Raw genomic sequence first — 135,775 nt, 5'->3', positions numbered from 1 at the left:
TAACCAAAATGATTATCAACCGTCCTTAACCGTTGATTTGTTTTAGAAAGCCATATTAATTACTTGATGAGATAATTAAGTTCCCGCTGTATATATAACCTAGACAACAAATCCTTGAATAAGACAACAAAACCTTGTAACCTTCATTAATTAATTCAGTGGCATCATATATTATAATATGTCATTATTATGTTATTACCAGAATAAAAAAGTTTATTAAAAGCTAGCTTGGAGGCCTTGCTAGTTGTGTCCTTTTCTCTCTAACCAGACTAACCTTACACTAATCTCTCTGTATTAAGACAAATGATATTACAATTTTGTGTATACAGCCGGCATTGTACTCTTTCAAAAAAGGGTGTAAAACTTTTTCAATTTTTTTTTCTTTAATACAGGTTGGAGATTTATAACCTATTGTTTCTGATGGTATTTTACTTCAGTAGTTTATGTAGAATTTTAACTCTTTTTATAATATCAGAACAGGTTGTCGCGCGTGTGAAACTTAATGGCCATGTCACCCAGTTTGTGTTGTTCACATGTTCGGCATGAAAATTCGTCATATATGAGGGGACGTGTTGATAATGAATCACACATCAATGAGAGGAAGGATCTTGCACGACCTTACAAGTAAGTTTGATTACTTCTCATATTGATAATTGATTTTATTGTGGAACCTTAACTTTTTTCAAAAGTAACACTGAAATAGCCAGAAAAGAAGAAAAATAATAGGCATGTAAAATTAAGCTGGTAGCTGTAAAGAAAATGTTATGTTATGAGACAACAGGGGAATTAGTCAACAACTTTACAGGTGGTACCTTTCGGCAAAAATTAATTAGTTAATTGATTGAATTAAGCTAAACTTTATTATGATTATTAAATTTGATTCAAAATATTCTCACACACATAAAGTCAGAAATGCTTTTTTTATACATATAGTTTATTAATTCAGAAGCTAATGATTAGGTAGTTCGAGATGCCTTTGCGATCGATATGGATATAGAAATATGATAAATCTAACCGCACGCTTAAATTTTTCGTTTGATTTGTAGTGTTTTAATTGGAGAAAAAAAATAATTAAATAAAATATATGCGAAGTGGAAGACACAAAACTTTGTCGGAATGCATGCATTAGTACCAGTAACGCGTCTTAGCCAAGCTGTGATTGCCATTGCCAACCCGTAAAGCTCTTAAGTCTAAGCTTTGCAGCAGCTTCCACACTTTCTGTCCCGAAGTTCATGCATGCATATATAAATGAAATATTAATCGTACGTGGCGCCATTGAATAAGTTCCAGCCAATGAGCAGGGTTTCTAAAATATATAGTACTTCTCTTGGTGAACGATGTTGCACTTTTCAATTGAATATAAAATAAAAATAAAAAACCTTGATAATGGTTTAATCTTTAAAGTCTCGAAAATATTGACAAAGTTTTAAAGACTAGCTAGCAAGCACAATAAGATAAAACATAAAGTTAAACATATAAATAAGACAAAACATAATTTAAAAAGTAAACCATTATTGGCTTTCCAAATACTTGTGTAGTGCTCATAAAAAAAAATTTCTTTCTGAATATAGAAAATTTGGAGTATGAGTAGCAATTTCTTTTCTAAATGATTGAATTAATGAGTTGCAATTTGAAGAGTAATGTCCCACCTTACCAAAAGAAAAAAGTTGGGGCATGAGTTGTGACTGATTCAAAGAGAAACTAAGAACAAAATTGGTAAAACGGAAACATCAAATTCAAAACTAGTTGGCAACGAGTAGAGATCAAGTCATGCTAATTATAACATACGTAGTCAATCTAAAACTAACTAAAAATTGTAAATAGTGGATTGCAAAGTCGAAATCCATCCCCATTCAAAATCTATTGAATGCTACATGTTCAAACTTTTTCTAATGATACACATTTGAAAGTTGTCATCAACTATCAGATAATGAATAATTTAACATAGGGTAAAGTACAAAAAACTACCTCAACTATTGGTGTCACGACACTTATATACCTTATCTTTTAAAATTGACAATATCTTAGAATTTGTGACAATGTTATATCATCTGTTAGCTTGGCCGTTTATTTCTCAGTTAAATACTGACGTGGCTTGATCCGAGACCCATTTTCTATTAAAAAATTATTAAAATATTATTAAAAACTAAAAAAAATCATTTAATAATTTTTAAATATTAAAATAATAAAGAAAAGTAAAAAAATTAAAATTAAAAATTAAAAAAAAAAAACCCTCACGTCCCCTTTCCCCACCACCCCTTCTCTCTCTTCTCCCCCATCTTCATCTTCTTCCCCGTCCAGCACCCTTCTTGCAACCCAGAAAAAAGAAGAAGGAAAAAAAAAATACCAATTTATCTTCCCCCACCCCCCCCCCATTGGTGATTTTCCCCGACCCCCCTTCCTTTCTTCCCCCCTCCCGTCTTCCCTAAACCCGCACCCACTACCTACAACCCAAAAAAGGAAAAAACCCAGATCCCGTTGAGGTGGAATCGGGAAACCTTCGTGATGGGGTGGGAGTGGTGGATTTGGGGTTGACAGGGGGTTGGGTTTTTTTTTTGTTTGGGGGGGGGGGGGGGGGTGGAAGAGGGGGGACGAAATGCGTTTGGTTTGGTTTTTTTTTTTTTTCCTTTTTCTTGTTCTTCTTCTTTCTGGGTTGCTTTTCTTTTTTTTCTTTTTTTTTTTGTTCTTCTTCTTCGGGTGGGGGGGGGTTTCAAAAAATTTAGTTTTTTTTTTTTTGTTGAAGATTAAGCAGGAAGATGAAGATGCGGGAGTAGAGAGAGAGAGGAGGGAAGGGATGAAGCGAGGGTTTTTTTTTTTTTTTTTTTTTTTTTAAACTTTTGTTTTAATATTTAAAAAATATTAAAAAAAAAAATTTAATAATATTTTAGTAATTTATTAATAGAAAGTGGTCTCCGAATCAAGTCACGTCAGTATTTAACTGAGAAATAAACGGCCAAGCTAACGGAAGGTATAACATTGGCACAAATTCTAAAGATGAGGTACGACATTGTCAATTTTAAAAGATGAGCTACGACATTGTCAATTTTAAAAGATGAGGTATGAAAGTATCATGACATCAATAATTGAGGTAATTTTTTGTACTTTACTCTTTAACATAAATGTTCTAGCAAAACATGGGGAGAGGTCGAAAGACAGATATACCCCTGAATGACGGAAGTAGCCTAAACTGTCAGGATCGAAGAGAACAAAAACAGAGTTGCAGAAAAAGACGGCATTTTACGCGGCTGTTGATGAGACAGAGAAAGGGTGCCCCCCGGATGCCAATCATCTTTGCATCGATTTTGGTATCATTTGGTGAATGGACAGACATGCATCTGTATGAGGGTATTTATGTCATTCTGCATAAATCAACAAAGTTAGGCGCCAAAAACCAGCCCACGTGGGAGTGTACTGGGGACGTCGTCAAATCGGATTTGGCCTTTTTGAAAGACCCCCGTCACCACTCCATGTGATGCAAGGAATTTTTGTCCCTTGAAATCCTATGAAAATATTCATGCATGCATGCATGAGTGAAGAGAATGAATTCTTTAGTCAAAATCTACTTCAATAACAATGTACTAATTATTAGTAAATTATTACAAATCCACCACTACTAAAAACCATTTGGAGATGAAGATGTTCTATAACATTATCTTGTTCTACGATGGAGATATGTATACATATTTAGTATACCACAGTAATGAAGATGAATGTTGGTCTTGCATCATGACGTGGATTCGAACATCGTTGACTTTTTAATTTAAAATATAATCTAACAAATCTTTCGTTAAAAAAAAAAAAAAAAAAAAAGTAGAGAGTGGGGTTGTGGGGCGTGGGGGGTGTGGGGGGTGTGGGGTGTGTGTGAGTAGGATTCATCGTATAAAGCGGCCATTACCAAGAAGGCAAAGAAGACATGAGGAAGCGTCAAATTGTAGAGTACAGTAACTCAGTGGTGCGCGCCACGGCAGCATGCAGTCTGTCAGAATCATGAAAACTAAAGAGCCAGCCATGACTTAGAGTGAATTGATTATCTACCATTTTATAAACTTGATGTTGAAAGGTCACTCCACAAATACGGCTCATTATAAGTTCGTTAAACACACACACACAAACACACACACATTAGAAGAAAAGCTCATCAACCAGAGTCAATGTCTGCGGTAGATTGCTGAATTTTTATTCACACACACACACATTAGAAGAAAAAGCTCATCAACCAGAGTCAATGTCTACGGTAGATTGCTGAATTTTTATTCATAATTCAATTTGATATAAAAATTAGAATCTAATTTTGAAACTTATCTTTATATAATATTGAGAGTAAAACGCAAAATTGTGCTATATTATCTCTTAATTTATACATCTTTGTAAAACTTCTTAAATTTGGATATGAAATATTTTACATATCTCAGATTGCCAAATAATATATAGGATAAGTTCTACATCAAGCATGCATAATATAAAAAGGAAGCTAGATCCTCTAAAACTTTAAAGCAGTTTTCCTTGTACATTAATATCATATTTTGCAGTCCTAGTCCTCTACCTGATGACTTGATCTATGTGAGAATTAGCAATTTAAAATTAAATATAAAAAAAAAAAAAAAAACAAGAGCAAATGCGACGTACCTGCAGAAAGTTTCTTTCAACTTAACGATGCGAGGCGCCGTTTTGTTACACAACAAAAAACTTTTGTAGGCACTAGACTACAAAACCCTAAACCCAAATTAAGGACACGACATGTGATGCCTGAAAGCTGAAATTCAATCTCCCACGTTACCAAACAAACCACTATCCAAAATCTGTGGGTTCCATTCCTTCTATTCCTCCAAACTGTGAGCCCTAGGAAGACTCTGGAGAGGAAGTTCATTTTTTTATCAGATCAAGAAAGCAAAGTCAAAGAAAGAAAAGGATGTCGCATGCATTCGGTGATTGAAACACTGTCACGTAGAGTTATTTTCAAACTACAAGTTTATGTTTTGTTTTTGTTAATATATTGTCTAGAACATTAATATGAGGAAGAGGTGTTGACTATATAATAACATGTAAACGTTTCTGAAAACCTTCATGCATGTGAAATTACCAATTAGAGAAGGGGACCATTAAAGTTTTTGAGAGGAATGGATTGGATTTCGATGACGCCAAAATTATTACATGTGGTGATGTTACCTTATGGTCAGGATTTATCAGATTTGCAGATAAACTACAGCATGCATGTCAGGTTTTGCACATGTTATTAATATTTGGTGGTAATATTTCGATTTAAATCGGGTCCCCTCCTATCATGCTATGATATCAGCGCACGATTTAGCTTGTTCACTGCTGCAGCCCATACTAGAACCCGTTAGAACTACTGAACTAGGGTTTCATATGCATGCATGCCTTGATCAATCTGTAACTCTGTTGTCATCTGAAAGGGAAAGAGGTGTGTTGGGTATTAATGGATAAGTGCAGCTTTTTCCAGTCGCCCCTAGAGACTAGAGCGGGATCGTATCTCTTACACCACGATCCGAGTTTGATTGAGCACGTGGCGTTTCAGACTCCTACGTGACTTGATGATGATATAGTGAATTAAGTCAGGAATATGTGTGGAAGATATGGTGAAATGTGTAAGAAAATCAACGGGGAGTGATGAAATATGGATCACAAGTTATGTTGTGGACATAGGGTACAAGTCATGACCTAATTTAATCCAAAGCAGAAGCCATGAATTAAACCCTAGCATGCCCTCAAGTTTACTGGATAAGATATCGAATGTGGTGCCAGACATGTCACACAACTTGGAAAATTAGAGAAATATTGTTGGTGGTCGTGGAATGTATGTATGGCTCACCGTGATATAATGGGTTGGTCGGCCAAGTTGAGGAATTAGAGAATGTTCCCCCTGGTAACTAGTTGTTGGGATATCCATACATATAATTAATTCTGAAAGTGTCCCCTGATAGTCACAAAGAGCGGGGTGCCTTGTTTGGCTTCAGATCGTCCCATTCTCCTTGTGTATAAATAAATAAATAAATAAATATATATATATATATATCATTTTTGTTGGGTTAATATTTTGTCTTCACTGTTGTGTATTCGAACAATTGAGGTTGAAAGTTGTGGGGCATGCATTAGCTAGTTTTCCAATTTTCATACATATTGTGGTTGTGCTTCACTAATTAAAATCAACGTGTTATAACTTGAGTAGACTGTTAAAGCATGTGGTGGTGTAATGTTACATTGAAAAATTACTTCATGCACAATATATTTCACAATAGTAATTCAGGATCATAACTCAAGCACTGGATAAGGTACGTAGCGAAAGTGTTTATTTTCCGGCTATACCAAATATTGAACAAGTCCGTCCATAAAACTAGAGACTGCGGACATGGTTTGCCAAATAGTTCGAACGAATTGTGTTCATTAACAAACATTAATTAGACAATAGACTTAGTTACTGGATTCAAGACAAAAAGGAAACAAGAATCATTGGATTATTGGATTACTCTTATGTAAGAATCCTTATTGGACTCAACTAGTGATAAAGGTGAGTCAGCATATTTAAAATATAAATCACGTTTTGAGTTTTGTATACGTGTGTTTGGACCCGATTTTACACCATCGGCCCAAGCGATCGAGGCTGTTGAGTAAGCATGGTTCTTAATCGTTGGATAAGAAAGTTAGGATAATTTGCTATTGTTAAGAGATAATATTATGGTTCTTAATCATAATAATTATCTTTTAATAAATTATCTTAATTATCTTATACAAAATAAATTATACAGATTCTTGGACACTTCACGTGGCCTAACACGTGGCCTAACATGGATCTGCAAGCCGAAGATAATGGTGAATAGGAAACCTAATAAGGTTAGGTGATGGATGTCAGCTTGGTATCTAGTCGACTGCATGGGATCTATGGTTGAATGGACTCGTGTACAAAGCCACGTGGAACAATAGGAAAATATTTTATACATGGTGGTGATAAGTTGGCAATACAATTTGATCAAGATTGGGATACGTGGTCTTCATGTATGCATGGGTAACTTGCAGATGGGATGAATTCGAATTGCAAATTGGATAGGCATTTGCAACATGTGGGGGATACGGATTCTTGAGAAAAGTAAGGTGATTGTTTTGGGAAGTGAATTGTCCTTCCGATTAATATGTTAAGATAATAATACAAATTGGAGCACGGCATTGACACTTTGATTAAGGCGAAGTGATATTATCAAAGGGTTTTTATCACAATATCCGGATGTAGAAGAGTTAGAGTGGAACTAGGAAAATCTATTTCGGCAACGGAGCACTACGAATTCTATAAATACAAGGCTTTGAACGCTGAGAAGAGGCCACCTCCAATTCAACACACAACTACCATGCGCAAACTTCTCAAACATCTTGAGATTTTTTATTTTCTTTTTCCGTCAACACACCTTCAGTTTAGATAAACAGCACTGTGAATGTAACCGGCGAACATCTTCAGTTTGGATAAACAGCATTGTTGCCATAGAATCAGTCGACCAAGAAGCACCTTCAGTTTGGATAAACAGCACTGCGTCGAGGCCGACTGGTTATCTATCCAAGTCTCGGTCTAGAAGGATTTTCGAATCCTTATTGGCAGGGGTCATCTCATTAGCCTTCTCGGCGAAGTGAGGTGACCCCTGCCAATAAAAACTGAAGCATGTACTTGATCTCACTCATCCCCAATTGGAACTGAAAGCAATAGGATCTGTAACCAACTCCCATGATAGATGGAAGTTGTGTAAACCTTGCTTTATAAATTGGATTCCCTTCTCACAGAGAACCCTCTCTTCGTATTTGGCACTATCACCATAAGAGAATACAAGTCTCCTAGTGAGTAGAAGAGTCCTTTTTGAATCACAACCATGTCTACTGCGGGTTAGAACTCGATAATCTAATTGGATTGTGTTCTAGTGTTTGCTGTTAGTTTAAGTGTATATGTATATATATTCCAACATCTTACTCTTGTAGTGAGCAGGGTGCGGAATAAAAGGTAAATCTCTTCTTATTCTCAGTTGATAGTAGCTTCTTCTAAAAGTCAGTGTCTAGCTAGCTAGAATAATTGACCCTAAAAAAGAGGCTAATTACTCGATTTTAAACGCATGATTAGACATGAATCAAAATGATACATTTATCTTGCATCAACAACATATCCATTAAGGCCCTATAGGGTCATGTGACTAATTGAAAGCTGAAAAGAAAAAAATGGTTCGGGAGGTCCTATGGGGAATTTTACGTAGGTTTGTATAGGTGATAAATTGTTGTGTTTTTTAAAATGACTGGGACAGATTTCAACGAGCCTCGACTCATAGCTCGGAAGATGTACATGTTTCGACATCATGACTCATTAGATGTGGACAGACCCACCAAGTGCTTGAATTATAAAGATGTGAAGGTAAAAAAGTCACACATTAATAAAAGAGAAATCTTACAAGAGTTATAAGAGGTTGGGCTACTTCCTATATTACTAATTAGTTTATGGTGGAACTCCAACTTTCTTCATGGTATCAATGCAAGTTGGGCCACGTGTGAACGTGCGATGCCCACGGACACACGTGTTCCACGTCACCCCATCTGTATTGTTCACGTGTTTGACTTGAAAATTCGTCACATGTGAGGGAGCATGTAATGATGTGAAGGTAAGAGAGTCATACATTGGTAAAAGAATAAACCTTTATAAGAGGTTGATCTATTCCCATGATGGAACCCCAAATTTTTTCATGAGCAAAATGCCTCACTGACAAAACTCGGCAAAAATTGACTAATTGTACGATTCATGAATCTACCACTGCCTTACATACACGGCACTCCTAATAAGTAAACATTCTTCCCTTTCAGCATGTCCTCGTTACAATGCTAGAGAATGCATGTATGCTCTAGCATTCTAGTGATTGAAATCTTGATATTAAATGGTATAACAATACTTAAACATTAGGCCCATAGCACCAATTTGCTTCTTAGCCCAACCTTTAACACCTTCACTCTCTTAACAGTGAGAAGCCCTCATGTTAAGTTTATGAATCCCTTAAGAAAGGGCTAGAGTTCCTATTCTCAGCCCAAACTGTATCCAAGTCCATACAGCTTCAAATTGCAAACGCTGTTTCCCAAGAAGCAGTTGACATTCTGCTATTTTGGGCGTGGCAAAAAAAACTGCTACTCTGCTGCCAACCTCCCCTTTTCCTACTTAAAACAACTTCATCTGTTACTTCTCTCATATTGTCATACACCAACTTCTCCTCTTTGTCCACCCAAACCCTCCTTTTACCCAGATTCCTCCAACCTCTTCACATCCTAATTCACAACTCATAAACCAGTAGCCACCTTAAATATTTACCTTCCCCAAAATTCTTGCATACGTACAATTGTTGTACACAATTTCCCTCTCACATAACTTGTTACATAACTCTACCACGTGACAAGTTTTTTTTACATAGAATACAAATTCTCTTCTTTTTTGTACCTTCAAGAAAACTTTGATCACACGAACCATCCCCATAACTTGTACACAAGTTAAATCAAGAATTGTGGCGAGTGGAACACATACAAGAGAGATGAAAGAACTTTGTTCTTTTTCTTGCATCATCGCCAACACCAAGTTTATATAAGCATATACAACAATCCAAGAAATCATTTAAAACCAAAGCATGAAATTCAGTAACAAGCTGCACGTATAGCAATGTGTCCGTACGTCTCTTTTTTTTGTTCTTCCACTTTCTAAATTCCTTCTCTCTCTAAACATTCCCACACCACCAACTCCTCACCCATCAAATCAATCAAACCCTAAACATTTTCAAGAAATCCAAGAATTCACTAATGGCACCAATATTAGCATTTCTTCTGGTTCTCAACATCTTCATAAACTCACCTCAACTCGGGCTGAGTCGCCCCAACCTCATCCCACCCAACTTCTCCCAACTCGACTCGTGGATCGCCCACAACATGAGGGGCTACACCAACCGCAAGGCCAGCCAAGCCACTCTCCGCTTCGACACCCAACTTCTCTCCGCCGAGGAAATCGTCAGAATCATAACCGTCAGGAAAGACGGAACCGGCCAATTCAGAACCGTCACAGACGCCGTCAACAGCATTCCTTCTGGGAACACAAGGCGCGTCGTGGTTTTCATCGGCGGGGGTGTGTATACGGAGAAGGTTCTTGTTGACGCGTCGAAGCCGTTCGTGACGTTTTACGGGGACCAGAACGACGTGCCGTCAATCACGTTCGATGGCACGGCGTTGAAGTACGGGACGTGGAATAGTTCCACGGTGGCGGTGGAGTCCGACCACTTCGTGGCCGTCAATATTGCGTTCGTGGTGAGTTATAATTTCATGTCATGATGGTTTTTGCCGTTTTGTTCATAATTCTTTTAATTCTGATGTCGTTTCTTAACATGATTTTTCTTTTGGTTGTTGGAATTTCTTAACATGATATTTGATCTGCATGTGCGTTATTATTTGGCGATGCTATTTTGACAAATAAAATTGACATATTTGTTGACATACTCTTTAATATAGGATGATGTTATTCACACATCTATTTTTGTCTCTCACATACTTCTTTCAATTATTCGGTTGTTGGATCCCATGAATTGAAGAAAATCAATAGAGAAAAATTAATAAGAGTGTGTAGGAGGTAAAAAAGAGTATGTAAATATCACTACCCTTAATAGATAGGAGGAACTCATATATAATGATAGAATCCGCTCCGCATTTGAGAGTATTAACAAATATGTTAATTTTGTATGTTCAAATACTTTTATAATTTTCCATGAAGAAAAATTGTTCTTTTGTTTTATTTTTCACATTTTGTGTCGTTGTATCTATTGCTACCTGTCTTGAAGAAAAAGAAAGAACACAAAACGGAACGCATATATGGCATTGTTTGTGGTTATTTTCAGTGATGAGGTCATAAGGGAATGGAGAGATGGACCTAGGAAAAGAATGACGAATGGATCTGGCTATTAAGATTTATTACCTTTCCCTGAAATAGGTTTGGAGTCTTGGACATGTTTTGGTTTTTGCTTCCCTTTAAAAACACTAGCAATGCAATATTTTCTTTAACAAATTAATTGCCCTAATTAAAATCTTAATCTTACTTCATCATCATATGGTACATTTTTGAAACGCTTGTCATTACATCATCAAGGCACTATTTTATTTGTAAACGATATTTTGATTATCTAATCTAAGCTACGAAAAGGTGAATCTGAACTTGAGTTCAAAGAAACACAGCTTATCTAACTTGAGTTAGGTGTAGATCTGCATATCATCAAGCCACTGTGATTGAAGATGTGTGAATGAAAATATTAATGATACGCGTTATACGTATGAGATACGATGATATTAAATTATTAATTGATGGATATCGTTTGATGGTTTGTGGATGAAACTTAATCATGACCTAGTCACAACAATGGCCAGAAGTGTAAACTGCAGCATGGAAAATGCTAATCTGCAAAACCAAAATATCTATAGACACGGCAGCTTTCCTGGTGACAGAGAAAAAAAAAAAAAAAAAAAAAAACCCCACGATTTTAATAGGGACTAGGGAGGGCAAAAACATGTGAAGATGAATAAATCAGCTTTAACTACCAGTTTAATTATATTTTTCTTTTAAGTTTGTAAAATAAAGAGTTCTATAATTCGACTAATGATGATCATGCATGCATGGTGTGTTTGTTTTTTATAGAATTCAGCTCCGATGCCGGACGGAATAAGGCCGGGGGCACAGGCGGTGGCGATGAGGATATCAGGAGACAAGGCAGCGTTCCACAACTGCAGGTTCATAGGATTTCAGGACACGTTATTGGATGATAGGGGGAGACATTTCTTCAAGGATTGCCACATCCAAGGCACGGTCGATTTCATCTTTGGCAATGGCAAATCCCTCTACTTGGTAATTCATTGAATAATTAAAATTAACTCAGTTAATTAGCCAAATTATAATACAATTTTATAACTGTACGTAAATATTGTTATTAGTTTTAGATTCAGAATTAATTAATATTTTGTCTTGCAGAATAATACAATACATTCAGTTGCAAATGGTATGGGGGTGATAACGGCACATGCTAGGGAAAATGTGGAAGACGATAGTGGTTTTGCGTTTGTGCATTGCAACATAACGGGGACAGGTGACACATTTCTTGGGCGAGCTTGGAGGGAGAGACCTAGGGTTGTGTTTGCTTACACATACATGGGCTCTCTCATCGATAAACAAGGATGGTCTGACTACATGCATACCGAGCGCGACAAGTAAGCATCCTCTTAATAATGTTATCTTGTTGGATTTATAATGTCACACCAAAAATTTATGTTCAACAAAAAATTAACATGATTGTTCGATAATTTAAATATATATGCATATCATGAAACAGTCTAACAAGAATAGATAATGTATGTTAACTTTAGTAAAAATACAAATGATAAGTTTAAGCGACGATGATGGTGATTTTGTTGTAGGACTGTGTATTATGGAGAGTACAAGTGTATGGGACCGGGTTCGAGCTCATCGGGTCGGGTCAAGTATGCAAGAATGTTATCTGATGAAGAAGCAAAGCCTTTTCTCAGCCTGACTTTCATCAAAGGAACAAAGTGGGTTCTCCCACCTCCCAAGCTATGAATTATATATATGTATACTGCTCATATCATCAGTATATATATGTGTGTATCAATGTAGTAAATAAAATGAGGGATACTAGGTTGAAGGTCAAAGGAAACTAGCCAGGCCAGCATTAATGTGCTATCTTGTAAGTGTCTTACCATGTGCATATAGTTTACCCCATGTTGTAAGCTTGTAACTTTGCAAGAAAAGCAGGTTATTTAGTGAAAATTGGGGTTTCTATACACCACATAGTGTTTGATTTTTTTTTTTCTTGAATAGAGGAGATAACCTACCACATATTGGTAACAGACTAATCCACATCCTCATGCAGCTTTAATAGCGTACAAGACGGTCATATTTTTGTCTCCCGGTCAAACCTTACGCCAAAACAAACATGATGAGTGATGACCCCAAAATGCATGCATCCATGGGAGCTTGAACTCGAATTGGAGGCTTCAACTCTTGACCAATCCCTTGGGGTTAGCTAGGAGTTATACCACATCATATAATTATCATTGTAACTAAACAACTATTTACTATGAATTTTCTCTCTTCCACAAGGACCACAACTATTTTTTTTTTCTTCCACCTCCTCTATTCTAAATTATTGAATTAAGTTCCAACCGAGCCAGTAATTCTAGTGTTGTTTAAGCATTTATGTCATCATTCTCAATAATGGCAGAGAAATTTACATACAACAAAGATGCAAAAGTCACATTATCTCAATCCTATCATGCATATTTATATTGGCTCCAGAGTGATGAAATTTTTTGGTACCTTTAGACCAACTCCAATAGTGGGCTAAAAGCCAAATTACCCCCCAAACCCACTCCAACCCAAGGGGAATGGGCTAAATGCTAAATGCTAAATGTTAAACCAATGCCAAATTCCCCCCAAAATTTAGCCCAGAAATTGAAGTGGACTCCACCCAATATTTATCGGAATTTAATTTTTTTTAGATTAAAATGTTCATAAAATTAATTTATGATAGTCTACATATTTATTTTTTTTTAAAAAATTAATTTAACAAAAAAAATAGCATAAGTTCATTCTTTAATAATCCCGGCTAAAATTTTAGGCTAGAACGATTGGAGCAGAAAAGTTGTTTCTGGGCTAAAAGCCAAATTTTCCGGGCTAAAAAATTTGGCTTTTAGCCCAACCATTGGAGATGGTCTTAGAAGCTAATGTGTACATATTTCCGCGAAACAATTAACCCGGTAGTAATATCAATGGGACATTGCGGGTTGTTGGGTAAAATGGGCTTCCAAAATAAGTTCCAACTTGGATAAAATTTTCTCTTCGTAATCTTTGATTTGTGATCCAAGTTGGCCGACATGTACAACCCGGAAGGCAAAATTAAAGGCTATAATTCCCTGGAATAAGCCTAGCCTTTTAATTTGAAAACTTGGCTTTGTATGATATATGATTATTCCTGCTGCGGCAGTGCGGCGGAAAGGCTCTCTCCCCCAACCCAGACAGACAACACCCCCACCCCCCAAATCGACCCTTTGCTTGCACAGTTCTCTTGTAAGAGAATGATTTATGAACTCCTATTTTCACTTCTTGCAATTTTTTTTTAACTATTGAATTGAATAAATAAAAGAATAATTGTAACGTATAGATTAAGAAGAATAGTGCATAAAGATAAAAGAAAGTATGAAAATCACTCCTCATAATGTATCAGTGCAGTGTTGCAGACAATTTAATTCAGATATACTAAAGTAAAAACATGATTACAAATGATCTTGTTAATTGGAGTTGTAATATGAATCTTGGGTATCAATATTTTGAGAATCAATCTAAATATAGATTGTTTATGTGATGATATGATAGAATTTTTAGGATTCACTTTATTTGTAACTACTCTTTGAATTAGTTTACCATGATTCACCCTTTTATGTTACCCAAAAAACAAAAAAGCACACGATTCCAAGGCTCAAACAGTTTAACCTTTTGTAGGTCCTATACAATGCGGTCTTCGTACTAATAGACGATGAGAGATTTTTAGCTATTTTCGATTATGAAGTATACTCATTAAAATAAAGTCTGCAATTTGATTTGGTCCTTCACATGATAACTGCCATCAAGTTGTATATAATATTAACCATGACCTTAATTAGCAACGGCCACTGGAAAAATAATTATGTAGATTAAGGATTGTGATCCTGGAAACCATGTGAAGAGAGAAAGTGAGAGATTGTACATGGGTATTGTCCTTAAGCACGTGACATCAAATTATCCTCTGAAACGATGTTTCTTATTATGCACATTTATGTTTATTTTTGATATTTGAATCAAATAAAACAAAAGAAAATAAAGAGACATAAGTAAACAAAGATGCTGGGAGGGAAAAAAGCTTGTAAAATCATTTCTTAAGCTGGCTAGAACTTGTTAGCCAACCATATATTTATTAGGAAATTAATTAATATTTGACATATTTTGTGATGGAGGACAAATGTGTTTCATACTTTGAGGATCAAATATCAGATGTAGGTAACATTCAATCAGAGAAAATAGAGAGGTTAACAATACCACCACTCTAAGCACCAAATTGTAGGCACCACACCTTTAAAAATATCTAACTAAAGTTTCTCTAATCGTTCTTTAATTAAAAATAAAAAATAAAAAGAGAAAAATTAAAAAGATGTCTGAATACAAGGAGAGACCCTGCTTTACACCAGAAAATCACACCCCTAAAAACCTGGACCACTAATAAAAAGCTTCATCACGATCACTTACTCTTCATTGAATGAGTTTCCAGTCTCCAGCTGCAAAACCACCAACAATACCAAATTAACATCAATAAAACTAGCAACCTATTTCGTGAAGAAAACAATAATATTATTTATGCAATGTGGATCCATGACCCATCAAATTGAAAATGGATCAAGGGCCTATTTCCGCAGTACTTTTATGCACCTGTGATGTTACTGTGTCGATATTTTATCTTAATTACACACATCCATATGAGAAAGTAGGTTGAAACGTGTAAGATTGTGTGATTGACTTGAGATATACCGGCGGTTAGAGAGTTTTAGAATTCATTATGGGTATCAAAGAGGATGACTTGATCTATAAGGCACTAAAACGTAAAGGTAACTAGTAAAGTATGTGGTTTTTTACCTGGGATGTCATCAGGGTGAGCTTTCTGATGGTTCTCCATGCACTTCAAGAGGTACTTGAAGGTCTCAGTCTCACATGGGATTGTGAGCCCGCCGCCATGATCAAACCCATATTCCTCCTCAGCCTTCTCCAGCAATACTTTAAAAAGGGAGTGACTGAGGTAGCTAGTGGGAATGATGAACCTCCGAAGCTCCGGTCCAACATAAACCGCCAAATACCCTTGGGGGACATCAGGTGGCGGTTCGGGACTGTGGCATATATCCTCGTCGGAATCACAAAGAACATTTGTTAGCCTCTTGCTAATTGCCGGTGAAATGCCCCCATGGCCTCGTTCAGAACGGGGAGTGGTGCTCTCCCCTCCTCTTTTTTCAGAATGGGGACTACTTTTGGCTCGGGGGCTGTTTGCCCTCGAGCCAAGCGTGACAGCTTGCCACTTCTGCAGAATTTCTTTGAACTTGACAATCTGCCTGATTCCGGTCAACTTGGTGCCACCATTTTCATTCATTGCTACAGGTTTTACCACAATTGCTGAAAGAATCCCACCACAGAAATCAGATTGTCCGATTCCACACGACAAGGTTTCATCAGATATTCTTCCACTATGAAAGGATTAAGTTCAATTCACCGTCATCATTATAATTCAAATCATCAACATCTTTATATCTACCATACCATAAATACACAATCAAGTTCCAAACTTTTTGTTTTCTTGATACAATGTTATAAATGATATTCTACTTTACACTAATTTGATCTCCAGGACGGAGATTAGGACTTGGGTGCGTAGGAGAAGGAGCACATCCACTCGAGCCAACATACCTAAACCCACGTCTGCACCCAAGTTCCAAACTTTAACCATCCCTACATCGATTTCTGAGATTTTTCATTCATATAAGATGAAATAGCAACATGGTAATATTTTCTGTATTTTGAAAAGTGAATTCTTTTATCTTTCCTTGTGAAATTTCAATAAAATATATAATTTCATCCCTGTAGGAATGTAATTTCAGTTCAATGTCAGATGTGATAATTTGACTTCACAAATCAAGATCTACAAATTGAAAAACCCAAAAGAAAATATAAAAAGAACCCAAATGACCAAAAACAACCACTATCAAAATGCTACACAGAAAAAAGAAGCCAATAAATCTGATAATCCAATTTCAACCCATGAATCCAAACGAGAATATCAAATAAAAATGTAATTACCTGAGGAGGGGGAGGACATCAACTGCAAACCCGATGAAGAAACGCCATGGGAGCTTCGGAAGGAAATAACACAGCGAGCTCTAGCTCTCCAAAGAGAGATTCTTTTCAAAAAAATAAATTCTAAATTTCGCTAATAATAATTGAAAATAAATCCCAAAGAAAAAAAGGGAGATGAATGTTTTGGGAGTTTTACAGTTTACTACTTTTGTGATCCCATCAATTTTCGGAGCCAAATTTCCTTTCTCACTCGCTCTGCCTACGCTTTCGGACGACTCTGTTTTTTTCTGTTTTCCTAGGAACCAAACAAACCTAACGGCTTCTCTTCTTCAATATCCAAATAAATAAATAATTTATATATTTTTGTTTTCTCGTGAAACCATAATAAAAAATAAAAAAAAGAGGAAAAAACAGAGAAGTGTGTTTATATTTGATGAAGTGGAAACTTATGAGGACTTGGCAGAGAAGAGATGTTGTGCAAAACAGAGGAGCATATTTATAGCTGATGACTCTCAACTTCGAACGACCTTCGTCTGTACAAGGGCGATAGCTTTCGCTTTTCGTTTTTGAGTTTTGGCTTTTCCACGTGCTTTGAGTCCAATCCCATGCCAAGTCATTGTTTATGAGATGCCAAGTCATTAGTTTTTATTGGGTTTTTTCTTTTTGGGGAAAACGCTTCTATATGAAGTCATTAAATCATACCAAGATACGAACGCGAACTCATAGCTTCACTTTGTTTTCATTATGTTTCCTTTCTCGCTCCTCAATTGTTATTTTGCATTTATTGATTCCTTTCTCACTCCGTATTAACTACATACGTAAGAGCGAATGTAAAAGTTGAATGAAGAATAATAAATAATCAATGAAGCGTGCACATTAACACATTACGAGAACGCTAATATCACTCCTTTATGACAATTCAAGAACATAACAATAAATAAATAAAAATTTGATGTCAATATTATATCCACGCCTATTTGGAATGATTGCAACACTACTACGAGGCCTTTTCGTGTTACTTGCAAAGCGGGGTGATGAGAGTGTATAAATTTTAAGCTCTACCTTAAGTTTGTGTGTTGAAATATAATAGAAACGGTCCATTAGCATTGGACGACTTTAAGCAACTTTGAACCCACGCATTACATTACATGTTACGTTAGATGATGACTTTACCAAAGTCTAATAGATTATCTTTGAAACAAAATGTAGGTCTTAATCATTGCATAATGCAACTCCGCATGTTTAAGTTTATCTTATGTTGCAGGTTTCAAGCCTGAATAAAGGAGGAGGAGGTGGACGTCAAGTAGTCGACATATGGCACTTTATTTTCACGTCGAATCTCTATGATAATGAATCCTAAACCTTGGAGCTAATAAAAAACTTGCTCAAAACTGAGTGCAATTGCATTCTATAATTCATACAAACGACCTTACTTAATAGAATAAGGTTTTTTTTTATTGTTGTTAACTTCTTGTAATCTTTATTTCATGCATGTTCATGCACTCATTAACATTGTTGTGTTCTTTCATATCACAAATGCTGAGGAATCGTTTTTGAGCTGACCAAAAAGATGAATTAACTTTTAAGGATACATTACCAGCCACATTGTTGATAAGGATGGAGAGGGAAGACATTAATATTAAAGCTTCCAAATTAGAGTATGTTACTATGTATGCTAGAAGCTACTTTATGAAACTTGAAGGCATGGATTCTAACTTCGAAGCATCATTTTCTACCATACAAACTGTAACATCCCGTCCCGGAATTATCGAAACGTACATTGAAATTACAATTTTACCCCTAAATTGTTCGTTTACACATTAGTGTGGTGTGGTGTGGTGTTGTAGGACCACACACACTCACACCTTTTCTTTTTCTCCCGGGATTCCCTCCCTCATTCCCTCACTTTCTGTCATTCTGTCTCTCTCTCTCTCTCTTTCTTCCTCTCCTTCCCCGAGTCCATCTTCTTCTTCTTCCTTCTGCAAACCTACGGACTACACACAAAACCTACTCGAACCTGCACCAATTAAGAAACCAAGACCACCCTCGTGCTCGTGAGGCTGAGAGAAGTCCAGTGGTGCCATTTTCAGGTAGGAACTCCGACGTTTTCACGTCGATTTCACGAGCTCAGTTTTGGTTACTGTTCATGCAAATTAAATTTACCTAGTTTTTGGTTATTTGAAGCTTGTAGACGTGTTAGTGAGGTCCCAAGGAGCTTGGGAGTAGTTCGTTGGGTGAAATTGGACGTCGGGAAGGCTAGGTTCGAAGTTGGCCGAACTTTGAAGTTGTGGACAGGTATTATCTATCAATTTTTAGGCCTTAAAAGTAGTCCAACGTGATTCTACTAGTCCTAAGCTTCATTTTGGTATAAAGAACGTGAAATTTGGTTGAAAAACGAAGGAGAAAACAAAGTTTGAAAAATTCCCAGTTTTCCGGCGCCGTCGCCGGCGCCGGAGGCTCGCCGGAGAAGAAAGGGGAATATTCCGTTAAGTCTAACGGAATATTCCTAACGGCAGTGGACGGAATCTGGTTAGATTTAACGGAATATTCCGTTAGTTGACGGAATATTCCTGACGGCGTCTGTTGACACCGTCAGTGTGCAGTGCACGTGGCCGCGCGTGGGAGGCGCGTAGGTCCGTGCCTGTTCAGGCGCGTGGGGGCGCGTGCGTAGTCCAAAAATTTTTCTAAAAATATGGGCGTGATCCTGAGGTTGTGTAGATCACGTTGGTATATTCATTTGTCCAATTTGAGCAATGTATGAGAAGTTATTACGAGAAGTTGCTTAGGTGCTTTTAAATTAACGTTTTCGTAACTTTGTCGCGTTTAGGTGATTCGTTTTCCGAGGACGAGCGTACACACTCGAGGCAGGGGGGCTACGACCCTTCTAATTACCAGTGAGTGGGCTTTTGTTTTCCGTATATACCTATATACATATTAATTCCCAGAAATTAAATAGAAAAGGTTATATGTTTTATGCCATGCATCATATGAATATTATTTACGCATCATCGTATGTATTAGTAGTGGCATACATATATATATATATATGTGTATTTGGTGCTGTGGACGCACAGGTAAGTGCCAGGTAAGCGGTATTCATGTGGTTATGCATTCCTGTTTATTATGCAATGGTAGTTTGAGAGGTTTAGAGAGCTCATAATCTGCACCCCCGGTGTTAGTGCTCCCGCCCAGGGCCAGGGCACAGCCTTCACGTGTATGTTCACCAGCACCGCATGCTCGCCTTGGATCCAAGATAGGTGCAAGCCTGTCGTACAGACCACATTAGGTGGTTCCGACTTGTAGGTGACCCGCGATTATCGCACAGCTTCACGTGATCGTAGCACTAGAGCATACATATATATAATACACCCAGCTTGTCGTACAGACCACGTTAGGTGGTTCCGACTCGTGTGCAGATTCAGTTATTGAGTTGAGAGTGGAGCTCTAGATTCAGCCGTACAGGTCACGTTAGGTGACTCCCGGCTGCCAGATTATATATTATTGATGTGAATTACGCTTGAGCAATTATATTTGATTATGAGATTATGTTGTGGCATATTATGGAGCATGAATGGCATATTATGGAGCATGAATGGCATATCATGGAGCATGATTGACATATCTATACATACGTATATATGTTCATTTTCTGGGAAGTATACAGGTTTTACGGCGAGGGGTTAGAATGTATTTTGCTAAAGAGTTTTCAAAGAACTTTGTTTTTGCCCACTCACGCTTTTGTTTTTGCGCCCCTCCAGGTTCTAGTGGTCTAGCAAGTTCGGTGGTTTATCCCAGAGGGCGTCCCGGCATTTCTGACAGACACTCACCATTGTAGGGTCACCTTCGGGTGTATATATGTCGTATCTTTCCTTTTCGACTGCTGTAGACTTGCTCTGAATTGTGTCTCACATACACTAGTACTTTGTATGCTATTAGGTTTTTAATTATTAGTACTTTTATATTACCTTCTTAATAGCTTCCGCATGCGCACATGGCTACGTCACCTTCGTGTGACGGCCAGCACGCCCTGATCTCGGTCGGGGTGTGTCACAAACAATATATAACATACATTACTAAATTAGCAGTAACTACCATTCTATATCATGCCAGGGTAAAAGATAAATCTGTCATATTCAATGGTTAAAAAATGTAATGTAATTGCTTATACAGTAAAATTTTCTTGAATCACAAGATAAATAAATGAATTACCGCTGCGTTAATATATAGTTGTTTAAGGATAGCGATTTGAAACTCGTCTTTTATCTGTCTACTCTATAAGCTGAATAGATTACAATTTTCTTTTGCTCCATTGGAGGAGTATAGAAACCAAATCAGTCAGAAAAATCACAGAATCTGATGAGGAGCTCAGCAGCCTCAGCCAATAGTGTATGATAAGTATGATCTTTGGACTCGGGCCACTAATTTGCTTGCGGGATTACAAAGACTTTCTTATCTTTTGGGCCACATAATTGAGATCAACATGGAGCTGCATATTTTTTGGGTCAATTATATAGAATTGAGCAGCTTGAGCCTGATATGACCAAAATCTCTGGAAGATCATTTACCTAATTAAGTTCCTTTTAATTTAGTTATCTTGGAACACAATCAATATTCTGTTGAGAAACTATTGGTTTATCTTTTGGTCGATAGAGAAACTGTTGGTTTTCATTGGGAATTTGTGGTGGTTATTGATGAGTCTTCGTTCACTCATAATCTTGGTGTAACCTTACCCCCCTTCAAAACAATTCTAACAAGAAAAAACCATGTATAATTCAAAGAATGCATTGAGAAAAAAAATTATTCAAAGAATGCATGCGCTTTAGACGCATGACACGATTCTGAATGGAGGTAGGTTGGATCAGGGTTAATGGGTAAGCAAAAATGGACTGTTGACTTATCTTTTAAGCTTGTTAATAAGAGCAAAATTTTATCTTTGTTGGTTCGTGTTAGTGTACAAATCGACCCCCGAAAAAAAAAAAGGTTTCTGAATCCGCCATTATTCTTGCTGATTATTTATTCTTATTAATACTATTTTGTTTGTTTAGCTTTCTGGCAATTTAAAATTTTTGAGCATGCAAATAAAATGAATGGAATGAGAAAGGACACGAAATGCATTGGTAGCTATGAGTTTAATTGCTTGATTTTGAAGGATTAAATTACTTGGAATCTTAGATTTTGCCACACCCAGCATGTATCACCATCAAAAACTTGCTTGAAGGACTAATTTTATTTTGTGTCATGTCATTCCAAAGACTTGCTTGGAATCTTAGATTTTTACCAAATCCAGGGTGTATCACCATCACAAAATGTCCACATTAAACCATGCATTTTGTTTCTAGTTGATTAGTAGGTTCCACCTAATTGACCAAAATACTGCTTAAGAAATCTTAATTTCTTTAATTTATTTAGTGTTGTTGTTGCCTAGTACAATATTTTCAGCACGAGGGAAGGGGAGTACAAGATCGATCAAGCTAGGCCATATGGAAAGGTTTCTTTGTTTGCTATAGGATTTCAAGTATGTAATGTGCTTTCTAACCAAGAAAAATTAAACATTAATGGAAAAATTTAATTAAGATCAAATGGGTTTGGAAGTACAAATCCTTCCCATTTTACAATGTTCTCGTTCTAACAAGAGCTTTTCGATATTGAAATATTGTCACATGGTGTTACCAGTTTACTCATACTGTAATAAGAGTATTTATTTGTTAATACTATACTCTAAGTACATAAAATATCCACAATACGTCCGTACATATTATACATGTTCATTAGTAATTAACATCAAACATGAATAGCAGTGTGACCATCAAGCTCAAAAATTTTCCAGAACAGTTTTAAGTATTAAGTTTACTCTAAAGTTGGATTTTTAATCAAACTTGTTAAAGTCAATGGATTGGTTGAGTTACTTCCCTCAAATGTCTCTGGTGCTTGATAGACATTCTTTCCATAAACGACGACAAGAGGATGGAAGCTATAGCTTTCAGATGAGATAGCATGCAGAACTTTTTTAAAGTAATTTGTAAATCAAATTATAACAAATCATGAGCCCCAGATTCAAAGAGTGACACGTACAAATTAAGTTCGACCTAAGCAATAATTTGTCATCATCCGTATCTAACTTGAACGAAAAGCATATCGAAATGACATGATTAACTTCATCTCGTTTTTCTTATATTGTGTACAGTGTATGTGTGTGTGTGTATGTTTATAAAAAAAAAAAAAACATTATTATTAAGAGGAAGGGAGGCTTCAAAACTATTACAAAAGCTACAGTTGTCAAATAAACGTTGAAGCTACTACCATGAATATCTACTTATCGAGTTATATACTATTGGTTGCTAGCTTGTTATTAGAAATATATGGTTACGCACTATTAAATTTGATATTAATTCGCTTCATTCGCCTGACTATCATATCAACTCAGCTTAGTCCAAGAAGCTACTGCTTCCCAATTGGGAGTCAGAAGATCCATAGTACTTGCAGCCCCACGGGTTGAGATTTTATCTTAAGAGTACATTAATGTATTTAAATGATGGTAAAAATAAATAAATAAATAAAAGAACAGTTTTTGTTACGAGATTTGTACAGTTAAAATACATTAACGATAAGAAATGGATAAAATGATACTTGCCATAAAATGGATCAAAGTATTTGTCCATAATAATACCTTTACAATATAATAATTAAGCATATAGGGTGCGTTTGTTGCGTCAAACTATCTCGGACTGGATTAGCTTAAAGGACTAAGCTGGACTGGCTTAGACTAGACTAAACTGGACTAACTTAGTGAAGCGTTTGGTGCAGTATTGGACTAAGAAGCTGGATAATAACAAATTCTAATATTATTTTATTTAATATATAAATTATTAATATTTTATTATGATCTTATCTTTTTCTCCATCTTTTCCTACCATTTCCGTCCCACTCTTTTCCTCTTCTCTCATCGTCCCACCCTCTCCCTCTTTTTTTCCTCTCAGACCTCTCAATTCATGTATCTTTCTCATTCCTGGTCAAACTCCTTATTGATTCCAGTCTCTATTTCTCTGTCCTCCCTCCCTCTCTAGCTATGCGTTGTTCGAACGGAACCTCACGGCTCCAATTTTCCCGACGAGTTGCAGGTTTCCCGATGTGTTTTTTGGCCAACCCTCATTAAATTGGATGAAGTTAGCACCGCCAAAAAATTCATCACCATCCCTGGACCGAGATCTTAGCTTTGCATGCTCGAATTTGTCATGGATTTGAAGAAGCCCAAACAAGCCAAGACTTCCAGGCCATTTTGCCGGCCACATTCGACCACATTTTGGCCTCGATTCAAATAAAATCGTAATCTTGTCACTCCCAACTTCAATTTGGTATATTTTATATGAAAGTTGGTTGTGAAATGGATCTGAAAGAGAGTCGGGAAGTTAATGATTGATCTAGGTGACTGGCGATGACGAGGAGTCTGTCAGGAGTGGTCGTTGAGCATGACAAGGACGAGAAATAGAGGATAGTCTTAGCTAGTCCCATGGTTATTGGGGGGTCTCACTAAGACCTCTTAGTGAAGGGTTTTGTCCATGCTAGTCCCATTTAGTCTCATTAATGTTAGTCCCAGCATGGAACAAACACAGTATTGGACTAATAGCTAGTCCAGTCCGAGTTAGTGAGGGCAAACAAACGCCCCCATATAGTATTAACAAATGGAACAATAGTATATAGTATTAACAAATAGAACAATGTTTGGCTATAAACAAAACTTGATTCTCTATCAAATAAAAAACTAGCATACATACGAATAAATGGAAGGGTCATATGCGTGTGACTTTAGGGCACCACCAAATCTCCAATCTCTATCTTTAACGTGAAGTGTATTACGAGCTGCCTTCATGGGCGGCAGGAGTGGAAGACACGAACCTTCTAATAGGAAGAATATAAGCTAGACGTATCATCTTACAGAAAATAAAAATTGTGATGTGTGCATAATGTTCTGCCACATACACATATATGTTTTTTGTCTTTTTTTTTTTGTCTTTTATAGAATAGATGTTGGGGAGAAGGACTTTAACGCAAGACCTCGAGAGCAGAAAATATGATCTTATAACCAATTAAACTAAAAGCTTCTTGCTACCATATATAATTTCTTACTTCCCACATATTTTAAAATTCAAAGCGTCACCTTTATGTATCCTCTCGTATATATATGCCACAACATGTATGAGAAAAGAATAATTAATAAATTTTAAGTTGAAATATTGTTTTGATATAAGCAATTTCCTAAACTGCTCTGATACAAGAGGAGGAAGATTCGAACCCATGTACAATGCGAATCACATTAACTTGACTAACTGGTCTAATTTACATTTATAATTTAGAATATCATTTCATCGGAGACAATATTATCAATCAATTTAATGGGGTTAAACTGATTTTTTTTCGAATTGAGGTCTCTGAATCGTATTTGAAGTAATTATAAAATCATGTCCAAAATCTAAGAGGGAGCATGTGTCAACTTGAAGCCATGCTCTAATTAGCTATGTCAAACAGCCCCAAAATTTAACTTCATTGTAGAATTTTTTGAGTTCGGACAATAAAAGAATATTGTTAAAGCATCTTCTAAATGGGAAATCAAATAATCCAAGCAACAAAGTCAATGAGAGTACGTACACATACATTTTTAAGTTGTAGTAAGGTATGACTAAGCTATGCTGGGCATATTGTATCAAAAATCGAGTCTGAGAATGACTGCTCAGCAACAGTGATCACCACTACCAATATGTCTACGTACGTACGTATACTTAAAACTAGAGAAGCCATCGATGGGCAATTGTTAGGCATAAAAATAGTGAAAGAACCACCGGCCGGATAAACAAGAGTAAAGCTGTCTGAAAAATAAACCCTACTCACACACATAGTATTTCTCATATTTTATTTTATAGTCAATTATTAAGATAATAAGCATTTTAACCATTTATGTATACATGATATGTTCATACCACGAGCATTGCTCGGAGGAACACATTTTTGTATCAAGTGATGTTGCAAAATGATGCATACAATCAGTATACACATCACTCTTGCTACTTACGTCATCTTGTAGTATTGCAATGGAGTAAAATATAGCACTAGTCTCAGATTAATTATTATGGTTCTCATTTCAAACACATGGTTAATGGTTATAATGATATAATTAAGGGCAAAATATATTACTTATACAAAATAACTCGATGGGTTACGTAAAATACATGAGGAATTCAGTTTAATAAGTTTAGTATATGCTTGCATGAGTATGATACAATATATATGTGACAAAATAAAATAAAATAAAATACAAATCTAAATTTACGACAACACCCCCCTTATATAGAGTTAAAACGTGAGATTCAAGAGTGTAGTTGGTGGAAAAAGATAAATTCTAGGGTTTTTGTCTTGTAGAAATACATCATATACAGAAATATTTATCTGTACAACATGTGCGTATGTACAATAATCATTGACGATTAACCTAAACATTGCAATTAACGTAAACTTTGTTTCTTCTTAAATTTTAGATGGTAAGTTCCTCCTATAAAATGATTACAAAATCATAAAATCCCAATAACACACTTTATCATTGGCGGGGAAAATATAGTATGGGGAGGTATATATAGTACGTACTTTCTCCTTTGCTTTCAAAGATCATCAAATTTTAATTAGTTTATATTATTTTATATATATATATATATATATATATATATATATATATATATTGTTAGAATTCATCTGTCCCACATCGGCCACAGAGCTTGAGAACAAACCCTTTAAATATAATTACCCCACTCTAACTAACACCGAGACCTTTTGTATTAAAACCTCACACCTGACGGATTGAGTAGGTGGCCAAGTGAGGATAGTATCGGTGTTGTTAGAGTGGGCCCATGGCCCGTCTACCTGAAATTTAAGATGGTATCAGAGCCAGGGAACGGGTCCGTACATCCACATGAACGGGTGGGTCCCCTTTGGCCCTGTGCAAATGCATGAACGGGTGGGTCCCCTTTGGCCCTGCGCAAATGGGTGAGCCTTGACATGGCTCCACGTAGGCCAAAAGATGCCACGTGCATTGGCCCAGCGCAAATGGGTGAGCCCCGCCTTGGCTCCACGTGGTTGCTGATGTGTGGTACTCCACGTGTGACCCATAAAATAGGGTCTCACGTGCGGTGGAATGTTGGAATTCCTCTGTCCCAATCACACTTCCCTATATATATATATATATATAATTGTTATAAGTAAGTGGAAAAGTATTGTAGTCGTGGAGACAAATTTAGGTTCTTGAGTGAAAACTCAACTACTCTCCAGAGAGAGAAAGAGAGTTGGAGAGAGGGAGGTGGCAGTGGCACGACTTGTGTAGAAATTGTGAGGGACGAATCTGTTGAGAAGTGCATGTCTTGTATCTCTCTCTAGAGCTAGAAAAATCCGAAGTATTTCATTTTTTTCAAACAAACACAGAAAACCTCAAGAATTATAATAACTAAACAATGATGTCGACGGCGTCGTCTAGCGCGAAGCGGTCGAGTTACACCCCCGGGTTTGAGTTACCCTCGCCGTCGCCGGTCGGCGGCGCAATGCTGCCGAAGTTTCTCAGAGACCTCAGCCAGGACTTGGTCGAAGTCACATTGGAGCTCGACGACGACGACGACGACGACGACGGCTCAATTGTCGTGTGCAGCGTCGCTCCCGCAAACGACGACTTGACGTCGTCGGCGGTAGCGGAGAACGGGATTTTACGGAGGAGTCTTTCCGCGACGTCGATGAGTGTACGGCGGACGTTCGGGTGGTTGAAATCGGCGTCTTCGAGGACGACGGCGTCAAATTCGGAGTCGGCGGTGGAGTTCACTCTGTCGGCTCGCGAGGGGAGGCGGATGAAGGCCAAGCTTCAACGGACGAGATCGAGCGCGCAAAGAGCTCTCAACGGTCTTAGATTCATCAGCAAGACGACTGCCGGAGGAAATGACGCGGCGGAGCAATGGCAGCAAGTGGAGGCGAGGTTCGAGTCGCTCGCTAAGGACGGCTTGCTCGCCAGAGCAGACTTCGGCGAATGTATAGGTAAATAGTGTAAACACAAAATATTAAGTGCTTGTAGAAGTTTAATTAATTGATATTAATTAAGTTTAGTAGTTGAGATTAGGTAAATTTGTCTGTTTGCTTCCCCGGAAAATTGCGGGGGAAAAATATTGATGATATTTTGTATGAACGAAGGGATGGGGGACTCGGAGGAGTTCGCGGTGGGGATATTTGATGCATTGGCGAGGCGGCGGCGGCAGAAGATAACCAAAATTACAATAGAGGAGCTTCGTGACTTTTGGTTGCAAATTTCCGACAGCAGCTTCGACGCGCGCCTTCAAATCTTCTTTGACATGTGGGTCTCTCTCACTCTCATTTCTTTCTATTCTCAGCCGTTGATTAGGTTTGTATGATTTTGCTTCTAACAAATCGACGGTCCAGACAGACAGAGCTCCAATTCTAAACTAATCTAATGTATCTTAAGGTGAAACTTGAGTGAAAGAAGGCGGACACCATGATAAACTAACCTAACTTGTACCTATGTTTTTTCTTTTCTTTTGATATTTTTAATTTTTATATTATTGTCTTAGTGAGAGCCTGAGAGGTGCTTAAGTCAGTGACGTGTGGGAGCTTAAGATGTTCTATGTGTACATGAGTTTTACATAATTTTATAGCAAAATATTATTACAAACCCTACATATGACTCATCGTAGCATATTTTTATAGTTGTATCATTCAAGATTAATGCACTCAACACATCAAGTGATTGGTACTCATGAGTCACACCCTTTTGGAGAGTTATTAATCTTGTGTTCTTGGAGTTTTTTATTGTGTTTTGGCATTTTGCCTGTTGCAGTTGTGCATTGTGTTTGTGTGAGATTTTTGTTCAGTTGACCAAAAAGAGAGAATCTTACCCACATAGGGTTAACTATGCTATGTCTTTTTGTGTTCTATCTACTTCAACCTTTCCCATCTCAACGACAGATTTTTCAATGTGCGCAGAATACATGGCGTCATAGCGTAATACTATATATAATTATACAATTAGAGAACACTTGAAAAATACTTTCCTTCAATTACATAATGAAATGTGATGTTCCGTCCTATATTCCAGACACGCTAAAAAAATGTCTCCACCTCAATAGCTTTAAAACAAAAGTTATGTAATTAAATGCTTTTGAACTGCGTGTATCTTTTGCCTTTGGTTATTTGTGGTTGTGTTTCTCTGGTTAGAAAAAAAAAATTGCTCATGGTTTTTGTTGGATCGAAAAACTAGAAATTTAGAGAGAAAATCACTTTCCTTGGGTTTTTAGTTGGTCAAAAGTTGTTTTCTAATTTTTTTTTATTATTTAATTTTCAGGGCGGACGTCAATGAAGATGGAAGAATCACAATGGAAGGAGTTCAAGAGGTAAAAACTGTTAACTGCAGTAAAAAAAAAAAAAAAAAAAAAGAAAAAAACGTCTGTTAAACTACTTCATGCATTAGTTGAATCTAATTAGCACAATCTAATGAAGTTTCGTTTTGTCCTTTTTTTGCTAATTATTTCAATTACAGCTTATAACGCTCAGTGCTTCTGCAAACAAGCTATCCAAGCTCAAAGAACAAGCCGAAGAGTATGCTTCATTGATAATGGAAGAACTTGATCCCGAAAATTTCGGTTACATCGAGGTAAAATTAAAACAACCTTCGAATAAAAGTTTGTCATCGAACTTTGTAACAGCGACCGTCACACTGTCATGGCACATTATCAATTCACCAACATAATTAACGCGTGTATTCGTTTACTAGTGGTAGTGTGATCGTCACATTCAAAGGTTTATCGTCTTTCTAGGGTCTTGAATCAGGAAATTGATGATGTTTTACCAATACCATTTTATCAGTTATGGCAATTGGAAGCACTGCTTCTACAAAGGGACGTGTACATAAACTACAGCAGACCATTGAGCACAGCAAGTGTACCTTGGAGTCAGAACCCCAGTTCCTTGAAGCCCAAGAATCTGGTCCGGAGACTGAGCCGTTCACTTCAGTGTCTCGCACTCGAGAATTGGCGGCGTGGTTGGATTTTACTGTTGTGGGTTGTTGCAATGGCTTGCCTTTTTGTATGGAAATTCTACCAGTACAGAAAAAATAGGGCTACATTTCAGGTCATGCATTACTGCTTGCCAGTGGCCAAAGGGGCTGCAGAGACTCTCAAGCTTAACATGGCTCTCATCCTCCTACCGGTCTGTCGAAACACGCTGACATGGCTTCGGTCTACAAGAGCTAGGTCCTTCATCCCATTTGATGACAACATTAATTTCCACAAGGTATAAGCACTAATCTTCACTGACTCGGAATACTAAACAGATAATAAATCGTATATAAACCAGTGCATTTTGTCGCCTATTTGTAGTCGGCTTTGTGCTTTTTCTCAATTTTCTTTCCTTAAGACACAACAATGTGACATTCTGTTTGTACTGATCTTATTTTACCACAGATAATTGCATTTGCTATAGCAATTGGAATAACCATTCACGCCGGGAACCATTTGGCGTGCGACTTTCCTCGCCTGGTAAACTCTTCGCCGGAAAAATTTGCACCACTATCCTCGGATTTCCATGACAAAAAGCCCACCTATGAATTCCTGCTCACCGGAACTGAAGGCGCGACTGGAATTTTGATGGTGATTTTAATAGCCATCTCCTTCACGCTAGCAGCTCATAGATTTCGGAGGAACATGGTGAGACTTCCTGCGCCCTTCAACAAGTTGACTGGTTTTAATGCATTCTGGTATTCTCATCATCTGCTAGGTCTTGTCTACATTTTGCTAATCATCCATGGAAGCTGCTTGTATTTAGCACACAGGTGGTACGAGAAAACGGTACGAAATGTGAACAATAACACAGTAGAATTACAAAGGAAATTTCATTTACTTATTAACTGATTGCATCGAGTAATTAATGTTTTACTACTTAGCAGACATGGATGTACATCTCTGTTCCGTTGTTGCTCTATGTAGCGGAGCGCAGTCTGAGAACATGTAGATCGAAGCATTATTCAGTTAAGATGTTAAAGGTAAGAAAATTTAACTCGAACCTGTTCATATAGTTTAGAGATTGTTGGTTTCTGACTCTGTTAACAGGCTTCGGTCCTCCCCGGAAATGTGATTAGCTTAATCATGTCCAAACCACCTGGATTTAAGTACAAAAGTGGGCAGTACATATTTCTTCAATGCTCTACCATCTCCCCATTTGAATGGTGAGTCTGATTCATGTTAAACTTCGTCTTTCAGGAAATGTAAATTAGAAAAAGAACCCGGACAACGATAAGTACTGAACCATTCCTTTATTATTTACAGGCATCCATTTTCCATTACCTCCGCACCAGGAGACGAGTACCTCAGCGTTCACATCCGAACAGTAGGAGACTGGACTCGAGAATTGAAGCGAGCCATAGCGGAGGAAGATGATTCATCTGTAGTTCATCCAGCAAGATTTGCTCAGATGCGAAATCTGGATCAGAGAGGGTATGAACCAATATTTTACCTTCCGAGATTTACAGTCAGTGTATGTATGGGATTATTAATGTTACATGCAACATCAATGCAGCCAACCCAGATTGTTTGTTGACGGTCCATATGGGGCGCCAGCGCAGGACTACCAGCACTACGATGTCTTGCTCCTCGTGGGGCTTGGGATCGGAGCTACCCCTTTTATAAGCATTCTTCGAGATCTTCTTGACAGAGCAAGAACAGCAGAAGAACAAATGGTACAATTCATTATATCCGACTCTTCGAGTACAACGTTTCAGTGTTTCGATAGATTTCTCTGTTACTGATAACTAAGTTACAGTACATTGATCATGAACTAGGATTCAAATACGGAAACTAGTAGATCAGACGACAGCCCGAATAGTTTTATGTCTTCAAGTTTGACGCCCGGTGACAAGAAGAAATCTCAGAAGACTACAAATGCTCACTTCTACTGGGTTACCAGAGAGCCTGGATCTTTTGAGTGGTTTAAAGGAGTCATGGACGAGGTTGCAGAAATGGATCACAAAGTAATGAATGAATTTCTTTACCATTTTACGTCATAATTATCTTCAACTTTGATGATGTGCTACTGCCAAGTTACCAGTCTTTTAACCTTCTCTCCTATTACAGGGTCAGATTGAGCTACACAACTATCTTACGAGTGTCTACGAAGAGGGTGACGCCAGGTCGACTCTAATCACCATGGTCCAAGCTCTCAACCACGCCAAACATGGTGTCGACATCCTATCTGGCACCCGAGTATGATCCTTCATCGCTATTTCAGTTAGCGCTGTAAATTGTGTTCTTAAGCATTTAATGACCTTTCAAACATTGAATCATGCATTGCAGGTAAGAACTCACTTCGCAAGACCAGACTGGAAACAAGTGTTTACCAAGATAGCTTCCAAGCATCCGTATTCAACAGTAGGTAAAGATATTCTACCACAACCGAAATGTTTAAAACAGAACGAGATGAAAGTCTTACAAACTTTTAACCCAGTTTCCTAAACCCTAAGCGTGCATCTGTTCGAGCAACGAAATAAAAAAACCGAGAGACTGAACGAATCAGTTAATTTGCAGGGGTATTCTACTGTGGGATGCCAATGCTGGCAAAGGAGCTGAAGGTGCTATCGCATGAACTCAGCCAGAAGACAACGACACGGTTTGAATTCCACAAGGAGTATTTTTAAAACTAGAAGGCCACCATCATCAAAATACCAAGCAGCAATTCGTTTCTAATCATTTGGAGTATCCGTGGAGAAAGATAATCATAAATGTATAAGGATGGTAGCTTAGAAAGATATAAATGTAATTGCTTATCATATATAATGCCCAGCTTTCGAAACTATGAGTGCTTGACACATTCAGCTAGTTTACAACAATACGAAACAAAATTCTAGCAAATATGAGCCCGATGTATTGCAATTTTGATGGAAAAACAAGAAGAAAAGGATAAAACCTAGCATGGAGGTGTACAAGCAAAAGGGATACCTTTCTGACTTGATGTATTCAGAATTCATCCGACTTAAATCACATAGATCTATGCAAAGTATGCGAGCGAAGCTAAATCGGCAGATGCAATAAGTCAAAACTACAGGAACAGAATCATGCTCATAGTTAACTCGTAAAATTTATCATTAACATAATAGAAAGCCGAAGGCTAACAATATCTGTAAATCAGGTCAGATGCAGGGTTAGTATAACCTCGGGAAGCTAATCAAAATTGCACCCTCTAGAGCAAACAACTATTGGTGGAGAATCGTTCTTCTATGGAGAGCAACACATTAGATGGATTCGTATAAAGAGATCCAGTAGCAATCAATCATCTCTGATCTTCTTGAGAAGTTTGGAAGTCCAACTTCGGACACGTCGCTTCAGCGTGTAACCAACCACAATTCCAGCAACAAAGCAAATTGTACAAAGCTTTGAGCACGTCCACAGTGACACCAATTGCCTGCAAGTAGACATTGAAAATTGCCGTAAAAAGAAGACGACAACAGCAGCAACATCCAGTGTTTACACTCAGTGCTTACATTCAACATGCATACATAGAAACAAATTCATGGCTGATTAATGCATCAACCTCAACTCTTTTAAAACCAAGTGAAACCCGCTTTCGGGAAATCATTGAAAGAAAAACCCCACAAAATCCAAGCCTTAAGACCCCTAAACCATGATTGGGGAAATCACTGAACAAAAAATCCAACAATTTGGTATTTCAAAGACAACTCGCAAATCCAAGCCTCCCATTACAAACCAAACGCAACCCAATTCACAGAATCCATAAAATATTCTGAAACTTCAAAGAACTGAACAAGTAAAGTAAAAAACAAGGAGAGAAAGAGAGAGACAGGTACCTGGCAGGTCTGTTAAGCAAAATACGAGACTGATCGGAGGAAGACAGAGCGGCGGCGAGACCTTCAGTCCCACGGTGAGGGTCGAAGGAAGCCGAAGCGGAGCCCAATTTTGGGGGGTCTTTCGGGATTTTCCCAATCAACTTCTGCAAACTCTCCATAATTCTAATGCTTCGAGAGAAAACGCAGAGAACCCAACCCAGAACGCTTTATCCTGTTCACAATTCGGAAACCCAATTAGGGATTCCACACGCAAGGAGATTAGTACTGAGAATTTAGGGGTTTAGGGTTTATTACCGATTTCGATTCGCACTGGTCACGCTTTCGTTTCTTCAAAGATCCCACGTTTACTGTGGAGTATTCTTCTCCCTCCAAATTTCGCGGAATATTTATGTTTGATTTTCTTTCCTCAGTATTGGTATAACCGGGCTCAAGGCCCAAAATAAAACTAAACTCAAAACTGGTTCTGTCCAGAAACTTGGGCTTGGGTGAACAAAAACCACTTGGGGTAAAGCCCTTTACAAATGTATGCATACCATTCTATTTTAGCTTATTTTTTGTTACGCCTTTTGAAACTCGATTTTAATCTCACTTCACTCCATGTAACTTAAAAGTTGCTTTTTTACTCCCTGAAACTCATAATTTTTAAGTCGCTACTTTACTCCCTGAAACTCATAATTTGCTCCACTTTGTCCCTAGAACTCGATTTTGATCTTATTTTGCTATCTGAAACTTAAAAGTCGTTTCTATAAAACTTAGAATTTATTTCACGTTGTCCTAGATGTGTTAATTTCTTATGTGGGTTTGATTTGGGAGCGACATGCTAATCAATTTCTTTTTTATTTTTTTTCATCTCTTCAATTTCTTTTAAACTTAATATTCTCTGGTTATTGAATGTTAAAGTATAATGGAGATTTATAATCAAGTTTATTGCACATGTGGCAGAGTCTTATTGGATGTTAGGTCTCCCATATATTTGAGGAGGTAACCTATAAGTTTAAGAGAGAAGTGAGAGTCCACAGGTCAAAGTGAAACGAATTTGAGTTTCAGAGAGTAAAATGATGACTTTTAAGTTACAGGGCAAAGTAAGATCAAAATAGAATTCCAGAAACGCTGCTAAAAATAAGACTTTTATTTTCCCAGTGACCAAAATTTCTTTAAAAAAAAAAATTAAAGCAAACTAATACTAAATTATGCATCAACTCAACAACTAAACACATTTAATGACAAGTTGATGCGTGCTAGATACTTGCATTAACATGATTAAATTAAGTAAATACATATATTGTAATCAGCTTGAAATTTAAATTACAAACTTTGTCGGTTGAACTCGACAAATGTGACGTGTACCAAGGTTGGGGTCAGCAATCGTCCACAAAAGCCACTAAATCCCCATCTTCTCCCCGACACCCAACACTCTCCCTCCCTTATCTTCCTCCACCAATTGTCATAAAACCCAACAAAAAACAGAGAAACTTCGGAGACAACTTTGTATCTCTCTGATTAGTTTTGTCCTGTCCAGTCTAATCCAATCCAATGGCCTCTCTCTCAGTTCCCAAGCAGCCAGCCTTCCCCTCTCTACTCCCCACCCGAACTCCCAAACACTACCCATCTTCCCAAACCCTCCCAATTGCCTCCAGCTCTTCACATTCTAAATTCTATGGCCTCAAGTTCTCCACTTCTTCCACTCTGCCAATCCCTTCATCTTCCTCTGGCAAGATGTTCATTTCTGCTAAGGTTCATTTGCTTATATATCTTTTCTTTCTTATTATCGGGATAAACGCTCTTAATCATCTGAGCTACAAGTCCGGCTAATTTGTTTTATTGATTAGTTAGGTTGGTCTGTTTGTGGACAGGTGGACAAGGGTACGGTTCCACCAGCCTTCACGTTGAAAGATCAGGATGGAAAAACTGTGAGCCTCTCCAAATTTAAGGGAAGGCCTGTGGTTCTCTATTTCTACCCTGCTGATGAGAGCCCTAGCTGCACCAAACAGGTTTAAAACTAATCACATTGTTTTGTATGTTCTAATTCCAATTAATTTGAAGTTTTTTATGCTTGATATGCTTATCCTGGATTAGTTTTGTCCAATAATTTTCACTTCTGCTATGTATCGGTAAATTTTCGGTTAATGATATGGAATTTGCATTGAAGCTGACAACACCGGATAAACATTGTGCCTTTAGTTAGTACTGACACTGACAAATTGATACTTCCTTAGGCTTGTGCTTTCAGAGATTCTTACGAGAAGTTTAAGAAGGCCGGTGCCGAGGTTGTAGGGATCAGCGGTGATGACCCATCATCACACAAGGTACTGTGAAAGCTTTGTGTGTTTAGATCATGTACTGTCATCACATTGAGGCTTAGTTTGGTAATTATGCACAAGGCCAAAGCTCATTGATTCTTCAACGGATGTAAGGATAAATTTGTTGGTTTTTCAATGTAATCGAAAACTTAAGCTGCTACTACGTGAGCTAAGAATTATAAATCGCGAATGTTCGTTCTCTCTAGTAGTTTATTCGACACTTGTTTTGTATGCTTTGTATGCATAACCGCTGCAAATCAATGCTCAAAGTTGATTACGATTGCAAATGTTTGTAGGAGTTTGCAAAGAAGAACAGACTTCCGTTCACATTACTCAGCGATGAGGGTAACAAGGTGAGGAAAGAATGGGGAGTGCCGTCGGATCTGTTTGGGGCATTGCCAGGGAGAGAGACATATGTTCTGGACAAGAATGGGGTGGTTCAACTCATCTACAACAATCAGTTCCAGCCCGAGAAGCATATCGACGAAACTCTCAAACTACTTCAAAGCCTCTAAAGCTCTCTCCTTTTTAGCTGCCTGTTTTTTCATTCCTATGTTCATGTCCATTATATCTCCACAAAACAGGGTTAGCAAGCAGTTTTGTATAATCAAAGCTGGTTATAAATAATGTCGTTGGGCGTGTTTGTAATTTTCCCAAGTAAAAGGGCAATTATGCCCTGTTAGGCAAACTACTGTGATATTTAGAGCAATGAAAATCAAGTGAGATGCTATTTGTATGTCACTGTGGAAATTTCAATTGATATTTGTATTAACTAACGAGATTACGAAAATGAAGAACACAGATGCCAATAAACTTAATATTGTTAGAAATTAAAGCCCGATCACCGGAGCTTCTTGAACACACAAAACTCCTACATGGATACACCTCAGAGTTTTGTGAGGCCGGCATGTTTTGCTTGCTGATCCATCGACCACGTTGTCTACCCTCTTTCCATAACTCATGCCTATGCTTTTTACCTAAGGGTTCTACACCAATTCAAACGGTTCATCTTAGAAATAAGCTTGAGACCATATGGGGTTTTAAGGCTTGGCGTTTAATCCCTTTGGGGAAAGGTTTTTTCTATCTGCGTTTTGATCACACCGAGGACATGAGACGAGTTTGGGCAGTTAGTACACTCAATCTTAATCCTGGATTATTTAGAATTTCCCAATGGTCCGCAGATTTCTCACCCTCCAAACAGAAGTCGACCCATGCGCAAGTTTGGATTCGTCTATATGATTTGGGATTGGAATATTGGGAACCTTAAACCTTAATGGAAATCGCTCGGGGAGTTGGAGTACCAATCCAATTGGACAGGGCGACAGCTTCTGTGAATTTTGGTATGTATGCTAGAATATTAGTGGATATTGACCTTTCTAAAAAGCCTCCCACTTCACTTATGGTTGAACGTGATAGTGGAGAGGTTTTATTTGTGGAAATAATATATGAAAAACTTCCTGCTTTTTGCTCTGTTTGTGGAAATATTGGGCATCTGCCTGCTACTTGTCGTGTTGCTGCAAGGGATATTAAGCGTGCGCAAGTGGTTGAGAAGGAAGGTGCAAGATCACGAATAGTGAAGCGCAATGAGAACAATCAGGATAACATTCGAGTTGAAACTGATATCCGCAATCAACCGGAAGGTGAGGTTCGTGTTACTAATGTGTCCAACTCAAGTGTGGGAGGTTTGGATGATGGTGATGTTTCGCCCATACATGTTGTCGATGGTTTAGAAAATAATGGGACAACTCTGCATACGTTTCAGAAACTCCAGGTTCTCATGATCATATGGTTAGTCAATTGGCTAAGGCTGGTTTGGTTAGTAAGAACTCCCTCTCTAGTGCGAGAGGTTTGGATGATGCTTCTCCCTCATATTTTGTGGAAGGTTTAGTTGATGATAATGATACAACTTGTGACCATGTTTCTGATACTCCGATGGATACTCTTCTCTTGTGCTCTCTGAGAGATGTAATGTTAATGACTCTGTTCAAGTTGTTTCCCAAGTTCAAGAGGCTAGTCCTCCTTCTTTATCTCCTCAAGTTCGCTCTGAAATTCAAAAGGTTAATGATTGGTACAATATGGTGGAGGAAGATGCTCTTCAAAATACTGTTGTCAGTAGAGAAAACAATGATTTAGATGGTGCAAATAATGTTTCTGAGGATGACTTGACTTTGGTTCTCTCAAAATCTCAGAAGAGAAGATTACGGAAAAAACAACGGGAATCTGGTTATCATACCTACGAGCGTGAGACTATTCAAACTCGTGCTAGGGTTGCTGCTATTGCTCCCCGTGATCCATGAAGACCATTTATTGGAATATTCGGGGCTTAGCAAATCGCCCCACTAGACGAGCTTTACTGAGCCTTGTCAGAAAACATTCTCCTGATTTTCTTTGTTTGGCAGATCAGATTTCTCATATTTTTAGAGAGGATAATCAAGTTGCTGATTGTTTGGCTAATTATGGTGTTGATCACCCCGGTATCCGTTGGTGGGATTCTTGCCCTCCTTGTGCTACAGCTGCTTATTCTCAGAACATTTCCAAGCTTCCTTGTTATAGGTTTTGCTAAAAGAGGTTTTCAATTGTTGTTATGAATTTTTTAATGGTCTGGATTTGGCCTCATGTCCCCCTGACATATTGTATTTTTCTTGTTTATCAATAAATTCTCCTCAAAGTCTCTTCCTATGATAGCAATGCTGGAGTGGGACAGACTTTGTGGCCAAATTAAAAAAAAAAAAAAATGTGAAGGATATATATAATCGCTGATGTAATGTCGTGATAAATAGTAGGTCATGAAGATGTTTTGCTTATTCTGATTAATTGGCAACTTTGCAAGCAGCTCATAATTTTGTGGGAGTTTAACAAGTAAACAAAGGAGAAATATTTTATTGAGATAATTAAATAGATTCTGAATTGCTTATACATGGCACAATAATTCGTTACTGTTTCAGTAAGCAGCCAGGTTTTCTTTATTCTTAGTATACTTATGTAAACTAACTGTCAATTATAAATTTAATAGGTATTGCAAACCCTAGGTTCAATGTTTGTTCAGATAGTCTTGACTTCCATAGGGGCTAAATGCTTCTGCCAACCAAGTATTCTTCCTCCAAGATGTCCATCCCATCTCCTCGCAAATTTCGTCGCTGTGGTTGATGCTAAATGTAGAAATGCAATGCCTCCTGTAGAACCTGGTTGTTTTCTTTGAGATTTCCACTTCTTTACTTGTTTGCTCAAGCATTTTCTGCACACTTGGAAGCTTAAATTTATCATCCAGCAGCCTGGCCAGCCATATGCTACGCAATTCGGAAGAGTGAAGATTTGAAACACTCTCGAGATAACCCACGAAAGCCATGTTTGGGATCAAAGGATGAATTGTTCCCCTGAGGAGAAACATGCATTCAAAAAATTTACTCTCCAATTTTAAAATTCTAACACGTGTAAATTTTTGAAATCTCAAACCGAAAACTAGGTTTACCTGTATAAGGGTATGATACCAGAAGGACATTCCAACAAGCTGCGAAAAGGCTCTGGTAAGATGGATTTGAGTTTTTTCTTACCATCATAACCAGTTGCAAGGACCACAACATCAGCTTTTATCTTAGTATTGTCATCAAATTCAATTCCATCAGCAGAAAACCACCATTTTGATGTTGATCTTTTGAACACAATTTTTCCCTTATCCGCCTCGGAGAAGAAATTTTCCGGCATGATAGCCATCTGGCAGGATGCATAGTCTTCCTCAAATGGATGATCCGGTTTTAGTCCATACTTCTCCAAAGGCATCTTCCACAGCAAATATGATTCAACAAATTTTGAAACTGCATGCCTCTGTAAATAACAACCAAAACTTTTAGCATTGATCTCATATATGTTAAGGAACTGATTTCTGCATTTGTTTTATTTTCTTTCTTCTGTACACCCTGTTGAGTCTTATTGCACGATTCTTTTTGGATTTACTCAATCCAAAAGCCAGAAGTAAACAAGATGTGGCAGGAGACAAAAAAAGTGTGCAGAAATCACTTCTCATATATTAGTTTAATATTTTCTTTTCTTGCTAACTGATTTTTAATTTACCATTGGAGACATAATTAGAGAGCAAAGGAGGGTTCTCAGGAAACTTTGGTTTGGTCTTTGATGGAGAAACTGTGAAGACCTTGTTGAGTAGAACAAGAAAAACGGCAAGCCCCAAATCCAGTAATGGGGAACAATCCAATGTAAAGTCCTTACCACCATGGTGCATGGTTTGCCTTCTGGTCCTGCAATACATCCATAAAAAGAATAACAAAATTAGTTCGGGTCAATATAATCAAGACACCTAAAAGGTAAGAAATCGAGGTTTTAATCCCACAAACAATTGGTAAAAAATAGTATTTTTATGTTTTTGCAAGGGTTTTTTTATTTTTATTTTTTATTTTTATGTATGGAACTATTTTACATATTCACACGCTCCTTTAGACCATCTCCAATGGTTGGGCTAAAAACTAAATTTTTTAGCCCGGAAAATTTAGCTTTTAACTCAGAAACAGTTTTTCTGCTCCAACCATTTTAGCCTAAAATTTTAGCTCAGGATTATTAAAGAATGAACTTAAGCTATTTTTTTCGTTAAATTAAATTTTAAAAAATAAATAAATATGTAGACTATCGTAAATTAATTTTATGAACATTTTAATCTTAAAAAATTTAAATTCAGATAAATATTAGGCGGAGTCCACTTCAATTTCTGGGCTAAATTTTGGGGGGAATTTGGCATTGGTTTAGTATTTAGCATTTAGCCCAAAATTTCCCCTTGGGTTGGAGTGGGTTTGGGGGGAAATTTTGGGGGGTAATTTGGCTTTTAGCCCACCATTGGAGTTGGTCTTATGTATTGCAAAATTTCAAATCTTTTACACATAGATAATTGAATGAGTGACATAGAGAATGCGAAATTAGCAAATAATTAATTAGTAATTAACATTGATGAAGTCAAATCTAATGATGTGGACGTAATTCAGTCCATGTGATTTGGAATCATATCGTTGAAAAACATGTGCAGTCAAAGAAGTCCAAACCATCATAATATTGGTCAGTTCTTTTGACACCCTGACCACGCAATTCGTATTTTCCATTGAATTCTTTCTTTGCTTGCTGTGTGTAACCATGCAAATTACAACCCCGTAACGTGAAAACGTAGACCTATTTTTCTATCATTTTTTAACCTAAGATTTCATCATATATAGGAATTTTTAGGACCAAATTTTTACCTTGGTTTGCTTCAGCACACTCGACAGCTAAATCAATGGCTGATTTTTTGTAGCCAACCACAACGACCTCCTTATCCTTTAGCAATTCAGAAGCAGCGTCCTTGTCCAGTTTGCAGTAATCAAGAGCATGAAGAGCCTGACCTTGAAATACTTCAGGCCCTTTGTTGAGTGGAAACTCTGGAAGTTTGGGTGTATCACCATATTTTCCGATACAAACCACAATGAACTCGAAGGCATACCACTGAATTAATTCGAACAAACAAAAACAAATCAGAACATTATTTTATCATTTCCAAGATAATAACTAGTAGGATTGACATTTAAGCTACGGAAAAGGTATCATCTCAATTGCTAACACATTCTCTAATACAGTTTGATTTACATAAAATGGTAAAATTCACCTCTATTAGAAAGTGTTCATAAGTGTGTTAATTTTGTGTGTTCAAATAGTTTTATTTATTACCAATAATTCGGTTACGTATAAAAGTACTTTTTGTAACATATTTGCATCTCTATATACTTCTTAGTAAGACTCTAGTAATTAATCCGAGTTCCATTTCCACAATGATACTGTAGTAAGTAGTCATCTGCAAACCCTAAGCATGCATGAAACTGTCCGAAAATACCATTTGGATATGAAATAAATAATTAAACCTGAATGGTCTCTGAATCATTGGTCTGGACGGCAACTTCCCAAACAGGCTGACCGCCGGCCGGCGAGAGACTCTGAAACTCCACAGGTTTGACACCAAAATCAGTAGTTTCCCGGTCACCAACGAACCGGACTTCGACCACCTTGGAATTGAACCTGACAAACTTAAGCACATCAAAGTGCTCAGCATAAGATTTCAAGTAGTCCAATATCTCAAGGTAAGAAGGATAATCAGTGTTGTCCCTGTCAGGCCAAGGGAAGTCAGAGAACTCATAGTCACATCGATGGGACTGAAGTTTTGTGGAATTGTAAGAACAATGCCTCCAAACCCCTCCAATGGAGTCAGAGGCCTCGAGAATAATGGGGTTGTAATGGGCTAGTTGTTTGGCTGCTGCTATGCCACTTACACCGGCACCAATGATGCCAAGTTTTGAGACTATTGGAGCCATAATTTTGTTGTTAACGATAAAGAGTAATGAAGGATTTGGCGAGCCGATTGGAAATTGAGATGGTTTTGGAAATGAGGGTGGATATATTTGTAGACTGTCGATTTGCTTGGTTGCTAAAACAACGTGAGAGCAGGGGTATTTATAGTGGAGGTCCGGGGCGGGGCTTCATGAGAGGGTCGTCATATATGATGGAATCGCGTGAAATTGAATTTCAAGTCTAAAGGGCATGCTAGGGTTGAATTTCGATCGTGGTTTACGACCATTTCTTCAGCTAGTTATGCGAAATTGGTTCGTCAAGGAGGGGGAACCTTCCACCGCTTCATGTTTTATTTACATTTGTTGATCAAATTATATAGTAATTATGTTGAATACCTTTGAGCATTCAAATATTTATAATATCCTAATTATTTCGTGCAAATTGAAATTATAAAAATGAAGAAGAAAATAGTGAGTGTATGACATGGTGCGAGAGATTTTTCCGTGTAGGTTTAGCTAGAACATCGTCACATGAGATTATAGTTACACACAAATTGTAACACATGTATTATTTTTTTCATTAATAAACTTTGAAAGCAGGACATTATCAACCTTATCTTTTTTAAAAGAAAAAAAATTATTATTATTAAAGTGAGATGAGGGTTCGAAACTATTACAATAATTTAGGAGATGAATGTTTTTCGAACCAGGTATGCATGGATACAAACCAATACCTTGTCCAAATATTGGACCACAGGCAACTTAATTATCATTCACTTATTTTATAACACATAAAAATGTGACAAGTGTTCCAGGTACATAAAAGTTTCTTGATGTGATGGTGCGATTGTTTCTTGATCATACTGTATATTATTGAAAAATATGAGTGTATAATAAGAATCATATCAATTAATCATACCGTATATTATTAAAAAAAAAAATACTAAAGATGTCAACTTATTTTTATATATGCATTCGCTTCTAAAAGAATTTGAACCAATTGTGCCTATATTGGGCTAAGGAATTACATAGAAAGATTCAAAACTGGGAGTGGCAACATCCACGCGGCTAAGTTGATCATGTTTACAACTACATTTCAGGGGACCTATGTGATGATATATTTAGAGCTCGAATAATATCATTAATTGACATGCATGTCATATATATAGAAAGCTACGATTTAATTCATATATTTTGTTATACATATGTTCATGCAAGGCATATATATATAAACCTACATTAAATAGTTTAATTAATTATCCACCAAAAAATTTGATGCAACACTCCACAAAACAATTTGATTAATGATCCACCAAAAAATTTGATGCAACGTAATCCACGAAACAATATGATTAATGAAATAGTGTGTAAAAGGAAACATCCAAGAATTGAACAAGAAACTTACAGAAAATGAGGTCACTTGTAGACTGAAATCTACTTCAAAGAGAAGATACAGAATTAGAAAATAAATTAAAGATAACGCGTCTCTCTCGAAAACAATTGAAGGAATCCTTTAACCAACAACCAAGATACACATGCGCTGTTTGTTGATGCAATGGTTTCATACAAAAACATTGATTTTAACATTTGTGCATTTCTAGCTTAATTTCAATATTTTGTACGTATGAGAATGTATTTTCTATATATTTTGCAAAGTTAAGCCATAAACGAAGTGGAAATTAATCTAGGTTAAGTGGGGGTCTATGTCTGACCCTTCTTTATCACGCTAAAGTTGAGCCACAAGCAAACTGGAAATGTATTAAAAAATAGCAATCCAATTGGCTAGTCAGATAGACACGTGGAGTATTTGGTTGACAATTTCTGTTCAAACTTCAAACAATGTGATGAAATTGCTAATGCAATTTCAAAGCTACCTTTGACTCGATACGTTGGTATATTTAAGTGCTAATTTTTTAGCCATGATTCATGCGGTTTAATTTATATTGAGAATTTGAGTCGATATTTCAAAATATTCAGTTGATTTCATGCAAATACGTGATGCATATATACTTGAACAGAAGTCTATAGTAAGACTTGCCATGCATGTTCTTGGATGAATTATATATACATCAGTTAGTTCACATTTATACGTAGCATCAATCAGGATTGGCCTGAAGAGAGCAAGTGGTGCACTCGCACAGAGGCCTCAATTTCAAAGGGCCCCTGATCTTCGTTTGTTGTATACATTTATAAATGTGAGTATACACTAATATATATATATATATATATATATATATATATATAATTTTCTACAACAAGAATTTGAATTAAAATTTGCACATAGTCCACATAACATATTTGTAATTTTATACTTATTATATACGTAAGTATACACTAAAATAATTTGTGCATGGTAATTTTTTTTTTCTTAGTGAGTTTCATCTAAGTAAAATAACTATCATATTCTTATTATGTACATATTATAGCTTTTTGTTCTGGATTAAGAAGTTTAACTAGTGTAATTTTAGAATTGTGACGATTTGATACGTCAAGTTGTCTGACAATAGAGTATTACTATGTTATTTACCATTAACAAGATTATTATTAAACCTATAAACTACTATCTTAATCGCAAATATCTATCTTAATTAGGTAGTTGTTTGGTTTATTATTAATTTATTATGTTAGGGTATATTGTTATTTTATGGGTTTTCTTGTTGGACAAGTCTTAGAGTTTTCTTGTTGAGTTCCTTAGCTATCAGCCTATTAGGGTTTGTGCCTATAAGGAGTCAATTAGTCATAGCAGGAAGGAAAATTACCATGCACATTTAGGAGGTGGCTTTCCACACTAAATACACATTTAGGAAGCCAGAAAAAGGAAACATATATATATATATATATATATATATATATATATCTGCTGTACTATTCGATATATGCAGTTCTGACCCGACTTTTCAAATGCATTATTTATCTAGAACTAGCCATGCATCTATCTAATTACCATTCCAATTTCAAAGTCACTTCACATCATATATCCACCTTAATTTCCAAAAGGACTGCGGCACTTTGGCCACATATCGATCTAGCTATCCCCAGCTGCCCTGGACTACTGGACTTGGAACTTGTGGAGTGTGTATATACCGGATAACAGTACCACCTACTCATATCTCCTTTTGCTTTTCTCCCTTATTTTGCTTCTTTGCTATCCATTCAGTAGCCGGAGCAGGCAGCCGCCATGGGCCCCACTGCGAAGGGGCTTTCAATTTTTTTTTTTATATATATATATATATATATATAAATTAATATTATAAACTTTGTGCTTAATTAGTATATATGCATTTAAAAACGTGAAAAGTATAATATTTAAGTAATGTTTGTATTATATATATATATATATATATATATATTCTTTTATGATATTAATTTATAATGATATTTGATGTACAAATAGATTTTTTCATGTATTTAGCAAATTTTTTTTATACATATCGATGTACAAAGGGTCAGAAATCAGAGTTTATAACGCCACTTTGAAAATTCGCCTGAGGTCCCCAAATTGTTAGGGCCGGCCCTCACGTGTTTATATATCCATCCCCACTAATAGTACCACCTGCCTGTCTCCCCGTTGCTATCCATGCATCCTTCTATTCAAGATATTTTTCGCACAAAACAATATAATGATGTCAACTACATTTAAATTACATATCTATTTCAAACTCACGTCCAGCTCAAAGTTATATACTGATGTGCTTCCAAATATATGATACATATGTAATTGTATGTATAGAAATTGTTGGTGGTGCTAAAAAAATTATTCTGCACTTTTTAACTTAATGTTAGTATAACAAACGAGTGCATGATGATTTATGTGGAGTCTTGAATACAATCTCCAAAATGTAGTTCAAAATAGTTAGTGCTTTTCTTTAGAATGGGGCAAAATGGCATTTGCAACTTTAACTTCGTTTGCACTCCTCAAATTCATGTTGATAAAACAGATGATTATGACTTGGAATCTCAAAGCAGTACATACTCCAAAATGTAATTCAAAAAAGATATTCCTTTTCCTTAAGACGTGACAAAATGCCATCTGCACTTTCAACTAAAAAGGACATGAAATGATTAGATTCACAGAACTGAGGAAGGAGGGGAGTCTGCATGCAGTACTCTCCCATCATCACTGATAAGCCCTGATGCATGCACTATTGTTTTTTGTCAGACTACCAAGCTGCGAACCGGATCCTTCCGGATCCAAAGAAATTGAACTTAAGAATCAAATGATCCAAGTCATTGAAATTTAATCAAACGGCTACAAATAGGAGATTCCTCTAAAAGTTATAATACTTTTAACCGTTGGATCAAATTTCAATGATCCAGATTATTTGATTCTTGAGCTCAATTCATTTGAATCCCGAAGGAATCCGATTTCCTAAGCTTCGGCATTTTGAGTACTGTGTGAATGCAAGCCCACGTTAATTCCGGAATTGATCCAAAAGTCTTGTTTGCCACTTAAGAGGAAGCAGAAGAATTGAATATTAATTCTTGATGATTAATTTCGCTGGTGTGTTAAGAGTTACGTAGAAGAACATAACATTGAAATCAAAATCCGACTTATGGAAGTCAAACAGAGCCATCAACGTGGCTTGATCTAGAAAAAGTCAGCAAAGCTCCTTTTTCGGTTCGTTGTAACCAACATTTATTTTTCATGGCATTTATCGTTTTTATTTTGTTATACATGAAACTAAACGAAGGTTTACACTTATTAAGCACACTTCTAGTCACTAATCATTCTCCAACATGCGGTATTTTGACGAGACAATATATGTTTATAAACTACTCTTATAAGACTGCGAACATACTACCATGCGCAATTGAATTAAGGCGAACATATTGTCATGTGCAACTGAACTAATAACGTACATTTCCTTTATCTTTTACTTGACAAATTAATGAAAAATAAGTTTCTTTAAAACTTGAACCTCTGGAGTCTCAAATCGATCGGTCTCCAAATTTTCTCATCTAGAACGAAAATCTAGAATAGTTAGAATATAGTTTTTTCAATTTTAAAGACCCATTGGAGTTGCCTGATGAATTTTCCAAACAGGTTTTTATGCTGTCAACATATCAATAGTTTTTTTTTTTTTTTTTTTTTTCAATTCTAAAGACCCATTCATTCCATCTGATTTTTTTACTTCTTATTTACGTCTAAAATTTTACTTTCAAATTTAGATGGAGATTTTGGTACATAAACCTCCTTCTATATCATCAAAGAAGCCTACAGGTAGGCTAAAATACATCCAACTCAGCAATATAAAGCAGAAAATCTCCTCTTTCAGTTTCAAGACTCTGACTAGTCTTCTTTTTGCTCCCTTTGAAACTTTGGAACTTTATTCTCAATATCATGTTTTCCCTTTGAGACTATTCGCAAGCGATGCAGCTTCTTCTTCTTCTTCTTCTTTTTCTAGCACGCAAGTATGCTTGACACTACGGACAATGTAGGCTTCCACCAAAGTCCTCGCCGGCGAATCTCTAAATCATCAGATGGACCTCCAGCTTCCCCCACAAGAGTAGTGCATGTGTGCCAATCATCGTTTACATACCACCCACCAGTGGGAAATAAGACGGGGAAAAAATATTGTAAAACCCTAACAGCCAAAATGACAACACTTACACAGAAATAATTAAGCACTTGTGCATGTCACGTCACTAATTCCCTACTGAGATTATAGTGAAAAAATTTGAGAAACAATTAGCATAGAGAATAAAAAGAACACACATATATGAAGCTATTAAAAACAATCAAACAAAATGATTTTTTTATTTAACAAACGATATTATCCACATTAAAAGGTAAGGAGTAAGCTGAGCCTCATAATGAACTAGCAATAATGTGGTTCAAATTCGCATTTGGTGATAATCAAACTTAAGATCTTTTACTTACAAGTAAAGAAGAATATCACTTGACTCTAGTAATAAGTAACTCAAACAAAATGATTTAGATCGCTTTATTCACCTTGAGGTGCGGCTTTGAATCTCACCAGCCGTCTTACGTACTCGTCTTGCAAACAGCTATACATATAGAAAACGGTTACTAATCATTGGATAATTATTTGGTTTTTAGTTTTAGGTTTTTTTTAGTTTTTTTTTTTTTTGTGCTTGCGAAGACATGATTGAAAGAAGAGATGGATAAGAGTGGTGCAATGATTTTGCTATAGAAGAGAAAAGAAAAAAAAAACTAGAAACTATTTCAAGTTATTTTTATTTTCAGAATGTTGTTTTATGGAAAATTTACACAAATACCACCTGAATTTTCAAAGGTTTGTGCATTTGCCACCAAAAAAAAAAAATTTAACAATTACCCACTATACACTTTAGCTTTGGTGCTAATTTACAACCGCCATCAACATTCTGTCAAAATTGTATCACCTCTTAATTTTTTTAATATTTAAAAAAAATATTTAAACTAAATTAAACAATAAAATGAAATACTACAACTTACAATAAGAACACATCCAATCCAAAAATAAAAAATAAAAGGTTTTTTTTAGTCAAAATGATCTCTGAGATTTGCATAACTCCTCACTTTGATCCCTAAGATTTGAAAACAATAGAAGTAATCTATGGGATTGTCCATCATCAATCATTTTAATCATTCTATTAAAAATTATGTTAAATAAGGATCAAAATGACAAAATACCCTCAATTTAACAAACAATTGGCCAAAATGATTTGCCAAAATTTTGAGGGTATTTTTGTCATTTTATTTTTTTTAATGGAGATTTTTCATGAGATGAACAAAATGATTAATGATGGATAATCTCAGGAACCAAAGTGAGGAGTTATGCAAATCTCATGAACCATTTTGGCTAAAAAGCCAAAATAAAATAAAATTACCATATATAGGCTCCTCTCCCACTTCCCTTTCCCCTAATTCCCCTTCCCGATCACCCCAAGCCCGACTGAATCTCCCACTATGCGATTGGATTTCACCCTGGAATCTCTAGTCTGATCATCTTCAGACATTTCATTCTAGAAGAATCCATGAACCCAAACGCTCAACCGGATTCTTGAAGCCTGCACCCTTGACCCTATTTGACCCCTCCACGTGGCTCCTCCTAACCAACCTCCCCTCCCACGCGGTGCAACCTCTAAACCTATGGGCACATTGGGTGGGTTAGATGGGATTGAGTCTTAGGGATATGATTGGTTGACAGAGACTTGTAAAACAGGACTTGTAACCCAGAAGGATAGGTTAGATAACTCACTCTATTATGGATTCATAATATGTCTAGTTATGTCCATCTCACATTTTGACACAATAAATAAGAAATTGAACTAAAGTCTATTTTAATTAGTCACATCATATCCCACCAAACAGGCCCTATATGACCAGAAACCCCCATGGCAGCCTACACCAAACCTTGAGCACAGCCCACCTTCTTGATGCCCAATCTTCATGAAGATATGTTGCCTGCGGCTGTTCATAATTTCCATTGCCGGAAATCAAAATGTTGCAAGTCCAATAAGAACAAGCTCAAATTTAAAAGTTAGTTCAACAATTCCCATGAAAAATAGATAATTAGTTTACAAGTGAAGGTGGAACGTTAGTTCTTCCTCGCAGTTCAAGAAGATGCCTGCCTTGACAATAAGATCTCTGTTCTTCGTCTTCATTCTTCATGGTTGTTGAGACTTTCATGGAACGATCAGACTAACCCATAAGTGAAACACAACAAGTTCACATGTGCATCAAACTATATGCATAACTCGAAATAAACAATTGATCACAATATACCACACTCAATTCACACGCTATGCCGTGGTCTCCTAAAGACGATTTCATCATAGGCCAAGCTTCTGCACCCTTTTTGCTGAACAAAACAATGCAAAAGATCTCATAGCTGAAAAAGTATTTGTTCTCTTAAATAATTGTAATCCAATGTAGATTGAAAAAACATAAAAATGTGATAAGCTCTCATGAAAAATTAAACAAAACATGTAACAGGAAGAGATGTACGTTCAATAATTGTGATAGTTATGATCTTCATAAAATAAGATTACCTTCAGAGCAATATTGTAATCATAACTTAAAACTAGAAGATAGTTATGTTCACTTCCAGAAATTAATTATTGAGCAACATAACAAAAAATAGAAGACACAGACCACCAAGTTCCATGTCACAGATAAGTTGTTGCTCATTTGTAAGTTTTGTTGATTTTGATAAAAATTATGGAATTGCAAAGAAACTAGAGATTTGTTGCTCTCTTGTTGGTTTTGGGTTCCAGCAACCAGGTCAGTAGAGCAGCGAATGCAGTGGCACATAGGCAGTCGCGCTTTGGTTTATCCGCGTCACAAAATTTTGTGTGGTTTGAGGAGCCTCCATTTATCATTGTAGACCCCCTTTTAGAGGAAGATAAGATTTGCAATTGTGGTGTGGACACTCTTTTTCCTTTATCCGGATTAAATCTTTTGGAATATTTTTTCAAGGCCCAAATAAAGTTTCAAAGCCTCTTTGTACGAAGCATTTCATATCATCAATGAATGTTGTACTTCTCTTAAAAAAAAGGTGGAAAATGATACTTTTGTATCTCAGGTCTTATGTTTGAATTCCTTCCCTTTTACTAAAGTTTGCTAAAATTTTGAAGATGTGGTACTTAAAGTAGTATTTCGTCAAAAATCACATATATATATATATATATATGTATGGGTTGGAATATGGATACTTGACAGGGCTTAAGGACCAGGGCTTAAATCGCCTAATCCACTCCAAAACTCTTTTCTGAATTACTTCTCGGCCCTTATTTCATGTGTGTTTTGGGCTTTCTGGCTCTGTCGCATTTGACATCAACAGAAATTATTTGGCTGTTGACATGTTAGGTACTGTGTTTATACAATGAAACAAACTCCTCCTCTACGATGTTCGTATACAACATCATTAGACTAAAATATTAAGTGGCACAAACCATAACAACACAAACTGTCATTTATCGCATGTCAAAAACGCTAAAATAGGATATAATAGTGTTTTAGATAGTGCTATGACATTCCACGTTGTAATAGATTAGGGATTTTCCATAGCATTTTCGAAACGCTATTGAAAACTATACTATTATAGCATTTTATAAATGCTATTGTAGACATAAACATTAGCGTTTTTGAAGTGTCATGGTTTTTTTATAGCGTTTCTAAAGTGTTGTTATAAGTACAATCGCCAGCATTTCATGAAGTGCAATTATTGATTTTTTATAGCATGCATTGGACGCATTTCCTCCAAACAGAGAGGCCACACCTGAAAGTAGATATGAAAGATTTGGCCAACTATACTAATACTAGTACACTAGTACAGTAGAACAGCTCCGAATCACCATCAGATATCTGCTCCCTTTCATTCTCTGAAACTTCTGTGCCTCAAACGTCTTCCGTCTTGGAAAAGGATCCTAAGAATCCTGTAATTATGATCGTTCATCGTACATTATGCAGTCATAAATCATTTTAAAATTTAACAAGCGAGGATCATTTTCCTTCCATCTCACCCTGAATTTCCACAAAAGAAAAAAAATTTAACAAAAGCTACAACAAATGAAGACTTGTGCTTTTGTATGCGAAAAATATTTTTGCTCTCCACTCGTAAGTGAGGGTGATGCTCATTACCTTATTTATTATCATTAGTTGAGTTTAAATTTAAAGATTTGTGTAGTGAATAGACACAAATCTCATAATTTAAATTCATTTAACGATGATAAATATAATAGTGAGCAAAGATACACCCTTGTATGCGTGTGATTTGTCATACTATTATTTATATAAAAAGGAAAATGACCTCTTACATCTAAATTTGTAAAAACAAGATGGGAGCATTGAATCACAGTATGAGCTAGCTAGCTATGACTTGCAAGTTTCCAAAATTCCACACTTGACCCAATTGCTCAAAAACTTCCCAAACCCTATCAGCTTAATCATTTAACAAGATATCTACCAAACCACCTTCACCTAACGCTCCAATCAATCATAACCACCAATTAACTAGCTCAGCACTCATATCTTACATCCTCATTAGGCCCAAATGATCTTTTTCAGACACGTGTGTGGCACGTGGATATATAAGAAAGGGGAAGTTCAAAGGTTACGTACCATCGCTCTAAAGATAAGTTCACGTTAGGGTAGTGAAATTCCAAAGCAAGATTAAGCGTCACTCAGTGTCGTTTGGCACACAAAATTGCATTAGAAATGATAAACCATTATTTAAACCCATGTTGGAGGAATACATGAAGATATTGTAGCTAATTTGGAGGTGGAAAATAAATTATTAAAAGAAAATTTATCAATTTTAATAATTCTCGTCAAAGTGATTGGATTTAAAAAGTAAAGTTTTCTTCATGTCTATCCACGTATAATCCTGTCAAGAAACAATTAGTACGAGGCGTCGGACGAATTAGAAAAAGACAGCGCAATATGCTAGTTTATATGGTAACAACAATACTTGGCTACTCAAAAAATAAGTAGGATTTTGTAATTAAAATTCTTCGTTATTGATCTATTGAACTTTGTTTTTATGATCGGAATCGTTCATATTATAAATCGCTCTATAAAAATCGCCTTTGCAAAAAATCAAATAAAACTAAAATCATTTAATCATCGAATTGTATAATAATAGATGAACATAATTCGTAAAAAATTACGAATTGTCTATGTATTTGTTCTAATAGATTGATTAAACGACTTTAGTTTTAATTCATTTTATTTGTAGAGATGATCTTTACAAAGTGATACATAATATGAACGGTTCTGATCATAAGCACAAAACTCTTGTATTTTAACATGAAGAATTTTAATTATGAATTCTTACTCATTCTTGAGTTAGATAATGTCATTACCTTTATCGGATAATGGTGTATTTGGCTTTAAAAGACAATATTGCACATTTGTTTTTTTTATTTTACATTTTGATATTACGCAAGAAAGAATCAAACTGAAGAATTTAAGCGTCAAAAATCTGTATTATTAACATGTGAGTCACATGTGCTTTTGCAAACCGGAACAATGTCATGTATGATTTTCAAAATTACTAACGCAGAATAATGCATTTATATAATTTAAAATATATAACAATGCGTGAGTAAAACGGAATATCTAAGTGTTATCCGTGCCTAATTGAAATGACTGCCAAAACCTATTGAACCACACGTAGATTTTGTTATCTTACAATTTTCTACGGGTTTCTAAACCGTGCCATTTTAGTGGTTAGCATGAGAAGGAAAGGGTTGCATCAGACTGCGGGGTTCACGCAACGAAGAGTCAATGGACTCGATCAAGTGGGGATAAAATGCGGTATAAGAATTGGGATCTACCATTAAGCAATTCGCATCTTATCTCTCGATTCTCAGCATCTCTCCTGGCATCTCTCTATCCAGATCCGAACCAGACACAACCTACACAAATCCAACGGCTCACATTCTCCCTCGCCCTCTCTCTCCTCCGCCCATAAATAATAATTTCGCCTCCACCAGAGAGTAACACCTCGTACGCTTCACACCTCTCACAAACCTTAAACCAACACCAAAAGCCCTCCTCTGTCTCCGTTTCTTAATCTTCGCTTTCAATCATGAACGTGTTGGATTCTAATCTCGAGGCTCTTGCTGTCAATTACTTGAGCTTCGGATTGTTCACGACAACTTGGGTCGCCGTTTTGACCGCCGCCATTAGCTTCTGGAGGCTCAGACCCAGAGCCGCCGCCTCCACCAGCAGTGCCATCTCTTCTTCTTCATCTTCTTCATTGAGTTTCCGCTCACAACCTGCCGTTTCCGACCTCAGCTTGCATGGGTCGTCGCCGGTTTCCGAGATAACGCAGTCAGATGCGGCGGCGAAAAAGGTGGACCCGCCATGCTCTGTTCCATCATTGGCCAAGTTCAATGACAGCAGAGTGCAGCTGACAAAGGGTTCGAAGTTTGCGGTGTACTTTGAGGATAGTAACGTTGAGAGTGACATTGACCTGGCCGCGACCTCATCGCTGATGGCGGAGGAGGATGAGATGGAAGGGAGCGGCAGCGATGAGGTGGTGGTGGTTGCTAATTGGTGGGATGATGTGTTGAGGTTGAGAACGGGGGAGATGGGTTGGTACAGGTTCCAGGACTTGACGGAGCTAAACGGAAACGTCGTTAGATTATGGGATGATTGAGCAGTACAATAGTTGGTGAAACCACGTCCAGCTCAGCAAAACCCAAACGCTGTGACGTCGTTTGGTAGTTAGATTAGCAGCTGGTTTTAGGCTTAATTATGTAATAAGGTCTTGAATTTCAAAGTCCGAAGAACTCGTAAATACATTTTGTTGGGTTAAACATGATAATCCACTCCAATCAATGCAAATTGCAACGCTACTTGTTGCTTTTTTCTTCACTTGCTAATCTTCTTTTTAAGCTAATCGCGATATAATTCTTCGTTAATCTTTGATTTAGTTGTGTATGCTCATGTGCGTATTATAAAGCATATAGAATTGGCAGCTGGCTGTACGAGGAGTGTTTGCAAATTGATGTTCAAATTGGCACTATCCGATGTTCTATTATTATATGCACATCAAATCACTGTTGTCTCTATTATTCGATATTCGGTTGTTCATTCTCATGTATTTACGAAGTTTTGTAATTAGCTAATGAACTTTAATTTTGTGTCTATCATATCGTGCATGTATAATTAATTAGTTGGATTCATAGAGAAGTGAACAAATACATGAAGAAGCTGCTTGTCCGGGTATATTGAGAGGGTGTGCCATCAACGGTGGGCCTCGTAGGCTCCTTCCTCTCTGGTTGTGTCAAAGGATGGGCAGCCATGTTCACCGAGGAATGTAAATCAAGGTTAGGCAGGGGTTAACTCCACCTACCTTTCTTTTGGTGCCCTTGTGGCTAGATCAGTGATGTTTCGGTGTTGCAAGGCACTTAAACAATCTAAAGGCTTGGCCCCGTACCGTTTGGAGAATAACCCTTATGGCACGGCTTATACAGTTATTCTCGCAATTTAAATAAGATTCGGACTGTCACTTATCTGAAAGCATGTATCGGCGGTTTTAACGAAAATCTCAATTGACAAGAAAAAAAATCAATCAGTTATATATCTTCTTCAGTTCTCAACTATGAGAGAAATTATTTTACGATCAGTTGTATATGCTCTTGTATTTACTAAGTCATGTAATCTATTAACGAGTAATTTTTTTTCCTGATAATTGGTTGTTTATCCTCTTTGTATCTACAAAATCGACTGATCAGTTGTATATCCTCTTCAATTGTGAACCTGAGAAACGGAAGCTTGTGAGGCTAATTGGGAATAACTTTCATGTACAATAATTAATTAACTTTGCGATAGAGAGAACAGCATCTGATTAATTAATTAATTTAATTAATTAATTAATTAGGAGTAATGTGGGGGTGGTTGTGTTTGGTAGTAGACTACCCAAAGCAGCATCATTAACTTTATTCTATTGAATTAATTAACAACACAAAATATTTTATGATCTATAAGATGAGTTGGTTCTATAATGTATGTGTTACAAATGATTGATAATGTTGATTGCAACCACGGAACCAACTTTTGAATTTGAGTTGGGGTAAATTGGTAGATTTATTTGAAATTGTTTTTAAAATGATTAAAAGCGCTTATACAAGGAAATGTCTTTTAGGTTTAAAAGTACTTAAAATGTTTATTGCAAGAAACACCAGTTATGTGTTTTTTCTACGAAGCAATAAAGTGTTTTTCCAAAATTTACTTGCCATTTTACCAAAGATTAGTTCCAAAATCATTTTAACCAAAAACACTTTCAATCATTTTAAATACACATTCAAATGAGCTGGAAGTTTTTACTTATAAGTAAAAGTAAGACTGACCACTGTATGAATGCGACTTGTACTAAATTATAGGGGTGAAATAAAAAATGTAAAAAATAATGTGACATGCTAAAGGTCGGTTTGGCGTCTAGTTTTGTACATAGGGGATTGTTGTAAATTACGTAGTGAATGTTACAACAAGCAACCAGTGGTCTCAAGTCGCCTACCAGTCTAGATAAACTGATATGTCCATGAGATACATCGCCTAAAATGAGATACAAAGTGATATATACTCAGTTAAAAGTTAAATTATCTTCAAAGAAAATATCAAATATGTCTTATAGATGTATAACAATAACAAATAACGTATCATTAACTCTAATTAAAATGTCAAAGCTGACGTGAAAATGAAGGTCGAGCTTCAAGCGTTAAAGTTGACGCCATGAAGTAATGGCGTCAAATAAGCTTTTTGTTATTTTCAAAGACATTCAACTTGTCTTACCTTTAATGCCTAGCATATTTAAGTGTATTTTTATCATTTTTAAACCATCAACAGCCCAATTTTTATTATATTTGTTAATGAAGCAAATAAATTTTCGTATATCAGATGGAAAACAAATATTAACAATATTTTTAATTATCAAATCCGCTTTCAAATTAAAATATAAAATTTTAAATTTGACGTTTCTTTTTAAAATGCACTAAAATTCTCATTTACTTTTTGTCGTTTCATAAACAAAGCACTAAAATTAATTAATCATATAAGTTTGTTTGGGGGAGAATATGTCTTGTCTTACATAAACAAAGCACTAAAATTAATTAATCATATAGGTTGTTTTCGGTGAGAAAATGCCTTGTCGTACGGGAAGCACTTTCCTAGATATTATATAACTTCCACTTAACAAAAGTATCTATCACAAAATGTATAATTAATCATCGCGAATTAATATCTCAACAAATGTGAACACCTTAATGTACTGTATCTATACAGGCCATTTAAAATGGAAATAACCTCTTCACAATTAAATTTGACTTTAATGAAATTTTGTAGCTAAGATTAAATCACAGGTTACAGAATCTCAACTACATGATTTCATTAAAACCAAATCTAAATGTTAAGAGGATGTCCCCATTTTTTCTGAAAAATGAGAATCTCTTCCCTTAAAAGCTTCCATATCTATATATATTCGGATTAATTTCAAATGTCATTCTTCTTCTGTGTCAAAAAAAAATGAGAATCTCTTCTCTTAAAAGCTTCCATATCTATATATATTCAGATTAATTTCAAATGCCATTCTTTTCCTGTGTCAATTATTTGCATAAATGGGTTCCAGGTAGGAGGTCGTCCAATTGCCATAGTTGTGCTGTTTTTCCCACCAAAACCACACCCCAATTGCAGCCGTATGCTACGTTCGGGCAACGTCATTCATAAAGTGACACGAAATGTAGATAAGTACTTATCTATGCATAGTGTATGAGCTCGTTTAAAAATGCTTTTAAAATAATTAAAATTATTTTTAGGTTTTAAAAATATTTAAAAATATTTTCTACAATAAGCACAAATTATGTGATTTTTGCAGGAAGCATTTTAAGTATTTTTTTCATGATTCATTTACATTTTTATTAAGAATTGGTTTCAAAAACATTATCAATCATTTTAAAAACACTTACAAACGTGCTCTATATCTTTTTTGTGTGTATATCTTTATTTGTATATAAGTTTTTCCAGCTTGTTACAAGAAAATATACTTCTCATCAAATCATCAATTAAGAAAGTATAAACTGGCTTTACGTAAGTTTATCTCGAACCACAAGGCCTTTTGATGACCAATTACCAGTACTCAAATAATTGAGCACGAAATCCCGATTTGTAAATAAAATATGCTCAACTGTTGGATCGAGTGGCTCGTGAAACGGATGCATTGTCCAATGTCACCAGCTCAGTCGGGTCCTACTAGCCCTTCAGAAAAAGTTGGACATCCATCAAGAAACCCGACCCACAAAAATTAAAATGGTGGGGCCTCAAACTTGTGCTTCTTAACCCGCCTTTCCCATTTGGGCCAAGCAATCCACTGCTTCACGTGGACACACGGCTTACCAAAGCCATAATCCAGCCGAAAGACTTCGCTCTGGCATCTTCTCAAACACCTCACACGCCACAGATTTTGAACTGGGCCTCCTCGAAAAGCCAGCTGGTGCTGTCAAATGGTTCTCTTTCAGGTGAAATCCAAATAAAAATATAATATAAAAACAAAATGTTCTACACAAAAGTGAGTGGAGATTCTCTCTGGATCTCTTCTATTTTGATTATTCGAATCCTTCATTTCTCTACTTTCTCGGAGGGTGCTAGCTCTAATTGCCGGCTCACCACGGCCACACCGTCGTCTTCTAGCCTCCGGTTGCCCAAAATTAGAACCAAATCCTCCCATAAAGAGAGAAGAGAGTCGGGGGAGAGAGAGTGAGAAGGGGGAAGAACATGAACAAGAAAAAGTTAAAAAAAAAAAAAAAAAAAAAGGTTAATTAGTTCCTAGCCTTTCGATGTTCAATTGAAGCACAAGATTCCGAATGGAAGGGAACAAAGAAGACCCCATTTCTTACGAAAGTGCTGTCTATTCACAATAAAAGTGGAATCTACGTGGTAAGTCTGGGGAAAAACACGAGCACATAATATTGATGGTGGTGTATGTACAATTTTTTGAAAGAAAGAAGATATTGGCTTAATGCATAGCAAATTTTTTTAATAATATGTAAAACTGACTAGTATGAAAAATAAATAGCTGAGATAGAAAATTAAAAATTTAATAGTTGTGACTTGTTAAGATCAAATCCAACCGCTAAAAACCCCGCAACTCTAAGTGATACCGATACGTAATATTAAAGAGACCACCTCATTGTGCAATTTATATGGTGGGGTAGGGATTTTCTTAAAGCGCATTACAGAGTGCAATTCCACATGTTTTGTTTCAGAACTTTCACCACGGACATGTCGAATTCGTGAGAAGGTTGCTCTGCTGGGCTCACAAGAGGTCGATTCTTACCGCTTTTCAGCAAATAATAATTCATTGATAAATTAAGGGTCCCATGTTTTCCAATCAAAATTCCCCATATTTTCGAAATGAGATTCACTTTGGATTTCTGTGTTCAGATTTCGTGAATCAAAATATTCAAACCGTTTAAGAGAGAAAAAGATATTCAGACCATTCAAATTTTTTGAATTTTTATGAAGTGGACCAATGATATGAGCTAATGAATATCGTATGATTAAAAATAAGTAATCCAAATCTCCCGGCCCATTAACTCCTAATGTAGAAATCCAGAATGAATTTCAATCCCACTCACTCCATCAAACGCTGTATGCAAATGCGATGCTTTCGAATACTGACCATTATAATTGCGTCTGTTTGGTGATGCTCATTAAATCATAGGCCCCATTAGGGCCATAGCTTCTTGGCATGGTATATTCTTGCCATTACCATGTGTAAAATCTCATCTAATATATAAAGAGGTGGGAGATTATATTCACACATCCTAAATTACTTCTCTCACACTTTTTTAATTTTTTAATATTTTTCTACCAAGTGTTCATGGTGTGTAAAAAATATTAAAAAATTAAAAGGGTGTGAGAAAAGTAATTTGGGGTGTATGAATATAATCTCTCTAAAGGTATATGTCACTCAGTATTATGCTCGGGTGATATTCCTCTTCAATTGTAAGTGAGGGGTTTTAGTTTCGAATTTCGTGAATGACGAATTTGATATCAAACTAGGCTACTCATTGTGTGATTTAGCTGAACTTCCCCTCTCCTTAGTGTTAAATATATCGTTGTACTAAATATATATATATATATATATTTATATTTATATTTAGTCCCTTTATGGGAAGAGATCCCAATTTTTTTAAAAAAAAATGGGGACACCCTCTTGACCATTAGATTTGACTTTAATGAAATTTTATGGCTGAGATTAAATCACAGGCCATATAATCTCAACCATAGGATTTCTTAAAGCCAAATCTAACGATTAAGAGGATGTTCCCATTTTTTTTTGAAAAATGGGGATCCCTTCCCTTAAAGGCTTTCTATATATATATAAAGAGATTATATTCACGCATCTCAAATTACTTCCCCACACTCTTTTAATTTTTTTAATATTTTTCTATGAAGTGTTAGTGATGTGTTGAATATTAAACAAATAAAAAGGTGTGAGAGAAATAATTTGGAATGTGTGAACATAATCTCTCTTATATAAACTCCTACGATTTATAGCTAAGTTGTAATGTTTTCCCGTCAGATTTATCTTGTTAATAAAATACTTACTTCGTCGAATAAAAAAGTCCTACACCCAAGCATCGTTTCTCACGGTTTAAATCGTGTCAATCCATCTCATTCGTTGGCTTTTTAAAGAATGATGTTTCTAGTGTACAAACAAGAGGATATGAAGTATGAACACGATTGTTTAATCAAAGTAATCAAGTGTGCTTTTGTGTTGTTGTCTATGAGTACGTGAGTGGCTCTCAGATGTCCAAGGCGGGCTTGGAGTTGCCGACGAAATGTCCCTAAAAATTGGATATTTGTCACCGTTTGGTCTCCTCGTGTATTAGATACATAGAGCTTGGTTGAAACAGATTGGTCACTCAACGTCATTGGAGAGGAGACAACACGGTGGACATGCACTTTACGCTTCGAGGGAGTTTGGTTATTGGTTAATGAATACATGTTTGCATAGTTTGGTTGGTTAGTGATAGGTTGAAAGGTGAGCAGCTATTCTACCAGGCGACCGGGGTGGTTGCATTTATTTGGATCTTGACCCGTCCCCAACGCTTGCCAAAACTAGCCACAAATGGGGGCTCTTAAATTGCCTGTTACATGTTTGAAAAAAGAGCGTATTTTTTGCTCACCATTATTTAATGTGATGTATGCTCATTATATTATTTATTACCGTTAGATAAGTTTGACTTTTGAGATTTGTGCCTATCTACTGCACGAATCTCAAAATTCAAACTCATCTAACGGTAATAAATAAGGCGGTGAGTATACACCATATCAAATAGTGGTGAGCAAAAATGCTCTATTTGAAAGAAAAAAAAAATGTCTGTATGCTATTAGCAAAAATTCTCCTAGTCATTTAAAAAAAAAAAGAAATGACGCCTAGACAGGTCTAAGAGGACTAGCAGTTTTATGACTTTTTTTTATTATTTTTTATTTTTTAAGAAAATGGTTTAGGTAACTTTTATTTTTTTTAAAGAAAATTGTAAAAGATTTGTTAGATACTTGAATAAACATATTATATGCTTGTTCCTATGTTTTAATATATTATAGTATTTTATAATTTATACATTATTCTATGTTGCAATTTAATTATGCTTTCCAATACAATTATGTATTATAAGTAGACACTTATTTATATGTCAAATAATATTTTTTTGTTTTTGTTTTTAACAAATGACATCATCTATACTAAGGAATTGGGATGAGCTTAGTCTTATAATAAACTAGCAATAATGTGGTTCAAATTCTTATTTTACGAGAATCAAATCTAAGACCCTTCACTCAAATGAAGAATATATCATTAAACTATAAAACTAAATGAGAATAATAAATATAATTAAAATAAAAAAAATCGCCTAGACTCCCACTTAATTTCTTGAATGCTAGACATCTATCCATCGTGGGCAGAGCCTAATACCTTTTAGAAAAAAAAAAAAAAAGACAATAATACTGCCATTTAATTTATCATTCCAAAAGAGTATATAGTTCGTTGATGAATATCTCTACGTTGACGAAAAAAATAGGTTTTCAACGGCACATAAACCAAATAAAGTGATGATTAAGATGTGATTGAGAAGACAAATATTCATGACAATTAAGATGTGATTCATAAGAATTTTAGGTATCTTTTTTTATCTCTCATATATTTTTATTAATTAATTTTTTTCAATTAAATCAATTTGAAGATTGAAAATTGAAAGAAGTAAAAAAATGTACAGTGATAGCACCATCTAAAAATTTTACCGTTGATAACAAAGATGGAATCAATACAAAATAAAAAGAGAAAAAGGAAACGTTACGACAACAAAAAGAAGATTATGAAATTAAAAACTCACTCTCAAACAGAAAATTATGAATCGAGAAAGATACATTTTCGAATGTTATTTCTAGATAAAGTTACAAAATGTAAACGTCACTATTTTTTGTTTTCTTCTTTTATTTTCTTTCCATTAAAAAGCAGTTTATCAACATTAAGGAAAAAATCTTTTCCTAATCTAATCAGGTTGATTAATTTAAATATTTAAATAAAACATTCCTAGTCTAAAACAGAGGCTTGCCCGTTTACTTCCCCACAACCCCTATATATACCCAAGCCCCCCATCTCCCCAACGAACCACCACCAGTTATTTTCCACTCTTCACTCTACTCACCCCCACTCTTCTGCTCTTTATACCCGTCGCCGGAAAACTCGTACCCCACCGAAACGATGCGTTTCCTGCTCTCTCTTCTCCCTCTCCTCGTCCTCCTCTGCTCGCCTTACTCCGCCGCCGCCGCCGCCACCGCACGGAAACACACTTCACAGCACAACCCAGCATCAACTCTCGTCCGTTCATCATGTCGCCACGCCACCTACCCCAAAATCTGCCTCCGCACACTCTCCGACTACGCGGGCCCCGCCAAGACCCCCCGCGACCTCGCCCAGGCGTCCGTGAGCGTCAGCCTTGCCCGCGCCCGCCGCGTCTCCGGCTTCCTCGCCCAACTCTCCGCCAACTTCCAGGGGACGAAGAGGCAGCGCTCGGCGATAGGCGACTGCGTGGACCTGATGTCGTCGTCGGTGGACGAGCTGAGCGAGACGCTAGGCGAGCTGCAGCACCTCCGGGAGGAGACGTTTCGGTTCCAGATGAGCAACGCCCAGACGTGGCTCAGCGCCGCTCTCACGGACGACGACACGTGTCTCGACGGGATTCAGGAGGCGGATGTGAAGGCCAAGGCCGCGGATGCGAAGCGGAAGATTAAGAATGCGGCTAGGGTTACGAGCAACGCGCTTTACCTGATCAATCGCCTTGACGAGATCCGCGGACAGCCCAGATCTAGACCTTGATGAAGATCGTGATGATGGACGGCTGTGATTCTGTCAGTATAGGTCTCAGTGTCAGTCCATGCCGGTGATGGCGTCGTACTTTCTTTTTAGTGTCTATCTTTTGGGTTTTTTTTTTGTAAAATCTTTGTTCAAGTTGTTAACGAGTATAGTAATGATGCTTACATATGTAATATAAAATCTTTTATTAGTTTGGGATATTTTACTTATCAAGATCTTATTTATTTTAAAAATAATATTTGTAAGTGATAAGATTGCTTTGATGCGTGAGTTTCTTGTGCATTTACTTACATTTAAAAATAATGTTTGTAAGTGATAGATTACTCTGATGCGTGGTTGTTTGATGGTTATTTTTCCGTTTGTTGGGTACGTCAAATAACTATGCTCTTGATGATCCTCAATAATGTGTGTTGAAATATTGTTCTAGGAAGGACGTCATAACTCATAAATAATTACACCAACTACATTCAGAAACAATACCTTTATGTTTCCTTTTTTGCTCTTATATTTTATCTTTGTTCTCACAGTAAAATAATGGTATACCCTCTCACTTAAAAAATGGAAAAGAGATTCTCTTCGGATCTCTTTCATCAAGGTTATCAGATCAAGTAATTCGAGTCTTTGAAATTTTATCTAACGGGCCACCTGTTTTGATTCCTTAAAAGGTGTAATAATTTTTTACCGTTGGATAAAATTTCAAAGGTTCGGATCACTTGATCCGGTAATCTTGGTGAAAGAGATTCGGAGAAGATATTTTTCCTAAAAAATGGGGAGAAAAGAGTTAAATTCGGGTCAGTACTTCCGACCCGCCCCAAAAGGAAATCCTCTTTTGTTGACAGGCTCGTTAAGCCCAAATTGACGTAAAGAGAGTCGGCGCGCGCTTACCAACCCAGAGACTCCTAACCCGCCACTTCTAACTGGGCCACCCAATTCCCAAAACGTAACTGTAAACTTGACCCGTAAATAGGAGACAGGTGTCGAAACGAGAATGCAGGCAGAGGGTGGGTAGAGGCTTAACGGGCACAGCAGATCCCCACTCTCTCTCTCCCCACTAAAACCCTAGTCACCTCCTGAATCCATCTAAGCTAGGGTTTTTCTGCAACTCCCCAAAACTCCCGCCTAAAACATGGAAGGCGTAGAAATGGACGATCCCCACGCCCTCCCTCTTAACGACGACGATGACGACATCTGCGCCTCAATCCTCACTCACTTCAGCAGCTCCACGCGCGAGGACCACCACCACCTCTGCGCCGCTGTCGGCGCCATGGCCCAGGAGCTCAAAGACAAGAACCTCCCTTTGACTCCCGTCGCATACCTGGGAATCACTTGCTCCTCCCTCGACGGCCTCGCCTCCCAGCTTGACCCTCCCGGTCACGTGATAGACGCCCTCCTCACGATTCTATCCATTGTCTTTCAGAAAGTATCGGCGGCGATTATCGTGAAGAAAAACGAGTTCTTGTCGGAGCTCTTGGTCCGTGTTTTTCGGTCGCCGTCGTTGACAGTGGGTGCCGCCGTCTCGGGATTGAAATGTATATCGCATTTGCTCATTGTCAGAGGCCGTGTCAACTGGTCTGATGTGTCTCAATTGTATGGATTTCTATTGAGCTTCGAAACCGACTCCCGCCCTAAGGTGAATGTTCTCACATTTTATTTTGCCTTTTGGAGTTTTTATGGTTCATGTTGATTGTATATCGTAGAATTAAGATTATTCCGGTCATTTATTATATAAATTCGATGAATTTGAGGCTTATCAAACGACTTCACGGCACAATTGTTGCATATTTTGGTAAATACCGATTGTTATGATTGAATTCAGATTTCGATTCTGTTACATGTGTGTGAATGTGTGCTGATTGGATTCGAAATCAGGTGAGAAGACAATCACATTTGTGTCTTCGTGATGTGTTGCAAAGTTTTCAAGGAACGTCGCTCCTTGCACCTGCAAGTGAAGGGATAACTAACTTATTTGAAAGGTTTCTTCTTCTTGCCGGTGGGTCAAAGGCAGATGCGAGTGAAGGACCCAAGGGAGCCCAGGAGGTCTTGTATGTTTTGGATGCTTTGAAAGAGTGTCTGTTTCTTATGTCAATCAAGTGCAAAACCAACGTCCTCAAGTACTACAAAACTCTTTTGGAACTGCGCCAACCACTTGTTACAAAGCGCATAACAGATAGTTTGAATATACTTTGTCTCAATCCATCGTTGGACGTTTCTCCTGAAGTGTTGCTCGATCTATTGTGCTCATTAGCTCTATCTGTCTCTACGAATGAGACTTCTGTGGATGGCATGACATTTACAGCTCGCTTGCTTGGTACTGGAATGGGGAAAGTTTATTCCCTTAATAGGCAATTATGTGTAGTTAAACTCCCTCTTGTATTCAATGCGCTCAAAGGTATGTAATGTTGTGTCCTCCATTGACTTTAGCTGTGTATGTTTTACCTTCTTATTCGTTAAAGAAATCTTCGTCTAAGTTCCTGTCTATATCTGTTCTATTGTAGAAAGCAAAACTCAAAAAGTTCTGTTGTGTTTTTTCTTTGATTTTGGCAGATGTGTTGGCATCTGAGCACGAAGAGGCTATACACGCAGCAGCGGACACATTTAAGAGTCTCATTCATGCTTGCATTGATGAAAGCTTGATCAAACAGGGAGTTGACCAGATTGTAATGAATGGTAAAAATGATGCAAGGAAGTCTGGGCCAACTGTCATTGAAAAAGTGTGTGCTGCTATTGAAAGCTTACTTGGTTATCACTACGCGGGTGTCTGGGACCTTGCATTTCAAGTTGTTTCAGCAATGTTTGATAAACTTGGTATTACGTTTGATGTATCTGACTTTTTTTCTCTCATTTTTAATTGATTTATTTTTCAGTTCTTATTATCTCCATGTGATATAAGAGGTATGACAGCTGTTATCATGCAGGGGTATACTCTTCTTATTTCATGAGCGGTGCAATCAAGAGCATGGCAGAGATGGAGAAGTTACCTGATGAAGATTTCCCTTTCAGGAAACAGGTCCTTTCCATATTATTGAGTTTTAAATGATTACTTGTCATTATCGTATTGATCCCTATATTGCAAACTCGTCTATATATGAACCATAGCATTTACGATGTCCACTATTATCATTTACTGGTTTTGTGATTGCAAGTCAAACTAATTTCATTTTTTTTTAAGATTGTTTGGAAGCATCTTGTGTGGTTTTGTCTTTGTTTACACTCAATTAGTGCAACATTTACTAATCTAATGACTTTATTAATATATAGTTGCATGAATGCTTTGGATCGGCTCTTGTTGCAATGGGACCTGAAACATTCTTAGGTCTTCTACCTCTTAATTTGGAGGCTGAAGACCTAAGTCAGGTGAATGTTTGGCTCTTTCCGATACTGAAACAGTATACTATTGGTGCACGTTTGAGCTTCTTTACAGAGTCAATTTTGGGTATGGTTGGAATCATAAAGGAGAAATCCAGAAAGGTATTGAACAGCTCATACTGATTGAATGCTAGTTGTTTAGTTCAGATGGAATTTTTTAGTTATGTGTTATATTTTGCAGCTGGAGTCACAAGGACGTATTGTTTCATCAAGGAGTTCAGATGCACTTGTACACGCTTTGTGGTCATTGTTACCTTCCTTTTGCAACTATGCTTCTGATACTGCTGAAAGTTTCCAGGATCTAGAGCAAGTCTTGTGCAGTGCTCTTCAAGATGAATCTGAGATTCGTGGAATAATATGCTTGAGCTTGCAGATTCTTGTTCAACAAAATAAGAAAATTGTGGAAGTGAATGATCTGTCTCACAGTGAAGTAGGTCGTGCCAGACATAGAGCTATGGCCAATTATACCCCTGAAGTTACAGAAGGTAACATGAGCGTGCTCAAGTCATCAGCACGCAAGTTGTTACCTGTTCTATCAGGTGTCTTCTTGAATACCACAAAAGATGATGCAGGCTGTTTGCAGGTACTTCAGCATACTGTGGTTATATGTAGACATGTGTGTTGTTTATTTATCCTGCAAAATACTTGACAAGAATGCCAAATCCACATTGATTTTGTACAGTGTACATATCCTACTGGTGTAACAAATGCAGTTCCCCTACAACTCATGCCTATCTTTGTTAAAACCATGACACGTTCTTTTATAAGAGAAAGAGAGGCGGAGGGGAGTCATCTTTTTACTTAAATGTATTAGGTACCTCATAGAGTCATAGTGAACATTGAGCAACAAAGACACATGAATAAAATGGAGCTGGCTTACTGTATAAGCTCCATCCTTTTTTTTTTTACAATATCACGCTTTTCACCTCTCTTTTTTTCTTTCCTTTGACTTCCCTTTGTCCTTTGAATACATTTTCACCTCTTTGTCCTCTCTGCTTCCCCTTACATTCTTGTCTTTTTCCATATTGGGTCCAATTTGCTGTTTGAGAATACACTTTTTGCTAGATACTTGTTTGTACGTTCAATACGGGATTTGTTGATAAATTTTGCATCATTAGTATTTTGTGAAGTTGAGAATAATTATGTTTGCACCTTTTACAGTCGACAATTGGTGAGTTTGCTTCAATATCAGATAAAGAAGTTGTATCAAGGTACTTTAGAAGTACATTGGTGAAGCTCTTAAAGGTTACTGAAGAGGCTAGGAAAGCAGAAAGCTCTAGAGATTCTAATACCACAAGGTACATCATTTTTTTTTATGTCTATGATGTTTAGTTCATTTTCACAATTGAGTTATTACTTCTCTATCTTAGCACGATATCTGACCTGACGTTAATTCTTCCATCTTAACTGCAGGGCACAACTATTTGACCTGGCAGTCTCACTTTTACCTGGTTTAGATGCTAAAGAGGTTGATGTTTTGTTTAGTGCAATAAAGACTGCATTGCAGGTTTGGAAATTTATTTCCTCCATCTGGTTATTTACTTTGTTTGTAGGGGATCTAGAAATGCTTGGTAAAAGGAAATGTTGCACTAAGTTACTAACTATGGGCTTCCTGGCTTCAGGATAATGAAGGTTTGATACAAAAGAAGGCATACAAAGTTCTTTCAATCGTTCTCAGGGTATGCAAAAGTTACTGATTTGTATGCTTTGAACGTTGGGGATTATCTGTATTAAATTATTAATGCTTTTGCACTGTACTTGAATTATTATCACCGGTCTGTAGAATATTTGGAAACATGGTTTACCAGTTCAAAGTTGTTTGCGTCACTGCTAATGTCATGTCTTAGTTAAAGAAGACATGGTTACAAGGGCACTCATAATTTCTAGAATTATGTGCTGCCGAGCCATCTTTTATCCATGTCATGGTGATTTTTTTCTTTGCCCATCTCTTTTACTTATGGATCTTATTGCTGGATGTATGGTCAGGACTGTGATTGGTTTCTTTCATCAAAGCTCAAGGAATTGTTTGATATTATGATTGAAGTGCTTCCTTCATGCCATTTTTCAGCTAAACGGCACAGACTTGACTGCTTGTACCTCCTGGTAGTCCATGTTTCAAAGGTATACATAAACACATTGGTTTTCCAAATTGTATTTAGATGCTCTGTGTAGCATTCATTATTTGAGTATTAGAAATAAAGTTTGCTTTAGGTTAAAATGTTATATGTTCAATGCTTAAGAACCTAAATCTTTATGTAGAGGGACACAGAGGAGAGGCGTCAAGACATCATAAGTTCCTTCCTAACAGAAATAATTCTTGCACTTAAAGAGGTATGTGGTTAAGCTGCAGCGATATCAGGTTTATTATGACAAAAAATTCTTTTACTTGAAATGCTAGAAGATCTTCCATTGCTGCAGCTTCTTGCCCTTGAAAATGATATTAATAGTTTTCTTTTTCAATGCAGGCTAACAAGAAAACAAGAAATAGAGCTTATGATATCCTTGTCCAAATTGGCCATGCTTGTGGAGATGAGGAGACTGGCGGGAAGAGAGAAAACCTGCAGCAGTTTTTTAACATGGTACTGGATATTGTTTCAGACACTGCAGCAGTTTTTTACTGATATTCTTTTGGCTATAATTGGTCTTCTGTGGGAAAGCAGAAATTGATATAAATTTGCAGCATGTCTAAGCTTAATCTTATGGTCACAGGTAGCTGGGGGGCTAGCTGGTGAAACTCCTCATATGATCAGTGCTGCGATGAAGGGCTTAGCTCGGTTGGCTTATGAGTTTTCTGACCTTGTTTCAAGTGCCAGCAATTTACTCCCATCCACATTTCTCCTCCTTCAGAGAAAGAACAAAGAAATAATTAAAGTTTGTTCCCTTCTGTTTTGGATCAGCATTTCGGCGTTATCAGTTATTTTGAGTGCACTGCTTGATAAATCATTGACTTATTTGTTAATTTTTTTTGCAGGCTAATTTGGGCTTGTTGAAGGTATTAGTAGCCAAATCACAAGCCGAGGGGTTGCAGTTGCATTTGAAAAGTATGGTGGAAGGCTTGCTGAAGTGGCAAGATGCTACTAAAACCCATTTCAAAGCCAAGGTTGTTTCCTTGTCAGTATGTTTGTGACACTATTCAGACACTGAGTTCAATTGGTTTAATGAACTTCCCCAATTTCTTATCACTTGCTGTTCAAAACCAAATATTTTTTCAGGTTAAGCTTCTTCTAGAAATGCTCGTCAAGAAATGTGGGCTTGATGCTGTTAAGGCTGTGATGCCTCAAGAGCATATGAAACTACTTACGAACATACGGAAGGTTTGTCGATAGGCATCTGCTAGAGTGAATTTTCAAGGGGTACTTACTACTAGTTTCTGATCTTCCCTTTTCTTGTTGAACACAGCTCAAGGAACGAAAAGAGAAGAAGACGGGTTCTAAATCTGAGGAAGCTAGATCTCAAGTGTCCAAAGCAACTACATCCAGGTCTCACTCTTTCATAATTTAAAAGTTAAATACATGTGTGAGCACAACTCGCATGTTTGGGTATTTATTCTTATTGTAAAGACATATCACACATGTATCATGTATGTATTTTCCAATGAAATTTTTACAGCTCATTTTTAACTCTAATGTTTTGAGATTTATATATATTTTTTAATCTTCATGTTCTCTAACATATTGTTATTTTCTATCTTCATTTTAGGCTAAGCAGGTGGAACCATACAAAAATCTTTTCTGATTTTGATGACGAAGAAACTGAGGATAGCAATGCAGATTATATGGATGCCAAAACAGTCTCGGGCAAGCGTGGCAAGGCGTCCACACAGTTCAAATCTAAAGCATCTTCATTACGGTAGGTTGCATTTGGTGTTCATATTGCAATGTTTAGATAACTACACTTTGCATCAATCATGATCTTGGTTGCTAGTAGTGTTCGTTGGATCATATCTGATGGTCTAGAAATGTTATGATAAATAACGCAATCCATTTAGATATCTACACAATCCAATTGCCCGAAATTAACTAACACAAATGTTTGAGTTACAGAAGAACAAATAATAAGAACTTGCTTGATCAGCTAGAAGATGAGCCACTTGATCTGCTTGATCGGCAAACAACAAGATCCGCACTCAGATCATCTGATAATTTAAAGCGAAAGATGGATTCTGATGATGGGCCAGAGCTAGACCCTGATGGGCGCTTAATAATTCGCGACGAAGCAGAATCATACAAGGAGAAACCATTTGAACCTGATTACGAAGCAAGAAGTGAAGCGGATAGCCACTTGTCTGTGAACTCAAAGAAAACACAAAAGCGCAGGAAGATGTCAGAATCTGGATGGGCTGCCACCGGCAAAGAGTACGCCAGCAAGAAAGCTGGTGGGGATTTGAAGAGGAAGGACAAGCTCGAACCATATGCATATTGGCCACTCGATAGGAAGATGATGAGCCGTAGACCAGAGCACAGGGCGGCCGCAAGAAAAGGGATATCGAGTGTGGTGAAGATGACGAGGAAGCTGGAAGGGCAGAGTGCCTCGGCTATCCTCTCTGCTAAAGGCTTGAAGTTTAAAAAGCGGGTTCAGAAGAAAGGAGGCGGCAAGAAGAAAACTAGGTGAAGTGCCGACTGCTCTGAACATTCATGCTCATACAAAACCACAGGTTTCTTTCTTCTCCCTGCACCGGATAGTAATGAATTGTTGTTAGTTATATACAGTGGTTAATATATACATATTTTGTCACGCCCGTCACTATGCTCATATATTCGAGTTGGCCCATAAAATGTCGGGTCATGCATTTCAGAAACCACTTATGCCCGTGGGTCTGTTTAGTGGTCCGGTTGAGATAGGTTGTGACCGGTTAAAATGGACTTGAGCCACGGGTGTCTTTAGGAACAAATGTAGTTTCTGTTTTTCTAATAACAAGCCACCTACAGATGAAATTAATCTTTGTTTCTGCAGATGAAAACTAATATTATATTTTACTGAGAAGAGCAAATGTTGTTGAAGCTTTTCTCCATTGTTGGCATTTGAGGACTGAATTGGAAGTTCCCAGCACGAGCTCCCGTTCTGCGGCATGGCGGGAGGGCCGATAGGGGATTGGCTCTGAGTGTAGCAAATATGTAGCAAAGGGGATTTCTGTTTCCCTGACTGAGAGTTATCTATGAAAATTAAAATTTGGAAAGAAGTTACAAGTAGGTCGGAACTCGAAGAACGTAAAGTCATCCAACTGCGGACTAAATTTCATTACAATGATCTGATCAGCCAATTACTTGTACAAGAAAACCAAAATCAAACAAGGCAACTATTGCCGTAGCAGTGATTCAATGACCGATGAGTAGGATTCCTTTTAAGTTCTAACAAAAAGGTGGCTGTACGCAAACATACCTTCAGTACGATTGCAGCAAAGGTTGGAGTAGCACAGTAGATCTGTGTTTCTACTTGTATGGGGCAAACAAGACCGATGAGTTGTGGCCACTGAACCCAAATGAGTTAGACAATGCCACTAGTAGTTTGTATCCTGCATTCATGTGCTGACAGAATGAGAGGATTCCAACTACACTTTCATTGGACATTATATACCAGAAAAGGGTGACAAGGGAACAGAAGACAACATACCACGCCCTCGTCTGGATTTTCCAGATTGATATTTGGATGCATCCACCCAGTTAACATGTCAAGAACTACGCTTCAAGCCAAACAAACAAGAATTGTATCTGGTCTTACACGTAAGGTCTAAAAATAGTAGAGTTTTTCCAATTTGAAAACATCACGTAAGTTACCTGTACTGCTGCAACAGCTTCTACAGCACCAGATGCTCCCAGAAGCAGTAGGTGACCAATCATGGATTTTGTAGAGTTCACTCCCAACCGTAAAACGTAAAGATCTCATCGAACAATAACATGGAAATACAGGAATTAAGATCTCCAGTAGGTGACCAATCAGGTATTGTTGTTACATCAGGATTCTGACCAAAACAATGAATGTGAGCATTATACTCCTTGAGATCTCCAGCCGGTGTGGATGTAGCATGTACATTAATGTAATTAACATCTTCCCCAGACACCCCAGACTGTTCTAAAGCCTTTTCAGTGCAGAGAATAACCCCAGCCCCTGTTTCCAAGGACATTAATGAAAAAACACCATATTGCATGGTAAGATAGAGATGAATGATTAGAAAACGTGTTTGTGAGACCATAGAGCTTGAGGGAACCAAAGGATACAGAACATCCCTACGGACATTGCACCTACAACCTTACAGAAAAAAAGGATATCCAGACAGACACCCAAGTGCCATTGCCAAGGGCATAGATTTAGAAAATACCTTAGCATGTTCTAACTCTTCTAGAGGCAAAACGCCAGCTCCTTCCCCCCCTAACAAAGCCATCACGGTTCTGTCCAAAAACCAAAAACAAGATTTTGTTAAAAACAGCACCTGTTAAACGTTTCAAACTTATTCTTTCGCAATGCAATAACTTTGCACTTATTAAACGTTTCTAAAATTAAGAAACTCAACTCTCAAGCTCAGTAGACATGACTAGGTTTAGTTATAAATTACGACACATCATTTTAAAAAAGCTGACTAGATTCCAACACAAATTTACATTAAGACAACCAATATTGACATGCCTTTCGATGATTTTTACCATTCTTGTTCTTAACAATATTTACAGAAGTTATCATAGAACCAATCCCAGTGGAAATAAAAGAATAAATGAATCTAGCATAGTTATTGGACGCATTACACTATCCCAAGGGCATGATGCTTTGGTCGGATCATTGTTTCTTTGTGACAGTGCTCTGCATGCCACAAAGCCTCCCATTCCTCCAGTAATTGCATAAGAACAAGATTATTGTGAGTGCAACTCCAAGTAAAACTAAGAAATAACATTTGCAAAGAATGGGAGCAATACCAAGAGGTATCATCACTGAATCTGAACCACCACAGAGCATAAGGTCCTGCGTAAGATTTCAAAGAAAATTGTATATCAGTTATTATAATATACTTAAGGTACAGAAGCTGCTTGTAGGAATACTTACTGCTTTGGCTTTAATGATATGATTTGCCGAATTCAAAGTACAGAAGCTGCTTGTTGCACAAGCAGTAGAGGTTGAATAGTTTGGGACCATCCAACCCTGCAAGTGTAAGAGTAAATATCAGTTAAAAGGACAAGTACAAAATCAGCAGCCATCACGAATTATAATCTTTCGATGTCAGTCCAAAGTTACAAGTAAACTGAGGTATGCAAAGGTTGTACGTGTTAACTACTAGTGCAGATGTTCTCTCCCGATTCTCATGGTAACATTTTTCAAGTTAGTTCACGTAGAAGAGTTGTGAGTCGTATAGGTGTTGCTTGAGCACTGCGGTCAAACTCATGGAGTATGATGGCGGGTCAAGGTGAGTGAAAGAGGGGAAACAAATATGAAATAGTATACAAAGTAACTAATTTATGATGGAGGTAGATAAAAGTGGTTTCTGTTTATACAAAGTAACTAATTTATACAAAGTCACAGATATCTTTAGGATACAAAAGTGGTTTCTGTTTTTGTAATAACTAGCCACCTACAGATGAATTCTTTGTTTCTGCAGATTGAAAACTAATGTTGTATTACTGAGAAGAGCATATGTTGGAGAAGCTTTTCTCCATTTCTGGCATTTGACTTTATCTTGTAGAAACGACTTTCCATTGATTTCATTAGCCTTATGATATTTCCATTTTTTATTGATGATATTTTTAGATTTTGGGTAAGAGAAAAGCAAGTGTAAGTGATAGAATGGAAGATATTAGTCTTTGATTTGAAGTTGTGATTAGTAGATTTTTGTTATAGCCGCTAGTTGTTACTAATTGAGTTTTAGTTGTTACTAATTTTTTTTATTATACACTAGCATATGACCACACACAAAGTGTGCATGAAAACTTTTTATTTTTGTCTTTAAAGTAGAAGAGAGAGAGAGAGAAAGAATGTGGGAGTGGGGAAGAGAGCTGCTTTAATTTTTATTTTTTTTATTTTTTTAATTAGAGATTTGTTAGAATCATATGTAGATGAGGTTTTGAAGAAAAAAAAAAGTAAAATTTTGATTGTTTGAAATTACAATTATGCCCATATTTCTTATTCACGTTCCTTTTTAAGTAAAGTGTTAAACTGGTAATTTTATAAGGATTGACAATGAGTGTTCTATTAATATGTAACTAGCATTTGCCTACACTTTGTGTGTATGAACATATTTTTTTAGAAAATGAGAAGGAGAGAGAGAGAGAGAGAGAGAGAGAGAGAGAGAGAGAGAGAGAGTGTGTGTGTGTGGGGGGGGGGGGGTGGTGTGGGACGTTTTTGTTTTTGGTTTTTTTTTTTATTTTTTTAACATTACTTGTATGTGAGGTTTCAATAAAAACAGTAAAATTTGGACATGTGAAATTACATTATTGCCCATAATTTTTTTTTGTGTGATAGAAGACTAAATTGTTTTTTCACCTTCTTTTGGTTAACAAAGAGAGTTTCATTCATTAATAAAGATTTAGATATATAAAAAGAAAACATAAAGGCAAACGCAAGACAATTGCAAACCGAAATGGTCATCAAACAGCTTCTTAGTTTTAGGGATTAGTAAAGTGCAAACAAAAATGTACGTACCCAAACTCCTAATAAATCAGAAATTGCGGATCATCTGAAGCGGACGGTTGCTCTTGCTCCTCATCCTCCTCAATATCAATAGGAACATTGGGATCAATCTGCCTACGTTTTGGATGATCATCCTCATCATCGACCACATCTGAGGATCCACGTGGACGAGGCCTCTTCCCAAGACTACTCGTTAGGTAGTGCACGCCGCAGCTTTCAATGGGAAACCCATTGCGGAAACGAAATACAACTTGACAAATATCTCCCTGCCGATCCTGCTCCCCTAAACCCACTAACGCAAGCCCCACATGAGCTGCCTTATAGTAATCATAATATAATCGCGGTTCGAACGTTTTTTTTCCGTTGAAATAATACTTAACAGCGTCGAGATACTCAACAGAATCAGAATAATAAGTCGATGGTTCAAGAACAAAAGATAGAGCCAATCCTAATAACGTCTCCCCCACTTGTAATTTTAGAGGAATTTCAAAACGAAATTCACTGCCTCCAACATATCTTTCTTTCCTGTCATATTCATCCCATTCATATTCTGGTAGAGGTTGAATGGTTGTGGGATGGTTAGAGGTATAGCTGAACCACTTTGGAACTTCATTGCCTGGGTAATGAATGTACAATTGAGAACGCGGAAGAATTTCCTGCAATAGCAGATATATATAGTTAACAAATTACAAACATTCTGATCTCTCTTTCAAGTATCAACAAAATTAATTTTCATTTGAACATAAATTAAGAAGAAGAGAGACCAACCTCATTCAACAAGTTGTTTTCCAACTTTGCCACCTCATCGCCACTTAGTCCAAAGCAGTTACACAAACTAAGATTCTCAAGGCTCGGGGGCAGTTTTGGAATTTTCTCCAATGACGTGCAATCATCCAGATATAACTCTTTTAGTTTTGGTGGAAGGACTGGAATTTCTCGAAGCCTCTTGCAATCCTTCAAGTAAAGTGTCTCCAAGTTGACAACTTTGCTAATACAATCCGGAAGGCTAACAAAATTATTTCTCGACAGATCAAGTGATGTTAATCCGAACCAGCAATCAAGAGGCGCAAGGAAATCAGAGTGTGGAAGAATTTCCTGCAATAACAGATATATATAGTTAACAAATTACAAATATTTGTGATCTGATCTCTCTTTCAAGTATCAACAAAATTAATTTTCATTTGAACATAAATGAAGAAGAAGAGAGACCAACCTCATTCAACAAGTTGTTTTCGAACTTTGCCACCTCATCGCCACTTAGTCCAAAGCAGTTACACAAGTTAAGACACTTAAGCCTCGGCGGCAGTTTTGGAATTTTCTCCAATGACGTGCAATCATCCAGATATAACTCTTTTAGTTTTGGTGGAAGGACTGGAATTTCTCGAAGCCTCTTGCAATCCTTCAAGTAAAGTGTCTTCAAGTTGACAGCTTTGCTAATACAATCCGGAAGGCTAACAAAATTGTTTCTCGACATATCAAGTGACGTTAATTCGGACAAGCAATCAAGAGGCGCAAGGAAATCACTTTCTGATAAACTCTCGAGCCTTCTGCAACCTTTGAGATAAAGTCCACGTAGGGACCTTGATCCAAGTCTTGTTGCAAACCTCGTAAGCTTAGAGCACCCATTAAGAAGCAAAATTTGAAGTTTATCAAGGAATCCAACTGAATCATGAACCTCGACCAAACTTGTGCAGCCTCTTAGATCCAACAACCTTATGTTTGGGCTTCCAGATAAGTCGGGGACATTTTGCAACTCACAACCATTTGCAACCAAGTGCGTAAGCCCAGTAAGATACGCAATTGATGAAGGCAATTCTCTTATGCCACTTCTTCCTATATTCAAACTTCGTAGGGATTCCATTTTGTCCTTCTCTATTTCTGGAAATCTCTCCAGCCTTGTGCAACGATAAAGTTTAAGCTGGTCAAGGGATCTCAATCCAAGTCTTGTTGCAAACCTCGTAAGGTTAGAGCACCAACTAAGATCCAATGTCACAAGTTTGTCAAGGAATCCAACAGAATCATCAACCTCAACCAAATTTTTACACCCACTTAGATTCAAGTGCTTTATGTTTGGGCTTCCGGATAAGTCGGGAAATTTTTCCAAGAATTCGCAACCACTTAAATTCATCCATGTAAGCTTTGCCAAATTCTAAAAAACCAAAGGCAAAAACAAAACAAAAGTTCACTTGCTTTAAAAAGAATGTAATAAAACAGCTGAGTATTTTTTTGAGAAAAAAAAAATTGTTTAAATAAATAGTGATTCAAAATAATTTAAAGTATGTACCTTAAATTCCTTCAATTGTCTTATGCCACTGTATGACACATCAAACTTAACGAGATGTCTTGGATTAAAATTGGACGGCAAATTGAGCACATACGTATGCCTTCGATCAAAGCAAACAAGATCTCTTGGATGAAAATTGGATGGCACATACGTATGCCTTTGATCAATATTGGATCGTCCACCGAATTCAATCAACCTCAAACTGTTAGGCAGATAATCAACGCGTCCTGAAAAGTGTGCATTATGGTTTATAAAAAATTCAAGATTTTCCATCTTTGAGAAGCTTTTTGCATTCAAGGGTATCACATCTGGTTCGGGCAGATGCACAACAATGCCTCTAATTTTCTTTGTTCCCTAAGATGGTAAAAGATATAATGTTAACAAACAAGTCACAATAAGATTTTTTTTTTCTTTTCAAAATCATGCCAATTAAATCAAATGTAATTATGTAAGAACATATATTCTACTTACTTTGCAATCAATTAGAACATTGCGCACATCTTCGTGATGCCACAACCTGCTCCGCTTGCGTGGTTCAGTGGGCGATTCTTCACAAACTATACGCTTACCCATTTGTTCTAGCAAATCATGCATCCAAATCTTCTTATTATGAATACTTATGATGGCTTTCTCAACGAGTACATCAAGACAATGTTGAGGTACATAGAGCTTTGAACTTCTTAATATTTCTAAAACGTAGCATTCATGTTCACCCTTGAAAAAGCATGCAATGTCTAAGAAAACTTGTTGCAGAGCAAAATCCAAGGCATCATAACTTTTCCGAAGTATTCTTTGAATACCTCTATAAGGTTCTCCTTCGTAAGAATCGTAACCATCCAATATAGCTTGCCAACGATCTATACTTTTATTACGCAAATGAGAACCTATAATATTAAGAGCTAGTGGAAGGCCTTGAGCATAGGCTATTGCACATCGTGCGAGGCTCAAATAATCATCTGGAGGTTTATTTCTTTCGAAGGCATTCCAACTAAAAAGCTCAAGTGCTTTGTCGTCTTCTAACTTTTGGACTTCATATATCCACTGACCTCCATAAAAATCTAGCAAACTTCTATCTTTTGTGGTTATGATCACCCTGCTACCCTCACCGAAACAATCGACATCAACCCAGTTTGTTAACTGCTCCAATTGATCCACATCATCAAGAATTAAGAGAATCTTCTTTTGCCTCAACCGATTCTTAATAAGGTTGATTCCCTGATGAACATTGACAATTGCCCACTCTGTGCCACGTAGAATTTCAGATAGAAGAGTCTTTTGTAGTTGGATTAGGCCTTCACGTGATGTCGATGATTCTCTAACATCTCCCAGGAAACAACTACCTTCAAACTTATGAGCAATTGCATTATAAACAGCTTTTGCGATTGTTGTCTTGCCTATTCCAGATGTCCCCCAAATCCCAACCACACGACGACCATTTCCATCGACATCTAAAAGATCCTTCACCTCTTGTACGCAAGATTGTATTCCAACTGGGTATTTGGCCACATCCAAATATGTGCCATCAAGTACTTTGACTAAGATATCCTCAACGATGTTGCTGATTAATGTAGCTTCATAGCTAGCAGTTAAAAACAAATCACACAATTAATCAGTGAACTATTTTTTTTTGGCTATATTTCAGAAAAATGTAGAAAAGAATGTGAAAACAAATAGACAGGAATATTACACGATATTAACAAAAAAGTGTACTTGAATATATTTCTATGTTTCTATCCACAAATGCACTAGTAATTAACTATACTGATGACATTATTCCAGGAAACTAATTATATAAATACACGTTAAGGGGAAGAAATGTACGTACTCTCCTTCCTTGACAGGATGTCCTGACAAATCTGCTGCTTCTCTAAGAGCACTCCTCCATGCGAGGATCTTCTCCTTATTGTCCTCGAATTTGCACTCAAGTTTTTTGAACTCGTCACCGAAACTACTCGTTTGATTTCGTACATGGGACGGATCCACCTTGTAAAAAACTGGCAAAACTATTTGTTGCTTTGATTGTCTACATTGAAAAATCTTGACGAGCTCGTCCAAGCACCACCTTGAAGCTGCATAGGTTTTAGAGAATATGACGAGAGAAATTCTTGACTCTTCAATTGCTTGGAGGAGCGCTGGTGATATTTCTTCTCCTCTTACAAGTTGGCGATCAATGAAGGTGTGGATTCCCTTGTCGACCAACGCCTTGTATAAATGATCTGTAAAATTGGTGCGTGTATCCTCTCCTCTAAAGCTCAAAAAGACATCATATCTCCACGAAGGAGTACTATCGATACAAAAGGAAGAAGAAGAAGAAGAGGAGGAGGAGACAAGTTGATTATTCATTGGAGAAATCCAGGTAAACTAAAGAACCTTTCAAAGGATTGATTGTGGATTCTGGACTGGTATTCGCGTCAAGACTTCGCTCTTGCTGTGCATACATTTCTTCCTATGTAGGAAGCATCAGTTTCCTACCACCTACGAAGCAGTTTCCTAGATACTAGCTACCTTTCAATGTTAGTCCTCATGCTTTTCTCCCTACCTACGTAGCGGTTTCCTAGATACTAGCTACCTTTCAATGTGAATGTGGTCAAATTGAAAGATAGGAAACTTCTTGGAAACTTCATTTCAAAAGTAGATATTAACTTTAGCCAAATATTAGGAAGATTAAATTTGTAAGTAAATTACATAAAAATTAACGATTATGTTATTACTCAAGTATTGATTAACGATTTAACGTGTTTATTTTTTTATTAATTATATATTAATTAGTTTACAAATTTTATTTTTCAAGTATTACCCTTAACTTAAAAGAGAGGAAGTTTCGTTGCAAGCTACTGTTTACTATTTTTGATGGGACGATCCACGGTAATTATCTATTCTAAAACTAGGGAGCAATTGACTGTTCATTGGGCTACAGTCAATTGTTTGCCCCTCGATTTCACGCTATTTACAACAAAAACCATCAGATCTGGGCTGGGTTGGGAAGGTATTTCTTAAAAGTTAGGGGGTAATTGTGTCCGTGTGTTTGAGCCGAATTTCACTTTATTTACAAAATTGCCACCGCCTTTTCTCTCCCTCTTTCCCTCTCCCGACTCTGTCGATAACCATCCATCAAATCGCCCATCCTTTCCTTTTCTCACTCTGTGAGCTCATTTCCTACAACCCTAGCACTGTTTCTCTCTTATTTCTCTCAAATTCGAGAGACTTCTCTCTCCCATTTCTCTCAACCTAGCCCCAGCGCTGCTCACCCCATTCCTCTTCATCATCTTAGTTAAATCCGTTCAACAATCACCGATGCACCTCCACACGAACCCATATCGAATTTTCCTCCTGCCCACGAACCAACCTCCATTTCGTGGATCCACCTTCGTTGCAAGTCGCCGACACCCACAAATGAACTCAGATACGACCATCAAAAGTAGGGCGGAGCTCTCGAAGATGTCAGATTTGAGAAGGGAAAAGGTAAAGTTTCGTACTTTAGTGTTTGATCCTGAAGTAGATTGAATTTTCACTCTCTCGATTAAATTCTTCTCCTTCCCAAATTTTCTACTCATATCTAAAAAATTCCAGGAGCGGAGCGGAATTTAAAATGCGCGAGCTCTGCTTCCAGGCCTCCCCGAAACGCTTGCAGGTCAGTCGTCCGAACCGATTTCTGAATTTTGGATGTATTGCGTTTGAAAATGCCGAAAATTAATTGTTTTGTTGGAGTCCGATTGATTTCGAAGGATCGGCGGTGGTTTTTAAATTTGTATTTGTATTTGGTGCTTAATTTAAAAAATTGGAGTGAGTTTGGTGTGGATCCGAGCTAAATTAAGTAATTAATTGACTCTGCAATTTTAAAATTTTTTCATTTGAATTTTGTTTCAGCAATTTCAGCTCAATTTCTATGTTTTATGAATTTTAATTTTAATTAATGCTTTTGTGGAAAGAAATTTGAATTTGAATTTTTATGTTGTTTAATAGAAAGGTAGGTGCTTGGATGGGAGTGGACGTAGGAGCAGGAAGTGTTACGAGGAGGGGAGGTAGTAGCCTCATCTGCTGTGTTGCAGTAGTGAAGTGATTAGACGTCGGTATGGCATCTGCTAGCCTAGGGAATGGTGGAGTTGGCAGTTCAAGGTATGTTAGACAATAGATATGGCATAAGTGATAAGCCATTTTCCCTCTCTGCAAGTGTTAACCTCACTCTGTATGGGATTATGAAAAGGATGGGCTTTCTTTTGCTTTGCGTTGCAAGGGATAGAAGGAGACTTAATTTACTATATTAGCCTTATGAGTTTACGGACCTTCTAATATTTCATAGTGGGCCTGGAAGTGATTTTCCTGGAACGGGAAAGGTAATCGAGATTAGTCTCTGATTGTTTGATCATCCTATATATATTTGATGAAGCTTCAACTAGCTTCTACCAGACAACCCCTCATTTCTTTATGGTAATTAAGCTTCATCTCTAATTGTTTATTGTCTGATTAGATTATTATAATATTTGGGTTGTTGGATATGTTGGATTTGAATTGATTTTTTGTTTTCATATTTCATAGTGATGGATTTTCGAATGAAATGCACTCAACCCTAAATTCCAGTGGGGGTGGCTGAAGCAGTTGCCGGATATGACTTATGGCAGCCAAGGTTCCTTTATTGTCATGCTTTTAGTTTTATAAAATATGACAAGTTGATATAAATATATATGTATATAGAGAACTTACATCTCTTGATAGATTGTGTTGCTAGATAGTTTTTCACTTTCCTGCTCAAAATAAGTTTATCATGTTATGCTGTCCAACTATTGATTTGGAACAACGTTATGTAAATACTTTATTCTGTCCAACTATTGATTTGGAACAACGTTTTGTAAATACTTTTCACACCATACTTATAACACATTAGTCCTGTATTTGAAGACTTATATACAATACTTAATTCGGATGAAGAGATCCCAATCTTTGTTTTTGGGAGTTTTTTTATGCTTTGCTTTTTGAGCGAATCTTTGTTTATCATTTTTTATCATAACACGGTCATATGGTGTTACTGTCCGTTCTTTTAGTTGTTAAAATCTGCTTTTTTGAGTTGTACATGGAACTCTTAACGTAGAATTAGTAAAATGCAGGTGCAGAATGAACAACTAATCAATGTGAGAGAAGCTTTTAATTTTTTTGGGTTCAATTTTAAATGGGTTGTTATCAACCATTGAATTGCTTTTGGAGTTTTCATTTGATAAGAGAGATGGGGGATTCTTTTGGGTGAAACTTTTAATCCGTGAGATTTTTAGTTAGGTTGTGTTGTGGGTTTTTGCAAATTTCTACCGTGTTTATGCATGCATTTTTTGTTATAGATATGGAAGAAAATAGCATTACAGGGTGTTGAGGGTTTGTTGGTGAGGGAAGGCAGCAGCGTTAAGATTTTGCAGGTGAGATATTAGGGTGAGAGAAAAAGGGAACAAAGAGAATCGAAGACACATTTGGGAATAAGGGTTAGCAAAACAGGGGAAAAGAATATGACAGAGGAATGGACTCTTAATTTTTTCTTAACTGGTTTGAGATTTTGCTTGCCTTTGGGGTCGTCGTTGGCGTCAAGCATTTGGTGTCAAGCGGTGTCTGTTTTTTAATAACTTTTATTATTAATTTTTATGTCGTTTGCGATTTTGTGTCCTAGGATTTTTGAATTTTAACGTTCATTATTGGTTTTTAAATTTTTTTTTTCTTCGTTTGTTTGTTTTATATGTTGTGTTTGTGCTGAGACACTATTTTGCAAGTTCTCCTTCCATTGGGACCGCTGCATTTTTAAAGTGTTGAGGGTGAGATTTATATACTCAAAACACTCCATTTTTTTTTTCCAAATATGCGCGTTTGGTTCTCTTCGGTTTTAAATGTTTAAAATTAAATGGTTATTTGGATAAAATGGTTTATTAGTTTATCTTATGTGTTGTGATCAGGAATTCAATTGGATTGGGTAAAATGCTTTATCAATTTACGTTATAGGGAATTTTGTGTATTATGGTCTGTGAGTTTTATTGCTCATCGTTTGTTCTTTTTTCTTTGTTTGCCGGTTTCTTTTGCTGGGGATCACTACAGTTTGGGAGTCAAAATGACCACACTACCCCGTCAAGGGTTCAGATCTTGCCGTCAGGTGATATGAGAGAGGGGGTTTGATTGCCCAATTGGTTGTTTCATCAATTAATTGTGTGCAAACATTTATGTGTAATTTTTTACTTCTTCCACTTAAATGGTAAGATCAAATTAAGCTAAGAACTTTGGGTTTTGTAAATGTTGTGTAATTTTATTATTCATATTATCAATTAATTTTGAGCAAACATTTCTGGGTAGTTGTTAATTTCCCTCAATATTTGATAATAATTAAATTAAAGCTGAGAACTTTGTATTTTGTTCATTACCTGCCGTAGATTTTACTTGACAGAGAAAATGTATTTTCCTTGATATTATTCATGTTTTGTTTTTTTTCAGATCGCATTGTAATGGGTCTCTTTGGAAAAACAATTCTTAAGACCAATTGTGAGGTTTGTTCTTATATCGTACATGAGTGTTTTTATAACTCTTTTGCACAATTGTTAGTATTTGTAGTTGTGATTGGTGTTGTCCTGCATGTTTGTCTTGAAGAAATAAGACATTACTTTTGATAAACCATATTGGGAGTGAAAGAATCTCTTTTTGACCTGGTCATCTTGGAGTACATTTCTACTAACTTGGTACACTATGGAAATTCATGAACTCTTTTAATGCATTCAAAATATTATTTTGTATGATTTTTTACATACGTTTGTGGATGAAGGGTTTAGGTGCTCTGAAAATGCCCACCCTTAATTTTTTTACACCAAGTGTATATGGCAACCCAGGCATTCCAACTTGCTCAGGTACTTCAATCTTTTCAGTTTTTGGTAATTTTTGCCCCTGTTTGGTTGCTGGGAAGGAGAGGGAAAATAAGGGAAATCATCAAAGTTGATACATATCATTTGTTTTTAGTCACATTGATTTTTATTGTGAGAAATTATGTGATTATTTTTTTATAATTACCTGTGGAATTGAATAGTATTAGCTAAAGCTCTCTCACTGCTCAGTTGCATCTATATTAAGAAATTGCTGAGTAGATGGACTACAAAACTTAAATTCCCTCCTTCTGTATATTTGCAGTTGCTTTTCCGTGTAAATCTTCTCTTGCAAAGAAATTCAAAGGCCTCTAATTGTATTCATGGACTATAACTGTAATTATACAATGTACATTATTATTTAAATATAAAAAGGTATAATTTATATATAGTCAATTTAGACTCATTAAAATATACAATCTTTAAATACAAAAGTAAATTTGAAAGAAGTTGAAGTAATATATGAATGCTATGTGATTTATTATGTTCAAAATTGAAATTGGAATCATGCTGTTCTTTGATATGAATGAAGTGTGGTGTTCTCCTTCAAAAAGTTGAAATTAGGTCTCTCCTTCCCCTTAATTTCATTTTCTATTAGCAAAGAACTGGGATACCAATGTACTTATGTGTATTGTTTCAATTTCTATGTTTGCTAATCTTTTCCCAGGGAAATACTTCATTTAAGGAAAAGCCTGAAATAATGTTGTCAAGTGCTATACTGAAGCTATCAGATTGAACATGATGTGTGCAACTTAGATTGCAACCATGCAATTGCTTACTTGGAGGTAATAGTCATTCTATTGCATGCATATCTTTAGAATCTTTGTTTTTTATAACTATTGGTGAAAGCACTGCAGACCAAATCATGTTATATATGCTTATTGTAAACAGTTATGTTTGTAAATTTGAAGCCCAAATTAACATAATTTTCTCCCCTGTTTGACCACGCATTTATGAATGTTGGATTAAAATGTGTTTATTTTTGGGAAGAAATGAGACGGTTGGTTTGAGTTTTAGAAGCCTTTGTTTTTCTGCCTTTTATGGCAATGAAAAAAAAGGGGGAAAACATTGGTCTTAATTGTAATTTCCAATTCTTTACGCTGTTAGTAGTTAAAATTAGGGGAATGGCTATTAATATAATTTTTGGTGTATTTCAAGCTTCTAATTCACAAACTGAGTCAAGGTCACAATAAGTATTAGTCACTACGAGAGTGTTGGACTATCCTCATTCTGGAACCAGGTTTAAGAGGCCCCTGACAATGACATTGAAACGGGTATATAACCCTCTTCTTTTCGTCTTTTAGTCTTTCGCTTACTCGAACATATGCTGTCATTTAAAATTAGTGGTCTGGTTAATGTACCTGCAGTATCAGTAGTTCCTCTCTTTTTAATGGAGTGATTCCCTTTCTTGGGCATGTAAAATCTTGGTGTCTGTAAATGCACACATCACATGACTTTTAACACAAGGGGTAAGCTCTGAATTTAATGAATTGTTCAACTTTGAATTTAATGAATTGTGGTGTTTTATCTTCTGAATTTCTAACCTATTAATATTGGAAGACCTAAAAGATTATTCCAATGTATTGTTTCTGGATTTATTCAAATTAGTAGTGAAATGATGGTATTTATAAATTTTAATTTTTTTTTCTATGATTTACATGTTGATGCAGATTTATTCTCTACGATTCTCTGGTTAGGGTAAGCATTTTGGTGAGCTTTGATTTTGTGAGGGTAAGCTCTTAATCTTTCCTCTATCGTTTTGTAGTTCATCCTATTGTTTTAATTTAGAGCTATTTTAATGCTTTTATGTTTGTCGTTCCGTGCTGGGAAATTGGAAAGCTCTGGAAACAATATAGTTCTTGAGCTAATGTGAAGATTTTGGGTTGAACATTGTGCTGTGAAGATATTGGGTTTAATATTTGATTCCGTTTTTCATTTTGCACTTACAAAAACAGAGGATTGTGGTTAATTATTGTGATGTGAAGCTTCTATTTGATGATGACTTAATGAGTAGCGATGTAAATTAAACTACGTATTTTATGGATCAATTCACATATCTCTTGCTTTTTCTTTCATTTGGAGATAATTGTGTAAATGTGTGGTTTTGTGAGCGTTACTCATGTAAAACATGCGTTCTCTAAATTGTTACATTTAAGAATGCGATTATATCGCTGTAGCATTTTCAGTTAAATTTTCTATGAATATTATTCATGATTTGAAAACCCGCAGCAAAACGCTGGCAGACCTGCTAGTGATATTCTAAGATAAACACGGACGATTGCAAGATATAAAATTATTTGTTGACACGTGGTCTTTAATTGAACGAAGATATGTCTTATTAATTTGTTTTGTTTCTTTGACCAACGACCGACTCACCATGGCTTTGTCTGTATTTTTATTATTCATTGATGTTTGTCATCACCCATGGCCCTTCTTCACCAATGACTTTATAATTCCGAACCATTTGCCTCTTTTCAAAGGCCACATCTTTGTGTATATTCTTTATATTCGCTGGATTTAATTAATTAATAGTTAGGTTGAATAAATGAGCCACACATGATTTACCTCTGTTTTAATGTGACGAGTTTAAGTTTGGAAGACCGGATTCGCAACCATGCGGAGAGCGGAGACATTGAGCTCGTTTAGATGTACTTTTAAAATAATTGAAAATGTTTTTGATGAAAATATTTTTGAAAATAATCATTAGTAAAAATACTAGTAAATCCTAAAAAAACACTTAAAGTTCTTCATAGAATGCTTCTTATAGAAAACATTTAAGTGCTTTTGAAAACCAAAAATATTTTCTCTAAAAACACTTTTAATGTGAGAATAACTTTCGTTGCAACTTAATTTCATTAGCAGTGATTTATCTTTCTTTACTGACGCCCTACTTTTTCACCTCATGTCACCATCATGATACAGTGCATCATGATGCTACCATATCTGTATATCAAACCAATCTTGCACATAGAAAAGTTACTTGAAATACTGCAACAAAAGCACTTTAGATTGTTAAGTGGTTTTCTTCACACCTTTTTTTTTTTTTTTTTTGGGTACTCCCTTTTTTATTTGAGGACGAACCTTGACACAATAAAAATGTTGTTCATTTGTAACCAAAAGGTCACAGATTCGAATCATAGAAACAACATTTTCGCAAAGCAAGAATAAGATTACGTACAATAGACATTCATCCTGCAACCCTCGTAAAGCGAGAAGCTTTGTTGGCTTGAGACTCACTTTTTTATTTCTACTCAAAACTTGGCTCCAATGGAGTACTTGTTTCTTTTGATTCCGTGATTTGTTTGGCGTTAGAACTTTGTCACACCACATGGGAGGAGACTTATGTTCTTCCTCTCTCGTATGGATGCTACACTTACTTAACTACATAAACAATGCATATTTTGGAAGATATTTCTTCCAATCCTATTCCCATCCTATACAGCTGTGTGGTGGTGGTGAGTACCACTCTCCCACTTGGTGACTTCTTCTTTTTTCAACCTTTTGTAATGTGAGCAATTGGTGTCATTGCCAGAAAAGATGGACTTCTTTCACCCATGTCTTGGGACTTTGCTTACAAAGTGGTCCAGAACTGGACCCGCATTCGAAGAAATTGTAAAAGGAGAAACTTAAATTTAACAAATGATAATATTTAAACATAGTTTCGTCCATAATTATAGTCATGCAATAAATTATTTTTAAATGAACAGTGATATACAAGAGTTATATACTATTTCTAACCGAAGAGGCCAAATATAGCCTCATTAATAATTTATTATTTTTAAATTTATTCTTTAACTTTATTGGTTAATTGAATTAAACGACTTTATTAAAATAAGGTTATCCAAATATGATTTTGAGTGTCATATGTCGCTAAATAAATAAGTCTCCTGATTTTTTTACATGTCACTGAATGACAAACTCCCTATATTTCTGATCTTTATATAATTTTGATAATTTCTTCCCAAAAATGTTCAAGTAACACGTGTCGGGTGTAATTCCTTGATTAAGACAAGCATCCAAATGAAATGACATGCTGTAAAATTAATTCCCTAATGTTTAATTCATATGGAGCAAAGCATGCATATGGCCGGCCTCTTGAATCCTTGATGCACAAAATCGGGTCAATTTTGGACCAACATAAATCTGACAATGAATCACACAAACGCACAAGAACACAAAGATATATCGTTAAGTGTAAAAAGAGGTTACATGGTTCAAATAAAAATTCCCTTTTACTTTTACCTGGTTTGAATGTTCGGAGGTTGCTGGGATTTGAAGACGAAGTACATGCTTGAACCATACGCATATTGGCCACTTGATAGGAAGCTGATGAGCCGTAGACCAGAGCACAGGGCGGCCGCGAGAAGGGGAAAGCGAGTGCGGTGAAGACAACAAAGAAGCTCGAAAGGCAGAGTGCCTCGGCTATCCTCTCCGCCGAAGACTTGAAGTCCAAAACGCGGGTCCAGAGGAAAGGGAGCAGCAAGAAGAAAGCTAGGTGAAGAACCTCCCACTTCTATCAACACATTCAAGGGGAATATATAACACAAGGGGTCTTTGTTTTATAGTTTTTCTCCAGATAAAAAATAAAAAATAAAAAAAATAAAAAATAAAAAGAAAGGAGAGGAACGTGTAGGTTATAATAGAATATCGCTTGCTCAAAATAAAAAAGTGGAGAGACATAATAAAGAAGTTCGAACAGGTCCCAAGTATACTATCCACCGAACTGAATAACGGACTAAAGTTTCAACGCAAATCTGTACCAAAGGGGATTTCTGTTTCCCTGACTGAGAGTTATCTTTGAAAATTAAAATTTGGAAAGAAGATACAAGTAGGTCAGAATTCGAAGAACGTAAAGTCATGTTAACCATTCGAAGATACAATTATCTGATCAGCCAACTAATTGTACAAGAAAACCAAATCAAACAAGGCAACTATTGCCTTAGCGGCGATTCAACGACTGGCACATAAAAGGAACAAACGCTACCGTGGCTATGGAAGGGGAATTTTTCTAACAATAACAAGCAAAAGTATTTCTTGTTAACCATTGGGTGAGCTCTTAATATTTTCTACTTAGGGGCCTCCTCAACAGTCTTCTCGAGCGATTCAGTTTTCGTAGCCGCAATCCATCCGACCATAGTGAATATCAAATACAAGGCAGACTTCTTGGGTGCTTACTTCAATGTGGATTCAGTCTTATCTGCAGATAACTAGTTCTGCTTAATTTGCAAGCAAAATAAACGCAAGAAAGATCATTGATTTCATTGTTGAAGAAATATGTGACAGTGCTCGTAACTGTTCTACCATGTTGATTTCAAGTTGAAAGATATTAACTCTCACAGACAGAGTCACAATACTGCAGAATTATGTTTCGTACTACTATTTTTCATAAGAAATCCCGACACTTTGCTTGATTTGTTTACATATTACAATTCTTTCTCATTTCTAATAAAAAGGTAGCAGTATGCAAACATACCTTCAGTACGATTGCAGCAAAGGTTGGAGTAGCACACTTAGATTTGTTTTTCTACTAGTATGGGGCAAACAAGACCGATGAGTTGTGGCCACCAAACCCAAATGAGTTAGACAATGCCACCTTAACGTCCAGTCTCCCTTTCTTTGGACCCACTAGTAGTTTTGTATCCTGCATTCACGTGCTGACAGAGTTAGATGATTCCAAATACACTTTCATTGGACATTATATACCAGAAAAGGGTTACAAGGGAACGGAAGACAACGTACCATGCCCTCATCTGGGTTTTCCAGATTAATATTTGGATGTATCCACCCAGTTCTTGTCGCCTACCCAAAAAGAAGAAAACATGTCAAGAACTACACTTCAAGCTAAACAAACAAGAATTGTATTTGGTCTTACATATATGGTCTAAAAATAGTACAGTTTTTCCAAGTCAAAAACATCACGTAAGTTACCTGTACTGCTGCAACAGCTTCTACAGCACCAGATGCTCCCAGTAGGTGACCAATCATGGATTTTGTAGAGTTCACTCTCAACTGTAAAACGTAAAGATCTCATCGAACATGGAAATACAGGAATTAAGAAAACAGATAATGCATGTTATGTACTGTTGTTACATCAGGATTCTGGCCTAAACAATGAATGAAAGCATCATACTCCTTGAGATCTCCGGCCGGTGTGGATGTAGCATGTGCATTAATGTAATTAACATCTTCCCTAGACACCCCAGACTGTTCTAAAGCCTTTTCAATGCAGAGAATAACCCCGGCCCCTGTTTCCAACAGAAACAAGTTACCAAAAACTTTCTTGCTTCCATAGCTCAAAATGAACAATGCGAGCAACGTAGGAGTGAGATTTCCAAAGATAAAGCATATTACCATCAGGGTGTGACTCAATCATGTGGGAAGCATCACATGTGAAGCTTCCACCAAGGAATTCTGCATAAATAGTTGCACCTCTTTTCTGTAATAAAAAAAATCGATGAATTAAATGCTCTAATGTAGCATTTATACAAAAACACCATATTTCATAGTAAGATAGAAATGAACGATTAGAAAATGTGTTTGTGAGATTATAGGGGTAGCAGCAAGTTCAAGAAACGTAGCAGAAAGCGTGATGCGGATTAACTTGAGGGAACCACAGGATACAGAAATGTCCCTACCGACTTTGTACCTATAACCTTACAGACGATGTGATCCTACACAGAAAGAAGAAAAAGGATATCCAGACAGACACCCAAATGCCATTGCCACGGTTATAGAATTATAAAAAAAACCTTAGCATGTTCTGACTATAAGTCATCACGATTCTGTCCAATAACCAAAAACAAGATTTCGTTAAAGACACCACCAATGTGAGTCTACATGTAAGTAAGAAACAATGATTACAGTTTCAAACTCTCTTTCGCAATGCAGTAACTTTGCACTTGTTTAACGTTTCTAAAATTAAGAAACTCAAATCTCAAGCTCAATAGTTATAAATTATGAGACATCATTTCAAAAAAGCTGACATTGTGACAACCAATATATACATGCCTTTTGACGATTTTTACCTTTCTTGTTCTTAACAATATTTACAAAAGTTTCATCATATAACCAATCACGGTGGAAATAAAAGAATAAATGAATCTAGAGCAACATCAGTTTCGCAATTTCAGTAGTTCTGCAAGATCAATTTCAAATTTTTAAGCATATTTTCAAGATTGGTTTCAAAATTCTAAGAAGAGGTGGGGAGAGAGAGAGATACGGGTACGAAGGAGAAGCAAGAGAGAGAGAAATGGACCAAGAAGAAACAAGGAGGACATAAAATAAAATAGTACAAATAAAAAGATAAAGACGTTGAATAAAATTATAAATGCAAGAGCAACTAAAAACAACCATGATAACACATGTCGCATGAATAATTTTTATCTCTCTCTCAAACAAATAAAAAACTAAGTTTCTCTACAAATATATAGTCCTATCTAAAGATATAGTCCTACCTAAGTTAATGGACTGAATTGATTTCTACTTTCAGTTGATTTGTAGATGACTTTATCATGTAGAAACGACTTTCAATGGATTTGATTAGCTTTATGGTATTTCTGTTTCTATTCATGATATTGAGAAAAGCAAGTGTAAGTGATAGAATGGAACATACTAGTCTTGATTTGAAGTTGTAATTAGTAGACTTTTGTTATAGTAGCTAGTTGTTACTAATAGAGTTTTAGTCATTACTAATTTTTTTGGTCATGAAGAGTGGTTGTGACTAAATGCTTACTAGTCATTATAAGGGTTGAAACAAAAGATTGCTATATCGAGAAAACTGAAAGGCAAACACAAGATAATAGAACAAGGAGAAGTTACCAATCGAGTTCTCGGTTTTCATTTTTCAAAAAAAATGTAAACTAAAAACTGAAATGGTAATCGAACGGTTCCTTATTTTAAAGATTAGGATTAGGGAAGTGCAAATGAATATGTACGTACCCAAACTCTTAATAAATCAGAAATTGTCGATCATTTGAAGTGGACGGTTGCTCTTGCTCCTTCTCCTCCTCAATATCAATAGGAACATTGAGATCAATCTGATGGCTCCGAAGAGAAGTGAAGCAGTTCGTTTTGGTTGCGCAATAGGCGATGCACCCCGCAGCTTTTAATGCGTGTGGCTTTGTGAAATAAAAATATAACTTGACAAATATCTCCCTGCTGCTCGTGCTCCTCTAAATCCACTAACTTGCTCCTCACATGAGCTGCCTTCATGTCATTGTCAAACCATACGTAAGGTTCAAACTTGACTATTCCGTTGATGAGAATAGTAGTATAAAGAAAATGAAAAGTCGGTGGTTCAAAAACGAAAGATAGAGCCAATCCTAATAATGTCTCCCCCACTTGTAAATTTAGAGGAATTTCAAAACAAAATTCACTGCCACCAACAAAGTCTTCATATTCTGGTGGAAGTTCAAGTGTTGTTGGATGGTTAGAGGTATAGCTGAACCACTTTGGAACTTCATTGCCTGGAAGAACAACTTGAAATTCAGAGCGCCGAAGAGATTCCTGCAATAGTAGATATATATAGTTAACTTACAAACAGTCGTTATCTGATCTCTCTCTCAAGTATATATCAACAAAATTTATTTTCATTTCAAGAGAAATTAAGAAGAAGAGAGAGGAACCTGATGATTCAACAAATTGTTTTCCAACTTTGCCACCTCATCGCCACTTAGTCTAAAGCAATTAGTCAAGATCAGAAACTCAACCATAGGGGGCAGTTCTGGAAGTTTCTCCAACGATCTGCAATCACTTAGATCTAACAAACGTAGTTTTGGTGGTAGGACTTGTGGAATGTTCTCCAATGATCTGCAATCACTGAGTCTAAGTGACTCCAAGTTGACAAATTTGCTAATGCGATCCGGAAGACTAACAAAATTGTTACTCGACAGATCAAGTCTTTTTAATGTGGACCAGCAATTAAGAGGCACAAGGAAGTCACTTTCTGATAAATTGCATCCGTTAAGATAAAGCTTCCGTAGCACTGGAAGCGTTAATGTGATAGAGTTGTTATCTGAAGTATCTAAGTAAGTTGAAAATAACTGTGATTTGGCACTGCAGGATGAAACTTCATCAAACTTCACCTTCTTCCCAAAAGTTAGGAGGTGGAGATTTTGCAACTCACAACCATTTGCTGCAAAACTCGCGAGCCCAGTAAGATAAGCAATTGATGAAGGCAGTTCTCTTATGCCACTTTTTTCTATATGCAAAGACAATAGGGATTCCATCTTGCCCTCCTCTATTTCTGGGAAACTCTCAAGCCTTGTGCAACCTTTGAGAGAAAGCCATCGAAGGGATCCCAATCCAAGTCTTGTTGCAAACCTCTTAAGCTTAGGACATCCACTAAGATTCAATTCAACAAGTTTATCAAGGAATCCAACAGAATCATCAACCTCAACCAAATTTTTACACTTGCTTAGATTCAAGAACTTTATGTTTGGGCTTCCAGATAAGTCGGGAATTTTTTCCAATAATTCGCAACCTCTTAAATTCATGAATGTAAGCTTTGCCAAATTCTGTGAAACCAAAACCGAAATTCACATGTTTAAAAAGAATATAATGAAACACTTGAGGTTTTATTTTTTGGGAAATAATATATGTTTAAATAAATAATGATTCAAAATACTTTAAAGTATATACCTTAAATTCCTTCAATTGTCTTATGCCACTGTATGACACATCAAACCTAACGAGATGTCTTGGATGATAATTGGACGGCAAATTGAACACAATCGTATTCTTTTGATGAATATCGGATTGTCCACCCAATTCAATCCACCTCAAATCGTTGGGCAGATAATCAACGCGTCCATAAAAACATGCATTAAGATTTATAAAAATTTCAAGATTTACCATATGCAAAAAGCTTTTTGCATTCAAGGGTATCACATCTGTTTTGGGCAACTTCACCACAATGCCTTTAATTTTCCATGTTCCCTGAGATGGAAAAAAATGAAATATTATTAACAAACCATGTCGTTTAATTAACAAACAAAACACAATGTCTATTTTAAATTTCTGTATTTTCTTTTCAAGATCATGCAAATCAAATGTATGAACATATATTTTACTTACCCGATTTTTAGTTAGAACATCGTACACATCTTCATGAAACCACAATCTGCTACGTTTCCCTGGTTCAGTGGGAGATTCTTCGTAAACTATATGCTTACCCATTTTTTCTAGCAAGTCATGCATCAAAATCCGATTATCTTCAATAGTTATGATGGCATTCTCAACGAGTACTTCTATACAATCTTGAGGTACATTGAGCTTCGAACTTCTTAATATTTGTAACACATAGTCTTTATCTGCGCCCTTGAAGAAGCATGCAATGTCTAGGAAAATTTGTTGTAGGACATTATCCCACGCATCATAACTTTTTCGAAGTGTTCTTTGAATACCTCTATAAGGCTCTCCTTCGTAAGCATCGTAACTATCTAATATATCTTGCCAACGATCTATACTTTTATTATGCAAATGAGAACCTATAAGATTAAGAGCTAACGGAAGACCTTCAGCATAGGCTATTGCACGTTGTGCGAGTTTGAAATACTTGTCTGGAGGCTCATTTCTTCCGAAGGCATTCAAACTCAAAAGCTCAAGAGCCTTGTCGTCTTGTAACCTTTGGACCTTGTATATCAACTGAACTCCATAAGATTTCAGCAATCCTCTATCTTTTGTGGTTATGATCACTCTGCTACCCCCACCGAACCAATCAACTTCAACTAGGTTGTTTAACTGCTCCATTTCATCCACATCATCAAGAATTAAGAGAACCTTCTTCTGCCTCAACAGTTTCTTTATAAGACTGATTCCTTCATGAACATCAACAACATTCAACTCTGTACCGCATAGGATTTTAGAAAGAAGAGTCTTTTGTAGTTGGATTACACCATCACGTGATGTCGATAGTTCTCTGACATCTGCCAGGAAACAACTACCTTGAAACATATGAGCAATTGCATTATAAACAGCTTTTGCAATTGTTGTCTTGCCTATTCCAGATGTCCCCCATATCCCAACCACACGACCATTTCCTCCGACACCTAAAAGCTCTTTCACCTCTTGTACGCACAAGTGTATTCCAACTGGGTGTTTGGCCACATTCAAATATGTGCGTTGTAGTACTTCGACTAAGATCTCCTTAACAATCTTATTGATAAGGGTAGCTTCAGAGCTAGCAGTAAAAAACAAATCACACAATTAATTAGTACTGTTTTTTTTTTTTTTTTTTTTTTTTTTTTTTTGCTATATCTCAGAGAAATGTGGAAGAGAATGTAAAAAAACTAATAGAAAGGAATATTACACGATATTAATGAAAAGTATAGAATATTTTTCTCTGCTTATCCAAAAGGTTAAGCATGTGTCGCTCGCTAGAGATTGTGAAAATGAATCACAATAAATTGACATTAATTATTGTAGGTTAACTCCCGTTATTGTTTACTTTAACGAAAAATCACATTTTTACACTAAAAAGTCAATCATAGTACTATTTATTTTACCCTTTATTTTGTCTTTATCGTTAAAACTCAAAATTTTCAAACACTTTTCATTAATTTTTCTTACTTTTTAGGTTCATTTTGGAGGGTTTGGGTTCTATGTCCCACTCTTTTCTTGTAGTATTTTTCTGTTTCAAATAAGATTTATATATATATATATATATATATATTTTTTTTTTTTACGTATTTCTTTTTCCTTGCATTTGAGGGGTGAGGATTATGTCCCTTAGTGTAATTTTCTTATTTTTTTTATATAAATAAAATTCTTTTGTACCATCAAAATTCTCAAAAAAAAAAAAACAAAAATTACATTTTTTTTTTCCAACAAATGATAATCTTAATAGGTTAAATTGTTTGCGATCATGAAGAGGAAAATCAGTGTGAATCTTTCATGCCCTAATATCTAACTCACTAACTTTATTACTCTACTCCTATATTTGTATTCAAAAGAAAAAGCATCCATAGCATGAAGTCATTCTGTAAATACGCTTTATTCTGGGGAAAACCGAAATACGCAGCTAAATTGACATTTGTACCATGAAATACAAGAATCAAGAAAATTAACCATACAAATATACAATACTAGAAGGGGCACGAATAAACTTACTCTTCTTTCTTGAGAGGATATCCTGACAAATTTGCTGCTTCTTTAACAGCACTCCTCCATGCGAGGATCTTCTTCTTGTTGTCCTTGAATTTGCACTCAAGTTCTGTAAACGCTTCACCGAAACTACCCCTATGATTTCGTACATGGGACGGATCCACCTTGTAAAAAACTGGCCAAACTATTTGCTGCCTTGACTTTCTACATTCGAGGATATGAACGAGCTCGTCCAAGCACCATCTTGAGGATACGTATTTTTCAGACAATACGATGATCGAAATTCTCGACTCTTCAATTGCTTGGAGAAGAGCCGATGATATTTCTTCTCCTCTTGTAAGATGGCAATCAATGAAGGTGTTGATTCCATTACGGATCAAGGCATGGTATAAATGATCTGTAAAATTGGTTCGTGTATCCTCACCTCTAAAACTCAAAAACACATCATATCTCCATGAAGGAGTACTGCTGAAGGAAGAAGAAGAGACAAGTTGATTGGCCATAGGAGAATTAAAGCCAGATAAACCAAAGAAAATAGCCTCAACAAGATTTGGAATACGCAGTATGGTATGGATAATGGACTCTCTCTTGATATATGTATCAGTCCTCAAGCTTTTCTTCCTACCAGCAGAGTAGTTTCCTACCTACTACCTTCGAATGTGGTCAAGTTGAAGCTATGGAAGTTTCGTCGCAACTTCATTTTAAAAGGGATTTCTATCCATCATTAATTAAGAGCTGGGGATTGACTAGAAAAAATTTATATTCTAGAAACTAGCAAACTTTTACTTGATTAATTCAATCAAGTACGTGTTTACGTGTCCGTGGATAAATCAAAATGGGTGGTACACGAAAAATAGAATCGGATTCCTGATTTTGGAAGAATTGTATTCTTGAGGTGAGAGGTGTCATTTGAATTCCGGGAGACAAGCGGAATCCGGAATACAATTTTTCTACCTAATTCCTAAAACTCCAATCTGCCACTTAAATCAACAAGCCCACATCTCTCCAGCGCCAGTACTTCTGTGGTTGTGGCGTCGTGGTCGTGTGGGGATGGAGGAGCGAGAGAGAGACGGAGCCGCAGGAAAATGGTAATGAAGGATGCGCAGAAAATAAAATGTAGGGGAGGGAGGAAGAGGTGGTGGCGATGGCGGTGCCGGCTGGGGAGGACTGACGAAGGATACTGGGAGAAGAGGAAAAGACGCGAAGGTTTGAAAAGGTCGAAAAATTGGGCTGGTTAGGAAGTCATGGGCGTGCCGGTGGTATAACAAATTAGGTTTAAAAAGGTCAAAAACAAAAAAAGAGACAAAATTCATAAATGTTAATGTTGTTATGAAAATTAAATTTTATTAGTTTTCACATAAAATAACTCATTTAAACCAAGGGCAGTTTAGTAATCAAATGGTTTCGATTCCGATTCAGAAATGAATTGGTAAACAATTTATATGGAATTGACATCAATGCTATTCCGTTTTTTGACAGTTTTAGTAAACACCTTTCATAGGAATTTGTTTTTTATTCCTTTTTAATCTAATTCCTTCTCAATTCAATTTCATTCATTTTGATTACAGATTAGTAAATGAGCCATAAAAGTTGGTTGAAGGGAAGGCTAAAGTGTGCAAATTCTTTTAGACTTTTACATGTATTACCAAATATCAATATATAGAGTTCCAAAATTTTCAGTTTGCATAATTTAACAATAATTCATGTTTAACTAAAACAATAATTTGCCACATAGTACTACGGTCTAGTGGTATTTCTCTTCATTTGTAAGTGAGAGGTATTAGGTTCAATTCTCGCCAAAGGCAAATTTGAACCACATTATTGCTAGCTCATTGTGAGGCTAAACTCATCTCATCCCCTTAGTGTAGATAATATCAATTGTTCAAAAAAATAAAAATATTATTCAGACATACAAAATCGACTCATTACTTTGTAAGAGATGTGCTAGGAGTAAGAGTTTCCTAACTCAAACTATTTGACCTGGCAGTTTTACTTTGGAAATTTTTATTTGAACCCACTTAAGCTCTTTCAACACCCACTATCAAGTAGAATATGAAATTAATAATAAAACTTGAATTTATCAATAAACCCACACCGTATAATTAAACCTACCATCACACCTTTTTTAGAAGATTCATAAACAAGTAGAAACTTCACCAAATTATTTAATTCGGGATTATATTTTCCAAAAGGGTGTAAAAATAAATCTACATTTTGAATTGGATTTGGGATGGTAGTTTAGATAATAATTTTGGGTTTAAAGAGATATTAATCTTTTTAATTAAAAATAACAAGGGTTTAAAGAATAAGTTAGATGTAAAAAGAGGTTACATAAATTCAAATAAAATTTCCATTTACGTTTACCTGGTTTGAATGTTCGGAGGTTGCTGGGATTTGAAGACGAAGTACATGCTTGAACCATACGCATATTGGCCACTTGATAGGAAGTTGATGAGCCGTAGACCAGAGCACAGGGAGGCCGCGAGAAGGGGAAAGCGAGTGCGGTGAAGACGACAAAGAAGCTCGAAAGGCAGAGTGCCTCGGCTATCCTCTCCGCCAAAGACTTGAAGTCCAAAACCGGGTCCAGAGGAAAGGGAGCAGCAAGAAGAAAGCTAGGTGAAGAACCTCCCACTTCTATCAACACATTCAAGGGGAATATATAACACAAGGGGTCTTTGTTTTATAGTTTTTCTCCAGATTAAAAAAAAAAAAAAAAAAAGGAAGGACCGTGTAGGTTAGAATAGAATATCGCTTGCTCAAAATAAAAAAATGGAGAGACATAATAAAGAAGCTCGAACAGGTCCCAAATATACCATCCACCGAACTGAATAATGGACTACTTAGACCTACAGTTTCAATGCAAATCTGTACCAAAGGGGATTTCTGTTTCCCTGACTGAGAGTTATCTTTGAAAATTAAAATTTGGAAAGAAGATACAAGTGGGTCGAAATTCGAAGAACGTAAAGCCATGTAACTGCAGACTAAATTTCATTACAATTATCTGATCAGCCAACTAATTGTACAAGAAAACCAAAATCAAACAAGGCAACTATTGCCTTCGCGGCGATTCAACGACTGGCACATAGAAGGAACGAACGCTACTGTGGCTATGGAAGGGGAATTTTTCTAACAATAACAAGCAAAAGTATTTCTTGTTAACCATTGGGTGAGCTCTTAATATTTTCTACTTAGGGACATCCTCAACAGTCTTCTCGAGCGATTCAGTTTTCGTAGCTGCAATCCATCCGACCATAGTGAAGATCAAATACAAGGGAGACTTCTTGGGTGCTTACTTCAATGTGGATTCAGTCTTATCTGCAGATAACTAGTTCTGCTTAATTTGCAAGCAAAATAAATGAAAGAAAGATCATTGATTTCATTGTTGAAGAAATATGTGACAGTGCTCGTAACTGTTCTACTATGTTGATTTCAAATTGAAAAATATTAACTGTCAGACAGAGTCACAATACTGCAGAATTATGTTTCGTACTACTATTTTTCATAAGAAATCCCGACACTTTGCTTGATTTGTTTACATATTACAATTCTTTCTCATTTCTAATAAAAAGGTGGCAGTATGCAAACGTACCTTCAGTACGATTGCAGCAAAGGTTGGAGTAGCACACTTAGATCTGTGCTTCTACTTGTATGGGGCAAACAAGACCGATGAGTTGTGGCCACCGAACCCAAATGAGTTAGACAATGCCACCTTAACGTCCAGTCTCTCTTTCTTTGGACCCACTAGTAGTTTTGTATCCTGCATTCACGTGCTGACAGAGTTAGATGATTCCAAATACACTTTCATTGGACATTATATACCAGAAAAGGGTTACAAGGGAACGGAAGACAACGTACCATGCCCTCATCTGGGTTTTCCAGATTAATATTTGGATGTATCCACCCAGTTCTTATCGCCTACCCAAAAAGAAGAAAACATGTCAAGAAATACACTTCAAGCTAAACAAACAAGAATTGTATTTGGTCTTACATATCTGGTCTAAAAATAGTACGGTTTTTCCAAGTCAAAAACATCACGTAAGTTACCTGTACTGCTGCAACAGCTTCTACAGCACCAGATGCTCCCAGTAGGTGACCAATCATGGATTTTGTAGAGTTCACTCTCAACTGTGAAACGTAAAGATCTCATCGAACATAGAAATACAGGAATTAAGAAAACAGGTAACGCATCCTATGGATTGTTGTTACCTCAGGATTCTGGCCAAAACAATGAATGAGAGCATTATACTCCTTGAGATCTCCGGCCAGTGTGGATGTAGCATGTGCATTAATGTAATTAACATCTTCCCTAGGCACTCCAGACTGTTCTAAAGCCTTTTCAATGCAGAGAATAACCCCAGCCCCTGTTTCCAAGGACATTAATAAAATAATTCAAATTCCAGAACTTGATGTAATTCATTGAAACAAAGTGCAAGGCGAATAAAATTATTCACACAAAAAACATGCTATAACGACATTAGTCATACAAATATTTCCACATAATGTTCTTTCATAATGAACCTCTACTAGATCAACAGAAACAGGTTGCCAAAAACTTCTTGGTTCCACAGCTCAACAAAAGAATGTGAGAAGCGTAGGAGTGAGATTTCCAAAGATAACGCATATTACCATCAGGGTGTGGCTCGGTCATGTGGTAAGCATCACATGTGAAGCTTCCACCAAGGAATTCTGCATAAATAGTTGCACCTCTTTTCTGTAATAAAAAAAAAAATCGATGAATTAAATCCTCTTTTCTGTAAGATAGAAATGAATGATTAGAAAATGTGTTTGTGAGACTATAGGGGTAGCAGCAAGTTCAAGAAACGTAACAGAAAGCATGATACGGATTAACTTGAGGGAACCACAGGATACAGAATGTCCCTACAGACTTTGCACCTACAACCTTACAGTTACAGATGATGTGATCCTACACAGAAAGAAGAAAAAAGGATATCCAGACAGACACCCAAGTGCCATTGCCAAGATTTAGAAAATACCTTAGCATGTTCTAACTCTTCTAGAAGCAAAGCGCCAGCTCCTTCCCCCATAACAAAGCCATCACGATTCTGTCCAATAACCAAAAACAAGATTTCGTTAAAAACAACAACTAGGTAAGTCTACATGTAAGTAAGAAACAATTATTACAGTTTCAAACTTTCTTTCGCAATGCAGTAACTTTGCACTTGTTTAACGTTTCTACAATTAAGAAACTCAAAGCTCAAGCTCAATAGATATGACTAGGTTTAGTTATAAATTACGACACATCATTTCAAAAGAGCTGACTAGATTCCAACACAAATTTACGTTGTGACATCCAATATATGACATGCCTTTCGATGATTTTTACCATTCTTGTTCATCACAATATTCACAAAATTTTCATCATATAACCTAACCAATAACAGTGGAAATAAAAGAATAAATGAATCAAGCATTATTATTGGCCACATTACACTATCCCAAGGGCGTGATGCTTTGGTCGGATCATTGTTTCTTTGTGACAGTGCTCTGCATGCCACAAAGCCTCCCAATCCTGCAGTGATAGCATAAGAATAAGATTATTATATTATTATACGTGCAACTCTGAGTAAACTAAGAAATCAAATATGCAAAGAATGGGAGCAATACCAATAGGTATCATCACTGAATCTGAACCACCACAAAGCATAAGGTCCTGCATAATAGTTCAAAGAAAATTGTAACTCAGTTATTATAATACACTCAAAGATCGTTCATCAGCATACCATTACTTTCAATTTTGCATCTAAACTACCACTAAATTACTTCACGTTGTAGGAAAATATTTTGCATCTAAACTCTACCACTTAATATGATTAGCAGAATACTTACTGCTTCACCTCTAATGATATGATTAGCCGAATTCAAAATACAGAAGTTGCTTGTAGCACAAGCAGTAGAAATTGAATAATTTGGGCCCATCCAACCCTGCAAGTGTAAGAGTAAATATCAGTTAAATGGACAAGTACAAAATCTCAGCGGTCATCACAAACTGTAAGAGTATGCATCAAATATGTATATATACACACACATATATACATATATATACATATACATATATATATATACATAGATACATACATATATATATATACACACACATATATACATATAGATACATATAGATACATAGATACATATAGATACACATAGATACATAGAGATATACATAGATACATATAGATACATATATATATACATATGCATGCATACATACATATATATGCATATATATATATATATATATATATATATATATATATATATATTATAATCTCACCAGATCCATTGCCAGCATGGCAGAACCCATATTTGTGGTTGCGAAAGGTACACAGAAAGGGTTCATCTTCTTATAGGAAACCCGTAAAGCTTCAATTGCATCATTGAAGATCTGTTCAATATCAAAACGCAGAATGGATTTATCAAACATGACCGAAGTGATGAAAAACACATCAGATCTTGTCCCAAAAGCAGATTTTGTGGATCATTGTGAGACTATCTGGCTTGGAATTTAATTTTTGCGAGCTGCGTTTACAAGATGTTACTACAGGAGAGAGATACTGATACACTGTCTTAAATTAACAAATAAAGAACATAAACAAGTCCACTTCTAAAATCAAAGAAACTAGTTTTCGTGCATCTCCACCAAAAATGACATTTGGAGGATGCAACATAACATTACAAACTCTAAACCATGCTTGCTAAAAACATCAAATTGAAGACAAACCGGTAGAAAGATTTTTCAATGTTCCGCAAAAAGTGTACATGATATTAAGGCACAGAACACTGGGGTTACCTTCATGCCACCCATTGCTGAGCCAATCAAAACCCCACATTTTGCTTTGTCTAATGTCTCCATGACTTCTTCCGTGATTCCAGCATCTGCCAAGGCTTTCTTTCCAGCAGTAAGCAAATAAAGCATGAACTTATCCATTCTTCTAGAAAACTTTGGTGCTACCCATCCGTCCGTTGAGAAAGACTTGATCTCACCACCAATCCTCTGAAGAAAATAAAGAGAAGTAAGAACATGGTACAGGGAAAACAACAATTTGAAGGGAGGTTTAGTAAATTAATCACCGTTGGAAACTGGGTACAATCAAAAGCTTCTATCTCACTAATGCCACTAACTCCCTCAAGCAAATTATTGTAGAAGACATCAGAATCATGACCGAGTGGGGTCACCACACTCATTCCTGTCACAACCACCCGCCTCTGTCTTGTTAAAGGTTTCTTCTGTTTTGTTAATTCTTCAGTAGGTTGCACAGCTACAGCCATGGTTTCCCCTATATTTCCACCAATAACAGTGACATATAACAAACGTCGTGCATCTCAAACAGTATGTGTACTAACTTACTAATACATCAACCGAAAAAAACAAAGTTATTGTCTTCAATCGTTTATCAGGCAATGGAATATCATTCTAGAGCGGAGATATCCATACATTCACGCATAGGTAAACGAAACCGTCCTTCCTGGTCTAAGATAGAGAACCTATTCACTAACAAGATATTCTAGTCCTTATTCTATGTAAATTAAAGTTCCTGGCTAGTATCATGAATCACTCAACAGTTGCAAATCGAAGATGCTATGCATCAATGAATCCAACTCGAATACTTTACTATTAAAACCATTGTTTCTTTTTTGGCACCTCTATAGAAAAGAAGACAACACAGCATAGAAAACCTTTTTCTCTCTTTCCAACAATCTTTGGCATACCAATATAACCAACTTCAAGTAAATCATACTGGAAAGCAATAATAAAGCAAAATTCCAAAACATATAATTGAAAAAACCCCAAAAAAAAAACCAATCAATTAAGCCCAAAAAACACATTCACACACAAAATACATGAATTGATAGCTTCCCAGATTCTAAATCAGCATTTTTTTTTTAAGAAAAACAACAAGAACACAATCAGCATGTTCTGATACACTTCAAACAAACAATCAAAAGATCAATCATTTAACTTTGAACATGTCAAAAACAATCAGAAAAACACAATTACCAGAATATGCGGCTCCATTAAAACACCTCTGCCTTCGATTGGAAGCCCCATATTTGGATCCAAACAGTGACGAGAGCCCACTGCATCCCAAAGAAGATAAACCCCTACAGCTGTAGTACTCATCGCACGGCTCGAAAGCCAAGCAGGAGCTCATGAGGCCCTGAATGCTGGATCCACTGAACGCAGAAATCAGACCCTTCTGAAATTCGCCACTAAAGCTACTGCATTTGGACGGCAGCCTCCTTCCGGCGCATTTCGGCAGCCTCCGGGAGGGGCTGAGCATAGATGCCCTGGGGGAGCAGTCCCTGTCGCACGTGACCGACATGCAAGCAGCCACCAGCCACGTGCAGAGCGGAGATGCAACAGAGGAGGCAGCCATGAAGGACGACGACGACGACAACCCAGATGCTCAAATCGGAAAATACCAAAAACTCAATTGAGATAAATCGATTTGGAGCAACCCCAGAAATGAAAAGCTCGCAGCAATGGCAATCTGCTCCCGTATTGGGAAGAGAGAGAGAGAGAGAGAGAGTTAAAGGGTATTTGATGGATACGGAAGAGAGAGAAATGGTGGTTTGGTGGAGGAGGTGGTGAAGAAATCGAAGAGAATCGGTGGTGGAAGCATTCGATCTTGTGGGTCACTGTGTGGGTGTTTGAAACGGTTGGAGACTGGGCAACTGAATCGTCCTCAGAATAACAACGACAAGTGCTCTCTCTCCTCTCTCTCTCTCTCTCTCTCTCTCCCCCCTCTCTCACTGAGTCACTGTGCTATGATGAAAGAGAGGCATCGATACAGACTCTAATACATATATCGTTTCGCAAACTACAAAGATCTCTGACCAGAAAATTTGGTACATTTATAAATTTAATTTCATAAAGCAATATATTAAATATATATTTTTAATTAGTGTGACTGACTGACAGCCTTTGTATTGATAAATAATAGGTCATGGTCAGGATTGTCACTAGCAGCCAGCCCTCCTAGAATTTAAAATTAAAATTCTTGTTTTCATGGTTTGTAATTTGAGATGTAGATCGTATCTGTTTATCGTACATTCTGCAGTTAGAAATTATTTTAAATTTTTTATTTAAAATCAAACACTAACAATATCTAACGAAAGCTGATCATACCATATATGATAATGAGGTAGCTTTATTTTGAAAAAACTTGAAAAATAAAATATGGTTTTTTTGAGTTGCATATAAGCCTCACAATTTTTTATACAATATGTTTTTTGTTTCAAAATTTTACACGATATATACAGAAACGTGATCCTTTAATGTCTCGAAGGAATAAGAACTACTGAGTTTTTGGGCATGGGCAACTCATTTTTGACTGATACTTAAAAACTGATTTTTTATAATTTTTAAATTGTTTTTAGACGTTCACCTCCCCAACCAATTTCAACCATTGGTTTTGGGATTCATTTAGTTTTTTGTTATACTTTATCTAGTGCAGAATCCAATCAACCCATTCCACCAATCAACTATTGATTTATATATTATGTCCTCCTTTTGTTTCATCCTAAATGTGATATCTTTTGTATTATGTGAATTGTTTGAAATTTTTTCGATACAGTATATATTTATGTGGAAATATTTAAAAAATATATATAGAAATAGGGTGAAGTTTAAATTGACATATTTCATCTATGATTTTAACATATCAGTTAAACATTGACAAAGTGTCAAATGATATTTCCTAAGTTTTTGTTTTAAATTTTCTTGTTTTTTGAGCAAATTTTCATCATTTCTATCGGTTGTTTTCAAAAGCAACTGATGTCGATATAGATATATCTATGAATATTTCTACAAATTTGCATGCAGACAATTACACCGATGTTGATATATTAAAAACTGAACTGTGTGGTATCATCCCAACAATTATTAGTTCTAGTGATATCTATAAACAATGTGCATTGTGAGATGAGTTCATTTTCATTACATGTGATAATGTGATAGTCAAAACACGAATAAATTTTTCAACCAACTAACACTGCAACAGGGATTATATTTTGTTCTCATCTAATATTTGCATACCTACCTCGGAGATATTTCCATGAGCAATTATTGTATGCTAGGTCTAATATGTGCTCAAGAATTTATATCGAGGGAAACAAACTACCTACAGGGATATACATGTACAATGTCATTTTTATACAGACGCATCCGTATCCAAAAATTATGACTTTCGAAGGGCAAAGTGATACTTCAAATTTATATTTCAATAATGTTACTCGTGTTTATTATACATCAAAGTTGATTATTTTAAAATGTAACTATGTCTTGTGAAGTATTTAAGCGTAATTACGGTTATTTGTACGTCATCATATATTTGGATGTATTGACATTAAATTTAATTTACACTAACAAACAGATAATTGACCATAATAAATTGATTATTGTAAATTATAAGATCATACATGTTTTTATTTTATTTTATTTTATTAAATTTTAATTTGGATAAATTAGGTTATTATTGTCACATCCCAGCATCGGCAGGACCACTTCCAGGGCCCGATTCCACCATAGCACGATATTGTCCGCTTTAGGTCCCCCAGCACACCCTCACGATTTTGTTTCTAGAAACTCACACGAGAACTTTCCAATGGGTCACCCATCATGCGAGTGCTCTCGCGCGCTACTCGCTTAACTTCGGAATTCCCATGAAACCCGAAACCAATGAGCTCTCAAAAGGCCTCGTGCTAAGTAGAGATGAGAATATACATATAAGGATCACTCCCCTGGGCGATGTTGGATCTTACAATCCACCTTCCTTAGGGACCCGATGTCCTCGTCGGCACACACGCGGCCAAGGTTAGGCTCTAATACCAAATTGTCACATCTCGGTCCGGGGTCCACCACATCCCGGGTCCGCTCCACCACCGTAGCACGATATTGTTCTCTTTGGGCCTCGATTACGCCCTCACGGTTTTGTTTCTAGGAACTCACACGAGAACTTCCCAGTGGATCACTCATCATGGGAGTGCTCTCGCACGCTACTGGCTTAACTTCGGAGTTCCTATAGAATCCGAAGCCAGTGAGCTCCCAAAAGGCCTCGTGCTAGGTAGGGATGGGAATATACATATAAGGATCACTCCCTTGGGCGATGTGTGATCTTACAATTATCCCTAATTTTCTTTTCTCATTAATTGAAACTTTATTTTATTTTCATTTTAGATCAAGGTCCTTTGACATTTGTCCATGTCATTATTTGAATATTAAATTATTTACATGTATGTCAATTTTAAAAATTCAAATACTTTTTAATCATTTCTAAATATCTCTTTTTAGTATTTTTCATATATTTCTTTTTAATTTGTACCCATTTTTTAAAAGGAAAACTAATGAAAAGTTCAAAAAAAATTTAATTTTAATGAAAAATGACTAATAAAAGTGTAGTGAATAGTACCAGGAAAAAGTAAAAATGTAGTTTTTCATTAAAAATGAATAGTACCGGGAGTGTTTCGTTAAAACTCTTTTTTTTTTCTTTTTTTTTTTAAATTTATACACTATTCTTTTTAATTTTAATGTGTACCCATAATTTAAATTTTAATGTGTACCCATATTTTTTAATTTAATTTGTACCAATATCTTTTTGCTTAATGTACCCATGCTAATTACATATATTTATTTTATGTTTTAAAATATATCCATAGTTATTTCTTAAAATATATTAATAATTATGTGAGTACATTATTTTTTTCTTAAAACTATGTGAAGAACAATACTACTCTATTCTTGAATTTTAAGTAATTATTATATTTTAAAAATATTATTTTGAATTTTTTTTATTTCATGATTTGTGGGATATTGAATGCATAAATGCAGAAATTAAATCCTTTAAATCATGCTAAGAACCTTGATTAAATATTTGAACAAACAAATTTCAATTTAATAATTAGATTGATTAGGGACCGAAACCAAAATCACCCTTTTGATTTTTAGAGAAAGCCTCCAACTTATTGCATGCCAAATTATCAGCAAAAAGCAGCATCTTGGATGAAATTTTCGTATCTGAAAAACACGTCGTGCATGCAAAGGCCAAGGGCGTGCATGCATATTGATGCTCTGACGCCTAAAACTCATCGACCATCTTACTTCACTGTTTTAATCGCATGACAAATAATCCGTGTTCAAATGCAATTGTCTTTTCCCCAAAATCACAAAAATTGCATGACACAAATGAGTTTTTAAGTGCCAAAACACTACGTTTAAATCATTCTTTTAGCTTAATTAATTTCTAATTAATTTGGTGTGATTTTTTTGGAATTGATTAAAAGGAGAATCTTGAAAGGCATCAACTAGTGCTTACGAATATGTTCATGCAGGGAAAGATGAGCACGTACTTGGTGGACTTGAGTCAACATAGGTAAGCCAAACTCCTATCTTCTCAACCAAATCCCTCTCTTATTCTCCTTTTCATGCATGTTTGCAATAAACAAATTTAAGTTGGCAAACCCAAACGCCACGGCCAAGGTACGATGGAAAGAACGACTCACAACCACCTTTCCTTTTCCCCTACTTCATCTCAACCATATCTCCAAAGCCTTTTAGTTTGCTTCCAAGAAAGGCTCCTCTTGTCACATCGAAACTGTACGAACAAATATATATATATATATATGTTATGGAAGGAATACAGTGATAACAAACGAACAATACTTGACTATTTAATGGGTAAGTATGAGCTTCTACTCAAAATTCGTTATTGATTTATATAATTTTGTGTTTATGATCAAAACAAGACCGTCTCTACAAAAAATCAATTAAAACTAAGGCTATTTAGTCATCAAACTGTATAAAAACAAATGAACAGCAAAAAGAATGCGAAATTCTTTTTTTTTTTTCTTTTCTCTAACATGGGTGGATTATCTCAAAAACTAGCTCGACGAGTTATTATATAACTAGTTTGAGTTATAGGGACTCCCGTCATATTATCAAATAATCAAGTTCCAATCCAATCAAGAGTATTCTTAAAATAATAGTACTCAAGATATATATTATACCTCCAATTCACAATATTATCTGTCACCATATACTTTTCTAAATAGACATGCACTAACTCGCAAGTTCGGTAGGATATTAAAAATTTAAAGTCATGTTTCAATTAATGAATTGTCATTTTTTTTCTTTGGTACCAATGAGTACAGATACTGTAGTGACGGACTTTTGTTGCTTCTTTTATGTGGCTCGAAATAAATACAACCTTATCCCATATTAACACCAACGGACTGTTTAATTTACAAAGTTAAAATTCAAAGTGTGTTGATTCCTCCATGGTACAAACACAAGTTTTTTATGTCAATACACAGTTTTCTAATGGCTAATCTAGGTTTAAGCTTGGACAGCACCGTTGTTTTTCAATTGGAGGAGTGGGAAATTGAATTTAAGATCTCAAATGCAAGAGTGAACGCTCCTAACTAATTGAGCTACAGTTCTACAATCTCCTTGCAAGCTTCGACAATGTCATCAATCTACCTGAAAAATAGGAATTAAAAGTTCACACCAAACCAAGGTACGAGCCGGTAAATCTATGTTAAATTTAAGTAATTGTAATCAATAAGTTCAGAGTTCGTCCAAACTAATGAGTTAGATTTAGAATAAATCAACGGCATGATTGCGACATCTGGGCCATACGTGTAAGGAAATCAATATACTTTTCTATGGCCACAATTCAGCTCCACTCGCTTCCGTCACAAATTGATTGGCTAGCCATGCTTTTCAAAGATTCAAGAGCCAACTAAAGGGAAAGGAATTCATGCTAAAAAATGGACAATCACATAGAGCATATACATACATAAACAGTTTTGAATACTGTACTCGAAACTATACGATTATACGCAGAGTATAAGGGAGAACACGATTGAAGGGTCGAAAGAAAAAAGCATTTACATTTTTCATGGAAAGAACAGCACACAACAAACCCCCAAAGGGAGAATCATGAATCTTTACATGGGTCAATTTCTATACTTGCAAATGATAAGATACAAAGTACATTTGGAATCAACAGGACCTTGTTTGTGGGCACCAGCAGAAATGTCGGAAGAATGCATAACGTTTGCGGGGTTGTAATCCTGGATTTGGCAGACGAGATAGGTGATACTAACATGGTAGTGGTGTGCAACTTGTACGAACAAAGGCCTGACATGAAATTTCCCTCCTTCTGCATATCCTGCGTCACACACTATATCCAGGATGTAGGATATTCTAGAATTCAGTATCTAATTGAACAAACAGCTTCCGTTCGGAAGAAAAATATCTAACTAAGAATGTGAAAGGCCAGAATTACAAATTTAACACTCTTCGCGCGCTTCCATCTGTAGGTTCTGGTGTTTGAGGGTGTTGCTCCTCGAGTATAGTTTGAACCCTCTGCATAATAGGCATCAGATGAAAGTCAAGTCTACGAGAAAGGAGCATACACAATTTAAAAATAAAAACAGAAATTTCAGCATTTTACCTTTACAGAACTTCCAACTTCCTCAAGTTTTTGCAGTAGCGCTAGATCCCCATACCTGAGAGACTTTGACGGGGACCCCTGAAGCTGACAATAGAAAAATAGAGAATTTCTTAATTGAATATGATACGGGGCGATATTTTCCAGCATTCTTAATGGCCTGACGACTTATCAAGGATTTATCCATATGTCCAGATAAAGCTTTGCAGATATGACCAAAAAAGTTAAGCTTCTTTGGATAAGAATTGAGATTGGCACACCAAAATAATCTGGCATATGACCTACCTTCAAATTTGGAATATCTTCAAGTGTGGAAATTTGTCTAGAGAAGACCTCATTAGTCATGCTTGAAAGGCGCATGAGGACTGCCTGAAATGGACGTCAGGGGAGACAAAACTCATCTTTTCTAAAATTGGGGATATCCTGCGAATAAGTGTTTAACTAAAGTGGTGAATAACATACCTTCCTGAAAGCACTGGGATTCGCAATGCCATGAATATGAACATCATCGCTTGCCGGCCTTCTGACACCAACATGTTCTATTCTAAGTGAGTAGACACCGAAGAGAGACTGCAGATATCCTGAGTATAACAACAGTAACATAAAGGGTTCTGAGGCATTATTCGAAGACTAAACCTCAAAATGCAATGCAAAAAACAAACATATGTAACAAAAAGTAACCTGGGAATGTAACACTTATGTACTAACTGCCAATGCTCTTTACCTTGCTCGATCACAACATCCGCTACTGAAGGCAACAAAAAATGCTTCTCCTTCTTCAACACCCCGAAAATTGGAAATGGAACCGGCTTTGCATACTGAGCTAAAGAAACAAAGCATTATCCAATGGTAACCAGTAACCCATAATTTCACACACCAAAAGCAACCAAATTCCAGCAGCATTCAAAGTATTGATCGATCGACAAACAATCAAATCAACCGAGAACAAAAATCCGCATTTGGGAGCTCAAATCATCAACAACAACATAAAGACTCAAACTTCAACTTCCAATTTACCTTGTAGACAATGGCATTGGGAGTTAGATAGAGCTTCCGCGATCGAATATCCTTTCGCAGAATGTAGCGGCGGACGGGCAGATAAAGCAGCATAAAAATCCCAATCCCCCATGCCAGTACCAAAAGCCCAGAGTAGAGAAGCCATCGTGCAGTTTGGTACCTCACAAAATTCTCCTCCGTTTCCTGAAACGAAGCTGAATACAGAACTGGTTCTTCACCTTCTGCTTCGGTTGCAGTTTCTGACAGCAACCCCTCCTCCAAGCTATCAATCTCCACGACGTCGTTTCGCGTCCCCATCCGAATTGCTCACAGATCCAAACCCTAAGCCATAGCCAACCAGGAACTAAAGGTCAAAATTTTCAGAAATAAAACAAAATGTAATTTTTCGATGAAATTTGCATCGAAAGAATGAAAACATACCGATCGGTTGATGTATGCGATCGGTTCCGGATTTCTGAGAAGTTGAATATGCAAGAGGGACGACGAGGTTCATAAAGCAGGTCTTCTGCTTTTCTTCTTTCAGTGTTTCAGTCTTCAGCTCAAGCGGGCCGAGCGCTGTAGTTTAGGTGCGGGCCAGGCCCAAAGCCCAAATCATTGGCAGGATGTAAGCGTCCAACTTAATTTTTTATGTAAGTTTTTCATCGGTTGTGGAGAAAATATTTTCCTTTTCACAAGCATTTTTGTTTTAAGTATTTTTATTCGGAGCATATTGTAACTTTAAAAATCTAAGTACCTTTTACCATTGATTTTTTTTTTGTCACACATAGGCAACATTATTTTCGGTGGTTAGATAGCTCGTCTGATGGTCGGAAAACATTCTTTGCCTTTTCCGGAATCAATCCCGCACATGTCCAATGCTTGTATCTCTTATACCATAACACAACGTTGGCCTTCAATCTCAGAACAAATTGACGAATATTTTTTGTTGAATACAATGACATATTTATACTATGGTTGAGATTTGAGTTCAGGCCCACAAGGGTGTTGAACTATAATAATTTGGTACCAACCCGTCATTAGCGAGAGGGATTTGAAGTATGATGATTTGATATCAAACTCATCATCAACGAGAGTCGTACTTAAATTATACCACCGAGCGACAATTGAATCCGGAACCTCTTTGTGAGGATCCCGGTGATGTGTCAATCATGTCCGTTCGTCGTACATCGTGCGGTTATAAATTATTTTAAATATTTTTATTTAAAATTAAATATAAATAATACTTAACAAAAACTGACCACATAATGTACGATGAACGAACACGATTTAAGAATCCTCATGATCCTTAACAAAATGATCCGAAGATGATCCCGTTGGGCAACAATTGACCATGAGTTTAAAAGACTCGAAGATTTAAGCGTTTAACATTAGGCCGCCCATGTAAAACCTGATTTTTTAAGCAGTTGTAAGTCTAGGCCCAATATTTTAGGGTTCAAGCCCAATTCGAAGTTGTGTGCTTTATTAACATGCGAATTCGAAGTTGGAACTAAGAAGCAGAAGCAGAAGCAGCTCAAATGGTGGCCGCCAAGAGAAAACCGACAGAAACAGAGGAATCCGATATCTTCGCGCCTTGCTCTTTCTCCAGTCTCGGACTTCACACAACATTATGCGAACAACTCGAAGGTAATCCATGATTTATTTCTCGTTTTTTACACCGCAATCGCGCTTTGATTTTCTCAAAAAATAACAAAAGATGATTAATTTATGTTAATTTGATCGAAAACAGAGAGGTTGGGCTTCAAAGCTCCGACTCTGGTCCAAGCTCAAGCTATCCCGGTCATCCTCTCCGGCCGCCACGTGCTCGTCAATGCGGCCACCGGCACGGGGAAGACGGTGGCGTATTTGGCTCCAGTCATCCACCACCTGCACTTGTACCAGCCTCGGATTCAGCGCTCCGACGGAACTTTCGCGCTAGTTCTTGTGCCCACGAGGGAGCTGTGTTTGCAGGTTCACGAGATTCTGCACAAGGTTCTGCACAGGTTTCATTGGATTGTTCCGGGTTATGTAATGGGGGGTGAAAACAGGTCTAAGGAGAAGGCCAGGCTGCGAAAAGGTAGCCGAAATTGTATTTTTCATGTCGGGTTTTGTTGAAGTTCTGATTTTTATGTTGTTAAAGTTTTGATTTTTATGTTTTCTGCTTACTGACTATGTGCTGCTCTTCAGGCATATCTATTCTTGTTGCAACTCCTGGACGGCTCTTGGATCACCTGAAGAATACGTCTTCTTTCGTGCACACGAATTTGCGCTGGATTATCTTCGATGAAGCAGATAGGTATAATGCTACATACACCGTATTGTGCCCAAATGTTGTTGTATAATTGTTATCATCCATGTTGGATTTGCATTCATTCGATATCGATATGGTCTTTTAACAGAATTTTGGAATTGGGATTTGGAAAAGAAATAGAGGAAATACTAGATCTTTTAGGCTCAAGGCAACATGGCTCTGCCGCTAAGAATGGCGCTGTTACAAGTAAATATGAGTTTCCGAGGCAGAATTTGCTATTATCAGCTACCTTAAATGAAAAAGTCAATCACCTTGCAAAAATGAGTTTAGAGAAACCTGTTATGATTGGCATGCCTGAGAAGAAGAGGCAGCCTATTGCATTGCATGAGCATTTAGGATCCGACACGGATGATGATGACACACAAACAATGAAGACAACAGGCTCTATTAGTGAAGATTATAGACTTCCAGCTCAATTGACACAGAAATATGTAAAAGGTGTGTCCCAATAAATTTCCTTTTTCCTTTCTTCTTTATTTTTTTGGTTGGCGCGGTTGATAAAAGTACATATATGGCGATTAAGTGTTTTGATCAAATTTCTTTGCAGTACCATGTAATGCGCGGCTTGCTGTACTTCTTTCGATCCTAAAGTATCTTTTTGAGCGACAAACTTCCGAAAAGGTAGCCTGCATATCAACTTTCCATTTCCTAATGGTCATGGAAACTTGCTTTTTTTAGGGGACAGTCTTATAGACAAACTTCGACCCGACTTAGTGGGATAAGGCTTGGTTGTTGTTGTTGTTTTTGTTGTAGTCTTATAGACAAACTTCCATTTTCAAACTTCATTTCGTTAAGCTCTACCCCGTCAGTTCACTCACATATTCATTTTACAGATTGTGCTATTCTTTTCAACATGTGATGCAGTGGATTTTCACTACTCCTTGTTAAGTGAGTTCCAATTCAAACCTTCTTCAGGACCAGATGCAGAACTTAAGCAGAGGTTTGTTAATTGTAAGACCTTCCGGTTACATGGGAATATGGAGCAGGAGGACCGAAGAACTGCGTTTGAGACCTTCAAAAGAGAAAAATCAGCTCTTCTTTTGTCCACAGATGTTTGTGCTAGAGGTTTGGATTTCCCGAAAGTAAAATGTATTATACAATATGATTCTCCAGGCGAGGCTACTGAATATGTTCATAGGTATTTGGACTTATTTGTCTTCCCTTTTCAATTCCCATTTTATTCCCCTTCTCTCTTGGATGTGCAACTATATGAGCCAGACTCATGAGATGCATAAAACAATTACTGATAACAAATTTTCCTGAATTTATTCAAATTTTTGAAAATTTAAGAACTAATTGATATTTAAAAAGGACTAAAATATTCTTTTTCAATGGCTAAAATTACATGCTTATATGTTGCAAGATTTGTTTTTGAGCATGAAGTTTCCCTAGGCTAACTCTATCATGCATCTTTAACATTATTCATGATATTACATTGAGTTTCCCTGAAGATGTTTATTTCATTCTCGATGTAGGGTTGGAAGAACCGCTCGGTTGGGTGAACGAGGAGATTCATTGTTGTTTCTACAGCCAATTGAAATGGATTATTTGAAAGAGTTGGAGAAACATGGTGTTTCTCTAACAGAGTTTCCCCTCCTCAAAATATTAGATAGTTTTCCACTATATGGTCATAAGCATGTCAGGAAATTTGTTTCCATTGACGCACATCCCTGGGTTATGTCTTTGCAAAAGGCGCTTGAAGCATTTACCGATAAGGTACTTCTATTCTCCTGATTCTTCTTCAGTGTGCCTTAGGGTATGCAGTATGGTGTTGTGTTTGTACTGTAAAGAAAGCCCTACATTCGGTTTTCTGCATTTTTTTTCTTTCCTAAATGATGTGAAATTTTTATGTATCTTGTCGATTAAATAATATTTAGTTAGCTTACTTTATGCTAGACAAATTTGTAGATATGAAGATTCATAGTAATTATGAGTTTCGTTCTTGGTGATTAACATTAACAAATTTGCTTCATTTCTTTTCTTAGCCGGATATGAAGACACTGGCCAAAAACACATTTTGCTCGTGGGTTCGTGCATACACTGCCCACCGTGGTGAGCTGAAAAGAATATTTATGGTGAAGAAACTTCACTTGGGACATGTTGCGAAAAGCTTTGCATTGAAAGACCAGCCTTCCTTGGTCGGTAAGTCATTCCACAATCAAGAAAAAAAGAGGAAGAGGGACGAAAAGCATAAGGGATCATCGAGAAAGAGGAAGGTTTCGAGGAAAACATGATTGCGGTTAAAGATTGTTGTGGTTAATGAAATTGTATGCTGTTTTTGTTATATTAAGATATAGATAGCTATGCTGTTATTTTTATTTTTATTTTTTTTTGGGGATCATAGAAGGATAATTTAGCATGTCTTGACAAACACTTGCTCACACTGTCATTGTTGTAACCTATCACGCACGAAATCCCAGTTCTTGAGCCGATGATTACAGCTTACCTTGTCAAAATGTAGCCCAATTCACAATCTGTTTAGGCTGATAGCCCAGTTGACGGTTGAGACCGATTTGCTTTATGTCTACAAAATGCGAGGATCAGCCCTGCATACGGCCGAGTCCTGGTCATTCATGCTTGTTTGACCCACAACGTTGGAACGGCCAAGATTAACCCGGCATACAGTCGAGCTCGTTCATGTTAGTGGAGCTCTCAAAGCAGGAATGGTTAGGATCAGCGAGCTCATGCACGAGCATGAAAGATCCTAGAGCTTGAAGGAGCATTTTTGTGGAGTCTTTAAGGGGAAAATTTACCACAGTAGTGGAAAAATATTTAGCTCTTTTCTTGCATGAGGTCGTGGGTTCAAATCTTTCAATAACTAATCTAAGAAAATCTATTGTTTGACCCCTGCCCCCGCCCCTCCCCCCCCCCAAAAAAAAAGAAAAAAAAAACCCTTATGAAATTACGACCTTTCTCATTAAATTAAGCAATGGATAACATATGTGAGGCTATGCGTTTACCGTCGTGCTATCTGAAGCTACTGACTAAGACACGACTCAGAGGATCTAGTTCTTCTTTGTTTTGGGATCTTGTGAATCTACCAAATTCAATGTCACATGATCTCTCCTCTCACAGGAGAAAGACTTCTAGGCTTGGTACATTGTCACCATGACATTTGGTGCTAAACATATAAGTTGTGCGTTAGTGTTTTTCTACATGTCATTTTATAATTGACACAAAACGTGATGATGACTGTGCACTTGTACCGTGAAAATTGCTCTCATCCTGTGATTTTCTGTTAGTTACAGTGGTCGAGGGATTCGTCTGAAAATGATATTCATCACCCATGTTCCATATTAAATGCGGAAATTGTTTTGATCGTTTTCAGTGTGATGGACAATGACATAGAATGGTCCACAATCCATAAGAATTTAGAAAATTGACTTGAAAAATATAATACAAGCTGGAAAGGATTTAGGATTAAAGTTCTAAAAAGCTACTTTCCACTTATGGGAGAAACTTTTTCATGTGCCCAACGCGTTATGTCGACCTCTTACAAAAAAATTGTGAAACCTACAAACAATATCAAATCCGCCATCCACTATTATAACAGCTTGGCATGGTTTGTCGAGTGTATAGAAATTCTTTTCAACTAATGGCCATGGATTCATATCCGAGATCAACTCTTTGGTCCAAGCAGTTTGATGGTTACGTTGTTGGAGTAATAGACAAAGGTTCGGATAGCAATCAGGGTTGTGATTGAGATTGTACTTAGTGATATTTTACGCTTATGTACACGATAAAATGTTACGAATTCATTACTCTTTTGTTCACACACACATCCAAACGTTACAAAATCCCAACACTTTCTAAGCTAAGCCTACATGATTAGCCAGTTCATGATTAGGGTTTGATAATTTTTGCTACTAAGCTAATAAAAAAATGTAGACACCTTTGCCAAGCCAAAAGAAGTCATTGTCTAAATCGGTTATGATAAGGAAATGGACGTTGAGCCCACTCGTATAAACGCGAGTTAGCAATATCAACTATTGATTTATTGTGAGTTTCACGTGCATTGACGACTGTCCAAAAAACTTGTGGGATGTTTCAATTTAGTGAATAGTATGAGATAGACATTTGCAACCAGTCAACCTTGTTAGATGAAGGGTCAAAATCAAACCCACATGGATTGGCGGAAGTGCCAGATGCACCTGCCGCGTTGACGGACTCAGGACCATAACCCAATGATGAGGTGTCCATACCCTTCATTGGGTCCTCACCTAATTTTGAGACAAAGTAGGCCCAATATTAATTTCAGTTTAGCCCAGTACCCTTCATTGGGCCCACTTCACGTCCTCGTCGGATCAACATCAAACCTCTTTGAATTTGAATATTACTTGTTCATTTTTCACTGTGACTTTGTTTAAGCTTTACTCGGGAGGGGGAGAGTGAAAAGTCTCTAATAATTTTCACAGGTTACCAACTGTTGCTTTGGAGATTTGGGAGGCTATCCAACTGAAAAACCCTAGTTCCATTGGTCGATCTAAACTAAAAAAAAAAAAAAAAAAAAAAAAAAACCCTAGTTTCATCAGTTAAGCTGAACCAAATAAAACCTTAGTTTTATCGGTTGAATTAAACAAAACCACAAAAACCCTAGTTCCGCGCTTGAGCAGGAAAAGAAATTGAATTAAATCATACTAGTCCTAAAAGACGTCTAACTAACTCAATTTATAGCTCAAGTATTCACGTGATTCCATGTTGTATGGAATTAATGTAAACTCAATTCCTGCTTGGTAACTCAAATGGCATCTCATGAAATGTTTCGAATTGACCTACATTTATGGTATAATCAACAACGTGCCATCAGTCAATATATATACGTTCTTTGTTGGATAAAATTCTGAATCCAACTCATAAACGACAATTATTTTATTTATTTATATTAAACGAAAATTATAAATAAAGGAAAAAAAAAAACTGTTATTATGTCGTTTCTCTTAAATCAATACTATAAAGTATAAATCACATTTAGAATCTTAGACAATGGATGATCTTAGATAATGAAAGCACTGATGCTGTATAACCTTGTTCATTTGAATAAGCAAAAGATCTTAGAGCAGATATTAGGTCGCAAGTTCTCCGCAAATGCCAAGGTATCGAATGCTTTTATTAGAGACAGAAAAATTGGTTCGTGCAGGTTAGAATTATACGCAAATGATTTAGTAACCTCTCCTTTTGATGCAGTACTATAAGGCCTTGTCATCCTTAAAATTGTTAAAAATGAATCACACATTGATGAGAGAAAAGACATTATAAGGGTTTATAAGTAGTTGATCTCTCCCCATATGGCTAAATTAATTGGTTTTATAGTGAAACTTCAACTTTTTTCATGGTTACAAAGCAGGTTGTCCCATGTATAAAGTCAAACAGCCACATTTGCTCTACATCACTATATTTGTGTTGTCCACGTGTTTGATTTGAAAATTCGTCACGTGTGACGGGGCATGTAGAGAATGGATCTAATCACATTGATGCATGGAAGGATGGACATTGCGAGGGCTTATAAGTAGCTTGACTATTTCTCAAATTGTTAATGAGTTTTACGGTAAAAATTTCTACTTTCTTTAGAATATCATAGACATTTTTTTGGGGGCATTTTGATCCAGAAAAATTCAGTTGCTTACAAATTAAGTCCAGTTTCATTTAAGGCTGGTTTGATATTGATGTGCTTTGAAAAAAAATTGATTCTGATGTGCTGTGAGAATAAACAATTGTGAAATAAAGCAGCAGAGTGTTTGGTAAACTTTTTTGTAAAAGTACTTTTGAAAAAAAAGTAGTATGATAGTGTTTGATAAACTTTTATGTAAAACAGATGTGAAAAAAAACTGGTTTTTCAAAGATGGGTTTTGCAGTTTTGTGTTTTTGGCTTTTTTCACCAAAAATTGTGAAAAAAAAACTGAAACTGAATGTTTACGAAACATAAAAAAGCTCCCAGCTTTTTTTGATAGCCTTTTTTTCAGAATCACCTCAGTACCAAACTAGGGCTTAATCTGTTATAGACAAAAAAATTCAATTTCATTTAATTTTTTATAGACAAAAGAATTCAGCTGCATTTTGCCTATGATATTTTTGTCCACTCTAGTGTTCCTAACTTGTATATCAATAAAATAATTAATCGGATATATAGTGAAAAATCACAATGCCCTGCCATATATGCGCGTCAGAAAAACAACTGCAATAATGCAAATAATTCATCAACTTTTACCACAAATAAAAATAAAAATAAAAATAAAAAGACTTGAAGAAAAAGCATCATCTTCATGCAGAAGAACACAGTAATAAACCAGCCAGTCCCCACGTGACTGACAGTAATAATTCACGGAATCATAGTAGATTAAAGGAAGTTTTAATGAAAATTTCATGGTACTGTTTATTTTAATGAAAAATTACATTTTTACATCAAAAAGTCAATCCTGGTACTATTCATTTTACCCTTTATTTTGTATTTATCATTAAAACTCAGAGTTTTCAAACCCTTTTCATTAGCTATCCTTAAATTAAATTCATGGGCTACATTTTTTAAGGGGTTATATTGTAATTAACCCAACTTTTCATTAATCTATTTGCCATTAGTAATTAACTTGGTTTGATTAATTTGAAATCACTAAGATTTAAACAATCGATGTATTGTGACAAATGCAGGAGGCAAAGCCAGTGATATATTTGCTCACTCGTTCGATTTGTATATGGGTTTTTGGGACACTTTGATGGGAAGGTTCCCTCTAACAGGCATTTGTTCCGTGAATCTCGCTTCTTGCTTGCTTTTTGGGGTTCATAAATTGCTTCCTACTCAATGCTCACTGTATGTAATTTGTATTGGTAGGGTTAGGGTTACCAAATATTCTGAGATCCTCGCTACTCCATTTTGGGGAAAATATATGTAGAAATTAATACGATACAAGATGGCTACGTGGATTAACTTTTATTATGTAATTTATGCATTTAATTGTCGTGTCAGTACTTCGATTGATATAAAAGATGGTGGTTATTCATACTTTCACTTACTTTTTGCTTATTTTTTGCATTTAAAATTCAATGCTTTATTATTTTAAATTGTAAGAGAATGATTGTCTTCTAAGAGCAAAAAATAATACTGTCGAGTGCAACACCGCTATTTTGAGAATGGTTTTAAATCAGACGAGCATGCAAGATTATATTTCGAGAGCGAGAATAACATTGTCATGTGCATATATAACTACTACTTGAGAATAAATTTAAATGGTCTAAATGGATTGGTATAACTTAGAAGGTTATATTCTGGCTACTATATATCTCTAAGAATTAGAACAAACACATACTTTAATAAAGATAAGAAAGGGTTCGAAGAAATAGGTTGCACAACATATACACATCCCTAGCTAAGCCTCCAAAAACTATTAGTGTGCCATGCACAAGTTGGAGGGAATGGAGTTGATTGATTGAACCCCACCTAGTGATATTGCAGTACAAGATGCCTCCTTGAATTGGCCTACATCTTTTTCTCAGTGGATATTACAAATAACTTGCAGGTCCCTCTCCTCTTGAAGATAGTGTTGAATCACCTGGATGGCGACCTTAGTGGCTCAGTTATCAACATCAACTTACTGGCTCGGTTATCAACATTTTCTTCCTTTCTCCCTATCTTTCCCCGATCGAGCTTGTATATGCCACAACAAACCATGCAATTTTAGGGTTACAGCATCTCTTAAGGACTTAGCAAAAATTTTCCTTAAAATCGTTCTTTGCTAACTTATTTGGTAGTTTTATGTCAAATTTTGTAATTGTAACTCACCCTTCTTTAACTTTTCAAAATTTTATCTCACTTTAAAATATTAATATCTTAACCTTATTTTATTTGTGAGGCTCAAATTTGATTTTTCAACTCTCTTACTAAACAATGCTTTTGAATAAAATGTGTTAAAAGACCCAATTTGCTGACTTGAAGACGTAGCAACTGACCTTGTAAACATATAAATTCAATTGCTAATTCTTTAGTAGAGCTTTTATATGAACTCTACAATTATCTTTCTACATCCAACTCAAATTTTTTTTAACGTTATTCCCATTTAGTCCTTCCATCAAACTAAAAGTAAAAATAAAACTCATAAAATTAAAAAATCTTTCCACACCCAGCTAATAGCAAAGCTTAATACCTTCTCTTCCAGCGTTGTCAAGTCCCCTGCAACACTTCCACTTCCTCTTTGTTGTTTCATTCTTTTTTATTCAACTGAAATCAGAATCAAATGAACCAATACGCATTACTCAGCCACCATGGATTTGGAACCAAGAGTGATCTATCATCTATGTGGGAGCTTCAAACTGCAATTTGAAACCTAGCTAAACCCTAATGCTTGCAGCAGCCTGCCTTGCCTTAGACACAGTAGCGTTTGCCATGCCCATTCAAACTGCTACTTCCATATCTAGTCAATACAGATCATTAAAATTTGGTCCCAATTCAAATTAGTCAATCTTCTTATAAATTTAAATCCAATAAATCAATAAAAAAAAAGAAAAAGAGATCAATTAGACTTGATCTTCTTGACAAGTCCTCCAAGGTTGACGGCACGATAGAGAGCAATAAGTTTGACGGCAATGGCTTTGGATGACAGCCGGAACTGGACCTGGTTACCGCGGTCAGGTGAGCATTGTTGGACGAGTGGGTTTATTGATTTGCTCTAATTTTCGATTTAATTTTACCAATGTAATTCATTTCATTTGAGGGCAAAATAGGAAAGTTAAGTGATAAAATTTTGGAGTTGCGTGTGGAAAGTTAATAACTAGGTTCAAATAATTTTTTCCTTTTTAATTTGTTAAATGGTTGCTATACCTCCGTTGTAGATGAGTTTTTCTAATGTAGCATAACAAATATAACTTTGCCATCCAGATGCTTTTAGTCCTTAAATTTTACCATCAAGATAGAGTGATCTTAACTACACTCAATGAGCAACATCTCCAATGATTTCTTTTGATGAGAAATGATCGCACTTTAGTAGGGTCATTAAGTAACATTACAACCTTTATAGGGGACATTCTAAATTACATTTGGAAGTTTTTCAAACTACAAAATGACAAAATTTGAATTTTGAGTTCTCGTTTAACGTTTAGAAATAGAGTACGATATATAACATTAACCAAGTTATTTTGTTAAAGACAAAATATATACGTAATTTACTAGTAATTGAACGTACTAGTCAGGGATTTACCTTAAAATTTACCCAAAGAAACTCATTGAGGTTGGCTTAGTGGGGAATAATCTCGTGATTAGCTTAATCAATTAACGACAATATTTCATTAATAATGATTAAATGACACCCATGCCGAGGCCCCAAGACGTATAATTAAGTGTGTTCGTCTCCTTGTTGCCCCTTTCCTTTCTGCGCTATCAAACTATCATTAACAAAGCCATGTGCAAACCAACATGGTTTCGTAGATCATTCCCTTCGCATGCCAAGCGCCACGGGCAACGGAATATAATTAAGAAAGACGGAATCATTTGGTTTGCTCCCATGCATGCCATAATTAATGAAGTTGATGGAACCCATATTCCTGCATTATTTTTTAAGCAAATATATGTCTCGTTTGGTCCTTATGATTGGATTCTAATGGATGATTGATCATTGTATTTAAGATTCGTACAAGGCCAAACGATAACTTATCCATTTCATCGTCCAAAATAGTAAGATTGAAAAGAGATAAGTTTCCTTTATGTATAATTCCTTTTTAATTCCCTTAAAATGTAAAATCGTTCGCTTTTATATATCTTGAATATAGTGAATTATCTATTTCAATCTAATCCTAAACACCAAATAAGATCATAGTGAAATGCTCTTAGTGACATAAAATGCTCTGTATCAAACCCTGAGTCTATTAACTTCAAAAACAAAAACAAAAAAAAGTTGTGACTAGGGCAATTTAGCCCCCTCGGCGGACTCAAGTTTGAATCGATTAGAATATCATTTTGTCAAAATAAAATATTATAAATATTAATATCAATTTGATAAAATGTCTCTCGCAGGGATGTATGTGATTAAAATTTACGGATAATATAAGTATTTGTCAAACAACCCAAGTACGACAACAATAGATTAATCATGCATTGTCAATGAACGAATATATCAATATTAGGGCACATGCATATTTAGAAAAGAATGGAAAAAGGATTTCGCAATTGTCACTGCTGATGAGTTTGTGGCAATATATATTAACTAGTAATGGCAGACACTCTTTCTTGCGTGGAGTTGATATACATGATCTTGTTGCTCTACGCATGCTGATTACAAACAAAAACTGCTTTTTTTTCTTTCTTTCTGAAATATCGAATGAAGAATGGCATGAGCTAGCCAGCTAGGGCAACCACAGCAAGCAATTGCTGAGTGATCGATTAGGTTACGGAAGATCATTGGACTACGAAGCATTTACGTCTTGTCTCTTCTTTTTTGGTCGATCGATTCATATATTCGATCTCATCACTCGCAGTGACGTGATTCCTTGTCAATTTAATCGACGACTTTCATGTCTATCATCTTGTTAACAACGTTGTTATCGTGTCATGTATATATGATACCACATCAAAAAATTTGTTGCATTTTATTTAAGGAGCTTTATTGAAAAAGACTTAACGAAAATTTATTTTAATCAAAAGCATTCAACAACTTTTTTAACATAATGTTGTTAATTTCATTTCAGTATCTTATCTGCCAGTCACTTTTTAATAAAAGTTTTAATTACAAGTTTACCCATTTGTAAAAATAACCAATAAGGACCTAGAATGATATATAGTAATAATAAGATGAGCACGACAAGGTAACATAAGCCCTAGACTTATATTAGGTTGTGAAAGTAATGGACATGACGTAAGCCGAATTCACAAAAAAAAAAAAAGACATAAAGGAATTTTGAAACTTATAAGTTGTGGATGCCCTTTCCAATTAAATTGTAAGAAGCTAGCAATTGATAATGATTGGATATTGATAATAGTTATTTGAGTGCATAATCATACAACAATAGAGCATTTAAAGGGTCATTTATTTGCTAGTAGATTATTGTGGGAGAAGACTTCGTTGTTTGGAAAATAGCATATCAATTTTTTAAGAATAATAGTGGGTGGGGAATATCATGACAATTTTTTAGGAATAATAATGAATGGGGAATATCATATAGAAGTTATTTTAAGAATAATAGTAAGTGATGAAATAACATTTTTATTTTTCAACTTTTTTATATAAGTAGAATTATAATGTGAGTGAAAAAGGTAAAATACTGAGTGCGTCTAGAAATTCTCTTCTAATAAAAAGGACAAAATATTAATCAAAACAAAAGAAGCCCAGCATGCGAAACATAGGGCCCAGCGCCTAGGACCACGCGCGCGTATGAAGCCCATCGCCCAGCACAAAAAAAATTCCTTGATAAAATTTTGATAAAGAGTCAGCAATTAAGAAATAGTCCTACTACTAAATGTCTGGTTTGTATATATGTAAACAACTCTTGTGTGAAACATTTGTGGATTGATCGGTTAATGTCACTTTTAATCACATTGTAATCATTATTTCTTGATAATTCATTACGCAATAGTCATTATTTCTTAATTAATAATTTCTTGTATAAATAATATGTAGACAATATATCTTCTATTTGTATGAAATGTTTGTTGATTGATTGGTTAATGCCACTTTTAATCACATTGAAGTCATTGTTTCTTAATTTAGTTAATAAATTCTCAAAAAATAACCGGTAATGAAATATGTTATTAGTTAGGCCTTCGGTGTTGTCCCTTTAATTAGGTCCGAGTTCAAATTTTTTGTACTTATTTTGTGTGTGGCTTTTCTGAATCCTCTATTATTAATTGACATGTATGTAAGTTTATGATAATAAAGCTAAGAGCATCTCTAAAAGAGATGTCAAAATGTCTAAATCAGTAATAACAGTAAAAAAAGACAGCTACAATGTTTTCCAACTGAGAAGCCAAATCTGATGTGGCATGACATGGAATAGCAGCTCTCCTCCTTGCTGTCAAAATTGACAGCATCGTCAAATATTTTTTTTATTAATTTTTTATCAGATCTGCAACTCTCCTTTCTCACTCGAACCTGAGAAGCGCCGCTCGTCCACTCTGCCATACCCCATCTTCACCGTCTACTTCGCCATAGCTAAGAACAACATCTTCCCCAGCCCCCTTCCTCCTATAGCACTCCCTCACAAACAGGTCCTCTATGTAAAACCCTGGCTTCCCAAAAAAGGTGGAGTAATTTGGGAAAAACAGCACAAACCCAGCAATGACAGCGTCCCCGTTGTTGAATCTGAACAAATCGCGTTTTGGGTCGTCGATCGGGCGGTCCAGATTGAGGGTTTTGATGGTGGGTGGGTAGGTTGAGTTGTTGCATTGAAGGTGTTCGACGAAAGGCGTCTCAGAGACTTCGAGGACGAAGATGGTGAATGATTGGAAGGGAGGGGAGGTGAAGAGGGTGGATGGGAGGGAGGACTGGTGGCAACAAAGATGATACGAGAAGTCTAGAAAGAAGGAGCATAAAATAAAAAGAAAAGAAAATAGTGTAATAAAATAATATTTAATTTGACATATCGGGTGGAAAGCAAAATTTTGAAAGATGTCAAAATGCCACATAGGTTGTCAAATTCAAATTTTTTGTTTAAAATTTGACATCTCCTTTGGAGATGCTCTAAGAAGAGTTAAGTTTATGGACATGTGTTAATTAATGATATAAGTCATAAGGAGGCTACATATAAAATGGGCGCAGAAGATTTGAACTCTTCAGCTCCCAAGTTCAAGTATCATATATACTATTTTAACTGATTGTTAGGTTTTAAATATTTTATTATTTCTTTTTGTCTTAACCATTAAATAAAATTGTTTGAATGCTAAACCTAAAATATTGTTAGATTGTGGCCTTATTGCTCTTCTAGACTCTAGGGGGTTTAAGGAAACCATGATTATTTACCATACGTATAATCTTTATTTAATTGTAAATTGTCATTTAACTTTTGTTGTTATACTTTCTCTTCACCGTTAAATGACTACAATTTCCTTAAGCCTTAGGAGTGTAAGAGAGCAAGACTATAATTAACTACTAACCCTAATTTGTGTGCATGATCTTTCGACATCTCATATCTAACTTCATCAACTGCTTATGGAAGAACCATGCATGTGATCGTATTAAAAATGCATGATTTTCTTTTTCAGCCGATACGAATTAATAAAGAGGTTTAGTTGAGTTTGGGCACTGATATAGATATTCATTGCATGCCTGCATATATACAGACACCAGCTAGCTAGCTCTATATATATATATGCATACAATGTCAGTTGGTAAATTTATTCCCAAGGTCTAAAACAATAGGACTATGAATAATTAATTAAGTAGCATTCTGATGAATCATTCGTTTATTGATATATTTGGATGACTAAACGATAATCGAATATTTTTATATGAATAATTTTTATAATAAAGATTAAGAAATCGAACAATCTATATTATGAAATTCACAAGAAAAATATATTATTTACAAAATGTGAGATATGTCCATTATTCGACAGCAAAAACTCAAAGATAAATAAATATTAGGTATACGCGTCCGTGCAGTTGAGGTATAGGGCAGGTAGTGAGAATCTGATGTGTATAATATGAAAAAGTCTTGAGTAAAAAAGAGGGGGGAACGGAGGAGAGCCACAAAGGCAAGATTTAAGCCAATATTCTGGTCGGAGTTGGGAGGTATCTGGCCCGACAAAAGCTGCACCATCTCACATGCCCGTCTACGATGTCGTATTTGGGTCTTCTCTGTCAACCGCCTGCCTTCGATCTGCTCTAAACCAGAAAATAAAAAATGGTCTTCCTTTGTTGTATAATATTGGTATTTAAATATATGCTCACGGGTCTCGGATATTAAACTTCCACGAGCCTTTGAGTTGATGGCAGGATATGCAGTCCATATAAGATATAACTTGAACTTGAAGTAGTACATATGTAATGTGCATGTACCTGGATATTCCTCCAAAACAAAATAATAAAATAATTTATATATATACACACACATAGTTCCTACGTATCTGGTCTATGTATAACTACACTATTGTAGGAATTTATTCCAGGTTGGAAAAACAGAAGAGAAACTACTGGAAAAGTTTGATACTTTGTTCAAACGACTTCTTGTTGTGTCCACAAATAATTTCAAAAGGTAGCGTTGATCGATGAATTGATAGGACACGCATGTTCAAGCATGTTTTGAAGATTTCTTACTTTTGTGACTCTAATAATAAGATTGACCAATCGAAAATATAGATAATAATGCTTGTTATATGTAATAGTAAGAACAATGTACATCAAGTTAATGAAGGAAGTGAGGTTCTACCATAAAATTAACTGGTAATATGAGGAGTAACCTAACTTACTTATAAGTTCATGCAAAGTCCCTTATTCTCCATATGTGGGATTGATACTGCCCACATGCTCCCTCATGCATGACAAATTTTTAAGCTTAACACTTATACAACACAAATGGGGTGATGTTGAGCACGTGTGACCGTTAGGTTTCACAAGTGGACAAACATGCTCTTATATCATGAAGAAAGTTAAGATTCTACCATAAAACAAATTCGCAATTTGGGAAGTAGTACAACTTACTTATAAGCTCATACAAAGTTTTTTCTTTTCTCAATGTGAGATTGATACTCTCAATAATTAACACTCTTCTTCACATTCATTCATGTTGCAAATCCACAAACAAATGAAATTCCGATAATTAAGAATGAATTACCTTCTCTAAACAAGCTTGTAAGAAATATGTAATATATTAAAGAATAACCATATAGTGAACCCTAAAAACTCTTCCTCTTTATTTCTTCGCCTCATAAATTAAAACACAAATTCCTCAATTTTCTTTCTTTTATGTTTTGGCACTTTCTTGCGACTTTTCTTCAGACCAAAACAAGCAGAGACCATTTTAGATAACTTAGCAAGGCTTCTGTGGGGGCGAAGCTATTCACTCACGAGTCACGACCTAGGCTATATAGACACTTCATGAACAAACGATGGATGGAAAGTTGGTAAGTTGGAAACTCGGAAACGAAATTCAAACCAAAAGCTTTTGCATGCATCAACAATAATATGGCCATAATCCTTTCCATATTGCATTTGATATAGATGTCGTTTTGTTGGCCGTCCAAGATGTTACAAGTTACTTTGATTGATACTTAAGTACCATGTCAACTTTACCACCACTTCTTGCATATTCAAGTGGTCCATCAATAGTTGTGGTCCTTTTTCTTTTAAATTAAAGCACATGGAAATATTAGAGATGGGACTATAGTTGCATTCACCCCTATGGGGTATACTATACCACCAGACGTCTTGCAATTGAAATAGACCTAACAAACGGGTCGTGTTTGTCGTTTTCGTGTTATATTCATTATCTTAAGGGTTCGTGTCCTGTCAAATCCGTTATTATAACAGATTATTGACAAGTGATCTGATAACGACCCGACTTGTTAACGAATTATGTCGTTTTGTGTCAGGTCAATGGGTAATCTAAAAAATTGTCATGCCTAATGTCTAGACCTGGCAAATGGGTCGTGTTGGTGACGTTTGCGTGTTATACTATTATCTGAGCAAGTTCTTAATGTCTGACCCAATAACGACCCAAAACATTAATGGGGGACCCGATAATGATCCAAATCGTTAAAGGGTTAACCTGAAATCAATTACTTTCGTGTCGTTTCGTGGCAGGTTAACGGGTTGTGCAAGAAATTGCCATGCTTAAATTGAAGTATTTTTGTCGTATGATTTTCACTATCAGAATTATTCACTTTTTTTTTAACCATTACGTGTCAAATAATTGACGCTTCATCATGAATATGTTATTTGTACTAAACTGTTGATTTATTCAATACATATGAATAATTAAACGATCTTCAATTTAATTGGTTTTGTTACCGATTAAGAAAATAAAAAGTTCAAATGTTAAAGTTTATACGGTCAAAATACACTAATTGCAGCGTGGTGCACCCCGTTGTCATTTTATTGTCAATGGATGCCTTTATTTGTTTCAATTTTCTATTCATAAAATTACAGAATCAACTTAAAAGAGAAAATGAATCATGACTTGTGGTTTTCGATTCTCTAATGCAAGTGGGTTAGGGGAAAAGTGGGCAGACTGCGGCCATGGATTCTTCGAAGGAGAATGAACAAAGGGAAGGAATGGTTGGGGCACTACAACTTTTATATACATGCACCCTCAAAACCAGGATCTTCTTAATTCTTAATTATTGTCCAGATTAATTGTCAATTTTGTCACCTTGCTGCTAAAGATTTGTACATATTTTATACTTCTAGGCCACCAGAAAAAAAGGATAATCTATGCATTTCACTCATGGAGAAGAAAAAAAGGATAATCTATGCATTTCACTCATGGAGAAGGCACATATCTCAACTTCCGTATTTTATTGTACAAATTTCATAATTAAAATTGTTCAATAAGTTATCTTTATAGAAAATCATTTGAATCGGAGACTAGTTAGTTAGGGTGGTGGGTCTGCCAGCACAATAAGAGAATGAGGGAGCTAATCTGCTTGCTTGTGCAGGCGAGGATTGCTCGGCCAGGGCTACACACCTATTTTCCCTTCTTACACATCTCTCTCAATTTTCAGTTATCGGATACAATGAATTGAAGAAAAACAATATATAAAAAAATAACCAGGGTGTGAGAGGTAAAAAATAATGTGTGAATAGCAGTACCCTTTTGTGATTCAAATTAAATAAATGAATCATTTATTATGAATGTGTCATTACATACAATTAGATGACTAAATAATTTTCGATTATAAAGATTTTTTGCAAGCATAATTATCAAATAAAGATAAGAAAATTGAACAGTTTGTTTATAAAATTTGTACCATCATACATTATTTGTAGTAGGACATGTTGTAACGAACTTGTAGGCTTTGGAAGAATCCACCGAATTTCTGGCATGTGAAGATGATCTCCTGCTTTTCCGGCTTCTTTCCCTTCCTACTTTCTATATAAAATTCTCCTTTCTTTTTCATCCCTGTTATTCTTTTGGATACTTTTCTCTTAAAAGGTTTTAGGGATCGCCATTATTGTTATTATTATTTTGCCACAGAGGAATCAATTAGCATTTTTCATAAAAAAAACAATTAGAATTTCTCATAAAAAAATCAGTTAGCAGTATTTGCACAAACCCATACCAGAAAAGTGGGGCTTTTTAGTTTTTAGTCAAAGTTACATGGTGCCTGTGTTTACATTTGGCACAGAGCTTTGTACCTTAAATTAATATGTGGAGCTAAAATGTAATAAAGGTCACAACTTTAGTTCCATTTGTAAATATCAGACTTTTAAGGAGAGAGATCTCCATTTTTGGCTCATTTCACATCGAACTTCAACAATCCGAATTGTTTATTTTTTAATTCTCAATTCATAGATCATTTTTGTAAAAATTCAATTCAATCCAAAATCATTTATCCATTTAGTTGTTACGATAAAATTTTAATGTTTTTTTTAGAACGTTCATCAATTTCTTTGAATTTAATTAGATACTTCAAATATTTCCGATTTGGCTAGTATTTTGCAAAGACGATCAATAAGGTGCAACTTGAAAAAAGGATGATTCGAATTGTTGAAGTTCGATGTGGTATGAGTCCTACAACTAATTTTCATTTTTTTCAAGAAATGGAAATCCCTTTTTTAAAGGAATGTACACATGTCGACAAAAAAAAAAGACTGTACACATAAGATATAAGGCTCGTAAATACAATGCACACAACTTTCTTCGGATATCATGCAAATGGAACTGTGATTTTGCTATCTAATATTTTGCTTAACATTTTATGCAGGAACCAAGCAGCAATGCGAAAACATACAATTATCATATTATCTTTAACTATAAAAACATTAAGTTGAATAAACTGGGGGAATTGGCATTTTCTTATATTCAAGTTGACAATGGAGGGATCTCTTATTCTTCTCTTCAAGAAATAATTTAAGTTAATTTTTTTAGTACAAGTAATATTATGTATGCATATTTTGTCGCTGAAGATTTGGTGTCAAACCCCTGGAGCTTACGTTTGTATAAGGATAAACGACAAGTAACAATTGTTTTCGAAAAATATAAACAAATTAAGTTTCTCATGTTTTTCTCTCAATATTGTTGTACGTTCTTATTTCGTCTATACTTCTCCAACATCACATGCATGACATTTGTATACCTATATTCAAATATTTGCATAAAAAATGATGGTGGATTTGAGTTTTAATATCTGAATATGCGCACTGCAGTTTGGAGCATAAGAGAATAGAGTGAAAACTGAAATCTAGTTTTAACAGTTTTTCTTACTAGATTAACACCTTTCTTATTTGCATGAGCTCCAAAACTCAATTTTTTTTTTGTTGGAACTCAAATTTCATGTTAAAAAATAGATATAAGTCTCAAATTGAAATATATGTATATATATATATATATATATGGGATGTATCCGTGTCACAACTTTTGACATAAGTTTTTGTGGAGCTCACTTTGTAATATATTTTGACAATCTTAACCGTCTATTTTAGGTATTCCCTCAAATATTGTTCACCAAAAATCATCCAAATCTAAAATCATATGACCATTGGATCAAGGATTTAGGGTTTCTTTGTAGAACCTTATTCGTCAAATTTTTTTTTCACTATAAATGAATATCTTAATGATTTTGTATTTGTCTAATTTTTTGTAACGATGATCTATGAATGATGGTCTTAAAGATAGACAGTTTAGATCATTAAAATACATTATAGAGTAGGCTTCACAAAAATGTGTGTCAAAATTGTGTACAAAAGATAGTGCTACAGATCAGCCCCATATATATATATATATATAAATTATAACTTTTCAATACATTGGATTAAAAAATGTTGAATTTTGAAGATGAGTGGAGAAAATTTAAGAGAAGGGTTCATCTCCGGATTTTTTCTATCAAGGTCATCGAATTAAATGATCCGGACCTTTCAAATTTCATCAAACGGTAAAAAATTATTAAAACTTTTAAACGGTCAAAACAGGTGGTTCGTTTGATAAAATTTGAAAGGTTATGATCATTTTATGTGGTAACATTGGTAGAAGAGATCCAAGATCCAAATAGGATCTCTTCTCAAAATTTAATTCATTTTTAGGAATTAAAATAAAAAACGAACATCATCAAAATGATGTGCATGATGTTGTGGCGGGTCCAAGCCTCTGGAAAAACCCCAAAGAAAAGGAAAATATAGTTGTGTGCTGGATGGATCACTAAAATAATAATATAAATAGCCCCTCCAGTCAAACATAAAGTGCCTTGCCACATCAGCAACCACATAAAAAGGAAACTTCTTGGGAAATCTCAACCAAATCTCATCCCCACCGTCCAATACTTTACTAAAGTTAGGTAAAATCCATTTACACGTCAACGGTTAAGAAAACACAACAAAGAACTCCTAAGCTAGGGCAAAGAACTGGGGGTAACGACTACTAGGGTATGTTTTCAGCTTTTCCTTCTTTATGTCTCTCGTAACATGGAAAAAAACTTGTATGAGACTTAGTTTGCTATTGAATTTTGTTGAGTGGTACTATAATTCACTTAAAACTCTTCACGTGGCAAGTCTTACATATAATCTTTTATATGTAAAATTCTCATAATTATTTTTTCTACCAATTAATGTACACCATAAGATCAATCTAATGATTCAATTTTTTTCTTCTTTTTCCCTTTTTTTTTTCCTCCCAATTTTTTTTTTTAAGAAAGTTATGCTGCCCAAAAAAGTTATGCACCCCAAATATAGCATGATCAATCTAAAGAGTTTATGTTTTGCCGTGAGTCTTCACTTTCTTCTCTCTCTCACACTTCTCTCCCTCCAGTTTAATCCTTGTTGCCTTTATCCACGTTCCAAAATCTGGTGTGAGCATCGGTTTCCTATTCTCATCCCTCTTTTGATTTATCTCATGTAAATTTTTGTTTCAAGTTACACTAATTATGTCGAATTTGAATCTGACAGCAATTCTCTACAATTTTTTTTTCCCTCGAGTTTTCACTTTTATAATGGAAAGCAAATAAAATATTCATTTTCTTTAAAATTGACTACATGAGTTGTTTGACATTAAGGTTAAGAGAAGTTAGTAATGAAGGAGTTACTATCTATAAGCAACCAAACAAGGTCAAAAAAGAGGGAACACAATTGAGTTTATCTCTCATACTTCAATCCATATCGTTTCCTGCTCTTGTAAAATGTTTGAAGCTGAGGGCATATTGTGTCATCATGCTTTGAGGGTATTTGATTCAAGTCTACATGTTTGTATTTAGAGAGAGGAGAAACAGTGAGGGAAGAAGATGAAGGGGAAATTTTGGAAAGAAAAATGATAGAGAGGAGCAGAAGAAGAAAAAAAATGAACAATTAGATTGATCTTATGATGTATATTAATTAGTAGGAAAAATAATTATGAGAATTATTATAAAAGAATGATGAAATATTATATTTAATAGTTGCCATGTGGCGAGTTTTAACTGGATTGTTGTGCCACTCAACAAAGTACAGTGGCAAGCCAAGCCCTACACAAGTTTTTCTCTGTAACATGACAAAAATAATAATAAAAAAACGTTACATATGCTTTTCAATTAGGGTAAAATCTTGAGTTTAATCAGAATTATGTTAACTTCTCTCTATATATCTCTCGTCACGTGACAAATTATCATCCACCTACCTTTCTCAATAGGTGACCACTTCATCTAGGAAATAAAAACTTGAGCAACCATCTTATCTTTTCATTGCTATGTCTATCTCGCAGATCACGATTTTTTATCCACATTTCTCATCACCTAAAATAGTCACTATGAGGAAGAGATAACCCTACTTACAAATTTACAAAATCTCTCCTAAACTACATTTATAATATTTCACAATTATATAGTTTTAAAGAATAAAAAAATTGTTGTAGATAGTGTTTTACAGTAGGACGGAAAGCAATCATGCTATACATTTTGGTGTGAGTTAAATTCTCATTGATTCTCCGCCCCCTAAGAACTTACTATCTAATTCACTAACGTTATCGTTGTACTAAAACATGTTATTTACTGAATTCTTGTAAGAAAATTCCTAAAACTTATTGTACAATAAACACAACCTAATAAACAATGTAGTATTATTAATTCACTAAATTTATATAATGTATGGAGTGACGTTTTGCATGTAAGGTTAAAAAAAAAAATTATCCTAATTTACTGTAAGGTACAATGTTAATGATTGTATATGTTATAATTTGAATGAATTAATTCTCCATCTTTACATGCCACATGATTACTATCACACACAAATATGCCGCTTATTAAGGATTTGGATACCTTAAATTTCTTTCAAGCATACAAACATATCATTTGGTGAATGAATTTAATAAATAAAATTCCTATTACAAATAGTCTGTTTTTGAAATGCCCTACTTTGATTCTTTATATTAAAAATTGATCAATGCTATCTCTCACGTTGTGCTTC

At 36.1% G+C, this 135,775-nt stretch overlaps 17 protein-coding genes across 25 annotated transcripts; 8 read left to right on the top strand and 9 right to left on the bottom strand.

Moving 5' to 3' along the window:
• The first annotated feature begins 9,594 nt into the window (after positions 1-9,594).
• LOC137746635 (putative pectinesterase 63) lies at positions 9,595-12,622 on the top strand. The gene is made up of 4 exons (XM_068486640.1): positions 9,595-10,314; positions 11,690-11,896; positions 12,020-12,255; positions 12,463-12,622. The coding sequence occupies exons 1-4, from the start codon at positions 9,817-9,819 to the stop codon at positions 12,620-12,622; spliced, it is 1,101 nt and encodes a 366-aa protein (XP_068342741.1). The 5' UTR covers positions 9,595-9,816.
• Positions 12,623-15,079: 2,457 nt separating this feature from the next.
• Positions 15,080-17,253, bottom strand: LOC137748936 (uncharacterized). 2 transcript variants are annotated; one of them, XM_068489126.1, is made up of 3 exons: positions 16,937-17,253; positions 15,728-16,326; positions 15,080-15,372 (listed from the first exon to the last, which is right to left on the bottom strand). In XM_068489126.1, exons 2-3 carry the CDS (start codon positions 16,230-16,232, stop codon positions 15,347-15,349), a joined length of 531 nt encoding a protein of 176 aa, XP_068345227.1. In that variant the 5' UTR covers positions 16,233-16,326; positions 16,937-17,253; the 3' UTR covers positions 15,080-15,346. The 2 variants fall into 2 exon arrangements, with proteins under 2 accessions (XP_068345227.1, XP_068345226.1); XM_068489125.1 differs by having other exon boundaries at positions 15,728-16,255.
• A 10,170-nt stretch (positions 17,254-27,423) lies between these two features.
• On the top strand, positions 27,424-32,677 carry LOC137748848 (respiratory burst oxidase homolog protein E-like). The gene is made up of 14 exons (XM_068489036.1): positions 27,424-27,991; positions 28,145-28,304; positions 29,310-29,358; positions 29,505-29,618; positions 29,831-30,256; positions 30,427-30,810; positions 30,909-31,004; positions 31,072-31,187; positions 31,288-31,455; positions 31,538-31,697; positions 31,800-31,988; positions 32,092-32,220; positions 32,311-32,389; positions 32,542-32,677. Exons 1-14 carry the CDS (start codon positions 27,424-27,426, stop codon positions 32,649-32,651), a joined length of 2,748 nt encoding a protein of 915 aa, XP_068345137.1. The 3' UTR covers positions 32,652-32,677.
• A 123-nt stretch (positions 32,678-32,800) lies between these two features.
• LOC137746429 (uncharacterized) lies at positions 32,801-34,181 on the bottom strand. The gene is made up of 3 exons (XM_068486448.1): positions 34,113-34,181; positions 33,819-34,029; positions 32,801-33,415 (listed from the first exon to the last, which is right to left on the bottom strand). The coding sequence occupies exons 2-3, from the start codon at positions 33,974-33,976 to the stop codon at positions 33,280-33,282; spliced, it is 294 nt and encodes a 97-aa protein (XP_068342549.1). The 5' UTR covers positions 33,977-34,029; positions 34,113-34,181; the 3' UTR covers positions 32,801-33,279.
• A 1,057-nt stretch (positions 34,182-35,238) lies between these two features.
• Positions 35,239-36,916, top strand: LOC137747240 (peroxiredoxin Q, chloroplastic-like). The gene is made up of 4 exons (XM_068487310.1): positions 35,239-35,552; positions 35,672-35,809; positions 36,035-36,124; positions 36,415-36,916. Exons 1-4 carry the CDS (start codon positions 35,352-35,354, stop codon positions 36,631-36,633), a joined length of 648 nt encoding a protein of 215 aa, XP_068343411.1. The 5' UTR covers positions 35,239-35,351; the 3' UTR covers positions 36,634-36,916.
• Positions 36,917-37,391: 475 nt separating this feature from the next.
• LOC137747735 (uncharacterized) lies at positions 37,392-38,415 on the top strand. Its single transcript, XM_068487891.1, has 2 exons — positions 37,392-37,889; positions 38,128-38,415. Exons 1-2 carry the CDS (start codon positions 37,392-37,394, stop codon positions 38,413-38,415), a joined length of 786 nt encoding a protein of 261 aa, XP_068343992.1.
• A 734-nt stretch (positions 38,416-39,149) lies between these two features.
• LOC137746603 (probable flavin-containing monooxygenase 1) lies at positions 39,150-42,453 on the bottom strand. Its single transcript, XM_068486615.1, has 5 exons — positions 42,007-42,453; positions 41,353-41,593; positions 40,187-40,368; positions 39,588-39,940; positions 39,150-39,492 (listed from the first exon to the last, which is right to left on the bottom strand). Exons 1-5 carry the CDS (start codon positions 42,451-42,453, stop codon positions 39,150-39,152), a joined length of 1,566 nt encoding a protein of 521 aa, XP_068342716.1.
• Positions 42,454-53,969: 11,516 nt separating this feature from the next.
• On the top strand, positions 53,970-54,542 carry LOC137747734 (uncharacterized). The gene has a single exon (XM_068487890.1). It carries the CDS (start codon positions 53,970-53,972, stop codon positions 54,540-54,542), a length of 573 nt encoding a protein of 190 aa, XP_068343991.1.
• Positions 54,543-62,542: 8,000 nt separating this feature from the next.
• On the top strand, positions 62,543-63,453 carry LOC137747358 (pectinesterase inhibitor 3-like). The gene has a single exon (XM_068487456.1). It carries the CDS (start codon positions 62,652-62,654, stop codon positions 63,264-63,266), a length of 615 nt encoding a protein of 204 aa, XP_068343557.1. The 5' UTR covers positions 62,543-62,651; the 3' UTR covers positions 63,267-63,453.
• Positions 63,454-64,311: 858 nt separating this feature from the next.
• Positions 64,312-71,991, top strand: LOC137746739 (uncharacterized). 3 transcript variants are annotated; one of them, XM_068486748.1, is made up of 19 exons: positions 64,315-64,893; positions 65,133-65,652; positions 65,808-66,068; positions 66,179-66,270; positions 66,522-66,731; positions 66,811-67,212; positions 67,791-67,927; positions 68,043-68,136; positions 68,252-68,308; positions 68,616-68,750; positions 68,889-68,960; positions 69,095-69,208; positions 69,339-69,500; positions 69,601-69,729; positions 69,842-69,943; positions 70,029-70,108; positions 70,329-70,478; positions 70,673-71,283; positions 71,583-71,991. In XM_068486748.1, the coding sequence occupies exons 1-18, from the start codon at positions 64,390-64,392 to the stop codon at positions 71,238-71,240; spliced, it is 3,789 nt and encodes a 1,262-aa protein (XP_068342849.1). In that variant the 5' UTR covers positions 64,315-64,389; the 3' UTR covers positions 71,241-71,283; positions 71,583-71,991. The 3 variants fall into 3 exon arrangements, with proteins under 3 accessions (XP_068342850.1, XP_068342849.1, XP_068342848.1); XM_068486749.1 differs by lacking the exon at positions 71,583-71,991 and having other exon boundaries at positions 64,312-64,893; positions 70,704-70,839; XM_068486747.1 differs by lacking the exon at positions 71,583-71,991 and having other exon boundaries at positions 70,673-71,575.
• Positions 71,163-80,018, bottom strand: LOC137746738 (TMV resistance protein N-like). 5 transcript variants are annotated; one of them, XR_011069904.1, is made up of 13 exons: positions 79,349-80,018; positions 77,995-79,102; positions 77,524-77,877; positions 76,453-77,388; positions 76,008-76,334; positions 75,252-75,895; positions 73,662-73,757; positions 73,535-73,580; positions 72,946-73,015; positions 72,404-72,734; positions 72,240-72,304; positions 72,009-72,141; positions 71,163-71,298 (listed from the first exon to the last, which is right to left on the bottom strand). XR_011069904.1 is itself a non-coding variant. In XM_068486745.1 (6 exons), the coding sequence occupies exons 1-6, from the start codon at positions 79,864-79,866 to the stop codon at positions 75,260-75,262; spliced, it is 3,879 nt and encodes a 1,292-aa protein (XP_068342846.1). In that variant the 5' UTR covers positions 79,867-80,018; the 3' UTR covers positions 75,191-75,259. The 5 variants fall into 5 exon arrangements, 1 of the variants encoding a protein (XP_068342846.1); XR_011069903.1 differs by having other exon boundaries at positions 72,404-72,588; XR_011069905.1 differs by having other exon boundaries at positions 72,009-72,154; positions 72,404-73,015.
• A 9,135-nt stretch (positions 80,019-89,153) lies between these two features.
• Positions 89,154-90,861, bottom strand: LOC137748641 (3-oxoacyl-[acyl-carrier-protein] synthase II, chloroplastic-like). The gene is made up of 6 exons (XM_068488807.1): positions 90,750-90,861; positions 90,489-90,643; positions 90,327-90,407; positions 90,138-90,197; positions 89,872-90,039; positions 89,154-89,595 (listed from the first exon to the last, which is right to left on the bottom strand). The coding sequence occupies exons 1-5, from the start codon at positions 90,769-90,771 to the stop codon at positions 89,926-89,928; spliced, it is 432 nt and encodes a 143-aa protein (XP_068344908.1). The 5' UTR covers positions 90,772-90,861; the 3' UTR covers positions 89,154-89,595; positions 89,872-89,925.
• Positions 90,711-97,759, bottom strand: LOC137748639 (TMV resistance protein N-like). Its single transcript, XM_068488804.1, has 6 exons — positions 96,507-97,759; positions 94,473-95,577; positions 94,038-94,334; positions 93,023-93,913; positions 92,337-92,903; positions 90,711-90,834 (listed from the first exon to the last, which is right to left on the bottom strand). Exons 1-5 carry the CDS (start codon positions 97,001-97,003, stop codon positions 92,430-92,432), a joined length of 3,264 nt encoding a protein of 1,087 aa, XP_068344905.1. The 5' UTR covers positions 97,004-97,759; the 3' UTR covers positions 90,711-90,834; positions 92,337-92,429.
• A 1,597-nt stretch (positions 97,760-99,356) lies between these two features.
• Positions 99,357-105,336, bottom strand: LOC137748640 (3-oxoacyl-[acyl-carrier-protein] synthase II, chloroplastic-like). The gene is made up of 14 exons (XM_068488805.1): positions 104,521-105,336; positions 103,593-103,798; positions 103,312-103,515; positions 102,796-102,906; positions 102,348-102,443; positions 102,126-102,171; positions 101,951-102,030; positions 101,495-101,563; positions 101,127-101,211; positions 100,707-100,861; positions 100,545-100,625; positions 100,356-100,415; positions 100,090-100,257; positions 99,357-99,815 (listed from the first exon to the last, which is right to left on the bottom strand). The coding sequence occupies exons 1-13, from the start codon at positions 104,897-104,899 to the stop codon at positions 100,141-100,143; spliced, it is 1,689 nt and encodes a 562-aa protein (XP_068344906.1). The 5' UTR covers positions 104,900-105,336; the 3' UTR covers positions 99,357-99,815; positions 100,090-100,140.
• Positions 105,337-110,389: 5,053 nt separating this feature from the next.
• Positions 110,390-112,495, bottom strand: LOC137748329 (uncharacterized). Of its 2 annotated transcripts, XM_068488470.1 has the most exons (8): positions 112,412-112,495; positions 111,992-112,312; positions 111,699-111,792; positions 111,437-111,555; positions 111,260-111,343; positions 110,978-111,061; positions 110,810-110,889; positions 110,390-110,704 (listed from the first exon to the last, which is right to left on the bottom strand). In XM_068488470.1, the coding sequence occupies exons 2-8, from the start codon at positions 112,286-112,288 to the stop codon at positions 110,698-110,700; spliced, it is 765 nt and encodes a 254-aa protein (XP_068344571.1). In that variant the 5' UTR covers positions 112,289-112,312; positions 112,412-112,495; the 3' UTR covers positions 110,390-110,697. The 2 variants fall into 2 exon arrangements, with proteins under 2 accessions (XP_068344571.1, XP_068344572.1); XM_068488471.1 differs by lacking the exon at positions 112,412-112,495 and having other exon boundaries at positions 111,699-111,797; positions 111,992-112,284.
• A 995-nt stretch (positions 112,496-113,490) lies between these two features.
• LOC137748159 (DEAD-box ATP-dependent RNA helicase 17-like) lies at positions 113,491-116,823 on the top strand. Its single transcript, XM_068488256.1, has 8 exons — positions 113,491-113,614; positions 113,718-114,044; positions 114,155-114,263; positions 114,367-114,716; positions 114,826-114,899; positions 115,112-115,416; positions 115,754-115,994; positions 116,264-116,823. The coding sequence occupies exons 1-8, from the start codon at positions 113,506-113,508 to the stop codon at positions 116,510-116,512; spliced, it is 1,764 nt and encodes a 587-aa protein (XP_068344357.1). The 5' UTR covers positions 113,491-113,505; the 3' UTR covers positions 116,513-116,823.
• Positions 116,824-126,333: 9,510 nt separating this feature from the next.
• On the bottom strand, positions 126,334-128,231 carry LOC137747732 (GCN5-related N-acetyltransferase 8-like). The gene is made up of 2 exons (XM_068487889.1): positions 128,141-128,231; positions 126,334-126,764 (listed from the first exon to the last, which is right to left on the bottom strand). The coding sequence occupies exons 1-2, from the start codon at positions 128,229-128,231 to the stop codon at positions 126,334-126,336; spliced, it is 522 nt and encodes a 173-aa protein (XP_068343990.1).
• Positions 128,232-135,775: the final 7,544 nt, after the last annotated feature.

Source organism: Pyrus communis, chromosome 10, assembly GCF_963583255.1.
Source record: "Pyrus communis chromosome 10, drPyrComm1.1, whole genome shotgun sequence".
NCBI classification, from domain to species: domain Eukaryota; kingdom Viridiplantae; phylum Streptophyta; class Magnoliopsida; order Rosales; family Rosaceae; genus Pyrus; species Pyrus communis.
This window is presented reverse-complemented; position numbering and strand designations above follow the sequence as displayed.

Excerpts from the sequence above, each read along its gene's own strand:
- LOC137746635 (XM_068486640.1), top strand. The coding sequence starts at position 9,817 with ATGGCACCAATATTAGCATTTCTTCTGGTTCTCAACATCTTCATAAAC. Across the intron at positions 11,897-12,019 it reads ATGGCAAATCCCTCTACTTG|AATAATACAATACATTCAGT; the intron begins GTAATTCATTGA and ends TTTGTCTTGCAG. Across the intron at positions 12,256-12,462 it reads ATGCATACCGAGCGCGACAA|GACTGTGTATTATGGAGAGT; the intron begins GTAAGCATCCTC and ends ATTTTGTTGTAG.
- LOC137748936 (XM_068489125.1), bottom strand. Across the intron at positions 15,373-15,727 it reads TCACCCTGATGACATCCCAG|CTGGAGACTGGAAACTCATT; the intron begins GTAAAAAACCAC and ends GTGGTTTTGCAG.
- LOC137748848 (XM_068489036.1), top strand. The coding sequence starts at position 27,424 with ATGATGTCGACGGCGTCGTCTAGCGCGAAGCGGTCGAGTTACACCCCC. Across the intron at positions 30,257-30,426 it reads ACAACATTAATTTCCACAAG|ATAATTGCATTTGCTATAGC; the intron begins GTATAAGCACTA and ends ATTTTACCACAG. Across the intron at positions 31,188-31,287 it reads ACCATCTCCCCATTTGAATG|GCATCCATTTTCCATTACCT; the intron begins GTGAGTCTGATT and ends TATTATTTACAG.
- LOC137746429 (XM_068486448.1), bottom strand. The coding sequence starts at position 33,976 with ATGGAGAGTTTGCAGAAGTTGATTGGGAAAATCCCGAAAGACCCCCCA. Across the intron at positions 33,416-33,818 it reads TTGCTTAACAGACCTGCCAG|GCAATTGGTGTCACTGTGGA; the intron begins GTACCTGTCTCT and ends GTCTACTTGCAG.
- LOC137747240 (XM_068487310.1), top strand. The coding sequence starts at position 35,352 with ATGGCCTCTCTCTCAGTTCCCAAGCAGCCAGCCTTCCCCTCTCTACTC. Across the intron at positions 35,553-35,671 it reads AGATGTTCATTTCTGCTAAG|GTGGACAAGGGTACGGTTCC; the intron begins GTTCATTTGCTT and ends GTTTGTGGACAG. Across the intron at positions 36,125-36,414 it reads ATGACCCATCATCACACAAG|GAGTTTGCAAAGAAGAACAG; the intron begins GTACTGTGAAAG and ends AAATGTTTGTAG.
- LOC137747735 (XM_068487891.1), top strand. The coding sequence starts at position 37,392 with ATGGAAATCGCTCGGGGAGTTGGAGTACCAATCCAATTGGACAGGGCG. Across the intron at positions 37,890-38,127 it reads ATACGTTTCAGAAACTCCAG|GCTAGTCCTCCTTCTTTATC; the intron begins GTTCTCATGATC and ends CAAGTTCAAGAG.
- LOC137746603 (XM_068486615.1), bottom strand. The coding sequence starts at position 42,453 with ATGGCTCCAATAGTCTCAAAACTTGGCATCATTGGTGCCGGTGTAAGT. Across the intron at positions 41,594-42,006 it reads ATGATTCAGAGACCATTCAG|TGGTATGCCTTCGAGTTCAT; the intron begins GTTTAATTATTT and ends GAATTAATTCAG. Across the intron at positions 39,493-39,587 it reads GGTATCATACCCTTATACAG|GGGAACAATTCATCCTTTGA; the intron begins GTAAACCTAGTT and ends GTTTCTCCTCAG.
- LOC137747734 (XM_068487890.1), top strand. The coding sequence starts at position 53,970 with ATGAACGTGTTGGATTCTAATCTCGAGGCTCTTGCTGTCAATTACTTG.
- LOC137747358 (XM_068487456.1), top strand. The coding sequence starts at position 62,652 with ATGCGTTTCCTGCTCTCTCTTCTCCCTCTCCTCGTCCTCCTCTGCTCG.
- LOC137746739 (XM_068486748.1), top strand. The coding sequence starts at position 64,390 with ATGGAAGGCGTAGAAATGGACGATCCCCACGCCCTCCCTCTTAACGAC. Across the intron at positions 66,271-66,521 it reads ATTTCCCTTTCAGGAAACAG|TTGCATGAATGCTTTGGATC; the intron begins GTCCTTTCCATA and ends ATTAATATATAG. Across the intron at positions 67,213-67,790 it reads ATGATGCAGGCTGTTTGCAG|TCGACAATTGGTGAGTTTGC; the intron begins GTACTTCAGCAT and ends CACCTTTTACAG.
- LOC137746738 (XM_068486745.1), bottom strand. The coding sequence starts at position 79,866 with ATGAATAATCAACTTGTCTCCTCCTCCTCTTCTTCTTCTTCTTCCTTT. Across the intron at positions 79,103-79,348 it reads CATCCTGTCAAGGAAGGAGA|CTATGAAGCTACATTAATCA; the intron begins GTACGTACATTT and ends TTTAACTGCTAG. Across the intron at positions 76,335-76,452 it reads AAAACAACTTGTTGAATGAG|GAAATTCTTCCACACTCTGA; the intron begins GTTGGTCTCTCT and ends CTGTTATTGCAG.
- LOC137748641 (XM_068488807.1), bottom strand. The coding sequence starts at position 90,771 with ATGATTGAGTCACACCCTGATG. Across the intron at positions 90,408-90,488 it reads GTTTAGGCCAGAATCCTGAT|TTGAGAGTGAACTCTACAAA; the intron begins GTAACAACAGTA and ends TACGTTTTACAG. Across the intron at positions 90,040-90,137 it reads AAAACCCAGATGAGGGCATG|GATACAAAACTACTAGTGGG; the intron begins GTACGTTGTCTT and ends ACGTGAATGCAG.
- LOC137748639 (XM_068488804.1), bottom strand. The coding sequence starts at position 97,003 with ATGGCCAATCAACTTGTCTCTTCTTCTTCCTTCAGCAGTACTCCTTCA. Across the intron at positions 93,914-94,037 it reads GACAATTGAAGGAATTTAAG|AATTTGGCAAAGCTTACATT; the intron begins GTATATACTTTA and ends TTGGTTTCACAG. Across the intron at positions 92,904-93,022 it reads ACAATTTGTTGAATCATCAG|GAATCTCTTCGGCGCTCTGA; the intron begins GTTCCTCTCTCT and ends CTACTATTGCAG.
- LOC137748640 (XM_068488805.1), bottom strand. The coding sequence starts at position 104,899 with ATGGCTGCCTCCTCTGTTGCATCTCCGCTCTGCACGTGGCTGGTGGCT. Across the intron at positions 102,907-103,311 it reads CAGCAATGGGTGGCATGAAG|ATCTTCAATGATGCAATTGA; the intron begins GTAACCCCAGTG and ends GATATTGAACAG. Across the intron at positions 100,416-100,544 it reads AAGCTGTTGCAGCAGTACAG|GCGATAAGAACTGGGTGGAT; the intron begins GTAACTTACGTG and ends CTTTTTGGGTAG.
- LOC137748329 (XM_068488470.1), bottom strand. The coding sequence starts at position 112,288 with ATGGGGACGCGAAACGACGTCGTGGAGATTGATAGCTTGGAGGAGGGG. Across the intron at positions 111,344-111,436 it reads ATCCCAGTGCTTTCAGGAAG|GCAGTCCTCATGCGCCTTTC; the intron begins GTATGTTATTCA and ends CGTCCATTTCAG. Across the intron at positions 111,062-111,259 it reads AAGATATTCCAAATTTGAAG|CTTCAGGGGTCCCCGTCAAA; the intron begins GTAGGTCATATG and ends TTCTATTGTCAG.
- LOC137748159 (XM_068488256.1), top strand. The coding sequence starts at position 113,506 with ATGGTGGCCGCCAAGAGAAAACCGACAGAAACAGAGGAATCCGATATC. Across the intron at positions 114,264-114,366 it reads ATCTTCGATGAAGCAGATAG|AATTTTGGAATTGGGATTTG; the intron begins GTATAATGCTAC and ends GTCTTTTAACAG. Across the intron at positions 114,717-114,825 it reads GACACAGAAATATGTAAAAG|TACCATGTAATGCGCGGCTT; the intron begins GTGTGTCCCAAT and ends ATTTCTTTGCAG.
- LOC137747732 (XM_068487889.1), bottom strand. The coding sequence starts at position 128,231 with ATGTACTACTTCAAGTTCAAGTTATATCTTATATGGACTGCATATCCT. Across the intron at positions 126,765-128,140 it reads AAGTTTAATATCCGAGACCC|ACTTCTCGTATCATCTTTGT; the intron begins GTGAGCATATAT and ends CCTTCTTTCTAG.